The sequence below is a fragment of the Triturus cristatus genome, chromosome 1_1 (genome assembly GCF_964204655.1).
Source record: "Triturus cristatus chromosome 1_1, aTriCri1.1, whole genome shotgun sequence".
NCBI classification, from domain to species: Eukaryota; Metazoa; Chordata; class Amphibia; order Caudata; family Salamandridae; genus Triturus; species Triturus cristatus.
This window is the reverse complement of record NC_140579.1, coordinates 83,495,762-83,639,940: the sequence shown is the minus strand read 5'-3', so window position 1 is coordinate 83,639,940 and position 144,179 is coordinate 83,495,762. Positions and strand designations below refer to the sequence as shown.

The 144,179-nt window shown below is 46.1% G+C and overlaps 1 protein-coding gene and 1 long non-coding RNA gene across 3 annotated transcripts; one reads left to right on the top strand and one right to left on the bottom strand.

Moving 5' to 3' along the window:
- Nucleotides 1-56,561: 56,561 nt before the first annotated feature.
- Nucleotides 56,562-122,273, bottom strand: LOC146869523 (uncharacterized). Of its 2 annotated transcripts, none has more exons than XR_014981433.1 (4): nucleotides 122,137-122,273; nucleotides 96,625-96,726; nucleotides 95,984-96,134; nucleotides 56,562-57,318 (listed from the first exon to the last, which is right to left on the bottom strand). It is a non-coding gene; the product is annotated as an uncharacterized LOC146869523 (long non-coding RNA). The 2 variants fall into 2 exon arrangements; XR_014981432.1 differs by having other exon boundaries at nucleotides 96,027-96,134.
- LOC146869524 (UPF0739 protein C1orf74 homolog) lies at nucleotides 90,470-92,059 on the top strand. The gene has a single exon (XM_085654147.1). The coding sequence runs from the start codon at nucleotides 90,470-90,472 to the stop codon at nucleotides 91,274-91,276; it is 807 nt and encodes a 268-aa protein (XP_085510273.1). The 3' UTR covers nucleotides 91,277-92,059.
- Nucleotides 122,274-144,179: the final 21,906 nt, after the last annotated feature.

The window sequence follows — 144,179 nt, the reverse complement described above, 5'->3', positions numbered from 1 at the left end:
GAGTGGCAGGTCCATGGAACATGGTGGGCAAAAAGGATGGAGCAGGGGCATGCACAAAGACATCGTAGGGCAGGGGGAAGAAGAATAGGGGCAGCAAGCTAAGCACAGAGGCTAAGCAGGAGGTCAATGATGGGCCATAGAATTGGGCAATGGAGGGCAGGAGGAGTGGACTGGTACATCATGCTAAATGGAGGGTAGTGGCAGCACATGAGACCATGCATGGCAGGAGGGAGGAGGCTAGTCCATGGATTAAGAGGATAGGGAGGAGGTGGATGGGGCAGCAAGCTAACTGTTCAGAGAAGGAGGGTATTAGGAACATTATTGTTTTTAAAATGTGTGTCTGTGCAAACTACTTAAAATATGAACAAGTATGCAGCATAATCTCACTTTTATTCAGGAAGAAGAGGACGTTTGTGACTGTGACTCTGGGCTCACTTGGCAGAAACACCCCCTGACCCTCCACCCCCCATCGCAAAATGTAATGCCCGTGAAAAGGGTAGGTGGACGCAGTGTTATATAGAACATAGTCCTGAGAGCACGATTGAAAATGAAAACTAGATATAGTATATGGTATAAACTATGCACCAAAAAGTGTGATATAAGATGAACCTGGGCATGAAATATAATATGCAATACATTGTGCGCAATGACAGATTCATTGGAGAGCGCGAGATAGCACAGACACTTGCGCGTGGTATGCGATATGCGCCTTGGAGTCTAATATGCACAGGGCAGTGTTGTGTAACCTAACTAGTCTCTAAAGTTGTAATATAAAATATGTGCTGTGGAGTGTAACGTTGCATATGCACTGTGACAAAGATATGGATCCCAGATTGTAATATGTATGGCATAGCGCTGTGCGTTATGACATAAGCATCGAGGAAGGCACGTTAGATGGAGCAATATAACCCATGCGAAGGCAAGTGTGGCATGACATATTCACGGGTGGTGTTACAGTGCACATGGGCTAGAGAGTGTCATAGCATACGCACTAGCTGGTGGAATACAACATAGAGGTGTGTGGCACTCGGCGGGCACTGGTGGGTGTAACACAGCATTGGGCTCAGCCAGGAGCACGCTGTGACTCTCAAGTGAGGTTCGTCTCCTTTCCAGAGAGTAAAATAAAAAGTATTACACATCCGGCGGTGGATGTGTGTTTTATTAACCGTGAGGGGGGTTTCTTGCATAGTTTGGTCAAATTTGTGTCGAATCCCCTTTGAATGGCTTGGTGTGCGTGTGTATTAAATGTGCCCGTCAATATCTACCCATGTTTGTATAAATAAACAACAAGGGTGTCTACTTGGAGAGTACCCACCGGCGGGGGCGCCGGGATAAGGCACGGTAGGGCGTCAGACACGTCAGAGCTTCACTAGCGGTGTAAATACATTCCACGTGGATTCATTGTATGCAATGAATATCACGCAAATCGTCATGGTGATCGGTACATACGGTTTGTCCAGCATGTCCAAGGTGTTTCTATAAATATATATTTTTTAAAAATAATAAAAAACAAAGGCGGGCCCCGGGGGATAGGGTCCCAGGGGCCATAAGTGGCCTGAGGAGGGGGGGCAACGCAGCCCCCCTCCTAAAGAATAAGAAAAAAAGGCCATGACCCGGGGGTTAGGGTCCCCGGGGCCGATTAAGGCCTTGGGAGGGCCACATTTTTTCAACAAAATAAATTAGGGTGCAGGCCCTGGGGGATGGGGTCCCCAGGGCCAATAAATCAGAAAAAGAAGGGGGGCCACACAGCCCTCCTTCTTAAAAAAATAAAATAAATAAAAGACCGGCATCGCTCCGGAGGCCATGCCCCCTCCTTGCAGCACTCTGCAAACGCACCCCTTGGCCCGTTGTAAGTTGGGGAATTAATTCCCCTTCAATACTGAAGGCCAACTAGCCCAACAGGTATCTCCAGTATGCGCAAGGGAGCTGCGTTGCAGACAGGTGTTCTGAGGCCACGCCCCTTTTTACACCTCTATGCAACGCAGCTCTGTGGCGATTACTGGAGGTACCTAGTGGGCTAGTTTGACCCTAGGGACCCTTAGGATTCAAGGGGACTTAATCTCTCAACTTAGAACGGCCACAGGGCACGTTTACACAGTGGTGAAGGGAGGGGATGGGGCCTGAGGTGACGTGTGCAAACACGCCCTGTGGCGCGTTTTAAGTTGGGGAAATAATTCCCTTTCAATCCTGAGGGACCCTGGGGGCCAACTAGCCCAGCAGGTGTAAGCGCCACTGCTCTGCGTTGCAGAGTGGTGGTGCAGGCCGTTCTCCTTTTTACACCTCTCTGCAATGGCGCTTACTGGACGTACCTAGTTGGCTATTTTGCCCCTAGGAACCCTCAGGATTCAAGGGGACTTAATCTCCCAATTTAAAAAACGGCCACAGGGTGTGTTTACACAGTGGGGAAGGGAGGGGACGGGGCCTGAGGTGACGTGTGCAAACACGCCCTATGGCGCGTTTTAAGTTGGGGAAATAATTCCCCTTCAATCCTGAGGGCCCTTGGGGATAACTAGCCCACCAGGTGCTTCCAGTAAGCGCCACTGAGCTGCGTTGCAGAGAGGTGGTCTAGGCCGTGCCCCTTTTTACATCTTTCTGCAACGCAGCTCTGTGGCGCTTACTGGCGGTACCTAGTGGTCTAGTTGGACCCTAGGGACCCTCAGGATTCAAGGGGACTTAATCTCCCAACTTAAAACGGCTACAGGGCGTGTTTACACAGTGGGGAAGGGAGGGGACGGGGCCTGAGGTGACGTGTGCAAACACGCCCTGTGGCGCGTTTTAAGCGGTAGTTTTAATCCCCTGCCCTATTATATACTAGGGGCTTACAGAGGAGGTCATGCTAATCACAGGGGGACCCCAACACATAGTGTTCCCTAGTGTATGTAGGTGTTTTCACTGTATTCTGAGTGTCTTTTAACATAGCACTGGCTCTAGGACTGGTTAGTCAGACTCAGTTACCACCAGTATCTGTCTGAAAAAGTTGAGAGTACAGGATGATTTTGCAACAAGGCTTCTTTCTGCTCTTCTGTTTGTTCTTTCTGCACGTTATCCTTCTTCCTGCACTTTTCCTCGTCTTTGAGGACTTCTGTTGCTTCTTTCTGCATTTCTTTTTTTTCTTTCTGTGCGTTTTTTCTTCTTTATTCACATGTCCTATCTCTGTAGGCATAGTTAGAAATTAGCATTTAAAAAACCTTTGAAATTCACTGAAAAAACCTTAGGTTTCAGGCACGTTATAGTTAGGAATTAGCATTTAAAAAACCTTTGAAATTCACTGAAAAAACCATAGGTTTCAGGGGCGTTATAGTTAGCTGGTATTTTCACTCATACAAAACCATTGAAATTCCCCCGTTATAGTTAGTTCAGCTAACTATAACTTGCGCGCCCGCAATGCAGTGCTGATGAGGTCACATATTACATCACTCATGACCTGGTCAGTGACATCACTCATGACATCTCAAATGACATCACTGATGACATCATCCTTGTGATAGAGTGGCAGATCTCCTCTCCCCCTAATATAACCTTTGATACACACATTCAAAAATAGAAACTAACATTTTCAAAACAATGGACATACCAATACCAGTTACAACAACCTATTCAGTAATTCTAAGATCCACATACACATCCACTCATTCACCAACAGTCCTATACAGTCACTCATACATGTACTCACTAATCATATGTACTCATACACCTATACACAACGCCACTCATCCATAGTTACTCACACACAGTCACTCATGCTAATAAAGAATCAAACATCCATTTACTTGCATATACAGTTATACACACACCACCACACTTACTTCTACAGAAACTTACACATACTTAGTCTTTTAAACAATCACTTATAGAAACACATACTTAATCATACAGGAACTCTTTCAATCTCTCAATCTCACATATACTCCCTTATATACACCAATAGTCACATTTATACACACACCACCACACTTACTTCTACAGAAACTTACACATACTTAGTCTTTTAAACAATCACTTATAGAAACGCATACTTAATCATACAGGAACTCTTTCAATCTCTCACTCTCACATATACTCCCTTATATACACCAATAGTCACATATACTAGTTTAAAACATATGTAGTTACTCATAAAGACACTATTGAGACAGTCATTCACTCACTAACACACCCATGCACATACTCATCCACCCATACAGTCCTTCACACATGCTGTCTTCAACACATACATACAGTGAGTCACTCATTCATGCACCTATGCACTACGTAATACCCCCCACCGAACCATACAGACACTCATACTGATACTCACCAACCCATGCAGCCACTGATACACAAAGTGAGAGACTGAGACAGATATTTACATATTTAAACATTACTCACTAAGCCATGTATTCACTAAGATACACTTAATCAGTCAGTTATACAATAAATTTTTCAAAAGCAAATCATCCATTTAGACACTTATATACCCATTTATTCTTCCATCGACCTTGAGATATACATATATAAAACATGTAATTTTCAGAAAAACACACATTCACTGGATGATGTCATCAGTGATGTCATAAGTGATGTCATTTGAGATGTCATCAGTGATGTCATCAGTGATGTCACTGACCATGTCATGAGTGATGTAATATGTGACGTCATCAGCAGTGCATTGCGGGCGCGCGAGTTATAGTTAGCTGAACTAACTATAATAGGGGAATTTCAATGGTTTTTTACGAGTGAAAAGTCCAGCTAACTATAACGCCCCTGAAACCTATGTTTTTTTCAGTGAATGTATGTGCATATGTGTGCGCGTAGAGAGGTAGAGAGAGTAGTAGAGAGTGAGTAGTGTAGTAGAGTAAGTAGTAGAGAGTAGAGTGTGAGTAGTAGAGAGTAGAGTGTGAGTAGTAGAGTGAGTAGTAGAGAGTAGTAGAGAGCAGTAGAGTAGTAGAGAGCGAGTAGTAGAGTTAGTATTAGAGAGTAGAGTGAGTAGTAGAGAGTAGAGTGAGGAGTAGAGACTAGTAGAGTGAGTAGTATTGAGTAGTAGAGTAGTATTGAGTGAGTAGTAGAGTGTAGTATTGGGTGAGTAGTAGAGTGTGAGTAGTAGAGTGTAGTAGAGTGAGTAGTAGAGAGTGAGTAGTAGAGAGTGAGTAGTAGAGTAAGTAGTAGTTAGGAGATTAGTAGTTAGTAGAGAGTAGTAGGTAGTAGAGTGAGTAGTAGTGTGAGTATTAGTAGTAGAGAGTGAGTAGTAGAGAGTAGTAGTGAGTAGAGAAAAGTAGTAGAGAGAGACTAGCAGACAGTAGTAGAGAGTAGAGTAAAGTAGAGAGAGAGAGAGAGAGTAGGAGTGTGAGTAGGAGTATGAGTAGTGTGGTAAATAATTTAATTACCGGAACTTAATTTGATGCGGAAAATCTATAACAATAGCTCAGTAAAATAAGAGGCAGAATCCGTGGTATTAGAGGTTCGGAACGGGCTTTATTCCAGAATCAATTTAAATTGATGAGCTCCATATTCCATCACCACGAAGGTTCAGGAAGTGAAGACGTTACTTTATTGACAAGTAATCATTTTTATACAATAGGCATTACAGTGAAGCAAATGCAGGAGGCGTAACAATTGATAGTAAAGATAAAACATACATGCGTAGCAAAAGTGGGTGTAACTGGGTGTAACTAAAGAACGTCATCAGGTATGATGTCATAATAGGGTGGTTCCATGAAAGAATTTCGCAATGTCAGCAGAAATACTTGGCAGAAATGCGCGCGCAGCAGCATGACGTGTGATTGACGTGTAACTAGGGGGTGAAGGGGACTTGACATTTAGCTCTACATGTGGCGACAGAAGTCTGGAAGGTCAAGTCAACCTAATCCCAAATCATATCTAACATCCTATGTTTAAAGAACTATGTTATCCAAAAAGAGAGGTCTCTTAGAGTAGAATCTTATTCTATACTGACTATACTGACTGTTAGTGCGTGTACAAGCGTCTAAGTGTCTATACTAGATGCGAGGGCAGAAATCTTCCATAGTAACAGGGCTATGAATTACTTGCATAATGACAGAGAAGCCGGGCCTTTTGCTCGGTAGCTGGAAGAATGTTTACTTAAACTACTAGACAGGAATGTATTGGATAGGGAGCGGAGCAGATAATTTCGAAGGTGAAATACAGTTTTTGGCAGGCAACAGGCTGATGTCAGGCACCGTTAGCTGCGCAGGGAGTAGGACAAAGTTCATGGATACAGATGCGAGCTCGGACTGGAGCTTTCAGAGGCAGAAGGCAAGAAAAGCTTGATGGCAGAATCAGGGCCTACTTGCTTGGACTGTAAAATGGCATAAGTGAACCATATAAAGCCGGTGGCCTTTCATACTTAGGAATAGAATATCCGGCCCATTCATGGCGGATCTGAAAGAGGACATGTTGGCGGTGGACGCACATGTGTTTGCGTCTTCATAACTGGAACTGGAGGGAACATACATGTACTTGTGATTTATACATGAAACCGTTGGGGTCCAAGATAGGGGACATAACTGACCAGAAAAATCCATATTTCCACATTCCCTCCTTGTCCCCTACTTGCCCGTTAAGAGATATCAATCTTCATCAATCCATCGATCTGTTCATATAGCATCATTTGTTCTTCTTTTTTCTTCTGGGATGAATGAAATCTTGGTGGTGGAATACACGATGTGGCACACAGACCACAGATCGCTGGTCTACATTGTAGGCATAGACAGCAACTGAATAGTATGAGAAAGCCAATACCTAGGAAGGATAGGACCTTCCATCCAAAGGTAGATAATACACTCCAAAACCAACCGGACCAAGTCCAAGTGCCTGGATTCTGGTGTATCTGGCTTACAATCTTATGAAGGCGAGTTATGGCTTTATATACAGATGGCGAATTTTCTGGTATGAAAATGCAACAACTTGATCCGATGACCCTACAAGCTCCGCCCCTATCGGCCAGGATGACGTCAAGGACAAGACGATTTTGAAGCACAACAATCCGCATAGCAGACTGCTCTTCTGTTAAATTGCCTAAGGCGGAAATAGTTTCGTTCACTACTGCTTCAAGGGTTCTAGTTAATCTACGTATCAGCTTACTATTGGTAACTGTACCTATATAGGGGAAGAGACCTTTATTGAAATCTGTGTATTTTTCCCATGCTGTTTCAGTGTAATCGACTATTGGGAGATCTCTCCTTTCTCTATTGTGTACTAAATGAGTATTTCTATGATAATCAGGAGGAGCTAGGAAAACAGGCGGCAAAAGGAATCCGATGTAGCAGGTACCATCCCAATCTAGTGGCAAACGTATGTATGCCGTCTGACCACATATGAAGTAGGAATGGCGGGAAGCTCTAAATGTAGACTTGCCTTGATCACTAAATTCTATCACAGTGGTGCATCTACTATGGCCCATATGTATGGAACCATTCTTTCTTACACATAATTCACCTTTAACTGGAAACACTGACATGGCGGGCAAAATTGGAGTAGCTTCGGATTCGACATTCAGGATCATGAGATTAAGCGTAAAATTACCTAATCCATATACTTCATTTTCTAGATCAGTTCCTGTTATTTTGGGAAGTCCCTCCTTGTTAGGGTGACAGACTTTGAATAAAACTAAGTTCAGATTTCCCCATACCCAGTTGTCTTGATAAACTGCGGAATTCGAATCTAGGGAATTAATCAAACTAAACCATGCTCCACAGGAGCCATTGTGTGTGAACGGGTATGGAAAGAGAGGTAGAATTCCTTTATAGTTCTGATAGGGAGGGAGTCGACCACATATCCAACAATTTGTAGCATTGCTAACCTGATGGGAATGATGTAACATACTAATAAACGTGTTATTGCGCAGCGCAAATCTATAGGACAATTCATGCGGAGGTAATTCACTAAAAGAATGTTCAGCAGTAACATTATAAACATGTCTAGAAATAGGATAATATATGTGCAACAATATACTTGCAGTAATTATTAAAAGACTTAAGAAAAACAAAATTAATAACGTCACTGTGCAATGACTACGCAGTGATTTACAGTACGCATGTCGTTTCAACTTTATCCTTCTGTTTCTTTCTCTATACAGGTCTAAGGGATACATGTCAGAGACAAATTCGACCGATTCACCTTGGAGAGGACTTAAACAATCAAATTGCCTGACTTGTTAGACCTAAGTTTTAGTTTGTATTGTTCATGGTTCTTCAGTTCAACCAAAGGAAGTTTAGAGTCAATCGGTGAAGACACGCAAGGTGTGTCGTTTACGTCTGACGGTAGTCCATGAAATTTCTTGATATGACTTGAATGTATCCAGCCTTTGCGACCTTCGATCTTCACGGCTGTCCTCGTCGTTAGCAATACGAGTTGAGGCGACTTCCACCTAGGATCCAGCTGAGACTTCCGGTCAAAGTTCCTCACTAAAACTAAATCTCCTGGAATTACGTCATGGGGTTTCACCTCGGTGTTGTCGGGAAAGGCTGCAGCTACCTGTGAACGACAAGATTGTAGTGCAGACATCAAGGAAGCCAAGTAATCTGTCAGCATATTACAGTCAATATCAGTTATTTTGCGTGGTATAGGCGTCCCCCACATATTTGGTGGTCTACCGAAGATCACCTCATACGGGGATAGCCCTGTTCGAGAGTGTGCTACCATTCTCATGTAAAAGAGTGCAACGGGTAAGGCTACTACCCAGTCGACACCTTTCTCTCTGCATATTTTGGACAATCTAATTTTCAGGGTCTGGTTATGTCGTTCCACGAGACCTGCTGCCTCGGGGTGTCGGACACAGTGAAATTTCCACTGATAGCCTAACAAAAGTGAAACGTGTTTCATTAATTCGGATGAGAACGGCTGGCCGTTATCTGAGTAGACAGCACGTGGTAAACCGTACCGTGGGAAGAATTCTCGAACTAACTGTTTGGCAGTAGTCGGGGCAGTGTAATCTGAAACCGGGTATGCCTCTGTCCAACGGGAAAGAGCACAGACAACTACGAGAACATATTTGAATCCTCGACATCGTTCCATCTGGATATAATCCATCTGGAGGACTTCAAAAGGGTGATCAGGAGGCTGAAATCCACCCTGCTCTACGGGAATGCTTTTACCTGGGTTAAACTGACAACAGATCATACAGGTACGAACTTTTTGTTTAGCTGCTGCTCGTAAATGTTTGTTGAACCAAATGTGTTGAATGCTGTCTAGCATAGCTTTTTCTCCTAGATGCGCTGGACTATGTACAGTGTTAATAACGACTTGGACCATTGAATCAGGAAGGAACCACACAGATTTTTCCTTCGTCATCCATCCTTGATCCGTTTGGATCCCTCCTAATTCAGTCCATTTCTTTATTTCGTCTGGTGTAGCATGTGTCTGTATGTCAATTACGTCAAGAGCGGGATCCTTTACCGTCATACAATGTGTTGGCGTCGGGACTATTGTCTTTGTCATGTCGGATGTTCGAGTTTGAACAGTCTGTTTAGCTGTTCTGTCAGCTAGATCATTGCCTTGAGAAATGATATCAGTAACTTTCGTGTGAGCTTTACATTTCATAATTGATATTGCAGTGGGTAGATGTATTGCATCTAATAAGGCATGAATGAGGGGTCCGTGCTGAATGTGGGCACCGTGAGAAGTTAAATAACCTCTCTCTCGCCACAGCACGCCGAAGTCATGTACAACTCCGAATGCATAACGTGAATCAGTGTATATGTTGACTTTTTTATTTGTGGCTTGAATACAGGCTTGTGTCAGAGCGATGAGCTCTGCGGCTTGGGCTGACAAGGTATTTATGCAATTTGTTTCAACGATTTCAGTGTCTGTTGTGACTGCGTAAGCGGCCACTAGCTCTCCTGTACCTGTTCTCATACATGAACCATCTACATACAACGTCAGGTCTGGGTCTGACAATGGGACGTCTGTTAAATCTTGTCTGGGTTTCGTCGTGATAGTGATAACTTCAATACAATCATGTGCTAGTGGGTCTGTTCCGTTTATTGGTAACAGTGTGGCAGGATTCAATGTACTACAACGTCTGATTTCTATATGTGGCTGAAACAATGTTAATTCGTAACCAGTAAGTCGTGCTATAGTCAAGTGTTGTGTTTGTGTGCGGTTCAAGAGAACCTCTACTGCATGTGGTACTTGTACTGTCAATGGATGTCCTAACACTATGGCATCGCTTTGTCTGATTGCTAAAGCTGTTGCTGCCACTGATTTCAGGCACGCAGGCAAAGCCTGAGCTACGGGATCTAATGTACTAGAAAAATAAGCACATGGTTTGTGTGATCCTGCTTGTTCCTGTGTGAGTACTGACAAGGCAGTACCTTCGCGTTCTGTAACGAAGAGTGTAAACTGTTTATTGTAACATGGTGTTGCTAAAACAGGTGCTTGGCATAAGGCTTTCTTTAGGCTTTCAAAAGCCTGTGTATGTTCCTGAGTCCAAGGGAGAACAGTCGATGTGGCTGCCTCCTGTGTTGTCAATTGAATGAGTGGTTTTGCTAGAAATGCATACTGAGGGATCCACTGCCTACAATATGAAGTGAGGCCTATGAAAGCCCGCACCTCCTTTTGTGTCTTGGGTATTGGCATATTAGCAATTAGCTGGATGCGATCTGGTGTAAGCTGCCTTCCCTCCTTGGACAGCGAGTGACCAAGGTAAACAACTCGCTGGACACAGAATTGCAGCTTAGAAGGGGACACCTTGTGCCCCTTTTCGGCCAAAAATTGTAAAACCGTCAGTGAGGCTTTTTCACATTCAGGTTCGCTTCTAGCGGTGATCAGCAGATCATCGACATATTGAAGCAGGGCAGTGTTGACTGGCATGTGGATACTGTCGAGTTCTCGTTTCAGTGCTTGACTATAGATGCTGGGGCTTTCTGTAAATCCTTGAGGTGCGCGTGTGAATTTAAAGCTACGTCCATTTAAACTAAATCCGAACAAGTATTGGCTTTCCGGATCTATTGGGACGCTGAAAAAGGCATTCTTGAGATCAATTACAGTAAAGAATGTTGCTTCGGAATCAATGGCTGTCAGTAATGAAGAAATGTCTGGGACTACGGGGTATTGTGGTACTATGCATTTATTTAATTCGCGCAGATCAATAACCAATCGATATACTGGCGGGGCTGTTGGATCGGTTCGTTTAAGAATCGGAATTATCGGTGAATTACATACATTGGAGTCAGTTTCCACAACCACTCCTTGGGTAATAAGCTCGTCAATGATTTGTAGTAAAGCCACTACAGCATCTGGGGGTAGCTTGTATTGTCGCATTCGTGGAAGTACCACTCCTGCCTTTAGTGTGACTCGGTATGGTGTAATGTTCATGCAACCAACATCTGTAGGGCCTTGTGCCCATAAATGTGTCGGTAAAGTCTGCAGTCGGTGATCCATGTCTCGGGACACGTAGTGCCCTTTGAAATCACGTAAAAACAATCTTACTCCTTCCGGAGAACAACATATTATAGCTCCTAGAGCTTTCAAAGTTTTTATGCCTAACAAGTTTTCTGGACATGATTTAGTAAGTAATAAATCTGTAGTTCGTGTCAAGGGACCGATCGTGAGTGGAAGAGGCTGTGTTACTTCGTTAATGACAGGTTTTCCTGAAAAGCCAAGGGAAATATTCTGTGAGCCTGAGAGAGGTGCCCCTGGAACTTCACTACGTTTTATTGTTGTTCGGCTTGCCCCTGTATCAAGTAAGAATTTTCTATCTTGACCTAACAGTTCACTGTGTACATAAGGTCCTTCTTGATCTACAGGGACCTCAATAAGGGGTAAGCCAACTTCCCTCTCTAGGCTGTTTCATGAGTATCGTTGATAATCAGGATAGTCATACTGTGCGGTCTGATACATCTGTCGGGTCGTTGTTTGTGTGGCCGCAATAGGCTGCGGTGGCGGAGCTGGCATAGACTGTTGCGGAGCTGGCATGGACTGTGCTTGCTGCGGGGCTCCTTGTTGGTTCTGATCCTGTCTAATTGGTCGTGGTCTTTCTTTTGTGTTACCTATGGCGATATTATGTTTTAAAACTGGACAATCGTGTACATAATGACCTGGCTGTTTACAATAGTTACATGTCCCTTTTACAGGACCTGTTGAAACACTGGACTGTGTCATACCCTTCTTATGACCATCAGCTGGCACTGTCTGGGAAACTAGCATTTTCATTTTCGTGTCCTTCATGCGTCTATGTTCATGTTCTTGTTCTTCTCTAATTCTATTGTGATGGTACTGTAGCATTTGTAACATTTGTGATGGAGTGTTACCTTGCCAGGTACTCTCGAACTTCAATATTCTATTCTTGACTTGGGGCAAGGCATTTTCAACTAACTTTGTCACAAACAGATGTGGATACGACTCGCTACTTGCTTTTATTCCACTATTTATACCAAAACATTTCTCAAATCGGGAATAGAAATCACTAGTGTCTTCATCTGATTTTTGTTTACAGGCTGAGATTGCACCCCAGTCTTCCTTTTTCGTAGTTAATAAACGTGGCAATACCTGTACTAATAAACCTGGTAGTGCTTTGGTCTTGTCCCCGAGCCCTGAACCTGGACCTCGAGCTTTTTCTTCGTTTTCTAATGCTGTCCAATCTATCTTCTGGTCTCCCACCTCCCAATCCTTTTCCTTGAGTTTTTCGTAAATGCCCGCAGGCATTAATACCTTCAATATTGTCATAATGTCGGGGTAGGTATATTCTCCCATGAGTAACATATCTTTAATTTCACGGTGGAAACCCGCTGGGTCTTTGTCATGACTGGGTACCACTTTTTTCATTTCTAATAGTTCTATTTTGGATATGGGTATGTATACAAACACACGTTTAAACTCATTGTCATCACCCTTTATCGGGTGCACTTCGCGTAAGGGATTTTGTCTATCCATGTAATACGTCGTTCTTTCCTTGATGGGCAGTGAGACATGTTCAGGACATACAAAAAGAATGTACTGCCTTCTAGATTCTAGTATTTCTCTAATTAACTTAGTACCGGAACCTCTCCATTTATTCGTGAGTAATTCAGTCAATATATCAGGTAAGGGGCCAGGATCGGAGTGTTGGCTTTTATATAATATAAGAAGTTGTTGAATCATATAGATACCAGCTAAACGCTGTTCATCTGGGGCGAGGTTCAAAAACGTATGCGCTAGTGTATCATCACCATATTTTCCAGGACTATCAACCCAGTGTACGGCTGACCTGGCTAATTCTTGTTCGTCCATAGAATCGAGTATATGATAACCCCTTCGTTCTCGGAGTAATTTGTCAGCGGCTTGGAATGAATGCTCGGGGGACCTTATATTTACTATAGGAGTTTGGAATTTTCTGTTATTATCCGGACGAGTCGGACATATCGGATCGGTAAAGCATCTAGTATTATTGCAAGATCTTCCTCTACCTACATAGGCCATGGTTTCTAACTGTCCTGTGGGCAGTTCTAATTCTTCCTCGTCCTCGGTTTGTTCAGGCTCGTCTACTGCTAATCTTTCTTCGTGTATTCGTTCTATTTCTTTGCGGATCTTTCGGCTCATAGCTACTATACATGATCGTTTATCGTGTCTCCCCTCTGATATATTCTTACCCCAAGTGGTAAGAATTTGCATTTCTTCCGGACTTACCCCTGGTTGATCTTGATTTCTGATCACACAGTTTATGAGGAAACGTAACAGTTCCCCCTGTATTTCCACCTTTTGGTACTCCATGGCTCTGGTAATACTCTCAGGGTCTCGCCCTGACTGAACAAAATGATATATATTTTCTAAATGTGCAGTCATTCCTGGTAGCTTCCCTAAGTATATTGCAGCTCGTCGGATACGTAATGATGCCAGCATCATTTCGTCCCCTTTTCCGGGCACAGGGTCATATCTACAATCTATTAGAAGTTCCTTGAGCGTGTTGGGAGTTACTAGTTTGGGTGTACGTTGGTGGGCTAATTCTTGAAAGGAAAGTTTATTTGTTCTGGGTGGCGTAGAAAAAATGCTTAATGTACCTCCGGTAGCACCACCTGGGGTGCTGGATGTGAAAGGATTCGTTGAACGTGATATAGCAACCATAGGTGTGGATGCAGATGTAGAAACAGATGTGCTTGCCGGAACTTGTGTCGGGGTTTGCTGTTGCAGAGGTACAGACGGAGGAGGGTCTTGGCGTTGAACCCCCTCGGCAGACGGTCTATGTGGCGCAGCGTTAGCATACTCGGGAGCTGTGTCGTCTAAATAAGAGGAAAGAAAAACATCTTCTGCGGATCTGGGATGCCCTTTGGGATGTACTTTTATCGGAAACAATGGGGGTGGCAAGTCTTTTGGTATTTCCGGAGTAGCCTTAGGTAACCCTTCGGCCAGAAGAGGATACATACCATTCACAAGGGCATTTCTTTGTCTATCTGTTTGCTCTGCTTTTACTCGAGTACCTTCTTCCATTAATGCTTTTTCTCGAATTTTATTTAAATTCTCCTTACTTTTCTCTTCCTGTCTGAGCGCTTTTTCTGTACGTCTATATGATTCTTTACGCCATAATTCAATGGCATCTTTCTGTGACTGTCTAGCTTTCTTTTTCAATAATTCTTCTTCTACTTTCATGATGCAATCTGCATCCCAGGTCCCAGCTGCGGGCCACCTCTGACTTTCTGGTAATTCCTTGGTGTAGTCTACCCATAGATCAAGAAATAATATGGCGTCTAGGCCATGTTTATGATACATGAAGTACCCTGGAGTGTCCCTAGGAGGAATGGGAACAGCTTCTTCGAGTACCCCCTTTCTAGTTTTGATCTGTCTTAATTTCGAAAAGAGCGGCATATTGAGAACTGATCTGATACCTAATTTTGAACACGTTTAATACCATAAAACACAACAATGAACAGTCATTCACACCACAGTATACAGAACGTATTTAAGACATTTTAACATTTAACATTTAAATGAAATAGACAATGATGGTCATTTAGGGAACTAGTCACTAAGCATAATACTTGATACTAACTAGGTAATTCTGAATTATATACTAGACATACTTGATATACTGCTAAACAGTACAGATACACTGCTGAAACAGTGCAGACCGGATTTGTGTACCCAAACCCGTCTTGACCGGCACAAACTATGTGCACGTCAGAACGCCTCCCCGATAATGGTACTCACCGGGTAGCTCGGAACGGAAGGCCTCGGAACTGAACTGAACTTGAACCGGACTGGACTCGACTCGGAACTTCGGAAACTTCGGAAACTGGTGGGCCTCTGTATACCTCGGATCTTGCTCTCTCAGCTAGGCTCTGGTCGGGATACTTCGCACTTCTCACCGCCTCGTCTGGGTGTTGATCGCAGCCTCAGTTACCCCCGCTCGGCAGGAGGGAGATACAGGAAATCCTGTGGGTACGCGTTGTTGTCCGTCCAGCTGTGACAGGAGACCGGGCCTGCAACGCACCGCCGGCGCGTGAGATGAGAAAGTGTCCCTGTTCGGGCGCCATTTATGTGGTAAATAATTTAATTACCGGAACTTAATTTGATGCGGAAAATCTATAACAATAGCTCAGTAAAATAAGAGGCAGAATCCGTGGTATTAGAGGTTCGGAACGGGCTTTATTCCAGAATCAATTTAAATTGATGAGCTCCATATTCCATCACCACGAAGGTTCAGGAAGTGAAGACGTTACTTTATTGACAAGTAATCATTTTTATACAATAGGCATTACAGTGAAGCAAATGCAGGAGGCGTAACAATTGATAGTAAAGATAAAACATACATGCGTAGCAAAAGTGGGTGTAACTGGGTGTAACTAAAGAACGTCATCAGGTATGATGTCATAATAGGGTGGGTCCATGAAAGAATTTCGCAATGTCAGCAGAAATACTTGGCAGAAATGCACGCGCAGCAGCATGACGTGTGATTGACGTGTAACTAGGGGGTGAAGGGGACTTGACATTTAGCTCTACATGTGGCGACAGAAGTCTGGAAGGTCAAGTCAACCTAATCCCAAATCATATCTAACATCCTATGTTTAAAGAACTATGTTATCCAAAAAGAGAGGTCTCTTAGAGTAGAATCTTATTCTATACTGACTATACTGACTGTTAGTGCGTGTACAAGCGTCTAAGTGTCTATACTAGATGCGAGGGCAGAAATCTTCCATAGTAACAGGGCTATGAATTACTTGCATAATGACAGAGAAGCCGGGCCTTTTGCTCGGTAGCTGGAAGAATGTTTACTTAAACTACTAGACAGGAATGTATTGGATAGGGAGCGGAGCAGATAATTTCGAAGGTGAAATACAGTTTTTGGCAGGCAACAGGCTGATGTCAGGCACCGTTAGCTGCGCAGGGAGTAGGACAAAGTTCATGGATACAGATGCGAGCTCGGACTGGAGCTTTCAGAGGCAGAAGGCAAGAAAAGCTTGATGGCAGAATCAGGGCCTACTTGCTTGGACTGTAAAATGGCATAAGTGAACCATATAAAGCCGGTGGCCTTTCATACTTAGGAATAGAATATCCGGCCCATTCATGGCGGATCTGAAAGAGGACATGTTGGCGGTGGACGCACATGTGTTTGCGTCTTCATAACTGGAACTGGAGGGAACATACATGTACTTGTGATTTATACATGAAACCGTTGGGGTCCAAGATAGGGGACATAACTGACCAGAAAAATCCATATTTCCACAGTAGTAGAGAGTTAGAGAAGAACAGCCGACTGAAGCTGAACTCGGACAAGACGGAGGTCCTCATCCTCGGATCCACCCCTTCGGCCTGGGACGACTCCTGGTGGCCGACCGCACTGGGAACAGCTCCAACACCCACCGACCACGCACGCAACGTAGGGATCCTCGACTCCACCCTCTCCATGACTACGCAGGTCAATGCCGTCTCTTCCTCCTGCTTCAACACCCTCCGAATGCTCCGCAAGATCTACAAGTGGATCCCCACCGAAACGAGAAGAACAGTCACCCAGGCCCTCATCAGCAGCAGGCTGGATTATGGAAACGCACTCTACGCAGGAGCCTCGGCCAAACTCCTGAAAAGGCTTCAACGCATCCAGAACACCTCTGTACGCCTGATCCTCGACATCCCTTGCCGCAGCCACATCACACCCTACCTGAGAGACCTGCACTGGCTCCCCGTCAGCCAGAAGATAAACTTCAAGCTCCTCACCCACGCACACAAGGCACTCCACGACAACCGGACCAGCGTACCTCAATGAATGACTCAGCTTCTACACACCCACCCACCAGCTATGCTCCACCGACCTCGCCCTCGCCACAGTCCCCCGCATCCGAAGAGCAACCTCCGGCAGAAGATCGTTCTCCCACCTAGCCGCCAAGACCTGGAACACCCTCCCCATCCACCTACGGCAGACCCAAGTCCTGCTGACCTTCAGAAGACTCCTCAAGACCTGGCTTTTCGAGCAGTAGCAGCATTCCCCTCCCCCCAGTGCCTTGAGACCCTCACGGGTAAGTAGTGCACTTTACAAATGGAATGACTGATTGAGTAGTAGGAAGAGTGAGTAGTAGAGAGTGTGTAGTAGAGCGTGAACTGTAGAGAGAGTAGTAGAGAGTGAGTAGTAGAGTGAGTAGTAGAGTAGTGAAGAATGAGTAGTAGGTAGAGTGAGTAGTAGAGAAGTAGAGAGTGAGTAGTAGAGTGAGTAGAGAATGAGTAATAGTGAGTAGAGAATGAGTAATAGTGAGTAGAGAATGAGTAGTAGAGAGTGAGTAGTAGGTAGAGTGAGTAGTAGAGAGTGTGTAGTAGAGAGTGAGCTGTAGAGAGAGTAGTACAGAGTGAGTAGTAGAGTGAGTAGTAGAGTAGTAGAAAATGAGTAGTAGGTAGAGTGAGTAGTAGAGAAGTAGAGAGTGAGTAGTAGAGTATGAGTAATAGTGAGTAGAGAATGAGTAGTAGGTAGTAGAGAATGAGTAGTAGGTAGTAGAGAGTGAGTAGTAGAGAGTATAGAGTGAGTAGTAGAGTAGAGACTAGTAGAGTGTGAGTAGTAGAGAGTGAGAGTAGAGACTAGTAGAGCGAGACTAGTAGAGTGTGAGTAGTAGGGAGTAAGTAGTAGAGAGTAGGCGAGACCTAAAAATGTTGTTTGGGTGGGTTAGAGGTAGCCTTGTGTATTCCCCGGTACAGCCAGCACGTATTTGGACTTCAGTTTATTAGCTGTCTCAACACAGCAGCTGGTTGTCATTGCGCTGTTCAGAGTGACGCAACAAGACACAGAAGTCAAATCGCGCATTGTCAGTTGTAGCAGAACAGATTTTAGCAACGTGCAATAATTGGTCAATGATAATTACCAAAGTAAACAAGATGAACAGTAACGGAATAAATAAGAAATACACGTCACTGTCAGCATGGTTTAAGTCACTGTCAGCATGGTGTAGACTCGGTTCGGCATCAGCACAACCGGTCTCAACAAAGCAGGTGGTTACACGTGGTGAGGAGGGCACCTTGTGTGTCACTCAGACTCTGTTACTTTCACTTTCGAAAGGAGACGGGCCTTGCTTTCTCTCTATACGCTACATTAAAAGATTGAGAGAACTATAATATCATTGCTTAGATCGCGGTTTCAAGTTTTCTGGGGTGTGTGGGCCTTCAGTCTGGAGAGCAGAAACGTGAACTCAGTCTGTGCCTGGGGAAACGCTGGCCCCCCTGAGAGAGGGGTTCTGTCCTCTCTCCTCCCCTCTCAGGCCTCCATCCAGATGTGCTGATCTTGTTTTTCCGACTCTGAAGAATTAAAGCTCTGTGTGTAGCACCGCTCACCCCTACCCCTACCCCTGCCCCTACCTTACTGTCGCACTGGCTCTCTGAGAGGGGAAAGACATGAAGTGTGAGCGAGTCAAGTAAAAGAAAACACCGCGGCAGGAGGCTAAAATAAAGCTCCTGTCTTCCCAGGACCCTACACTTGGAAGGACAGGAAGCCACATACACAGTGGCAGACAACGGGTATCACTCCAGGTAAGAACTAACGCAAGTTCGGAACTAAGAAACTGAATATGTCAAAAATGTACACAGAAGACTACAAACATAAGCTAGAAACCGAAACGGTGAGAAAAATAGAAAGTGTGGTGAGGATGACAGAAGTGGAGAAGAGATGAAATGAAAAAACGGAGTAGCTGAAGGACTGGAAGGAAGAAACAAGAGACGAGCCCCCCTCCGCTGATAGGCAACCTGCGACGCTGGGCCAATCCCAGCGTGGTTTGCGGTGAACTAGGAGCCCACAGTCGATGAAGCTCCTGGCGGTGATCTCTTGTTTTTATGGGGCCATATGTTTAAACACATGGCCCCATAAAGATAAGAAAACGTTTACGACCAACGTAAAGCAGGCGAGGGAGTCCATAAGGCCGTCCCAAAAAAAAGCCAAAGGGAGGCAACCTAAACCCCTCCTTTTCAATGGGAAGCCAGCGTGTAACATAAACGCTACCCAATGAAAATGAGTGGCGCGCCTTGAGTCCCCTTCTCCAAATTAAGCTTGATTATTATAAGTCTCGAGGCGAGGAGCGCATGCGCGCTCCAACGCCAGCCGAGACCTAAAAATGGCTTGAGCCATTTTTCCATCACCAAGACTTACAAAAGCATATTTTATAAGTACTTGTCTTGTATCTACAGGAACCCCACCCCACATGCAACTAGGGGATACTTTAGGGGTTCTGAATCTGTAGAAATATTGCAGATCTTCCCTCCACAGTGCTCCTTGCATCAAAGTCGAATTTGAGTAGCACTATACCACAATGTGGGGAGTGAAATGTGAAATTTCACTTTACCCAGCCATATAAAAACTCATTTTATAAGGGTGTACCTTATAAATACCTGACCCCCCACTCCTGGGATACCTAGGGAAGACCCTGGGGGTTCCTAATATGCGACAACATTGTAGTTTATCCATTTTAAGTGCCACAAACACCAACGTTGAGTTTGGGCACAATTTACTTTTTAAAAGCAGTCCTGGCACTGCTGAAACTGACCTCAGGCTTGCGCAGTGCATACATGCAAGTGCAAAAAGAGATGCTGGCCTCTTAACTGCCGTACTAGGGACTTATAGGAAGTTTCAATCCCCCTGCCCTATTATATACTAGGGGCTTATAGGGTAGGTCATGCCAATCACAGGGGTACCCCACCATACCATTGTGTACCCTAGTGTATGTAGGTGTTTTAACTGTATTCTAATGGGTTTCTTTCAGCATAGCACTGGCCCTGGGCCTGGTTAGGCAGAGCCCAGAGTCAGTCAGTCAGTTACCACCAGCATCAGTAGCAAAAAGTTGGGGGTGCCCAGGGCACAGGATGACTTTGCAACAAAGCCCCCCCTCCCCCAAACAAAAGGTGATGGGTTACTAACCTACACCCTGGTAGTCCTCATCAGCTAAGTGGAAAAACCTAGAAAGTCCATCTGCATTTGCATGGGCAACCCCAGGTCTGTGTTCCACTGTAGGTTAATAGTCCACCTTAACAGCTTGGGATTCTCCCCTCTCATTTGCATGAGCCATCTGAGAGGTCTGTGGTCAGTTTGAACACGAAAGTGAGTCCCAAACAAATATGGTCTCAATTTTTTCAGGGACCACACCACAGCAAAAGCCTCTCTCTCAATGGCACTCCACCTCTGCTCTCTGGGGAGAAGTCTCCTGCTAATAAAGGCAACTGGCTGATCAATGCCCTTGAGAACTCTAGTCAGGTGTAGTATGGGCGGGAGGGTGTTCAGAAGGCCCGATGAAAAGCGTTGCAATAGCCGCCTTGGAAACTCCAACTGCTGAAAGAGACCTTGCACCTCCTTCAAGTGGAGATGCCAGTTTACCCCGAGAGAATTAAAATACTGTAATACGTGGAGTTTGACAAAACGTTTTACAGACATCATGTAAAACTCTAGCAGTACCAAGTACCAAGTGGTAGAGTCACACTGAAGTGGGTACTGGACATATTCTAAACCCCCAGAAAAGGAAAAGATGGAATGATTAGCGAAGCCAACCTTCTATAAATGATGCAGGTGTATAATGACCCGCAATAACGGTAAGCTCTAATTTAAAAAGTAACACTTGTAATTTCTCTATGGCAAGCTTACAGGTTGACTATCACCTGCAGAACCCGCTGTAAACTTTAACAACAGGACATTTATAAATTCTTCCAACTCAGTCCTTCAGACAGCTCTTTAGTCTTCTGGTAAATTCTAGGACACATCCAAGACATTGCATCTAACACACTGCATTTTTTCCCATAAGTCTGTGCACAGACTACTCTTCCTTCAGGAACTTTCTGGTTGCCCTTGTGGCGAAAGGAATGCCGGAAGGTGGAAGGCATTCTCATTCCATGCTGAAAACGTATCTTGAAAGCGTTAAGATTCCGAAACCAATCACCACATGTACAATTGGATAAATTGGTATGTAAACCACATTTCACAGATAACCCTCCTGTGTAGTCCACCATTATGATTCAAGCTCCAGATGGATGTGAACCTTTTCATCTAAAAGGCACATTATATAAAGTACTGGTCCACAGAGTCTCGGAACAGTCACTGGACCATCGATGTAGCGTGGACTCTTCGAAGAAAGGCAAGTAATCATAAACAGTAAATTCCAATATTTAAAGGTTTGCAGCATTGTTTCCCCTCAGGTTAATGCTAATGTAGAGGGCACTGGCTTCACAAGCACATAGGTTGGGAAACTTATATCTACTGAAATGGGAAGAACATTTTATATTAAGAATGTCTTTATGATTAAAGAGGTAGGAGATTTTGACACTGGATTTAAACAGGAGTAGAATGCAAGAAACTCTTTGTTTACATACTCAATATCCTGCATCAGGGGCATGTCAATCTATGCATGACGGACACAATGAGTAGTAATTGTTTTCTATCATAATTGGGTTAGACGACACAGAGAACTTGACCTACAGTGACATTGATCTAAATGCGACCCAAAACCAGAAAAGACAGTGTGATTTGTCATTATGTATCAAGAACGCAAGGTTTTCCGGTTCATTACACATGTAGGTTTGAATTTGTTCCATACCTTCAACAATAGTAGACAAGCAGCAAAATCACGAATTGATCATGTCAAAGGTACAACTGGTGTAAATCTAGCTGATAAGTGTGGTCTCATTGCAGAAAAGTAACCAACCATTGAGTGTTTTACATATAACCTCAAATAAACATGGGCCCAAAAAGAGACAAAAAGAATCTGTTAAATAGGAACCATTAGAACACGGCAGCGGAGAAGTTTAAAATGTAGAGAGTACTGCATGTTGGTCTGGAAATGCGCATGGCGTCAGCACATCTGGAATGAGCAGGACAGAAGCTGAAGAGACTATAGGAAAGGATTGCTTAATACAGTTCTCCAGAGTTGGTATTACATTCACATGCTTGAATTAGTACCCATCATCAAGCTTCCCAGCTCAGGCTGATGATGGCGGGTAGTTATAGTAATTAAATCTATGAAAGATCCAGTCCTGGAGAAAGTTACTCTCTTAACGTCCCCGCCTGTGTTTTCATTTCCTTCCTGGTCTTCACTCACCAAACGTTGCTTCACCTTAGGACCCTAGCTCCTCCTCTCTCATTTCAGATACTCCCTGCAGAATTTTACTTCACAGTTTTGCATCAATGTTATCTGTCCTAAAGATCAGCTTAATTCTAAATTATCTTTTTGTATTTAAGAACAGAATTCAATTAAAAAAATATCTAAGCACCCCCTTCCAACTTCTAGGGTAGGATCAAAACTAGCCTACGGAAGAGGCATTATCCAAAGGCTGGGTTTACAGACATGCAGAGCTCAACATCTGGAAGACATCATCATCTGAAGTATTCTGGTTCACTGGCCATATAACGGTTCTGCTCCTTTTGACACTAGACTCAACAACTGGGCTACCTGGGTATACTCAAAACAACATAAAAGACCAATGCTCTGTGATGAGACCACTAAAAACTACCCCAGGAAAACACCCTACCCATAAAAGAGCCCATCTCCCTTATGTGATACTGGTGCCCATTTACTCTCAGGGACACAGGCCCGGTTACAGAGGAGAGTTCCACTGTCCTACAAGGAGACCGAGTTGACCTCCTCTTATTAAATTGAGCCTGTAGCTAGTCCACTTCATGGGCATCACTGCCAACTGAGCAGGAGCGGCAAATCTCCCTATGGAGACACAGGACCCAGTCACCCTATGAGGGCATCAGGTCCAACGTACAAAGAAAGGGCAACAAGCCTGGCTGCACTGGGAGACATCAGACTTGTGATATCACAGACGATGCTCTGGGGTCTACACGTGCTACATTAACGAATAAGACACACACTTCATTTCTTCCTTTGGACTGTTTTTTAGGAGAGAGTAAACTCCTTCATGTCTGCTGTATATTAACAGACACATGGGTGTAAGCAGAGAGGTATCGCCTCTGATTTGTACTTTGTGTAAAAAAACTACATTTTCTGCACCAGAAAGTCCCCAAAGGTATCGATCGGACAATATTTATTAGAATTTACTAAAAGTGAATATCTGATCATGCTACACGGCAGACTACTCTTTGACGTAGCTTTGGAGGCCTACCCCGTCACAGAGGATAAGCCACAGATCGATTAGGTGGGTTATAGGTTTTCATCCTCGGTAAATATTTTGACATCTTGTCACATGGTTTACAAAGTTGTGGCCGATTGCTGCAGACCCCCTAATCTCTGTAGTGCAGCCTAGCCACCCCTGCAGGCCTACTCACAGCCATGGTGGACTACTGAGCAAACAATGACTGGCGGGGTTGTGGGAAACATGCACTGTTAGCCACCAATAAGGCAGGAACTGGCTTCAATATTGGTGGTTAGCATCAGGGACTTCCAAATGAAGCTTTCACATTACAAATCCAGTCCCTTTCACAAGCTGATACTGTCTCCTATCCACCCCGGACAGTTCATGATACAGAAGCCACATATGCACCCTACAGCGGCATGCCAACACCATCTGTGCCACTGGAATGTTCACTCGGCTCTAAAAACTGTTGTCACGTGCTAGAATGTCGCTCTGCTGTAGTTTATCTCCTCCTTCTGGAGGCTGCTACAAACTCCAGGGCATCTGGAATTCGTGGGAAGGCAGCGGAGTGATGTGAGTGGCATCAAAGTTTCTCATGTGTTTTCGAGCCGGTATGTGAATTAACGGATAGTCATTAATTGATAAGACAGGGCCCGATTCACAGAACAAACTTAAGGCAAAATCCTAAACTTACTACTTTTGATATTCACAGAAGGCATTTACTACTAGTAAAGTTAGGATTTTGTCTTAAGTCTGTCTTAAGTCTGTCCTAAGTCTGTCTTAAGTCTGTCCTAAGTCTGTCCTAAGTCTGTCCTAAGTCTGTCTTAAGTCTGTCTTAAGTCTGTCTTAAATCTGTCCTAAGTCTGTCTTAAGACTGTCTTAAGACTGTCTTAAGTCTGTCTTAAGACTGTCTTAAGTCTGTCTTGAATCTGTCCTACTACTTTTGGTATTTACAGAAGGCATTTAGTAGTAGTAAAGTTAGGATTTTGTCTTAAGTTTGACTTAAGACAGACTTAAGACAGTCTTAAGACAAACTTAGGATAGACTTAAGACAGTCTTAAGACAAACTTAAGACAGACTTAGGACAGACTTAAGACAGACTTAAGACAAAATCCTAACTTTACTACTACTAAATGCCTTCTGTGAATACCAAAAGTAGTAAGTTTTGGATTTTGTTTTAAGTTAGTTCTGTGAATCGGGCCCTATGTGTTTTAGAAGGACTTGGTTATGAGCAGCATCTAGTTAAAAAACACAACAAAGCTAGCTAAAGTTCAGGACTGTGATATTATGACAAACCTGCACATGAACCCTACTACAGAAAAAGCACATAGTGTATCTGCAAAGAATGTTAAAGTTAAAAACGCAGAAACATTTTTGGTTATCATTTCTTTATAACAACTGAAACCGAAAGTCAAGCCTGGAATGGAGTAGCCAAGATACAAAAGATGGCAAACGTTAGGTTAAGCATGAAATGGCAGATCTATGTATAACATTACAGAGAGTACTGAGGAGCCCAGTACTGGAGCAGCTGGGGGCGAGGGGGCGGGATGGGGGTGTTGCTGGATGTGAGGGTTGGGTGCACTGAAGTGTAAGTGGGCCCGTAATAGCAGAGGGTTCTAGGGCTGAATACTGAAGTGCAGTGGCAGAGTTGTGTGCAGACCCCAGTACTGGAATGACATGTGCTGCAAGTCTGGACTGAGGTGCATTCACAGAATCTCAATGCACCTGTATATATAGGCAAGGGAGAGTACCTTACCTGCCAGTTTGATATGGCCTGGGACATGAGGAGGAAGATCAGCACTGCATAAGCAAGCCTCTGTCCAGAGTGGCACAGTGGACCAAAAACAATGGGTTGGGATGCTGCCAAGAACCCTTGCAAGGGGGTCTATTTACAGACATTCCTCCCACTGCCGTGGGTGTGTCTGATGTAACGCTTACACGCCTGAAGGTGTGCCCAGGTATGGGTATCTTGCTTGCTGTGCCTCAGGATCCAAGCCATCCTAACAAGGCCAAAACCAGTCTGGGGCTGCTTGTGTTCCCTTCTGGAGGGTGCCTCGTCCGGTGGCTCAGCGTCGACTGTTCCGATGAGGAGCAGTCAGGACAGATTTGCAGAACGTGGGTCTCTGTCTAGAGTGGCACAGTGGATGAAAAACAATGGGTTGGGATGCTGCCAAGAACCCTTGCCAGGGGTCTATTTACAGACATTCCTCCCACTGCCGTGGGTGTGTCTGATGTAACGCTTACACGCCTGAAGGTGTGCCCAGGTATGGGTATCTTGATTGCTGTGCCACAGGATCCAAGCCATCCTAACAAGGCCAAAACCAGTCTGGGGCTGCTTGTGTTCCCTTCTGGAGGGTGCCTCGTCCGGTGGCTCAGCGTCGACTGTTCCGATGAGGAGCAGTCAGGACAGATTTGCAGAACGTGGGTCTCTGTCTAGAGTGGCACAGTGGATGAAAAACAATGGGTTGGGATGCTGCCAAGAACCCTTGCCAGGGGTCTATTTACAGACATTCCTCTCACTGCCGTGGGTGTGTCTGATGTAACGCTTACACGCCTGAAGGTGTGCCCAGGTATGGGTATTTTGATTGCTGTGCCACAGGATCCAAGCCATCCTAACAAGGCCAAAACCAGTCTGGGGCTGCTTGTGTTCCCTTCTGGAGGGTGCCTCGTCCGGTGGCTCAGCGTCGACTGTTCCGATGAGGAGCAGTCAGGACAGATTTGCAGAACGTGGGTCTCTGTCTAGAGTGGCACAGTGGATGGAGACGATTGGAATATTACCCAGAGAAATTGACAACAATCATCCTATCATCTTTTGTGTGTTAATAGGCACTTGTACTACTGCAGCTGGAAGCACAGGGGTCAAATGGGTACATTACCCTAAGCAAAGTGTGGATTATAGTCCAGGAGCAGCTGGACATCAGGACTTGGCACACAAAGCAGAGCTGTACAGAGCAGCAAGTGACGTAACATAAACAACGAAGTATTAGTGTCTTAGTTGAGCAGGAGAAGGAAGCTCAAACATGCAAGTGAGACATGCTAGAGTCCACATGCTGTATAACTTACCACAAACAAGGTAAGCTGCCCCTATAAATGGCAACCATGACCAGCGCCCAGAGATCCCCCTTGGGGATGATTCGTGCGCGATATAAGTGACCTTAAATAAATAAATAAATGACAATATCAGTCAATGCAGCACACGTGGCACGTGCAGCCATGAACAAGCAAGTGGGGGTGTTGAAGAATAAAAAGACTGAACATTTGCTTACTTTTAATCCTAGTTTTGTCATGGGAATATATATTATATAGAAGAGTTTATGAGCATCAATACACACACATTTTCAAGAGACAATCTTTTTGTTCTCTGTTTTTTATTTAGCATCAGTGTTTATATATGTAGGATTTCCTTTCCGAGGTAAGCAATTAAACCCTAAAATTGATAATGGAGAAGCAGCAACCTACAACATTTTATGATTAATCGTTGTTTAAAACTAAAAAACGGAAATGCGCGGATTGCTTCTTACCAAGAGAAAACTCCACTGTGCCTTTAAGGCCCCAGGTTCACTCTGCCACCCAAATGCACTGCTTTGGCATTGGAAAGCTAGCTCTACCCGCGGGCGTTAGGAACGTCTAACAAAGGAGTCTGCTCTTTTCTGGTTATAGGTGACAATTTTAATTGAAATATTATAGGACCGTGAAACTTATCTTGCTCATTCCATTAGGATACCAACAGAAGGGTGTCCGCCTAAGGCCACATTGCTGCTTTCTTCAATGGAAGCATGCAAATGATTCATTTAAGTTTCCCACAATGGTGCACTAGGATCTCAAGTAACTTTTCCTTCTTTACAGAATCTTTACTGCTAATCCTGAAAACTAAAGGAACAGCAAGCTCCTTTCTATCACTTCTAGAGTGAAAGTCTAGGCAGAAGAGTTGGAAAGTGGTGAACAGCAAGGGTGAACACCCTAAATATCGATTCCAAAATATCGACTGCCCAGAATATCGAAGTTAAAATATAGAGTGGACAGAATATCGAATTATCAAAATATAGATAGGTCAGAATATCAAAATAGGGGTACAAAATATCGATTTCCATAATCTAGAATTCCATAATATCGAATTTTAAAATATAGAATACCATAATATCGACATTTTTTTAGTGTTATGTATGGTAGTATATGTTTTAAAATTATGTATTATTTTTGTAATGTATGTTTAATTTATTTAAACTAATGAATGTTATGTAATTTAATTTTTGCGTAATTTCATTCCGTAGCGGGTTGTGGGTTTATAGGGGAATAGGGTGGGAAGTAATTTAATTATGGTTAATTAAATATTAATTATATTTATATGTTTTGATAATTAATTGATTGATAATTAATTATTAATTGGTAATTAATTTGTATTCATTGGTAATTAATTTATATTAATTGATTAATTGATAATTATGTTAATTGTATTTTTTATTATTAGGAGCGGGTTGTGGGTTTGTAGGGGAATTGGGTGGGAAGTAATTTAATTGTAATAAAGTAAATAATTATTTTTTTATTTATGTGTATTGATAATTAATTGATAATTAATTATTAATTGGTAATTCATTTGTATTAATGGTTAAATAATTTGTATGAATTGCTAATTAATTTTTATTAATTGCAAAATTATTTTTATTAATTGATTAATTGATAATGTTAATTGTATATTTTAAATATTGGGAGTGGGTTGTGGGTTTATAGGGGAATTGGGTGGGAAGTAAATTAATTGTAATAAAGTAAATTTTTATTTTTTTTATATATGTGTATTGATAATTGATAATTAATTATTAATTGGTAATTAATTTGTATTAATTGGTAATTAATTTTTATTAATTGATAATTAATATTTTTAAATGGTAATTAATTGTTATTAATTGGTAAATATTTTTAATTAACTTTTTATTGGTATTGATAATTAATGTAATCTTATTTTAAATTTAAATCATTACTTTCCCTACTTTTGCACTCTCAGGAGTGGGAATAGTATTTGTACCCTATGCTATCCAACTCTTTCCCTACTGTTGCACTCACTGGAGTGGGAATAGTAATTTTTACTCTCCTGCTATCCAACGATTTCCCTACTATTACACTCTTTGGAGTGGGAATAGTAATTTTTACCCCTACACTATCCAGCGTTTTCCCTACTGTTGCATTCACTGGAGTGGGAATAGTAATTTGTACCCCTACGCTATCCAACGCTTTCCCTACTGTTGCACTCACTGGAGTGGGAATCGTAATTTTTACCCTCCCACTATCCAACTCTTTGCCTACTGTTGCACTCACGGGAGTGGGAATAGTAACTTTTACCCACCCGCTATCCAACGCTTTCCCTACTGTTGCACTCACTGGAGTGGGAATAGTAATTTTTACCCTCTCGCTATCCAACGCTTTCCCTACTGTTACACTCACTGGAGTGGGAATAGTAATTTTTACCCTCCCGCTATCCAACGCTTTCCCTACTGTTACACTGTTTGGAGTGGGAATAGTAATTTTTACCCCTACATTATCCAACGTTTTCCCTACTGTTGCACTCACTGGAGTGGGAATAGTAATTTTTACCCTCCCGCTATCCAACTCTTTCCCTACTGTTGCACTGATTGGAGTGAGAATAGTAATTTTTACCTTCCCGCTATCCAACGCTTTCCCTACTGTTGCACTCTCTGGAGTGGGAATAGTAACTTTTACCCACCCGCTATCCAACGCTTTCCCTACTGTTGCACTCACTGGAGTGGGAATAGTAATTTTTACCCTCCCGCTATCCAACGCTTTTCCTAATGTTGCACTCACTGGAGTGGGAATAGTAATTTTTACCCTCCCGCTATCCAACGCTTTCCCTACTGTTACACTCTTTGGAGTGGGAATAGTAATTTTTACCCCTACACTATCCAGCGTTTTCCCTACTGTTGCATTCACTGGAGTGGGAATAGTAATTTTTACCCCTACGCTATCCAACGCTTTCCCTACTGTTGCACTCACTGGAGTGGGAATAGTAATTTTTACCCCTACGCTATCCAACGTTTTCCCTACTGTTGCACTCACTGGAGTGGGAATAGTAATTTTCACCCCTACACTATCCAACGCTTTCCCTACTGTTGCACTCATTGGAGTGGTAATAGTAATTTTTCTCTTCCTGCTATCCAATGCTTTCCGTACTGTTGCACTCTCTGGAGTTGGAATAGTAATTTTTACCCCTATGCTATCCAACGCTTTCCCTACTGTTACAGTCTCTGGAGTGGGAATAGTAATTTTTACCCTCTCGCTATCCAACGCTTTCCCTACTGTTACACTCACTGGAGTGGGAATAGTAATTTTTACCCTCCCGCTATCCAACGCTTTCCCTACTGTTACACTGTTTGGAGTGGGAATAGTAATTTTTACCCCTACACTATCCAACGTTTTCCCTACTGTTGCACTCACTGGAGTGGGAATAGTAATTTTTACCCTCCCGCTATCCAACTCTTTCCCTACTGTTGCACTGATTGGAGTGAGAATAGTAATTTTTACCTTCCCGCTATCCAACGCTTTCCCTACTGTTGCACTCTCTGGAGTGGGAATAGTAACTTTTACCCTCCCGCTATCCAATGCTTTCCCTACTGTTGCACTCACTGGAGTGGGAATAGTAATTTTTACCCTCCCGCTATCCAACGCTTTTCCTTATGTTGCACTCACTGGAGTGGGAATAGTCATTTTTACCCTCCCGCTATCCAACGCTTTCCCTACTGTTACACTCTTTGGAGTGGGAATAGTAATTTTTACCCCTACACTATCCAGCGTTTTCCCTACTGTTGCATTCACTGGAGTGGGAATAGTAATTTTTACCCCTACGCTATCCAACGTATCCAACCTTTTTTTCCAGATGCTGCACTTTGGAATTAAAAGACGACATTTCCAGCAAAAATATTTTTCTTTTTGGATCCATTTCACAGGGGAGCAAATAAAAGAAAGGAGAGGAAAGAGAGTGAAAACTTTGTCTTGAAGTCTCGGTTTTCAGTAAGAGAAGAACTGCTAGACAGAAAGAGAGGGAAGAAGGAAAGAGTGTGGGGGGGCAGCTGAAGCGGCAGAGCAGAAGTGGACACTGTATTTTTCTTCTCTGGGCGAGAAGGAAAAGACAGAGGTGCCGATCACGATCCGGTAAAAAATGTCCCCGTACGACTCATATCGGGTCTTTTTACCGTACGAATCGTACAAGTGCCGTACGAACTGGCAATCACGATTCGCATGGTAAAAAGTCCATACGAACCGCACTGGGAATCATTCCCCACACGTCCTCGGGTCGGAAAATGTGTCCGACACGTCCTCGGACGATTTACCTTACAAACGTAAAAATCCAAGTCCGACCGAGGAATCACGATCCATCCCGTGCGTCCGAGCCTACAACCGTATGGCAAAAACACCGTCCGCACCGAACACCTATAGCAACCATGGAGACATGTGCCCGCATACGCGCCCAACACTCCCCCCAGCCCCCGTACGTCCGACACGTACCCCCCGTATATGTATACCCCCACCCGTCTAGGTACACCCCAGTACGTTCCAGTCGTACCCCCACCCCAGTACGTGTCGTACCACCGTCAATGTACACCCCCCCCTGTACGTGTCGTACCACCGTCAATGTACACCCCCCCACCCCTGTACGTGTCGTACCACCGTCTATGTACACCTCAGTACGTTCGAGCCCCACCCCCACCCCAGTACGTGTCATACCCCCCGTGTACCTACACCCCAGTACGTTCCAGTCGTACCCCCACCCCAGTACGTGTCGTACCAACGTCAATGTACACCCCCCACCCCTGTACGTGTCGTACCACCGTCAATGTACACCCCAGTACGTTCCAGTCGTACCCCCACCCCAGTACGTGTCATACCCCCGTGTACCTACACCCCAGTACGTTCCAGTCGTACCCCCACCCCAGTACGTGTCGTACCACCGTCTATGTACACCCCAGTACGTTCCAGTCGTACCCCCACCCCAGTACGTGTCATACCCCCGTGTACCTACACCCCAGTACGTTCCAGTCGTACCCCCACCCCAGTACGTGTCGTACCACCGTCAATGTACACCCCCCCCCTGTACGTGTCGTACCACCGTCAATGTACACCCCCCCACCCCTGTACGTGTCGTACCACCGTCAATGTACACCCCCCCACCCCTGTACGTGTCGTACCACCGTCTATGTACACCCCAGTACGTTCGAGCCCCACCCCCACCCCAGTACATGTCATACCCCCGTGTACCTACACCCCAGTACGTTCCAGTCGTACCCCCACCCCAGTACGTGTCGTACCAACGTCAATGTACACCCCCCCCACCCCTGTACGTGTCGTACCACCGTCAATGTACACCCCAGTACGTTCCAGTCGTACCCCCACCCCAGTACGTGTCATACCCCCGTGTACCTACACCCCAGTACGTTCCAGTCGTACCCCCACCCCAGTACGTGTCGTACCACCGTCTATGTACACCCCAGTACGTTCCAGTCGTACCCCCACCCCAGTACGTGTCATACCCCCGTGTACCTACACCCCAGTACGTTCCAGTCGTACCCCCACCCCAGTACGTGTCGTACCACCGTCAATGTACACCCCCCCCCTGTACGTGTCGTACCACCGTCAATGTACACCCCCCCACCCCTGTACGTGTCGTACCACCGTCAATGTACACCCCCCCACCCCTGTACGTGTCGTACCACCGTCTATGTACACCCCAGTACGTTCGAGCCCCACCCCCACCCCAGTACGTGTCATACCCCCCGTGTACCTACACCCCAGTACGTTCCAGTCGTACCCCCACCCCAGTACGTGTCGTACCAACGTCAATGTACACCCCCCCACCCCTGTACGTGTCGTACCACCGTCAATGTACACCCCCCCACCCCTGTACGTGTTGTACCACCGTCTATGTACACCCCAGTACGTTCGAGCCCCACCCCCACCCCAGTACTGTCATACCCCCCGTGTACCTACACCCCAGTACGTTCCAGTCGTACCCCCACCCCAGTACGTGTCGTACCAACGTCAATGTACAACCCCCCACCCCTGTACGTGTCGTACCACCGTCAATGTACACCCCCCCACCCCTGTACCTGTCGTACCACCGTCTATGTACACCCCAGTACGTTCGAGCCCCACCCCCACCCCAGTACATGTCATACCCCCCGTGTACCTACACCCCAGTACGTTCCAGTCGTACCCCCACCCCTGTACGTGTCGTACCACCGTCTATGTACACCCCAGTACGTTCGAGCCCCACCCCCACCCCAGTACGTGTCATACCCCCCGTGTACCTACACCCCAGTACGTTCCAGTCGTACCCCCACCCCAGTACGTGTCGTACCAACGTCAATGTACACCCCCCCACCCCAGTACGTGTCGTACCACCGTCAATGTACACCCCCCCACCCCTGTACGTGTCGTACCACCGTCTATGTACACCCCAGTACGTTCCAGTCGTACCCCCACCCCAGTACGTGTCGTACCACCGTGAACCTACACCCCAGTAGTTCCTGGCGCACCCCCAACACAACCTCCTAAGTACGGAGCGCACCCCATGCCCCAACATCACAACCGCATGTACGAGTCGTACAAAGCCACACACAAGGACATAATCGTACAACCAAATGGCCCATGTACACACCGTACACACGCTCAAAATGCACGTACACAACCAGGACAAAATAAAACAACACAAGAATACACCATTCGAAAGGCACACAGCCACTAAACATGGCCAACAACCACTAAAATAACACAATCACTGACCTGCAACTGCCAAAAACAAATAGAGGCCCAATACACCACCACTCCTTATAACACACCCACCCAAAATTCAAAAACTGCCACACCCACCCATGGACCAATAAAAAGGGCCCACACACACAAACCATGAGCCTTTGCAACAGACTCACTGCTGCCAGACACCACAGAACCAGACTACAAGCTACACCACACCTTATACTTGCACACCTTCACACGACCACCCTCACAAACACCCTCTCATCACATTCACACACACACACAACCATCCACACCCCCCCCCAACATCCACACACCCCCCACACCCACACCATCCCCACCCACACCCCTCACCATGCCCACTACCAAGAATCCAAAGTTCAGTCACCGAGAGTTGGAGGTCCTTGTTGATCAAATCCTCAGAGTTGAGCCACAGATCTTTGGAACATTGGTCAGAAGCACCAGCCAGGCAGCCAAAACAGCCATGTGGCAGACCATCGTCGATGCTGTGAATGCTGTTGCGGACACCAGGAGGACCAAGCAGGATTGCCAGAACAGGTGGTACGATCTGCGGAGGAGGGTCAGAGCCAAGAGGCAGGAGGAACACGACCAGGCCAACGCCACCGGAGGAGGGCCCTCCCGCAGAGCCGTACAGTACCATCCCTGGGAGGAGAGGGTGATGGCCATACTGCCGGTGGAGGCAGTTGAAGGAGTAGAAGGACTCCGAGACCCGGGTGAGTACACAAACAACGCACCTCACATGGGGGGAACTGCAACCACAACCAAAATTACTAACAGGCACGCAACCACCACAAGCCATCGCATGACTCAACCACACTCCATGAGCAGGCACATGCCACTGCTGCCACCATGCCCCATGCACCCAGCTGGACAATGTCAAGTCACAGGCCACAGAAGACAACAACACATGACACGGTAACCCGGATGGCGGGAGGCTGGGCACCAAAAATCACATAGTGCGACTCCAAAGCAGACAACAATGCCCTCTGCCCATATGGCCTAGGTCACAGCCAGACAAACACTGTGTCCCAACACAGGAATGACTTGCCAGCAAATGGCGGACGCCTTGCATCAACACATGGGGGTGAAGGCACTGTTTTGCACATGACAGCAGCTAATGAACAGCCAACATTGTGAAAGAGTGGCAGCACACACCACCACAGCAGCAGCGCACAGACACACAGCAGACAAAATGGGTGCCTGGAGATCAGAAACAAACTCACATCAACAGGCCAAGGGCCACTCAAAGATCTGCTAACAGTGTGTGCCCAGGAAGCTGGGCCAAGGTGACAGAGGGTGACACACGGAGGGAGGGAGAGGGGGACACAGAGGGAGGGAGAGGGGGACTGAGAGGGAGGGAGACGGACAGAGACAGGAGGCTGACACACGGAGGGAGGGAGGAGGCTGACACACAGAGGGAGGGAGAGGGGGACAGAGAGGGAGGGAGAGGGGGACAGAGAGGGAGGGAGACACAGGAAGACGGACAGAGGGAGGAGGCTGACACACAGAGGGAGGGAGAGGGGGACAGAGAGGGAGGGAGAGGGGGACAGAGAGGGAGGGAGACACAGGAAGACGGACAGAGGGAGGAGGCTGACACACAGAGGGAGGGAGAGGGGGACAGAGAGGGAGGGAGAGGGGGACAGAGAGGGAGGGAGAGGGGGACAGAGAGGGAGGGAGAGGGGGACAGAGAAGGAGGGAGACACAGGGATAGCAAATCAGTCCTTTGGTGTGTGGGAATGTCTGCTCGTCAGCAGGTGGACTGCGTGCATGTAGACAAGGGTGGCCAGTGCCAGAACCCCCCCTCTTCATCATGGCAAAACGCAGGGCCATGTCACAACCTGTACACGAGCACAAGGACAGCCACCTGCATCATATAAGTGTGTGGATCCACTCCATGTGCACATGTACAGTGCTACAAGGAAGGCGCAAATGCATGGCTCGCCACACCTGCACACTCCACTGCTGACTGCAGTCACACTTGACGCAGCAAGTAAGACTGTGCCACACATAGTTAAAGGGGCCAAATTGGTGCCCAAGGGACACACCCATGCACAAGTGCACTGTGAGTGGAATGCAAGACAGATCCTAATTCCAAGAGGAAATGTGCCAACTTTGAAACGGATGAAACATGGATGTTGCATGGACCAAAATTAACATTTTCTCTCTCACACACAGGTCAACGTCGTGCTGCACCCCCCAACACTGGGGGGGAACACTCACAGGACCCGGATCTGCAGGAGACCGATCCCACCGGCAGCGACCACTCTCACCACTCTGCGGACGACCCCGACCGACCTGGCCCCTCTGGTGTCCAACCACCTGCAGCACCTGCGTCAGGTACAACCGTGCCAACCACCACCCCCACTCCTGCCACATCCCAGGAGACACCCAGGATCCCTGCCCCAACACCACAATGCAGCCAGGCTCGCCAGGAGGGACACGGTGTCCCGGGCACCCAGGAGGAGGCAGGCGACAACGCCAATGCCACCCTTCAGGGGTCCCGGAGACCCGATGTGCCCACAAGTGCGGGCCAGACGCAAGTGGGCAGGGGTGGTGGGAGTGGAGGATGGCGGAGGCGCGAGCCTGACCAGTTGGCTGGGGATCCGGTATTTTCCCATGTCCGTAACATCCTGGACTCATACCGGCAAGACACCACGGGCATGGCCCAGGTTGTGTCCGTCCTCGAGGGGATCAAGGTCCAGCAGGCCCAGCAACATGCGGAGCTAATAGCCTGTCTACAGGTACACCAACGGAGGATGGAGGACAGGCAGGCTGAGCAAGTGACGGCGTTCCAGGGGATTCACGCTACACTCCGTCGGATGGCCGACACCATGGCCGACCCTCCCTGTGCCAGAAGGCGGAGAACATCACCACCCACAGGGAGGGATCAGGAGGAGGAGGAGGAAACATCCGACGGAGCATCCCAGACGTCGTCACGGCCTGCTGCTGAGGTTCCCCGCAGGAAGCCGGGTCGTCCACGGAAAGGACCGTGAGGGTGGCTGCTACATCACCATCTCCCAGGACACCTGGCCTGGCACCTGGCCCACTGGAGCAACAGCATCACAGCATCAAGAGACATTCTCTGCCACATGGCCCTGCTGGTCACTGGCTGACCAATGTTGACAAAGACTGTGGCATGGACTCTGAGGATTTCCAATGGCAAGGACACCAACTCCCCTACTGAACTTTGGATTCCCTAATCCCGGAAAGCCCCTCACTTTGTCCCCCCCCCCCCCCCCAATAATAAATCACACTATTAAGAGTAGATGCCTGCTGGTAGCATTATTACCTAACATGTGTCTTGTACAGTCTAAACATGCCTGAGTCATCTGTTCACTTCAACCATCCACACCCTGGGGCCTGAGTCTGGCACAGGACACATGGGTCACAGTTTATTAGGCAAGACAGACATGGAGCACCATACACACCCGTGATGGGCAGAACCAGCTGAGGGGGTGGCCGAACAACCGTGCTGACAGACACATTGAGTACAGCAACAGTCATGCGTAGAGGTCAGGGATCCTGGCCAGTGTCCTGGGGGGCACCCAGGTATGTGTAGACAGGTGGCAGAACCATGTCCTGCAAGCTTGAGTCCGGTGGATGCAGAGAATGGGGTCATGGACAACGTTGGATGCATGGGGATGGCACATGTCACAATACCCACACAGTCATGGACATCATGCCCAATACACAGTCTCAGCACACACACACAGCTTGCATCTTGCCACTCGACACATTGACACATAGCCACAATCAGGGAATACCATGCCAGACATGCAGGATGCACCGTGCCAACACACCAGCATTGACTGAGAAGAGGCACCTTGGAGGCATAGGGACACCTTTATTAGTCATGTTTTTGGGATTGCAGAGGCAACTTGAAGTACACATGAACACATCATGTGGAGTAACATGTGGGTCCAACACTGGCACCCCCCTTCTGCAGCACAAATGCGTGATAGCCATGGAACTGGCACACAAGTGTCGGCTAACAGCTAAAACCCACAGCTGCACACGGAGAGCCTGACATACACCATAGATCCGCTGATGTGGAAGTCCCACGCCATGTCAAGACAATGTTAACCGTATGTGTCCGAGGGCAGTGTCACACACATTGATGCCATCATCACAATCCACTATCCCATCACTGATGACTGACAACCAGGCAGCCCATCTATTCAGGTGTACCCAGCTGCATGTCGTGTCCCATGGGGATGCCACATGACTGCAGAGGAACCAAACCCCGACCGGGGCAGTGTGCACACATCGTGAACAACTGCCACACCCAATACACCCCAGATGCATCCCTTACCCCATGGAGACTTCCAAACGTGTCCGTGCCTGTAACGCTGAGTCAGCCCACGATGTCATGTCCATGAGGAATAGCAGTGCCACAACAATGCAACCAGCAAACGGCATGCGCAGGTACCTGGGGAAGAGAGACACACAAGAAGTCAGCCACAAAAAGCACAGCCACTTGCATGTGCATTTACTCGACACATGTATGGATGACAACATGCTAGGTCACAATTATGACTGGGGAAATACTACCATCACTGCCACCATCACTCCAGTGACACACCCACACACACCTCTGACCCACGTGCCATACATGCAGGTGGAGACACACATCACAACGCATGCCACACGGGGACCAATGCGTGCACACTCAGACCCTGGTACTCACCACTAAGCAAAGAAGTCGCGTATGAGCCGAGTCCGGATGTCCTCTTGCGGCTCCACATCCTCCACATCACTAGCCCCATTGCCAAGCCCTTCGTCCTCCACGGGTGGATGGTCCTCGTCATGTTGATTCAGGATGAGTGGCACAGCTCTTTCAACTGCCATGTTGTGCAGCATGCAGCAGACCATGAAGATCTTGCAGACCTTCGCCGGGGCATAAGGGAGTGCACCGCCGGTCTTGTGGAGGCACCCGAATCGGCTCTTCAGCATGCCAAACGTCCTCTCTATCACTCGCCTTGTCCGGCCATGGGCGGTGTTATAGCGGAGCTGGGCCGGCGTGATGGGGTTGCGGAGAGGTGTCAGCAGCCAAGGCATGTTGGGATAGCCAGCGTCCCCTACATGGGAAGCACATGGACATCGTTAGAACTGGTGAAGCGTTCGTGCTGGTCGGCTATACAGAATACAGGACAGACAGACTGTACCCACCAACAACACATGCCCGTTCGTTGCGCAGCTGCATCATCATATCAGGCATCCCGCTACGCCTCATGATGTAGGCATCGTGTGCTGACCCTGGGAAACGAGCACAGACATGTGAAATCACCATATTGGACAGACACACCACAAGGGCATTGATGGAGTGGTAGTGCTTCCGATTGCGGTATGCCACCTCCCGTGCGTGTGGTGGTACCAAACCTACATGTGTCCCATCTATGGACCCAATGACATGGGGCATCCCTCCCAGGGCATAGAATCCACGCTTGACCTCAGTCATCTGTTCAGGGGTTGGGAACTTGATGAAGTCATCCAGGTGAATCAACATGGCCTCCAAGAAATCATGCAGCACACCGCTGAACATGCTCTGGGACATGCCACCAACATGAGCTATGGTATTTTGGAAGGTACCCGTGGCAAGAAAATGTAGGGCAGCCATTACCTTCAGCTGGGGTGTCAGTGCCGTAGGATACCTGTGCTGCGGTTGCAGGTGTGGTGCCAGTCTCGCCGTCAGCTCCAGAATCAACGGTTGGGTGAAGCGGTAGAGCCGGATCCTGTCATTCTCCTGCATGGTAGCCAAGTCTGGAATTCTTCGGGCAAGAGGCGGCGCTCTGCAGTAATTTGGAAGTGACAAGGAAGAGTGAGTGCACTACGAGAACAACTCATGTCTACTGAGCACATGTAAATCTGGCAATACACACATGCTACATAGGGAGTCAGGTATGTGCTACATGCCCAGGACACGTATGGATGCAAGGTGACACTCCTTCCAAGACCCAGCTACACACGGTGATTGAGAACCTCCCCATGCCACGCCATGGAAATAGCTGTGTCCCAGTGCAAGTGCACAGCCCGACGCAAGACAGGAGTGACATACACCCACACATCAGCAGAAGTGGGATGCCGATTGCAGAGACTGGTAGCGGAACACTGGAGCCACAGGTCACATGACATTACACTAGTCCAGCCCACACACCTTGCCATGAAGGTGCACATGTCATGACTCACCACACATTCCTTGTGAGGATGCTGACATGGCCTTGTCACGCTACTCCGTGTCCCATGCATACATGTGCACCTCACATCCGATAACACATGTGGCATGGTGTGCGGAACAGTGTGCAATGACAATCTACACACAGCCACATGTTGGTTGCTGCAACGGCTGCAGCTTTTGAGGGTGCTACAACATCAACCTGATGTAAATCCCGGACACATATATGACATAGTCACATTGTGCACTGTGGGTAGTGACAAGTCATGTGTCATGACCCCTGTACCGGGCATCATGGGACACTTCCGTGTGTTGGTGTCCGTGCCATGCCAGTGACGCTCACCCCAAGTGCGCAGTCCCACATGCACACATGTCAAAGGAGTCAAGGGCATGCCTGGCACACATTGCACCCTCACACAGTACACCTGTACACATCTCATCATACATCTGGTGCCTTCTCCACTCAGGAGGCATGTTCCACATCACAGCCTGTGACACCTGTGCCCCACACATGTAGTAATGCACAGACGATGCCTTGATGTCCATTCCTGGACAAGTATGTCCATCCATGGACAAGTATGTCCATCCATGGACAAGTATGTCCGCCCTATTCCTACCTGTGTGTCGCCTATCACCACAGTGATGTGTAAAAACCGCCGTACTGCTGCTGAGAGGGCCTGTGCATGTTCCCAAATCACTGTGGGAGTGCTGCCGTATGTGTACCCATCGTGATGGCGAGCGTACAGGCATTTGTACGGTCCGTAGCACTACGAGTACGCATACGCGTGCAGACCCATAGTGATAGGGCCGTACACACGCATGTACGCTCACTATCACTATGGGTCTGCACGCGTATGCGTACTCGTAGTGGTACGGACCGTACACACGCATCTACGCTCACTATCACTATGGGTCTGCACGCGTATGCGTACCCGTAGTGGTACGGACCGTACACTCGCATGTACGCTCACTATCACTATGGGTCTGCACGCGTATGCGTACCCGTAGTGGTACGGACCGTACACTCGCATGTACGCTCACTATCACTATGGGTCTGCACGCGTATGCGTACTCGTAGTGGTACGGACCGTACACACGCATCTACGCTCACTATCACTATGGGTCTGCACGCGTATGCGTACCCGTAGTGGTACGGACCGTACACTCGCATGTACGCTCACTATCACTATGGGTCTGCACGCGTAGGACCGTACACTCGCATGTACGCTCACTATCACTATGGGTCTGCACGCGTATGCGTACTCGTAGTGGTACGGACCGTACACACGCATCTACGCTCACTATCACTATGGGTTTGCACGCGTATGCGTACTCGTAGTGATAGTGAGCGTAGATGCGAGTGTACGGTCCGTACCACTACGGGTACGCATACGCGTGCAGACCCATAGTGATAGTGAGCGTAGATGCGTGTGTACGGTCCGTACCACTACGAGTATGCATACGCGTGCAGACCCATAGTGATAGTGAGCGTACATGCGTGTGTACGGTCCGTTCCACTACGGGTACGCATACGCGTGCAGACCCATAGTGATAGTGAGCGTACATGCGTGTGTACGGTCCGTACCACTACGAGTAGGCATACGCGTGCAGACCCATAGTGATAGTGAACGTAGGCATGCATGTACGGGCCGTTGCCATGCATTTGGGGTGCCCTAGGGCCCCGAAACGCACCGTACCTGTGTGTGATGCTCCAAATTACATAGGGGACAAGTATTAAGGCCTACATGCATGCTGGTTGTCATGGAGACCAAGTTCAAATTTCGAAATTGTTCTGGAAGGTGCACAGCAGAAGTCAGTTGGAATTCTTCTACTTCGTTGCAATGTGTTTGTGGGGCTGACATCATGCAGGAGAATGAAACCGATAGAGAACCCACAGACTGCTAGGTTTGAAGGGATTGGTGGAAACATAGGATGCAAATGTGAGTGACCAATCACTCTGTACTCCTGTGCATGAGACTGGGCAGAAGGGCACATATAAGGCAGCCAGGTCCCATGAGGGAGCACTTGCCTGCACATCTTTGCATTCGTCGACCCAGCTGCTGCTACTGATTCCCTGGAACCATGTCAAGGGCTGTGGAGAGGACACAGCCATTCACCCTGGAGGAGAACATGGCTCTGCTGGATGTGATCCTCCCACAGTACTCCATGCTGTATGGGCGACCAGGGTATCAGGTGAGTGCATAGGCCACTGCCACAGACTGTCCCTATGTTGTGACTGTGACTTCTGCCATTGCGTCCAGGTGTAACACACATGCCATGTACTGTCGGGGGGGTCCCAGGATGGGGTGCCTGATGTCTCCCAGCAGTGCCCTGAGACAGGAGGGGTGTGTGCAGAGTCCTCCCAGCAGTGCCCTGAGACAGGAGGGGTGGGGGCCTATCACTCACAGCAGTGCCCTGAGACAGGAGGGGTGGGGGCCTATCACTCACAGCAGTGCCCTGAGACAGGAGGGGTGGGGGCCTATCACTCACAGCAGTGCCCTGACACAGGAGGGGTGGGGGCCTATCACTCACAGCAGTGCCCTGAGACAGGAGGGGTGGGGGCCTATCACTCACAGCAGTGCCCTGAGACAGGAGGGGTGTGTGCAGAGTCCTCCCAGCAGTGCCCTGAGACAGGAGGGGTGGGGGCCTATCACTCACAGCAGTGCCCTGAGACAGGAGGGGTGGGGGCCTATCACTCACAGCAGTGCCCTGAGACAGGAGGGGTGTGTGCAGAGTCCTCCCAGCAGTGCCCTGAGACAGGAGGGGTGGGGGCCTATCACTCACAGCAGTGCCCTGAGACAGGAGGGGTGGGGGCCTATCACTCACAGCAGTGCCCTGAGACAGGAGGGGTGTGTGCAGAGTCCTCCCAGCAGTGCCCTGAGACAGGAGGGGTGGGGGCCTATCACTCACAGCAGTGCCCTGATACAGGAGGGGTGGGGGCCTATCACTCACAGCAGTGCCCTGAGACAGGAGGGGTGGGGGCCTATCACTCACAGCAGTGCCCTGAGACAGGAGGGGTGGGGGCCTATCACTCACAGCAGTGCCCTGAGACAGGAGGGGTGGGTGTGATGCACAGTGTGAGCCTTGATCATTGATTGTGACATTGCCATCATTCCACCTGTGTACCCACTGTGGCACGTACTGGTTTTGCCCTCACCAGGGGATGATGTCCCTATGACAAAGGTGCAATGCGTTGGCTGCATGACATGCCTTGTTGTAACCAGCTAATTTGTACCCATATGTCTCTCTGTGACATGTGGCTGGTGTATTGATGTGGTGTCACTTGTTCCTCCTCACAGGTAGGCGCCACTGCCAAGGAGCAGATCTGGCTGACCGCCGTCAGTGCCGTGAGGGGTGTGGATGGTCGGAGGCGGAGCCTGCCCCAGGTGAGGAAACGCTGGCAGGATATCCGGTGCTGGACGCGGAGGATTGCACGGCTCCTGCTGGGGGACTCACCTGAGAGCCACAAGAACCGCGGCCGCCGCCGTCTGAGCCACCTCCACAGGCGTGTGCTGCCGGTGGTCTTTCCAGACCTGGAGAGGCGCTTACAGGCGATGCAGCAGCCGGAAGGGGGTAGGTACATGTGTGTTTGTTGTGTGTCACCGGCATTTGTAAGGGCACAGTAGCATGAATTCACTGGCAGGGTTTAAAGGTGCTGTGCAGATCCTGTTTGCCCCAGTATAGCGCTGTGCCCCTGCCACCCTTCCCCTCCTTGCAATGTGTTCCCTGGTCTGTGTGTAGTCACTCCTTCACAAGGTAATGTAGGCTGGCGCTTTGTCCACGAGAACAATGACTGTAGCATCATGTGTGGGGGTGGTGTGTAACAGGTTGTGGGACCTTGCCTGTGCACTGTCAAGTTCACTGCATGTGGGTTCCATGTCAGTTGGCACTGATGCTGACTCCAGACATGGGAGTTGGTCTCTCATGTGTCATGCCTTACAGCGCGCATGTCCTATGTAGTGGCCTGTGACATGATGTGCATGAGTGTGCGATACACATAGTGCAGGGATGGTGACGTGTGTTGCAGTCATTACCATTCAGTAGCATGTAGTTGCGTGCCCACTACTGTCCCCTGGGGCACCTTTTCCTCAGTGGTGTATGTGTCATCATAAACGTGGCCAATCTCAGTGTCTACAGCGTAGGTTGTGCTCTGTGCCATTGTCCCCTGTCACCATGTATATAGACGTGCTATTTTGTACAGGTGTCCACTGTGCAGCCTGACCTGATTGTCCTTCTTCATACTCACAGTTGCCAGTGCCTGTGTGTCTTTTTATACTCATCTGAGGATGGGCACTGGTACCTCATTATTTGTACAGGCGCACCTTGGCTGTTTGGCGTCCAATCTTGCTTTTTGCCTGCCCCTGTGTGTATCACCCAGACTATGAGATGTTGGTGCCACCTGTGTCTCAACAATTTGCCTCGTGTAGGGTCTTGTTGGGGCGGGCAATGCCTATGTGTTAACTCCTGATTTCCACTTGCTGGGTCTGGGCAGTGTGTGATGTGTCTGGACACACACGCAATGTGCAGTGACCGAGTCATGTTGTGCATGTTTTCAGCATTACCTATGCAGCATGTGTCTCAAGTTCATGGATATGCTCCCTGGTCATCGGTATTTTCGCCAACGCTGTGTGGTGCAGATGCAGTGCTGGATTGTCCCCAGGGCCTGGGTGCTATGTCAGACTCCGTTTCCTGTGTTTAGCTATTGTCTCATGCTCTCCATGGTATTTCAGTGGCATGGTGGCTCAACCAACTGTGTGTTTCATGCCCTACATCGGTACCCTGTTCAGTAGATGTTAGGGATCTGACTTTTCAGGCCATGCAATGTTACCTATGTAGATTGGACTCATGTGACAGATGTGTACAGGTGTCTGATTAATTTCTGTCTCTCCACCCTGCCCACAGCATCGTCAGGGGACACAGAGGGAGACATGGACACAGACCAGGCGGAGGGACCGAGCACCAGTGCCAGCCGTGACATCGGGTCTGGCACATCGAGTGGGACAGAGGCGGAGGAGAGTGTGGCCGAGGACCTGTCGACTGGCACATCAGACTACGAAGCTGACAGGTCCGAGGAGGATGTCTCCGAGTGGGCGGAGGCTGCACCAGCAGCTGACAGCGGAACAACACCTCGCACCGCCCCCTCAGTTTCCACCAGCCGCCTCCCACTTGCTCGTGTCCCTTCCCAGCGTGCCCGGTCACAGCATGTCTCCTTCCTGCCAGGCACCGCACCCCCTGCCCCTGTCTCCACTGCTGCCGCCAATGCAGAGTCTGTGGACATCCAGCGGCAACTGCAGGTTGGTCAGGCTGCGATCCTTAATGTCCTCCATGCCCACGGCAAAACCCTCACCAACATCGAGGCTTTCTTGGAGGGCATTCATTCATCGCAGGCTGACCAACGCAACTTGCTGAGGTCCATAGACTCCACACTGACTGCAGCAGTGGGTCTCCTGCAGCGCGACCTCCCCCCACCTACCCCTGCCCCATCCACACTTCCCACTCCCATGCCTGTCCCGCGTACACCCAGACATCGGCATGCACCCACATCAACGGACACGGGAACCACACCAGCAGGGAAGGTCCACCGCACTCCTCCTGACACGCACACACAGGGTGAGGTAGGCACACCCACTGGGTCGGGGGGCAAACGTGTGACACGCAGCCATAGTGGGAGTCCGCATTCCACCCAGTCCACTCCCTCCAAATCCCCTCCCCTCTGCTCTCCTGGCCACATCTCCCCCAAGGACTCCTTCATGGCCGCTCTGTCCCTGAGCCCCACAGTTACACCACCACGCAAGCGGTCAAGGAGGTCCCCGGTCAGGGTGGTTGAGTCTCCCCCCCTGTCTCCACCCTCCCCCGGTGGCGCTGCGACCCATCCCTCTGACCCCCCCCCCCCTCCTTGGGGCCTGAGGTCCCTTCGGGTGCAGGGGACTCCCTGGAGGACCTTGCAAAGGTGTGTAGTGCCATCCTGGCCTCCGCCTTTGGCACTGACCCACCCCCTGTGGTGGAGTCCTCCATCCCTGCACCCACAACGCCGCCCCTTTGCCCTGATGTCCCTGCGGTGCCTGTAGCTTCCCCCCCCTGATGCCCTCACCAGTGTGGAAGACGATGCCATTTGACTGTGCAGGCAAGGTAGGGGACACGCATCCCACTGTGTCCCCCATCCAGCTGAGAATCATTGACTGCCCTATGGGCTTTGTGAAGATTGAACTGCCTGCGATCCACGGACATTGTGCTCATGCTGAATAAAGCTTAATTTTGTTTTCATTATCACACTACTGCTATGCTGGTATTGGTGTTGGTGGGGCTGCTACATGGTTTTGGGTGGTGTGTAAGGGTTTGGGTGTGTGGGATATGTAGTAGTGTACTGCTCATTGGTGGGACCCTGTGATCTGTGTGCCATCACAAGGTGTTGGCTAACTTTCTTTGTTCATGTAAGCAGTTACTGCATGGTGCACTTGTCCCAGGGTGTATTCCTTCCTCTGTGTACCCAGCTTTCTTCCCTGCAGGGTGTTCCCAATGTTTAGCGCAGAGCTGTGTCTACATGAGCTGTGTGTGTGACGGAGCCCTTCTACTTTGGCCATGCATGCAGGGCCATGTCTCCACCTGCAACAATCGTGGCATCCTTGGTGATCACTGTACTTGTGTGTGGAGTCTGTTGACATGAGTTCATGGGGACATGTTCCCTTGTAGCCAGTATGCATGTGGATAATTCTGGCCTCACACACATGTGTTACACCCCTCCTGTCTCAGGGCACTGCTGTTAGTGATAGGCACCCACCCCTCCTGTCTCAGGGCACTGCTGGGAGGACTCCACACCCACCCCTCCTGTCTCAGGGCACTGCTGGGAGTGATAGGCACCCACCCCTCCTGTCTCAGGGCACTGCTGGGAGGACTCTGCACCCACCCCTCCTGTCTCAGGGCACTGCTGGGAGGACTCCACACCCACCCCTCCTGTCTCAGGGCACTGCTGGGAGGGCTCCACACCCACCCCTCCTGTCTCAGGGCACTGCTGTGAGTGATAGGCACCCACCCCTCCTGTCTCAGGGCACTGCTGGGAGGACTCTGCACCCACCCCTCCTGTGTCTGGGCACTGCTGGGAGGACTCTGCACCCACCCCTCCTGTCTCAGGGCACTGCTGGGAGGACTCCACACCCACCCCTCCTGTCTCAGGGCACTGCTGTGAGTGATAGGCACCCACCCCTCCTGTCTCAGGGCACTGCTGGGAGGACTCTGCACCCACCCCTCCTGTGTCTGGGCACTGCTGGGAGGACTCTGCACCCACCCCTCCTGTCTCAGGGCACTGCTGGGAGGACTCCACACCCACCCCTCCTGTCTCAGGGCACTGCTGTGAGTGATAGGCACCCACCCCTCCTGTCTCAGGGCACTGCTGGGAGGACTCTGCACCCACCCCTCCTGTGTCTGGGCACTGCTGGGAGGACTCTGCACCCACCCCTCCTGTCTCAGGGCACTGCTGTGAGTGATAGGCACCCACCCCTCCTGTCTCAGGGCACTGCTGTGAGTGATAGGCCCCCACCCCTCCTGTCTCAGGGCACTGCTGGGAGGACTCTGCACCCACCCCTCCTGTCTCAGGGCACTGCTGGGAGGACTCTGCACCCACCCCTCCTGTCTCAGGGCACTGCTGGGAGGACTCTGCACACACCCCTCCTGTCTCAGGGCACTGCTGGGAGTGATAGGCACCCACCCCTCCTGTCTCAGGGCACTGCTGGGAGGACTCTGCACACACCCCTCCTGTCTCAGGGCAATGCTGGGAGTGATAGGCACCCACCCCTCCTGTCTCAGGGCACTGCTGGGTGGACTCTGCACACACACCTCCGATTTCAGGATATGTACGCTTGGAACATACACGGTGGGGGTACGCTCAATGCATTCGAGGTGAGGGTACGAGTCTACTTACACTGGTGTGGTGGGGGTACGCTCCATGCATACGCGGGTGAGGGTACGGGTCGAACTTACACTGTTGGGCCGGGGGGTACGCTCCTTGCATACGCGGGTGGGGGTACGGGTCGTACTTACACTGTTGGGCTGGGGGGTACGCTCCTTGCATACGCGGGTGGGGGTACGGGTCGTACTTACACTGTTGGGGTGGGGGGTACGCTCCTTGCATACGCGGGTGAGGGTTCGAGTCGTACTTACACTGTTGGGCTGGGGGGTACGCTCCTTGCATACGCGGGTGGGGGTACGGGTCGTACTTACACTGTTGGGCTGGGGGGTACGCTCCTTGCATACGCGGGTGGGGGTACGGGTCGTACTTACACTGTTGGGGTGGGGGGTACGCTCCATGCATACGCGGGTGGGGGTACGGGTCGTACTTACACTGTTGGGCTGGGGGGTACGCTCCATGCATACGCGGGTGGGGGTACGGGTCGTACTTACACTGTTGGCATGGGGGGTACGCTCCATGCATACGCGGGTGGGGGTACGGGTCGTACTTACACTGTTGGGCTGGGGGGTACGCTCCATGCATACGCGGGTGGGGGTACGGGTCGTACTTACACTGTTGGGCTGGGGGGTACGCTCCATGCATACGCGGGTGGGGGTACGGGTCGTACTTACACTGTTGGCAATTGGGGGTACGCTCCATGCATACGCGGGTGGGGGTACGGGTCGTACTTACACTGTTGGCATGGGGGGTACGCTCCATGCATACGCGGGTGGAGGTACGGGTCGTACTTACACTGTTGGGCTGGGGGGTACGCTCCTTGCATACGCGGGTGAGGGTTCGAGTCGTACTTACACTGTTGGCATGGGGGGTGCGCTCCATGCATACGCGGGTGGGGGTACGGGTCGTACTTTCACTGTTGGGGTGGGGGGTACGCTCCTTGCATACACGGGTGAGGGTTCGAGTCGTACTTACACTGTTGGCATGGGGGGTGCGCTCCATGCATACGCGGGTGGGGGTACGGGTCGTACTTTCACTGTTGGGGTGGGGGGTACGCTCCTTGCATACGGGGTGGGGGTAGGGTCCGTACATATACGTCCCCACGCTATGTGATGTTTGTGCGGCCCGTACCCAGGCCTTTGCCACGTGGGTGCGATCCGTCCCGCCATTGTTGGGGTGACGTGTGTGGGCGTGGTCCGACTCGTACCCACGCTCTTCAGGCGTGGGTACGGGACGTACCTGTCTGGTTGTGTTGCCGGTTCGCATGGTGACGGACTTCCGTTGTGGCGGTCGCTGGCTTATCAGGACACGCCCCCACCCCCTCGTGGTGACCAGGGCATGGGAGTCAGGTATGTCCAGGTGTGTGACTTATGTGGTTGTTTTGTGGCCTGCCCTGGTCCTGCCACCCCCACCCCACCCCACTTTCCCCCCTCCCTTAGTTATTCTGACCTTCTGCGGCGTCTGCGTCGTAACCTGTAGAGGAGGTGGACTGCTATGAGGGCAGGGATGACTCGTAGGTTCGGGTCCATGTCTGTCCGTCGCGTACTGGTACTCCTTGCTCGCGTCGTCCTGTCGCGTACGGGTCCTCCTTGATCGCGTCGTCCTGTCGCGTACGGGTCCTCCTTGGTGGCGTCGTCCTGTGTGTCCGTCACGTACTGGTCCTCCTTGTTCGCGTCGTCGTCTGTCCGTCGCGTACTGGTGGTCCTTGTTCGCGTCGTCCTGATTTCCCGGCAGTTTTTGGCTGCCGCAAAATATTCACCGTGCGGGGTGACGTCGGTGCGAATCGTGATTCCTGGGTCGTGAATGGCTGGCTGCGAGCGTCCCGACGTCAGGTCGGCGCTTTCCCGGATCGCATTGGTAGGTGTTTTTTTGTTCGGTCAGGCTTTTTTACGATTCGTACGGTAATGGTGTACCCGTGCGAATCGTGATTCCTTGTTTGTAAAAATTGACGACCGGGTACGCGTCGGACGGAGATTATGCTCCGTCCGACGGTTCGTACCCGGTTTTTACCGGATCGTGATCGGCACCAGAGTCTTGTTACTTCTCTGCCGCCCGTCCTCGAACGCCAGGAACACGCCAGGAACTCCAAGCTTTATTTATAGGTGATGGTGATTTCTTGTGTCCTGGGACGCATTTTCAAAATAAAAAAGTAGGGGAACGGAATCCCTGGAATTGAAGAAGTAGGGGCACGCCGTGCCCTGCCGATCCCGCCCACTTCGACCGCTGGTGACACTTCACCCAGGCTCTACATTTTTCGCCAAGAGAAATATAGCAAGAATTTTTTTCAGAGCAGCAACAAAAATGATTAAAACGTGTGCCAACAAATCAAGGTGGCCCTTTTGAACACAATAGACATAGACGGTTACTTTAGAATGGCACTTAAGGGGTTCTAGTCATTTACTATTTAAGGCCTCTGCTGCACGGGGCAGGTGATGCTGTGACACAGTGGCATATAACAAATGACAGCATTGTGCGTTTTGTAGCCTTAAAGGTCATGTTGTGGTGACACAGGCCTATCTGGTAAACCACTTCTTCTGTGATGTGCCAGGCAATATGAGAACGCAGGACATAGTTAGTAATGGCATGCTATATGTATTGCAAACCTTTAAAACACTAGTAATTCTAACAGAGTCTCAACCATGTCTGTAGTTATTGGCTTGTCAGTAAAGGTGAGAAACGAAGCTGAAATGAGTAAGGAAGGAAAACTGCTGTAAAGTGTATACACACCAGCCATGTTTATCTTTGTGTTTCATGCCCCCAGTAGACTGGGTTTAGCCCGATAGGTTTTCCTTCAATTGAATTTTCACTTCCTTTTAAAAAGAAAGCAACGTAGGGGCCAGTCTTCTAAAGTAGGTCTTCCATCACTTAGGAACAGGCTGCAGAGCGGTTGGTTGGCAGGATTGCCTTGTGCTCATTTATACACTTTGAAGAACAGCCATTGCCGAGCTTTCTGTGTTGTGTGAGCCTCGTGGGACAGATCATTTGTCATGTAAGTGTGGTGGTTGTTGGATGTGTTTGTGCGGTGTAAGAAAGGCAGCCAGGTTTAAATCTGGCTATTTTCTAGAGGCAGCCACTGGAGAAGTTATGTTTGAATAGGCCGGTAGATATTTTGAGCAGACCACAAATTCTGTTGACTGTCTAGCAAGAAACTGTGTTTTTAGTAACTCCAAAAATGTATCTGAGTCTGTCAGAATCCGTTTCAGAGGGCTCAGGGCACGGAGGGGCTACTGGGCCCATGTAGTGTGTAGCGTTGCTTACTTTGCTTGGAGGCATCATTGCGCTGCAGCCAGCGCGAGGGTGTCTCGCTCTCTATGTATTGTTTGAATATGGTTCCATGATCGGTCTCTGCTCTGTGCGTGCCAGGATTCTGTCAATGTTAATCAGTTGGCCGAGATCCTGGTACGCAGCGCGAGCGCTTGGTCGTGGGTGCTTCAATTATTAGAAATAAATCCTTTCAACTTATCTCAGAATTTTCTCGTCTTCATTTTACTTCATTTGGCGATGACCGGATCCACATTGCCAGCACCCACCAACCAACTCCTCACTTATTTTCAGCGCCTTCATTTCCATTTTCTGCTTCACCGCGCAGAGACAATGCGCACGACCGCGCCTTCACCTTAGATTTTTCTGGGCCTTATGATGTCTTACCCCAGTGGTTCCCAAACTTTTTCGACCTGCGGCTCCCTCGACCCATTGGCCATTGCCCGTGGCTCCCCACTGTAACTTTTTTGGGAGGGTGGGGGGGATGTATGCCCATCCTTTGGAGTACTTGCATTTATCTCACTGAAAATAATCGGGATGAAGCTGATGAAGGTATTATAATCATATACGCAGGGTGTTTCGGATTACTAAGGCAGCGTCTCTAATAAAATGGTGAACAGACAGAATATCAAGGTTTTTCTAAGAAAGTACCATAATATCGAGTTGTAAATATCGAGGTTCAATAATATGGAGTGCAAGACTATCGTGGACCAGAATATCGACAGTAAGGTAAGAAATATTGGTTTTTTAAATATCGAAAACAGTAATATCGTTTGTAAAAATATTGTTGTTAACAATATCGCTGTTTATATTAGTGTTATGTATTTTAGTATGTATTTTAAATGTATGTGTTCCATATTTTTGTTTAAGCATTGTATGTATTTTTAAATAAATGTATTCCATTTTTATAAGTTATTAATTTTTTTTATGTTAATGTTGCGTTTTTGTTCCGTAGCGGGTTGTGGGTTCATAGGGGAATAGGGTGGGAAGTAAGTTAATTATAATAAATGTAAAAATTATTTTTAGAAGTTATTATTTATTTTTAATCACATTTTTTGTTTTTATTCCGTAGTGGGTTGTGAGTTTATAGAGGAATAGAGTGGGAAGTAATTTAATTATAATTAATCAATTAATATTATTTATTAATTAATATTTATATATTTCATATTTTATATTGTTAATTGTGGTGATTCTTTTTTTTATTCATTAGTTATTAATTGGTTGTTAATTGTTATTAATTATTTGGTAAATAAATAAATTATGTTATTTTTTTAGGAGCAGGTTTATTAGGGAAGGGAAGTAATTTAATTATAATTAACTAACTAATCATTTTTATTAATTGATAATTAAGTATTTATGTTTTTATATTGTTAATTGTGGTAATGTATTATTAATTAGTTATTAATTGTTTGTTAATCATTATTAAATAATTGGTAAATGTGTAAATTATGATATTTTTTAGGAGTGGGTTGTGGGTTTCTAGGGGAGGAGGGTGGGAAGTAATTTAATAATAATTCATTTATTTATATTTGTAATTATTTAATATTTAAGTATTTAAAATGTTATTTTGAAAATAGTGGTAAATAATATATTGGTAATTGTTTATTAATTGGTTATTAATAATTATTAATTATTTACTAATTATGTTATTTGTGTCATTTTTTTAGAGTGTGTTGTGTGTTGATAGGGGAGTAGGCTGTGAAGTAATTTAATTTCAATATATTTTTCAAATTATTTTATTATAAAATGTAGTTTAAATTGTTTAATATTGTTAATTGTGTAAATAAAATGATAATTTATTGTTTTTAAATCGCTTGTTGATTTTAATTGATTAATTAGATAATTAATAATGTTAATAGTGTTATGTTTTAGAACATTGGTGGTGTCATTTATAGGGAAATATGGAGGTAGGCAAAAAAGTTTTCATTTATTAATTGTTTGTTTATTAATTTTAGTTATTTTGCTTGAGTGGGAATATAAAATGATTCCCCTATGCAATCCAACACTTTCCCTACCTTTGCACTCGCTGGAGTGGGAATAGTAATTTTTACCCCTACGCTAGCCAACACTTTCCCTACTGTTACACTCACTTGAGTGGGAATAGTAAATTATTCCCATGCGCTATCCAACATTATCCCTACTGTTGCACTTGCTGGAATGGGAATAGTAATTGTTACCCCTCCGCTATCCAACACTTTCCCTATGGTTGCACTCGCTGGAGTGGGAATAGTAATTGTTACCCCTCTGCTATCCAACACTTTCCCTACTGTTGCACTCCCTGGAGCAGGAATAGTAAATTATTCCCCTCTGCTTTCCAACACTTTCCCTACTGTTGCACTTGCTGGAGTGGGAATAGTAATTGTTACCCATCTGCTATCCAACACTTTTCCTACTGTTGCACTCGCTGGAGTGGGCATAGTAAATTATTCCCCTCCGCTATCCAACACTTTCCCTACTGTTGCACTCGCTGGAGTGGAAATAGTAATTGTTACCACTCCGCTATCCAACACTTTCTCTACTGTTGCACTCCTTGGAGTGGGAATAGTAAATTATTCCCCTCCTCTATCCAACACTTTCCCTACTGTTGAACTAGCTGGAGTGGGAATAGTAATTGTTACTCCTCCGCTATCCAGCACTTTCTCTACTGTTGCCCTCGCTGGAGTGGGAATATTAATTTTTATCCCTACGCTATCCAACACTTTCCCTACTGTTGTACTTTGTGGAGTGGGAATAGTAATTGTTACCCCTCCGCTATCCAACACTTTCCCTACTGATATACTTGCTGGAGTGGGAATAGTAAATTATTCCCCTCTGCTGTCCAAAACTTTCCCTGCTGTTGCACTCCCTTAAGTGGGAACAGTAATTTTTCCCCCCGCTATCTAATATTTTCCCTACTATTGCTGTTAATGTAGTGTAAAATGTAATTGTGAAAAAATGAAAACATTTTATTATTTTAATTTATTATATATATCTTTTTTTACTGATATATATATATGTGTATGTATTTATAATTTTTAATATGTTTCTATCTTTTTATAACTTATTATAATCATTTTTTTATTCATATTATTAAGTAAACATATATATAATATATTTTATATATATGTATGTTTAATTTATGCTTACATTATATTTATTATTTCTAATTTTAAACATTTTATAAAAATTATAACTATTTTTTTTAATTATATGTATTATTTACTTTATTTTATATACTTTTTAAAACATTTTTAAAAAATATATATTTTTAACAACGATATTTTTTACAACTATATTTTTATACTTACCATGATGAAGATAGGATGTCGATATTCTTGACTTCGATATTTAGGTCTCGATAGTTTGGGACCTCGATATTGTGGTCGTCGATATTCTGTCAGTGATTCTAATAAAATATTCCTAGTTACACTTCTTTGCCCATGCGTGTTTTTTAGAGTATCCTCTCAAACGTTTTTATCCCCCTTACAGTGCTTGATAGCACTCTATGCATGTAGGCTCCATTGCCAAAGTGTTTCTGTGCTTGAAGAATATTTGCATGCACTTCCATTTCTACCCATGTCAAATGTGCCAACACACCGGTCTCAGCAGGGTGACTCACGTTTTTTTTAACACATACAGCTTTATTTTTGCTGGCCTCCCTAAAATTGCCTCCAAATCAATGCAAGACAAATAAATTCCTCAGATTTTTTTTTTAAAACGTCTTTCTTGCTTCCAATTGTTGGCATTATGCCATATATGGTGTTTTACTTCCCTGTGCTCAAAAAGAGAGCAGGCTTGTCTGGAAATGTGTGTGTACTGAAAGAAGTGTGTACTGGAAGTACCTATGGTTCAAGTACAAGTGTCCTGACTGAGCCCTTGTCACTCTGGATATTTTATTCTTTTGCTGTGTCCCTTGCTACTGTCTGCCTCTAGCGCCAGGAGACCCTTTTAGGTAGCTGGGAGCTCTATAAGCTTCTTAAATAATAGGTGTCAATACTTAATAATACTTAATGTGTTTAATATACAAGACAACTGTACTTTCCTGATAACTTGCTTTGGTGTAAATTGCATTTGGAAAAAAACAAAACTATTAACGAGTCTAACAAAATTAATCAGGCATCTTCCGCTCACTTTGGGAGTGTTGGACCTTGGGGATCAAGTGAAATATGGAGGTCATCTCCCTTGACATGCCATCATTTAAGCACTACATTTACAGCTATAAGCATGTCACTTACAAATCATCAACATCATGCGTTTAAGTCTTATCAGTTTAACTGAAGCCAACAGACCCTTCAACATTAAATGCATTAAAGTGCTTGGTGCGCGGCTCCCCTGGCTAGGATTGGCGGCTCCCCTGGGAGCCGCGGCGCACAGTTTGGGAACCACTGTCTTACCCCATAACCTCAAGTTTCTCATCCTGATGGTTGACTGCCATTCTAAATGGATTTATCATATGTTCGGTGATTCAGCCAGCACCTCTAATGCTTTCACATTTTTGAAAAATGTTTTTGCTGTGGAAGGTTCGCCATCTATTATTGTAACTGACAATGGTACCTATTTTGTCTCGAACAAGATGTGTACATCTTTAGCTGAAAACTATGTCACTCATTTTAAAGTTGCTGTGTATTCCCCAGCGTCCAATGGTTTGGTTGAAAGGGTGAACAGATTAATTAAGGATGCCATTCAAGCAGCTCTTTCGTCTGGTCAAGATGTTCAAGATTGTGTTGAGGCTAAATTATGGTCTTATAATATTTCTCCTCACTGCACCACAGGAGTTCCTCCTTTTACCCTTTTGAGGGGTAGAAATGCCCACACCGATTTGTGTCTCAATTGGTTGCAAAACAAACATGATAAGGGTGGCCCTCGTAACAGAAGTCTTGAGTCTAGTGTGTTGCATTAGCAGAATCTTATGAAGTCCTTACATGATTCAGGTAAATATTTTAATAATATGGAATTGAAAGTCTTTGATTGGGTTCTTATCAAAAATCCCCCAAAAGTTCCCAAGGATTTGTCTAAATGTTCTGCCCCTGTTCAGGTCACCGATGTAAGTAAAGGTTCAGCACTCCTTGGTAGTAAGGGGTGGTGGAATAAAAGATCGCTTGTGCATCTTTCTGGATCACAGGTCAAGTCTTTACTGAAGTTGTCTAAACAAGAGGTTGAACATTGTGGCTGGACTAGTTGGTTGCATGATCCTACTTCTGGTGTTTCACCAACTGTGCGAGAACCTGATACTGGGAGAGTTTTTCCCTCTCAATGTTCACCCTCACACGTCAATCTGCAAGAAAGTCTTGTCTCTAAGACTGTTTCGACTTCTGCCGGTTTTCCCATGCGATCTGCTGATTTTGGTTCTCGCAATAGAAGATTACCCTCCAGGTTCAATGATTGTTTTGTCATGAATTTGTAACCAGGACTTTGATACTCCTTTTGCATTCAATTTCAAGTTATGCTTACCATTGTTTTTGACAAACTTTTTTCTTCTGCTTCATAGTTCTATTTTCCTTTTGTTCTTGGGGGGTGGGGGGGGGGAGAAGTTGTAGTGTGTAGCGTTGCTTACTTTGCTTGTCGGCATCATTGCGCTGCAGCCAGCGCGAGGGTGTCTCGCTCTCTATGTATTGTTTGAATATGGTTCCACGATCGGGCTCTGCTCTACGCGTGCCAGGATTCTCTCAACGTTAATCAGTTGGCCGAGATCCTCGCACGCAGCGGGAGCGCTCGGTCGTGGGTGCTTCAATTATTGGAAATAAATCCTTTTCACTTATCTCAGAGTTTTCCCGCCTTCATTTTACTTCAGCCCAACTCTGTTTTCCCGGGGCCCGACCTACTATGGATCCTGAGCAACTGGGCCAATTGCCCCTTCTGCACTTGACTCTGAGCAGTAGCTTTGGATGAGCAGTCAAAGCAGTCAAAGGCTCCTTCAGGAGGGCGGCGGGGTAGGGATGTGTAGGGAGAGATTAGTGAACACAAGTCATAACTCAAAGTGCACTCAGTAATGTCAATAAATCAATCTCCAGTCTAATAATTGTTTTTACCATAGAAAGAAGTATTTTATTTCTAACTCTGTTCATCCAAAGAAGTGTACGATATTCGGAAACAATAACACAATCCACTTGAGGCCGGGGCTCTAGTCGTTATCCAGCAAACCCCTTTCCCACACTCTCCCTTGCAGTGTGTACAGGATAATTCTGCTTTCACTGATGGCCGCATCCAGGGAATGCTCACTAGTAGGCCTTACTCAAGAGTCCTCTTTGACTCTCAGGAAATCGTCAAAAGTGTCTACAGTGCCACATCACCTTCAGCAGCTAATCACCCGGGGCACAAATCAAGTCTTACCCGCTCCAGCAGCACAGAAGCGTTCAGCACTTCAGCGGGTGCCCGTCTGTTGGCACTTGCAATGCTCTGAACCTGCTCAGCATATTCGGGCAGCGTGTGGTACACGCAGCAGCAGTCGCAGGCTCTCTCCCAAGCAGTGCTGCCTGTCTCAACAGCGATTGGAGGTGCTCCAGGCTTCTGTTGGTGCAATAAGTGTAGCCAGTCCCCACACGGGGGGGAAGGAGTTGATCTTGTACTCCCAAATTGGATGTCAGCGGCGGAATGAAGTCCACTCGGCGTCCTCCTTAATCCACAGGGTCAGTGAGGGGGCAGGTCTTGGTGCTCAGTTTCGACCCGCAGGTCGCAGCTTTAGTTTTCCCTGGTGATGGGGCGAACTTGACAATACTTTGTACCATGTCGCTCCTGGCATATTGGGGTTGCTGCAGTAACTCTCCTGTGCTGTAACCTATACCATATAAACAGGAAACAACAATAGGTGGCTGCGTCATTTTAACAATTTTACTTCTTTGTGAAGATCATTTTTACTCAATAAACATGACCTCTGGATATTTTTTTACAAATGCTCATATCACTTTTTAATCTTAAATATCTTTTCAAGCAAGAGAGAAATATCAACTTTCTATTATGAAATGTACAACGTTTAGAAAAATCTTTGTGTTCATTGTGACAAACAAATCTTAAAGCATAAACAAATAAAAAACATGTAAAATTCAATATTCAACCAGTCCTACATTTGGGGAGCCAGAGCGATAGATTAACAACAGGAGCTCTTGGTGTACAGTATGGGGGTCCAAGATATCTAATATGGACTTGATGGGATTGTTTTTCTTTTACACTGAAAATTAATTTTTAGTCCTCCATATTGATCTACGTTGTGCAAGGATACCCCATTAGTCGTGGTCTATGCGTTTCAAACCCTAATTCCTTTACGTGTTCTCCTCAGGACATGGTCTGGGTAATTTCTGAAATAGGAAACAATTGTGTATTACTTGAAGAGCGAGGAAAATATTTTTGTGTTGGAAATGTCACTGTTTCTTTAGTTTAGGAAGAGTAAAAATCTTTCCGCCTCAAGGCAGAACCCAATTTTCTTGTTAGCCTGGCTTGGTTCATTAAAGGTTCATTTGTAGAAACAGCAAAGAGTAGAACGATCCTCTTTGTGACCTTTTATGACTTGTATCATTCTTTCTTAAATAAAGATGAATAATAGCCGGCAGCGTCAAAGCACTAAATTCCTCATTTGTCCCTGCACAGAACTCAATGCATGGCGCAGCCCACAGTGTCCCTCTCCTGGCTTACAGGGGTCACCGATTCACTCTTGCACATGGGCAAAATAAGCCTTGCAGTTACCATCTGGGATGGGTCAAGCCAAATATACCCTTCCCATGCAAGATTACAAGCTCACCCTCTCAAGGGACCTACAAAAGGAAAACAGCCTTAACAACCGAGCTGACTCATGCCTGCCTTTCCACACAAGCAGAACAACGCTTGCCTAACCCACGCATCTGCCTTAACCACGCATATGTGTGGTTAAGGCATTCAGCGGTCTAGATGGGCGGGGAGAGGAACACATGGAGTATCTCCTGGCAGAAACCTGGACTTTGACAGACGTGATTAAAAGCCATGGGTGGTGTTAAGTCTAGCTGGGTGGTTGGATGGCGGTGGTGGAGCCTTTGGTTACTTGGGTGGCTGTTGGAGGTGTGCTGAATGCTGTGCGCTCCTCTTGTGTTACATGCGCAGAGCATGGCTGGTATGTGCCCTAATGTTGGAGAGGCACAAGTCGCACCGTACTAGTGCCGGCCGCCTCCACGCATAGCAGCTGTTGTGTCGCGGCTCTAGAGCCTTACCACCTTGCTTGCTTATGCCGGACCCTTGCTCTGGACATGTATTGCCGGACGGTGGACCTGAGCATGGGGCACCGAGGAACGTTGGCCAGCAAGTGTTGCTAATGGTGGTCTTGCGTTTACTGAGGAGATGCTGTGTGATGCGGGCAGGTTGCCCCGGAGCAGTCAAAGCTGCCACTGGTTGCTGCAGACCGTCCCGCGGGCGTGACCGGCAAGTAGATGGCTAACCGGACCAAGGAGGTACCAATACGGAGGCCTCCGCTGTCTCCTCCCAGCGTCTGCACTCTGCTTTTTCTGCAATGCTTGTGGGGCGGTGGTGGCTAATGCAATGGGTGGCAGGGGACTCAACCCTGTCGGTCCCAAGGCGGACGGACCGGGCGTGGTCGGCAAGTAGATGTCAAGTAGACAGCTGACTGGACCAGGACGGCCATAACATGCCCCAGCCCGCCCCCCTCCCCCATTCAGTTCGGCATATTCTGCCTCCACGCCACTCCACAGCCTCTGCAGCTGCCTTCTGGTCTCCACCCGGCATCTGCACACCTCTGCTCTCTCCGTGTTGCTCTGCATGACCCAGAACCGGAAGCAATGAAAAGTCACCTTCGAAAGTTCACCATAAAGTTTGTATGCCAGGGATTAATTTCTGAAAGAAAGTTTGGCTCCGCAGCCCGCAGCTTGTGCTATTGAAGGTCAGGATGCTTAATACAAAGGCTGCTGTAAACATGGCACCATGTCTCCCGAGCATTTACACACTGAAGGCATCTTGCTCCCAGTGGCTGGTAGACGCAATGTCATATTTATAACTGAAAATTACAGTCATTTTTTGAAGCGGGAGAAATTTAAAGTGCAAAAAATGTTCCACATTATATTATTTTTTGCACTTTAAATTTCTTCCATTTAAAAAAAGGGTTGCATATGGCGAAGGTATGTCCTGTGCCACAAGTACATATGACAGACACATTCACCCCATACATCCCATTTATATACACACATGTTCATACATCTCCAAAGGCCACACTCACTGACACACATGGCAGCCCTGTCAGAGTGCCCTTTGTCAAAGTATTTTGTTAAAACCATAGTATTTGGCTCCATGGACACAAGGCATGATGAATGAAACGGGCGTGGGTTTGTCTGGTAACATTGCGCGAGTGGCTTGGTCTTCAGTAGCTCACAATGATTTCAGGGGAGACTAGCTACTTTTAAAATAGATAGGGTACGGCGCGCCGTAAAACTCACCGATATGTTGCCTGTTGCCCTTCCTGACAACGAGCAGGAAAGAAAGGTGGTTTATTTCCTGCTTCCAAATACAGCCAATTCTTGAGCTGGATTGGTTAGAGCAGGCTAACCCAAAACTTTTTGGGAGGCTGGTGCCTGTGCCTGCAATCCCTCGACTGTTTTACAGCACTGGGTTTGCAGGCTCTGAGGTTCGCATGACAGATTTGGCCAATCTGTCATGATCTGTCATACCCACTTGAAGCAGTCATACTACAATGTGCAGGAATCTGTCTGCTCCCCCCACCCCCACCCCCCTCCACACCATCACACTTGTGGTAGCTTGGCCAGCGGCACATAGAATAATAAAATGGTAAGGTAATGACAATTGTATTATTCTGTGTGTACCTGCTGCACTCGCAGCAGGTGGGGCGACTCTCCTTGGCATTAACGGAGGTGCCGCCATTGAATGATTTTCACTGATCATAAGTAGCTCTCACTGCAGAAAAGGTTGGAGACCGGTGCACTAATATTTAGAAACCTAAAAAACACTGAATTCCACAAGCTATACATAATTTACCTAATTATAACTTGCACTGTCATCGATTACACTGTAGATTGCAGATATCATCAGTTATGTAAGCTGATAAGCAGTGTATCATATCGGTGCATGGCATGGTGTGGAAATGTGTGGAGCGCAGTGTTAGCAATAAGGACTGGTCTGACCCACACCCCACATTTTCCTTCTTTCATAAATTCTTTTTTGAGCCAGCGGGATTCCTCAGGAGCCCAGGGGCTGCTCTGGCATGATCACCCAGGGGACCTCACTGGGCCCCGCAGGACTCTTGGTGACAATATCAAAAACTCTTGTAAATGTACCACAGAAACAGCGCACAGAAACATATATAGATTTATACAATCAAAGCGATACCTTGGTTTCCAGGGTCCGGCCCCTCCAGATATACGAGGTATCTGGTTGAGGCCTCAATGATGAAGTATGCCATGGCGAATCTCAGTTGGTGAGAGTCCTTTTAACACTTTAGGGAGCTCTGCATAGGTGTAAAGAGAGGGATAAGAAAAGCAAAGAAAATGTTCCCGCATGTTGTTTTCAATAGTCAGGCTCTGGGAAGGCGAGCGAACCCTGACATTATTTCATTAGAGCGACAGCTTAACTATAACGTCCCTGTAAACTCTATTCCCTAACTAAATAACGTCCATGTAACCTTTGTTTTTTTTAGTTAAGGAAAAAAAAAAAAATATATATATATATATATATATATATATATTACCTACTGGCGGTCGCCAGTAGGTAGTTATAGTTAGGACCCCTTTTCCATAGGAAAACCTCAACATTCTATTTTGAATAACTTTGGCGCCGGTCGATGAATCCTCGCGAATTTCTCAAAATAGGTGGGGCGCTACGCTCCGCTCCTACCCTGAAAGTCTCGGGGGGATTCGTCAAGCGGGGGCTGAGATAAAAGGGGGGTCCCAAAACGCGTTTTTCCCATGCATTTTTCCATAGGACCTTTAGAACGAGCTACAGCCCGAACGGCTGAACAGAATTACTAGAAATTTGGCAGAGAGGTAGTCCCTAGGTCAAGGAAGTGCCTTTTGTAGGTTTGGTGTAAATCTGTTCAGTAGATTCTGAGAAAATAGCCTTTAAATCAATATATATATCTGAGCCCGCTTACGGTACGCTTACCGTACGCTTACCGTAAGCGTACGGTGGCGTGCGCGAGCGCGATTCTGATTGGCTCTTAGATCTTAGTAAACATTCGAATCGGCCGAAACCAGGAAGCGGCGTCCGCCATTTTGTCTCTCGCATTGAGAGTTATTTCTCAAACTTGATGCCCAAAAACATGTTACGGGGCATTTTTGACAACTCCCTCCCACACAGTCATGTTGAGGGAGTCCCCAAACATCCCCCAAGAGCAAAAACGGTTTTATTTTTTTTTCGGCAATTTCGCCGAGTACGCTTACCGTACGCTTACCGTAAGCGTACGGTAAAAAAATAAAAATAAAAAAAACACTATCCACACTTACCCCACCCCCTGTGCTTTTGGTGGCCGGAGCCCACCAAATGTACAGGGCTTATTAATAGGTAAAAAAAACTAAATTTTGGCAACATGAAATTATAAAATCGAAATAAAAAAAACACTATCCACATTGACCCCACCCCCTGTGCTTTTGGTGGCCAAAGGCCACCAAATGTACAGGGCTTATTAAAGTTGATAAAAACCGTGCACGGAACGAACTGCGTTAAGTGGGCGCGCACGCCTCGAATGGCTTAAAGTAACTTAGCATTTAAAAAACCGTACAAATTCACTGAAAAAACCATAGGTTTCACACACGTTATAGTTAGGAATTAGCATTTAAAAAACCTTGCAAATTCACTGAAAAAACCATAGGTTTCACACATGTTATAGTTAGCGGAAATTTTACTGATAAAAAACCAGTGAAATTGCCCCGTTATAGTTAGTGCTGGCAACTATAACTCACGCGACCGCAATCTTCTGCTGATGACATATGTGTCTTTATGAAAAAAAAATATTTGTAATATATGTATAGCTAAAAATGTATGGAAGAAGACATGGGCAAATAAGTGTCTAAATACAGTATTAGCATCAGCAGAAGATTGCGGTCGCGTGAGTTATAGTTGCCAGCACTAACTATAACGGGGCAATTTCACTGGTTTTTTATCAGTAAAATTTCCGCTAACTATAACATGTGTGAAACCTATGGTTTTTTCAGTGATATATATATATATATATATTTATATATATCTCTTTCTGCAGCCTTAGATCGTAGGAACTGACCATGGGACATACCAGGTGCCCAGAACCTATGACTGCAGTACTTACAAAGAATAACATTTGGCCAGAAGTTTTTTCAAATATTGTGTATGGTAATTTTACATGGGAAATACACTTTTGGAGCCATGACCATACCTCTCATTCACCCATACACATATATCAAATGGGGCAAAGGTTATAGGTGCCAGAGTGTCTTCTGTGGACTGTAGGCAAAGCCACATACATGTACCAGTGCATACTGTGCCAGTAACATGAGTAAAACACAGTCAGTGTCTTCCATGTGTCCATGCCCGTGCCATTGCATTCTGGTGCTGGATGTAGATCAGCATTTGTAGCACAGAGTCTGGGTTAGGTTGAGAGGCATTGCATTATATCTTCTTGTAAATAAATCCACCTTTATGTTGTATTCTGCTAATTTGTCTGCTCTGGACACCGTATTTATTGATCTTTCCAAGGGTAGCAGCCTGCCGTTCAGGCCTACCAAGGAGTGCTCTGTTTAAAAGAACATATACTTTGGTTTCCAAATTCCTATAGCTGTCACTCTGGTAAGGCAGTTCATGAGCAGGTCTGCAGGCACAAAGAACACTGGCTCAGAGTACAGGTATAGGAAGTTGGAGAGGAGGGTGTCTTTTTACAATATCAGTGGGAAGGAGTAAACTCTTGAGGCATAACAGAAGGAAAAGCCAGGTGAGCTAGTGGATCAGTGTCCTGTTGTAGGTCTTGAACAAGGCCTACCTAGCGAGGGGATGGGAAGGAGGGATTGTCGTTTGACACCCACAGTGATGAATTGGAAGGGATATGACTAGAGTTTGGAGGCTGGGGTGGAATCTGCACAGCTCACATAGGGATTTACTGTTTTTGTGGATGGAAATCTGGGATAGATTTAATACTACAGATTGAATGTCCAGGAAGAGAAATGCATCTCTTTGCTGCAGTACTGTCAATGGGAAACCTGGGAACTTTATTAAGATTGGTTGGAATTCATTCTCTCAGTGACGTGGCCAAGCAACATGGCTGACAGGACGTGAGCTCTTAAGCAACCGGCCAGCCTGATCCGGCAATCCTACCGAATCCTGCAGGCTGGTAGCAGACACAGACCTGCTTCGGCAGACGCGCACTGGGCACCTGGCGGCCACCATTTTGGGCAGGGGCCTGTGATGACGTCCTAGGGCCACATCCTGAGCTGCGGTGCACCCTGCCTCATGGGCGAGGGCAGAAGGAGGAGGATATCGGCTCCCCAGCTGTGGTGGTCGCTGCCGCATGTGGTCGCACGGTGCAGCATGAGGAGGAGAGCAAGGGGTGCTTGACGCCCCCGGTGGGGTGACGACTGTCCCAGTTGTGGCACCCGGCGAGTGCTGCGGCTGACATCGAGGTGGCCGGCCCTTGCTTGCGACCTGTGCCGTGGCCGGAGCCCCGGTAAAACTGCGGACGAAGAGCTGGTGGGGCCACTGCGTCAGTGTGTGCTGCGATGTTATTGAAGTGGTCCTGAGGGACCTATGCTGGGGGTGAGAAATTACGGGAGAGACAGAGGGCCATCGAAGAGAGGTGGGGCAGGGCCCCGTCTGGCCTTCAGATCGGTGAGTCAGCGGAGAGGGATCCGCCAGGCTGGGCAATAAGGGATAGCTGCGAGCCCAAGGAGATGTGGGCGGACCTGCACAGATGACATTGCGACCCAGTGGCTTGTCAGGGGCCCCTGAGCGTTCTGTGGGGGGCCCGCCCTGGGCACAGCAGTGATCCTGGAACCTGGAGGATTCCCACTGAGTCGTAGGAAAGCCACGTTAGCAGGGGACGGACCCGGGTCATGAATAAGCACCACACAAAGCCTACCATATCGTTCTCATGTGGCCGCCATCCCAGTTATGGGTAGAGCTGGAGAACTCTGATTGTCTACATGAGCAGTGGAACTGACCTGGGGCGCCTTGTACTTCGGTGCCCCCAGGGGCTTGACCACGGGTGGCTGGATTGAGGGCAGACTGGGTGGTGGTGCACCAATGGCCTTGGCCCCCGCCACTGGGCGGGGCGTTAAATGGACCTAGCAGCGCCCTAGCCTTCTTTTGAACATGCCATTGGAATTGTTGGCTGAAACACAGGATGCCCTGGACCTCTGTGACATGGGTAAGGATAAGGCACCGTGTCCCCTCCGCCAACACAATAACTCAATATACCACGATGCAACACCCCCAACAGTGGATAACTAGACAAAAGGGTACCAGCGAAGAGGGGGCAGATAGAGGTGGGGAACCCTCCAGCGTGGACCTGCTGGCAGCCATATAGGGCTCCAGAACGGCCCTGGAACACCAAATAGAAATAGTCTCGGTGGACGTGAATCTAGTGAGTGCGGACCTGAAAAAAGTAGTGGACAAGGTGTCCACAGCTGATGGAGACATTGTTGAGCTAAGAGGAGAGGTGGTTTTTATGAACAGCAGGTGGCTTAAATGGCCACGACCATGAGGGCTCTGGAGCGTCGGGTCGAAGATGCGGAGGGTTGGGCCCTGCGCAGCAATATCCGCGTCCTGGGGTTCCTGTAACAAGTTGAGGGGAGCTCGTCGGAACAGTGGATCCGTACTCCACTGTGCCCATGGTACCTGTCTGACTTTTTGGTTGTGGAAAGAGTGTTGGTGCCGCCGCACCCCCCGGGGGCCCAGCCGTGGATTATTCTATCCAAAATACTTAACTACTGTGACCCCGACTGTAAACTGCATGTAGCATGTGAGCGCTAAAACCTTACCCATGGCAATAGTAAAATCACCATATACCCGGACTACACCAGGCAGGCGAAGGAACTGCTCAGGTCATTTCTGGGAGCCAAGCAGCAGCTGCGGACCTTGCAACTACAGTAGATGCTTTTGTACCCAGCTAAACTGAAGGTTCTGGTGCAAGGAAAAGCACATTTCTTTGAGACGGCGGAGGAGGTGTGGGAGACTTGAGATTCGGGGAGATGCTCTCCTTCCCCATGAACCGCGTAGCCAGAGGTGATGATGGGGCTCTCATGTCCAAGTGGGGGGTTGCAACAAAATGGACAGACCACAGGGGGGCCTAGCGAGATGCCGCTGGGGTAACAGAGGGTCACCTTTCGAGAGGATGGCACCATGCACCTTGGGACTTTAGAAACACAGGCTTCAGACTCACATTCTACCTCGTCCATACTGGAGCCTGGAGATGTGCCAGTGACCCTGAGCCCAACAGAAGATGTTGTTCTTGACTCCCTGCCAGCTCCAGCACCGGAAACGGAAGACGACTGAGAGTGGTGCCCAAGACTATACCTGATTGTTTCTTCTTTATTGTTATGATAGTGCAGTGACCATGTGCACTTGTGCTGTAGACGCTGGTTTCAGTGCATGTGGTAACGCTGCAGAACTGTTTGATGGTCGAATGGTGGTGTGGTTGGGCGGGAGACTTGGGAGGAATGGTGGATGAGAGGAGCAACTGTCGCCTGCATTGTGTACACACTGGAGATTGATGCATTGTTGCCCCTCCGTGGGCTATGGCTGATCACAATGATGGTTTGATCCCGGTCAGGACTCTAGTTCTCCCTGGGGAATTAACCAGTCCCTGTTGGACTGATGGGTAGGCTGTGCACATCCTGGCACGAGCAGGGGGAGGGCACTAACGATTGCACAGTTGCACGTTATTTGTCCATGGGTGGGGGGGGGGAGCTGTTAATGTATTGCTGGTTTATTAGATGCAGCTTTATGCAGCAGCAGCAGCACACAGTGGTTAAGGGTCGGCAACAGGGGATTTATTTGAAACACGCAGTACATGGGGATGGCAACTGAATTTAAACTACTGACCTGGAATGTCCGGGGCCTAGGCACTTGTACCAGGAGGCATAGAGTGCTTACCTTCTTGAAAAGACATCACTTATCTATAGCATGCTTAGAGGAGACATCTAGACAGGGTGGCCAAGAAATGACATGGTCAGATGTACCATTCTTCCTATTTGACTTATGCTAGGGGTGTGTTGATATGGGTGGCTCACGGGATAACTTTCACATGGACATATATGGAGGCGGACGTGAACAGTCGCTATGTGCTGATTAGGGGAACACTAGACGGTTGTGACTACTCCATTTTAAGCTCCTACGCCCCGTATGCCAATGATCCAGCGTTTTATCAGGTCATGGAAGACTTAATAATACAGGAGTTGGACGTACCCATTCTGTAGATGGGGGTCTTTAACTACATATTGGACTGTCCAGAGGAGAAGACGTTGTAGTGACACACTTAGCTCGTTTTCTATCCGACCATTCCCCAGTTAACTCAGTATTGAAGTGGGGAGGTCCTGTGCAGGTACCGAGGACATGGAGAATGTCTGCTAAAATCCTAGAGGACCCGGTAGGCAGGGAGGCACTGTCTCATGGACGGAATATATGGCATTTAAATGGGAGGGGATGGCTAGTAGGGTCACGGAGTGGGAAGCACTGAATGTGGTGTTGAGGGATGTATGTATGTGACTAATGTGTGGGGTCTGCCGACAGCTCAAGCGGGAGCTCAAAGAGCAGGAGGACGCCCTGGGGGCAGCCCAAGCAGAGGAACAGGTGCATTGGACCGCTGATGACAGAGAACTGTCTGCGCAGACTCATCAGCGACATATGGGATAGGCTAGATAAATGCACACTCCATCAGTACAGAGAACGTTACACAGGAATAGGGACTAGTCTGGGCACCTTTTGGCCTGGATCTTGCGGAGGGAACAAGCCCTATCGCTGACTACGTGTCTGCTCACGCCGGAAGCTACAATAGTGTACACCAGAGCAGCCATTCTTGAGGTATTTCAGCGACACTTAAGGAAAGTGCACAAGGCGGACCCTGCTGTCCAAGCAGACCGCTATATACCACTTTTGAAGGGATTACCCCTGGCGCACCTACCCCCGTTGTGTGTGGATAGTGTATGCCCAGTTGTCATTGGAGTAGGTGGGCGCAGCACTACAGGCGCTCCCTAGGGCGAATGCTCCGGGGAGGGCGGACAGATTCCCGCCAGAGTTCTATCAGGCATTCTCGGCTACGGTGGGGCAGTCCCTACTACAAGAGTACGGGGAGGCACTTGATCGGGCATGAATCTGCAGCGGTAATCTCATATATTACATGAAGCGGAGCATAGAAATGAGCAACTGGCCCTGGTGTTGATGGACCTGGAGAAGTCCTTTGATACTGTGGATTGGGGTTACCAACAGGAAGTGCTGAGAGTGGTGGGCATAGGGCCGTAGTTTCAGTGCTGGGTCAAATTGCTCTTACGGCCCACACGCTACGATTCGGGTGGGCTAGAGTCCCTCAAGAATGTGAATAGGGGAACGTGTCAGGGGTGCCCACTCTCACCACTGTTATTTGCCCTGGCGATTGAGCCGTTAGCCGTTTGGGTGCGGCGAGAAATTGGTAAGTGGGCCTTTCGTCTAGGTGGAGCCGCACGTTACATTATATGCAGACAAAGCTTTGTTCTGCATAGCTTCACCCTGGATGGCACTACTTAATCTGTTGAGGCTCCTTTATGATTTTGGGCACTTTTCTGGCCTGCATCTAATTCGCCACAAATCCTTAATCTTCCCTTGGCGAACTTGCCTTAGGTTGTGCTGGGAAACTGGCACATTTTAGCTATCTGGCTGTACAGGTAGCGCTTACAGATGCCCAACTGCTCAACCTAAATGTGGATAGAGTACTCGCTGCATTGTGGAGATCGGTGGCCTTTTAGAACTTGTTGCCGCTCTCACTGATGGGCAGACTGGCACTGTCCAAGACGGTGGTACTCGCACACTGTCTTTATGCTTTGCAGAATACATTATGCGCTATCCCCAAGATTGTTTGTAAACAACTGAACTCGGTGTCCACATCTCTGCTCTAGGCGGGTCCCAATAGTAGGGTGGCACTGAGCACCCTGTCTCGACGGTATGAGGAGGTGGGACTGGAGGAGCCAAGGCGGGATTACTAGATTATTACACGACGCATCTGCAACATGCAACCCGGTGGTTTGATGAGGGAGACAACTGGGAGAAGAGACTATTGGTGTGGTCACAGGCGAAGTGGCATACCACTGCAAAGGCTTCACGCTCTATTGCACTCCACTTCTGTTCCCTGGGAAGTAGTCTCCGGGATAGGAAGACCACGGGTTGATCCAGACCCTCTTCATTGAGTTGCGATAACACTGCCCCAATGCCATGTTCCGATGCATCCGTCTGGACAATGAACTCCTTGGAAAAGTCTGGGGCCCGTAGGACCGGGGCCTCGCACATGGCTTGCTTCAGTTTTACAAAGGCCTGCTGACAAGCCTCCGTCCAGACTACCCGTCGAGGTTGTTTCTTGGACGTAAGCTCCGTGAGGGGGGCCACAATGGTACCGTATCACTTCACGAAGCGGCGGTAATATCCGGCGAGGCCCAGAAAAGCTCGGACCTCAGTCTGAGTCTTGGGGGGGTTCCCAGGCCATGATGGCCTCGATCTTCGCCTGGAGGGGTTGCACCGCTCCCCTACCCACCAAGTGTCCAAGGTACACTACCGACCCCTGCCCGATCTGGCACTTGCTGGACTTGATCGTTAAACCAGCTTGTCTCAGGGCCTGGAGAACAGCTTGCAGGTGACGCAAGTGATCCTCCCAGCTGTTACTGAAGACGGCTATGTCATCCAGATAAGCAGCAGAGAAACTCTCCATTCCAGTGAGGATCTGGTTCACCAGACGCTGAAACGTGGCAGGTGCGTTCTTGAGCCCAAAGGGCATCACACAGAACTGGTAGTGGCCTTTGGGCGTGGAGAAGGCTGACCTTCCCCTAGCTCCGTCAGTCAGAGAGATCTGCCAGTACCCAGAAGTAAGGTCAAAGGTACTTAGGTATTGGGCAGCTCCCAGCCGGTCAATCAATTCATCCGCCCTTGGGATCGGATGAGCATCAGTCTTGGTTACTGAGTTCAGTCCCCGGTAGGACACACAGAACCTCAGTTCCGGTTGGGCACCCAGTGGGGCGGCGTTTGGTACTAGCACCACCGGACTGGACCAGGGTCTGCTGGAAGGTTCGATCACTCCTAGCTCCAGCATCTTAGTGACTTCACTGTGGATGCTGGCCTTCACCTTGTCTGACATCCGGTAGATCTTGGACTTCACAGGTGGGCTGTCTCCTGTGTCCACATCATGGACGCACAGGTGAGTCCTACCCGGAACAAGGGAGAACAACGAAGAGTACTGTCCCAGGACCTGGCGGCAGTCCTCCTGCTGTTCAGGAGTTAGAGATGGGGAGAGAATCACTCCCTCCACCGACCCATCCTTCTCTTGAGACGCAAACAAATCGGGGAGAGGCTCGCTTTCCACGTCCTCTGCTCCGTCAATCACCATCATCAAAATGACTTCGGGCCTCTCGTGGTGGGGTTTGAGGCGGTTGGCATGCAGCACCCGTAGGGGCTGACGAGGGGTCTTAAGATCCACCAAGTAGGTAGCCTTACCCTTCTTCTCCAATACCTCAAAGGGTCCTGACCAGCGATCCTGGAGGGCGCTAAGCTCTCCTGGTTCGATCACCCACACCTTCTGGCCAGGCTCCAATTCCACCGGGTGAGCGTTGTGGTCATACCACGCCTTCATTACTGCTTGGCTGGCCTCCAAGTTGTCAGAAGCTTGCTTCCACAACTTAGCCATTTGGCTCCGGAAGGCCAGCATGTAGCTCACCACGTCCTGGGGAAGCTTTCTGGGAGTTCTTTCCCATCCGTCTCTCACCAGGCTGAGAGGTCCACGCACAGGGTGCCCATATAAAAGCTCGAAGGGGCTGAAGCCCACTCCCTTCTGTGGCACTTCCCTGTAGGAAAACAATAGACAGGGTAGGAGGACGTCCCATTTCCTCTGCAGGCTTTCAGGCAGACTTCTAATCATGCCTTTCAAGGTTTTGTTAAACCTCTCCACCAGACCATTGGTCTGGGGGTGGTAAGGAGTTGTGAACCGGTAGGTCACTCCACACTCCTTCCACATGGCCCGCATGTATGCTGACATGAAGTTGGTCCCCCTGTCGGACACAACTTCCTTGGGAAAACCCACTCGGGTAAAGATTCCCATCAGGGCCCTAGCCACAACAGGTGCTGTAATGGTCCTTAGAGGTATAGCCTCTGGGTACCGTGTGGCATGATCCACCAGAACCAGGATAAACCTGTGACCAGCTGTAGTAGGCGGATCTAATGGACCCACAATGTCGATGCCCACCCTTTCAAAGGGGGTGCTAACGACAGGAAGTGGTTCCAGGGGAGCTTTCAGCTTCACCCCTGTTTTCCCACTGGCTTGGCAAGACACACATGTCCGGCAGTAGGTGTCGGACGACACTTTCATTTGAGGCCAATAAAAGTGTGGGACAAGACGGGCGAAGGTCTTGTCTTGCCCCAGGTGTCCTGCCAAGGGGATCTCGTGAGCCAATTCCAGTAGGAAGGCTCGGTAACGTTGAGGGACTACTAAGGCTCATGACGATCCATGTAGGGGTGCCTTGGGTTCACTGTAGACGAGGCCATCCTCCCAGTAAAGGTTATAGTTCCCTTCAACGTTCCCTGCTGCCTGGGCTTCGGCCTGTCGCCTCAGTCCCTCAAGGGTAGGGCACTCCCTCTGGCCCTTGCAGAATTCCTCCCTGGTCGGCCCTCCCTCCACATGCCACTCGGCCGGGATGGGTAGGTCCTCCAGTTTGGTAACATCCCCCACCGCGGACTCCTGGTCCACCACCTCCGGTGGCCTATCCGTCACACGGGGCGCGGATGCCGAGGCAGGCTCCTCCTGTCCTCGGTTCTTCCCTTGGTCGGCAGCCGGCTGTGCCTTTGTTCCAGGCTCCAGTCGAAACAAACTCCCTCTCCAGGTAGTCGCGGACCCTGTGCTAACACAGGCCCAGTCAGGTGTACCCAGCATCTCAGCATGAGTCCGGTATTCCACCTCCTTCCAAGCATTGTGCTCCATGTCATTCCCCAGCAGACAATCGACTGGCACGGCAGGGCTTACGGCAACTCGAAGTGAACCTGCAACCCCCTCCCATTCAAAGGGAACCTCGGCCACTGGATAGTGGCCTGTTCTGCCGTCAGCCATCGCGGCTGGGTGGAGTACATCGGGAATTACCTGCTCTGGAGACACCAGTTGGCTACGTACCATAGTCATACTGGCTCCTGTGTCTCTCAGAGCCTCCCCTCTTTAGCCGTTGATGGTGACCCACTGCCCATACTTTATGGTATTTGCGGGCACCTGGATCTTAGGAACCATCTCCCGTTCTCCCAGGGACACTAAAGTGACACCCGCCCACTCCCTTCCCTTAGTTAAGGGCATCTCCTCCCCGAGCACTACACTAGCTACTCCGGGGGCCTTTCCTCCAATGGGAGGGAGTGGTCTTTTCGGGCACTTCGCATCTCCCTTATAGTGTCCGACGCCACCGCACTCGAAGCAATGGACAACCCTTGGCTGCTGACTCTGGCCAGGATTAGGGTTTCTGGGTGGGTTAGCCCTAGGGGTGAATCCTGTTCCCTTTCCTTGGAAGTTATTTTGGGGGCCTTTAGAGAACTCCTTTTTCTTTTCCCCTCCCTCTTTCTTCTGGGGGGCGCCCTGTCCGGCCTTTTGGGTATCCCCTCCAGTCCCCCTTGTGGACACCCGGGTACTAGCCCAAATGTCCGCCTCCTCAGCAAGCTTCCGGGGATTGGTCAGCTTGCTATCCACCAGGTGTTGACGCAGTTCAGGGAAACATTTTTTGAGCAGGTGTTCCTTCAACATTAAATCAAACAACCCCTCGTAGCCCCTCACCTCACTGCCCTGAATCCAACTCTCTAATGCCTTCTTTGCATAGTCCAGGAAATCCACCCAATTCCATGTGCCCAGTTTGTGGCTACCCCGGAACTTCTGTCTGTATTTCTCGGGTGTTAGTCCAAACTTTCTTACGAGCGCCACTTTCATGGTGGGGTAGTGGGTCTGCTCATCCTGCTCTAGGGCCAATAATGCATCCCTACCAGCTGGAGGCATGTTTGTGTACAATCCCCCTCCCCAGTACTTCTCTGGCACCCCATGGGCCCTTAAAGAGACCTCATAGGCTGCTAGCCACTTGGCAATATCATCCCCTGCACTATAGCTAGCTACTATGTCTTTTGGCAGATAGGGTTTGGGTTCCCTGGTGATTTCTTTGTCTTTGCTGCCACCATTAGGAACAGTTTGTGCCCCGACTCGTAGGATCTGGAGATCTATTTCCCTCAGCCTCAACTCGTGAGCCATCCTCTGTCCCTCCTTCTCTTTCTCCAGCTCCGCCAACTTCCATGTGAGCTGTCTTTTCTCCCTCCGGTCAGTTAATTCTACTTCTGATAAGCCACCGCTAGAGACAGTGCTGCCCTTCCTGGAAAGTGTTCTGGGCCCCGCTAACAGGTTCACCACCTCAGGTTGGTACAACCCAGCCCCCTCGCTAACAGGCTCTCCATCCCTGTCCTCCTGCTCAGCCTTACTTTCCCGTCGTGCCTCCCCCCAAGCACTCAAGCTGGTCTGGAGTTCAGCCTTCTTGGCACCCGGGGGACAATACACCCCCTCTCGCTGACAAAACTCTCTGAGTTGGGCCACAGTGTAAGTTTCCAAATCTTCCAACACAAACTCCATTTTGCCCACTCAGAATAGAAGATAGGTGTTTACAGAAGCTATGCAGGGGGGTACCTTTTGTAATACCTCCTCCCACCACCAGAGTAAATTTGGAAAAAACAAAACTCAGAATTAGGAAGTCCGCTTTGAAAAAACTCCCGGTGTAGGCCTATGGACTACCCACAGTTATTGTCGAGTGGACGCAAGCACAGCTCTATCCCACCGCTGAACACCAATTATGTTAGAAAACCCCGGGCAACCGGGTTAGCAGTCACCCGGTTTTTCCCAGCACAAGGGGTAGCTTGGCTCGAGCGGTCGGGGGTCTGAGGAAATATGAATTTTGTGATCAGTTATGTCCCCTATCGTAGACCCCAACGGCTCCATGTGCATGCTATAAGTACATGTATGTTCCCTCCAGTTCCAGTTATGAAGACGCAAATACATGTGCGTCCACCGTCAACATGTCCTCTTTCAGATCCGCCATGAATGGGTCAGATATTCCATTTCTAAGTATGAAAGGCCACCGACTTTATGTGGTTCACTTTCCACATTTTACAGATTCAGGCGAGTAGGCCCTGAATTCTGCCATCAAGCCTTTTCCTGCCTTCTGCCTCTGAAAGCTCCAGTCCGAGCCCGCATCTGTATCCATGAACTTTGTCCTACTCCCTGCGCGGCTAACGGTGCCTGATCCAGCCTGTTGCCTGCCAAAAACTGTATTTCACCTTCAAGATTATCTGCTCCGCTCCTCATCCGATGCATTCCTGTCTAGTAGTTTAGGTAAACATTCTTCCAGTTACCGAGCGAAGGGCCAGGCCTCACTGTCCTCATGCAAGTAATTCATAGCCCCTGTTACCATGGAAGATTTCTGCCCCCTCGCATCTCATGTAGACACTTAGACGCTTGTACACGCACTAACAGTCAGTATAGAATAGATTCCATCATAGAGACCTTTCCTTTTGGATAATACAGTTCTTTAAACATAAGATATTAGATATGATTTGGGATTAGGTTGACATGACCCCTCAGACTTCTGTCTCCACATGTAGAGCTAAATGTCAAGTCCCCTTCACCCTCTAGTTGCACGTCAATCACACGTCATGCGGCTGCGCGCGCATCTCTGCCAAGTATTTCTGCTGACATTGCAGGATTCTCTTATGGATCCACCCACTTGTGACATCATGTTTAATGACGTTTTTAGTTACGCCTATGTTTACGCCTTTTTTCATTACGTATGTGTATCATTATCTGTATTATCAGCTGTTACGCCTCTTGCATCTGTCTTAATGTAATACTTTTCATATAAATATCATTACTTGTCAATAATGTATTGCCTTCCCTTCCTGAACCTTCGTGGTGATGGAATTTGAAGCCTACAGTTCGAACTGTAATTCCTTTGTAGAGGAATAAAGCCTTTTAGAACCTCTAATACCACGGATTCTGCCTCTTATATTTACTGAGTTATTCTTACTAGACTTTACCGCATAAAAATAGTACCGGTAATGAAATATTTACCACATAAATTGGCGCCCGAACAGGGACACTTTCTCATCTCACGCGCCGGAGGTGCGTTGCAGGCCCGGTCCCCTGCCACAGCTGAACGGACAAAAACGCGTACCTGCAGGATTTCCTGTATCTCCCTCCGGCCAAGCGGGGGTGACTGAGGCTGCGATCAACACCCAGACGAGGCGGTGAGAAGTGCGAAGTATCCCGACCAGAGCCTAGCTGAGAGAGCAAGATCCGAGGTATACAGAGGCCCACCAGGTTCCGAAGTTCCGAGTCCAGTCGAGTCGAGTCCAGTCCGGTCCAGTCCAGTTCAGTTCCGAGGCCTTCCGTTCCGCGCTACCCGGTGAGTACCATTGCCGGGGAGGCATTTAAACGTGCACATAGGTTGTGCCGGTCAAGACGGGTTTGGGTACACAAATCCGGTCTGCACTGTTTCAGCAGTGTATCTGTACTGTTTAGCAGTATATCTAGTATGTCTTGCATATAATTCAGTATTATCTAGTGTTAGTATTATGTCAGTAACTAGTTTCCTATTAGTTATCATCGTTCGTTAACTGTTAAATGTTCAGTGTTTTAATACGTTCTACATATTGTGGTGTGAATGATTGTTCATTATTGTGTTTATTGTATTAAGTGTGTTCAAATAATAAGGTCTAAAAATGCCGCTCTTTTCAAAATTAAGACAGATCAAAACCAGAAAAGGGGTACTCGAAGAGGCTGTTCCCATTCCACCTAGGGACACTCCAGGGTACTTTATGTATCATAAGCATGGCCTAGATGCCGTATTATTTCTTGATTTATGGGTGGACTACACCAAGGATTTACCAGAAAGTCAGAGATGGCCCGCAGCTGGGACCTGGGATGCAGATTGCATCATGAGATTAGAAGAAGAATTATGGAAAAAGAAAGCCAGACAGTCACAGAAAGATGCCATTGAATTATGGCGTAAAGAATCATATAGACGTACAGAAAAAACGCTCAGACAGGAAGAGAAAAGTAGGGAGAATTCGAATAAAACCCGAGAAAATTTATTAATTGAGGAAGGTACCCGAGTAAAAGCAGAACAAGTAGACAGACAACGAAACACTCTTATGAATGGTATGTATCCTCTTTTGGCCGAAGGGTTACCTCAGGCCACCCCGGAAATACCGAAAAACTTGACACCCCCGTTGCTCCCGATAAAAGCACATCCCAAAACAGCAAAAGATATTTTCCTTTCTTCCTATTTAGATGATGTAGCTCCTGAATATGTTAATGCTCTGCCACACGCACCGCCCACTGATGGTGCTCAACGCCAAGATCATCCGTCTGTATCCCCGCAACAACAAACTCCTACACACATTCCCACAGGTCCATCTGCTTCTACCGCTTTTCCTACATCTACAGTTTCTATCTTACATCCAACAAACCCTTTCGTGCCTAGCACCTCAGACGGTGCGACAGGAGGTGTGACAGACATTTTTGCCACGCCACCCCAAGGAAATAAATTATCCCTTAGAGATTTAGCATACGAACGTACACCCCAACTAGCAACTTCAGACTTGTTTAAAGAACATCTAGTGGATTGTAGATATGATCCGGTGCCCGGTAGACGGGACGGTATGCTGCTGTCATCACTACGTATACGACGAGCTTCAAGATATTTAGCGACGCTACCAGGAATGGTGGCACATTTAGACAATATATATCACTTTGTCCAATCAGGGCGAGGCCCTGGAAGTATTGACGAAGCTATGGAATACCAGAAAGTGGATGTACAGAGACAACTGTTACGCTTCTTCATAAACTGTGTGATCAGAAACAGAGATAGGCCTGGGGTAGATCAGGAGGAAATGCAAGTACTTACCAAATGGGGTCAGAATATATCAGAAGGGAAACATGATAAACAGACATGTATAGTAGTTATGTGCCGTAAGATCCGCAAAGAAGTAGAACGAATACATACAGAAAGATTAGAGTCAGATCAACATGAATCAGAAGGAGAGGAGGACGAAATGCCTATAGGACAATCAGAAACGATGGCTTATGTAGGTAAAGGAAGATCTTTTAATAAAACCAGATGTTTTAATGATCCGACACGTCCGATACGTCCAGAATGTAACAGACATTTCCAAGCCCCTATGTTAAATACAAGGTCTCCTGAACACCTATTCCAAGCCGCTGATAAACTACTCTGAGACCGAAGGGGGTACCATATGCTCGATTCCATGGATGAACAAGAATTAGCCAGGTCAGCAGTACAATGGGTTGACAGTCCCAGCAAATACAGTGATGATGCACTAGCACACACGTTTCTGAACCTTGCCCCAGACGAACAGCGTTTAGCTAGTATATACATGATTCAACACCTCCTTATATTATATAAAAGCCAACACTCCGATCCTGGACCCTTACCTGACATATTGACCGAGTTACTCACGAATAAATGGAGAGGGTCAGGCACTGATTTAATTAAAGAAATTCTAGAATTTCGAAACCAGTATATAGTTTTCGTATGCCCAGAACACGTTCCAATTCCCACTATGGGAAGAAAAATGTATCACATAGATAGACAGAATCCCTTACGCGAAGTACACCCAATCAGAGGTGAAGATAATAACTTTACACGCGTGTTTGTGTACACGCCTATAACTAAAATTGAATTATTAGAAATGAAGAAAGTAGTACCCAGCCATGACAAGGATCCAGCAGGTTTCCACCGTGAGATAAAAGACATGTTACTCATGGGAGAGTATACCTACCCCGACATCATGAAAATATTGAAAGTGTTAATGCCTGCCGGTGTTTACGAGAAACTCAAAGAAAAGGAATGGGAGGTGGGAGACCAAAAGATAGATTGGACAGCATTAGAAAACGAAGAAAAGGCCCGAGCTGCAGGATCAGGGCTTGGGGAAAAGACTACAGCACTACCAGGATTACTAGTGCAGGTACTGCCACGTTTATTAACTACGAAAAAGGAGGACTGGGGTGCAATCTCAGCCTGTAAACAAAAGCAAGATGAAGACACTAGTGATTTCTATTCCCGATTTGAAAAATGTTTTGGTATTAATAGTGGCATAAAAGCAAGTAGCGAGTCATATCCACATCTGTTTGTGACAAAATTAGTTGAAAATTCCCTACCACAAGTTAAGAATAGAGTATTGAAATTTGAGAGTACCTGGCAAGGTAACACCCCGTCACAGATGTTACAGATGTTACAATATCACCACAATAGAATTAGAGAAGAACAAGAACATGAACAAAGACGTATGAAAGATACGAAAATGAAAATGCTTGTTGCTCAGTCAGTTCCAGCTGATGGTCATAAAAAGGGTGATTCCACAGGTCCAGCGAAAGGGACCTGCAACTATTGTAAACAACAAGGTCATTATATACACGATTGTCCAGTTCTGAAACATAATATCGCCACGGGTAGAACACAGGAAAGACCACGTCCACCTAGACAGGATCAGAATCAACAACAAATCCCTCAGCATGCACAATCTAGGTCAGCTCCGCAACAACTAGCTCCGCAACAGACAGCTCCACAACAGATCGTAGCACCACCACAAGCGCAGCCTATTGCTGCAACACAAGCAACAACACAACAGATGTACCAGTATGCACAAACTGACTATCCCGATTATCAGCGATACACATGAAATAGCCTAGAGAGGGAAGTTGGCTTACCCCTTATCGAGGTGCCTGTAGATCAAGAGGGACCTTATGTACATAGTGAACTATTAGGGGAAGACAGAAAGTTTTTACTTGATACAGGGGCAAGCAGAACAACTATACGACGCAGTGAAGTTCCAGGGGCACCCCTCTCAGGCTCACAGAATATTTCCCTTGGATTCTCAGGAAAGCCTATCATTAATGAAGTAACGCAACCCCTTCCACTTACGGTTGGTCCATTGACACGAACCACAGATTTATTGCTTACTAAATCATGTCCAGAAAACTTGTTAGGTATAAAAACATTGAAAGCTCTAGAAGCTATAATATGTTGTTCTCCGGAAGGAGTACGATTATTTTTACGTGATTTCAAAGGTCACTACGTGTCCAGAGACATGGATCACCGGCTGCAGAATTTACCTACACATTTATGGGCACAAGGCCCAACTGATGTTGGTTGCATGAACATTACACCATATCGAGTCACACTAAAAACAGGAGTAGTACTACCACGAATGCGACAATACAAGTTACCACCAGATGCTGTTGTGGCTTTGCTGCAAATCATTGACGAGCTCATTGCACAAGGAGTGGTTGTAGAAACCGACTCCAATGTATGTAATTCCCCGATAATTCCGATTCTTAAGAGAACGGATCCAAAAGCATCACCAGTATATCGATTAGTTATTGATCTGCGCGAATTAAATAAATGTATTGTACCACAATACCCTGTGGTCCCAGATATCTCTTCATTACTAACAGCAATTGACTCAGAAGCAACGTTCTTCACTGTAATTGATCTCAAGAATGCCTTCTTTAGCGTCCCAATAGATCCGGAAAGTCAATATTTGTTCGGATTCAGTTTAAATGGACGAAGTTTTAAATTCACACGCGCTCCTCAAGGATTCACAGAAAGTCCCAGCATCTATAGCCAAGCACTGAAACGAGAACTTGACAGTATCCACATGCCAGTTAACACTGCCTTGCTTCAATATGTCGATGATCTGCTGATCACCGCCCGAAGCGAACCTGAATGTGAAAAAGCGTCACTGACGGTTTTAAAATTTCTGGCTGACAAGGGGCACAAGGTGTCCCCTTCTAAGCTGCAATTCTGTGTCCAGCAAGTTGTTTACCTTGGGCACTCGCTGTCCAAGGAGGGAAGACAGCTTACACCTGATCGCATCCAGTTAATTGCTAACATGCTACCACCCAAGACACAAAAGGAGGTGCGGGCTTTTATAGGTCTCACTTCATACTGTAGGCAGTGGATCCCTCAATATGCATTTCTAGCAAAACCACTCATCCAGTTGACAACACAGGAGGCAGCCACATCGACTGTCCTCCCTTGGACTCAAGAACATACACATGCCTTTGAAAGCTTAAAGAAAGCTTTATGTCAAGCACCTGTTTTAGCAACACCATGTTACAGTAAACAGTTTACACTCTTTGTTACAGAACGCGAAGGTACTGCCTTGTCAGTACTCACTCAGGAACAAGCAGGATCACACAAACCATGTGCTTATTTCTCTAGTACATTAGATCCAGTAGCTCAGGCTCTTCCTGCGTGCCTGAAATCGGTGGCAGCAACAGCTTTAGCAATCAGACAAAGCGATGCCATAGTGTTAGGACATCAATTGACAGTACAAGTACCACACGCAGTAGAGGTTCTCTTGAACCGCACACAAACTCAACACTTGACTATAGCAAGACTCACAGGTTATGAATTAACATTGTTTCAGCCACATATAGAAATCAGACGTTGTAATACGTTAAATCCTGCCACACTTTTGCCCGTAAATGGAACAGATCCATTAGCACATGATTGTATTGAAGTCATTACTATCACGACGAAACCCAGACAAGACTTGACAGACATCCCTTTATCAGATCCAGACCTGACATTGTATGTAGATGGTTCATGTATGAGAACAAGTACAGGAGAGTTAGTGGCCGCGTACGCAGTCACAACAGACACTGAAATCGTTGAAACAAATTGTATTAACACTTTGTCAGCTCAAGCAGCAGAGCTCATCGCTCTGACACAAGCCTGTATTCAAGCCAAAAATAAGAAAGTCAACATATACACAGATTCACGTTATGCATTCGGAGTCGTCCATGACTTCGGCGTACTGTGGCGAGAGAGAGGTTATTTAACTTCCCACGGTGCCCACATCCAACACGGACCCCTCATTCAAGCTCTATTAGACGCGATTCATCTACCTACTGCAATATCGATTATGAAATGCAAAGCCCATACAAAAGTTACCGATATCATTTCTCAGGGTAATGACCTAGCTGACAGAACAGCTAAACAGACTGCTCAGAATCAGACTCATACAACGGACACGACAAAGACAATAGTTCCGACACCAACACATTGCATGACAGTTAAGGATCCCGCCCTTGATGTAATTGACATACAGACACATGCTACACCAGAAGAAATAAAGAAATGGACTGAATTAGGAGGGATCCAAACGGATCAAGGATGGATGACGAAGGAAAAATCTATATGGTTTCTTCCCGACTCCATGGTTCAAGTCATCATTAACACAATACATAGTCCAGCGCACCTAGGAGAAAAAGCTATGCTAGACAGCATTCAACACATTTGGTTCAACAAACACTTGCGAGCAGCAGCCAAACAGAAAGTACGTACCTGTATGATATGTTGTCAGTTTAATCCAGGTAAAAGCATCCCCGTAGAGCAGGGTGGATTTCAACCTCCCGATCATGCTTTTGAAGTCCTCCAGATGGATTATATCCAGATGGAACGATGTCGAGGATTCAAATATGTTCTCGTAGTTGTCTGTGCTCTTTCCCGTTGGACAGAAGCCTACCCGGTTTCAGATTACACTGCCCCGACTACTGCCAAACAGTTAGTTCGAGAATTTTTCCCACGATTCGGTTTGCCACGTGTCGTGTACTCAGATAACGGCCAGCCATTCTCATCCGAACTAATGAAACACGTTTCACTTCTGTTAGGATACCAATGGAAATTCCACTGTGTCCGACATCCCGAGGCAGCAGGTCTTGTGGAACGTCATAATCAAACTCTGAAAATTAGATTGTCCAAAATATGTAGAGAAAAAGGTGTCGATTGGATAGTAGCCTTACCAGTTGCGCTCTTTTACATGAGAATGGTAGCACATTCTCGAACAGGGCTATCCCCGTACGAGGTGATCTTCGGTAGACCACCAAATATGTGGGGGACGCCTATACCTCGTAAAATCACTGATGTTGACTGTAATATGCTGACAGATTACCTGGCTTCCTTGATGTCTGCACTACAATCTTGTCGTTCACAGGTAGCTGCAGCTTTTCCCGATAACACTGAGGGGAAGCCCCATGACGTGGTTCCAGGTGATCTGGTTCTTGTGAGGAACTTCGACCGGAAGACCCAGCTGGAGCCCAGGTGGAAGTCGCCCAAACTCGTCTTGCTGACAACAAGGACAGCCGTGAAGGTTTAGGGACGTAAAGGGTGGTTGCACTCGAGTCATATCAAGAAATTTTATGGACTACCGTCCGATGTGAACACTCAGCCCTGCATTCCCTCACAGACAGACTCAAAGCTCCCCTTGGTTGAACAAACAAAAAACGAACTCTATAAACTGAAACTAAGGTCTAGCAAGTCAGACAATTTGATTGTTTAAGTCCTCTCCAAGGTGAATCGGTTGAATTTGTCTCTGACATGTATCCTCTAGACCGAAATAGAGAGAGAAATAGACAGATAAAGCTTAAAAAACATGCGTACTGTAAATCGCTTCGTAGTCATTGCATAGTGACATTATTAATTTTGTTTTTTCTAAGTCTTTTGATCATCATTTCTAGTGTATTGCTACATATGTATTACCCTATTTCCAAACGTGCTTACAATGTTACTGCTGAACATTCTTTTAGCGAATTACCTCCGCATGAGTTGTCTTATAGATTTGCGCTGCGCAACAACACTTTTATTAGTATGTTACATCACTCCCATCAGACCAGCAATGCTACAAATTGTTGGATATGTGGCCGACTCCCCCCCTATCAGAACTATAAGGGAGTTTTGCCTCTCTTTCCGTACCCGTTCACACACAATGGCTCCTGTGGAGCATGGTTTAGTTTGATTAATTCCCTAGATTCAAATTCAGTAGTTTATCAAGACAACTGGGTATGGGGAAACCTGAACCTAGTTTTGCTTAAAGTCTGCTACCCTAACAAGGAGGGACTTCCCAAAAGAACAGGAACTGATCTAGAAAATGAAGTATATGGATTAGGTAATTTTACACTTAACCTCATGATTCTGAATGTTGAATCCGAAGATACACCAATCTTATCCGCTATGTCAGTATTCCCAGTTAAAGGGGAATTATGTGTAAGAAAGAATGGTTCCATACACATGGGCCATAGTAAATGCACCACTGTAATAAAATTCAGTGATCAAGGCAAGTCTACGTTTAGAGCTTCCCGTCATTCCTACTTCATATGTGGCCAGACCGCATATATACGTTTGCCTCTAGATTGGGATGGTACCTGTTACATAGCATTCCTTCTGCCACCTGTTTTCCTAGCCCCTCCTGACTATCACAGAAATACCCATTTAGTACACAATAGACAGCAGAGAGATCTCCCGATTGTCGATTACACTGAAACGGCATGGGAGCAATACACAGATTTCAATAAAGGTTTCTTTCCCTATATAGGTACAGTCACTAATAGTAAGCTGATACGTAGATTAACTAGAACCCTTGAAGCAGTAGTGAACGAGACTACTTCCGCCTTAGGCAATTTAACAGAAGAGCAGTCTGCTATGCGGATTGTTGTGCTTCAAAATCGTCTTGTCCTTGACGTCATCCTGGCCGATAGGGGCGGAGCTTGTAGGGTCATCGGATCAAGTTGCTGTGTTTTCATACCAGAAAACTCGCCGTCGGTATATAAAGCCATAACTCGCCTTCATAAGATTATAAGCCAGATACACCAGAGTCCAGGCACCTGGACTTGGTCCGGTTGGTTCTGGAGCGTGTTGTCAGCCTGGGGATGGAGGATCCTATCCTTCCTAGGTATTGGCTTTCTCATACTATTCAGTTGCTGCTTATGTCTACAATGTGGGCCAGCGATTTGTGGTCTGTGTGCCACATCGTGTATCCCGCATCCAAGTTTTCGTTCAAGATCCCGGAAGAAGAAAGAAGAACAAATGATGCTATATGAACAGATCGATGGATTAATGAAGATCGATATCTCCTGAGGGTCCGTAGGGGACAAGGAGGGAATGAGGAAATATGAATTTTGTGATCAGTTATGTCCCCTATCGTAGACCCCAACGGCTCCATGTGCATGCTATAAGTACATGTATGTTCCCTCCAGTTCCAGTTATGAAGACGCAAATACAAGTGCGTCCACCGTCAACATGTCCTCTTTCAGATCCGCCATGAATGGGTCAGATATTCCATTTCTAAGTATGAAAGGCCACCGACTTTATGTGGTTCACTTTCCACATTTTACAGATTCAGGCGAGTAGGCCCTGAATTCTGCCATCAAGCCTTTTCCTGCCTTCTGCCTCTGAAAGCTCCAGTCCGAGCCCGCATCTGTATCCATGAACTTTGTCCTACTCCCTGCGCGGCTAACGGTGCCTGATCCAGCCTGTTGCCTGCCAAAAACTGTATTTCACCTTCAAGATTATCTGCTCCACTCCTCATCCGATGCATTCCTGTCTAGTAGTTTAGGTAAACATTCTTCCAGTTACCGAGCGAAGGGCCAGGCCTCACTGTCCTCATGCACGTAATTCATAGCCCCTGTTACCATGGAAGATTTCTGCCCCCTCGCATCTCATGTAGACACTTAGACGCTTGTACACGCACTAACAGTCAGTATAGAATAGATTCCATCATAGAGACCTTTCCTTTTGGATAATACAGTTCTTTAAACATAAGATATTAGATATGATTTGGGATTAGGTTGACATGACCCCTCAGACTTCTGTCTCCACAAGTAGAGCTAAATGTCAAGTCCCCTTCACCCTCTAGTTGCACGTCAATCACACGTCATGCGGCTGCGCGCGCATCTCTGCCAAGTATTTCTGCTGACATTGCAAGATTCTCATATGGATCCACCCACTTGTGACATCATGTTTAATGACGTTTTTAGTTACGCCTATGTTTACGCCTTTTTTCATTACGTATGTGTATCATTATCTGTATTATCAGCTGTTACGCCTCTTGCATCTGTCTTAATGTAATACTTTTCATATAAATATCATTACTTGTCAATAATGTATTGCCTTCCCTTCCTGAACCTTCGTGGTGATGGAATTTGAAGCCTACAGTTCGAACTGTAATTCCTTTGTAGAGGAATAAAGCCTTTTAGAACCTCTAATACCACGGATTCTGCCTCTTATATTTACTGAGTTATTCTTACTAGACTTTACCGCATAAAAATAGTACCGGTAATGAAATATTTACCACAGGTCAGGCACCGTGTTAAGCGTACGTCACACCCTCACAATAACCATGCGTGCATCCGTTCCAAAAACGACACTACACCGTAAAAAATTTATGAAAATATACCTGTGTTTATCTTGTTTTCTCTTAGTTGCAGGTTAAATAAATAATAACACACTTACAGTACACAAAGCTTCTTTTGTAAAAAGGGTAGGTAAATAAACAAGCTCAGATCATAAATAATCAATGAATAAATAGATGTGCATAAAATACATAGGCAAATAAATACTGTGAGGGAATAAATACTGTGAGACAATAAATAGGATAAATACAAAGAATACAATACTCTCAATAAATATAAGCCGTCAGTACACTTTCAAATCAGGTCACATTTGTGAGGTACTATGGGTTGATTTGGCCCAATCACAGCTTGTGGTTATGTGGATGGCCTGAGGGTGTCTCACCTAGCTTGGATAAGGCTGAGGCTAAAACTGAGGTAGATCAAGGGTAATCTTGGAATCTGGCTCTCCCAAACTACACAACCCCTCACACAGGTCACTGTATCAGTCTCAGTCCACCCCTGGCACTCCCAGGCTGGTCCTAACACCTCTCTAGCCCCTAGGATGGTCTCTTAGGGCTCCACAGGGCCTTAGGCGCCCTCTATTCCACTTACTGCCCTCTTTATGAACTTCCGACTCCGCCGGAGTCGTGTCGACGCCGTGAGGCGGTTCCGGTTCGATGTCGCTAGCCGGCCTCGGCTCGATGTCAGTTCTTGTCGATGCCGTGAGGCGGTTCCGGATCGATGTCGGCGGACGGCCTCGGCTCGATGTCAGTTCCTGTCGACGCCGTGAGGTGGTTCCGGATCGATGTTGGCGGGCGGCCTCGGCTCGATGTCGCTGGGCAGCCTCGATTCGATGTCGGTCTCCGGCGTCACAGGGACACGATCTCCCTACTTCCGGGTGTCTCCGGAGTGCGACCTCCACTCCCGACCTCCGGTGATCTTCCCTTCAGGTTCCGGCGACTCCGGAGTGCGATCTCCACTCCCGACCTCCGGTGCTCCTTTCCTCAGGTTCCGGCGACTCCGGAGTGCGATCTGCACTCCCGACCTCCGGCACGATTCACCTCGGTCTCCGGCGACTCCGGAGGGCGGACTTCACTCCCCCGTCGACGCCGCACACTCAACCTCAGGTGACTTCCTCCTCGACCTCAGGTGTCTCCACGACCTCCGTCGGCACCCTCTCTCGACCTCTGGCGGCTCCGGGTACGACGTCTGCTTTCCAGTCAGCGCCGCTTCTTCACCTCCGGCCCCAGGTCTCTAGGCTTCTCGGCGTCGGACTCCAGGAAGATACCAATAGGCAGGTAGGAACTTGCTGTTCTTTACTTTCAAGGCCTGTTCCGGCTGTTCAGGTCCTTGAGTTGGTTCTTCTTGACTTTATCCCACACAGGGCTCTAGGCTGGGCTCAGTCAGTAGGGACTAGTATCAAGGGTGGGTTTCTGGACCCCACTCCAGGCACAAGTTTCCACCCCTGCTGCCTCACTCCTTCCTCCTTCAGTGTTGTGCTGCTCTCCCTTCACCAGTCAGGTGCCAACTGCCAACTCCAACTGCCAACTCTGAGCTGGCTTCCCAACATTCTAAACCTGCCTCACACTGTCACAGGGTTCTAGAATGTTCTGGAAGGTACTAGTAGGTTCCAGTGATGTCACAGGTGACAATGGGTGGCCACCATTTTGTGTTTCAGGCCCTCAGACAGAAGTTCCAGGGGTAGGGAAAATGGCTCCCTGACCCTGCATCAACACTAAAAAGTCTGGTGGTTCCCAAAAAGGAAAAATACTAACAGGGTTTGAGGCAAAAGTGGGACAAAATAAATAATGATGAGGAGGGACCACCCAAAGGGCTGACAGGTCTAACACCTACATAGTAGGTCAAACCTCTTCTGTTTGGCAGTTGTACGTGGAATCAGTCCTGAAACATGGCCCGTTTCATCAGGAACTGCTGTATGGGTATTGGCGCCAGTGCAACAAATGATGGCACACTTGTCATTCCAGGATTGGAGGGACGATGGCTGCGAAGTGATGGCAGAGTTATACACTGGTGAGACTTTTAAAACATGATCAGGCGTGTGGGAATCTCACACTGGTACAAGGGCACTACTTGCACTACACAGGGTTGGTGGAAGTGTTTAAAATGACATGGGCTACCTATCCCGTGATCCTGCAGACAACACACACCATAGACCTAATTCGAACCTGTGGCGCTGGACGTCGATTGATCTGCTTGCTTTACAAAACGATGAGGTTGGATGCTGCTGGTCTTCCCCCTAGGGCGAGGGAGGCATGGAATGCAGACCTGCAAACACCCATGTAAGATAAGATGTGCACCGCCATTAGTGGGCTGACACATACAGTATCCTGTAAAGTACGTTTTAGGTTGGTGAATTACAATTTTTTGCCCCACACATATATGCCAGCGAAACTTGATCGTATTACACCTTCTTGAACAGATCACTTTCCAAGATGTGGGGATAGAGCAGCGGATTTTCTACACTTAGCTTGGAGTTGCCCTAGGATGGATGTATTGTGGACCCAGGTAAGGGCCGATGTACAGAGGGGAATATTCCAAATTGACTGCTCACCGCTACACTGTTTACTGGGTCACATTAAAAAACCTAAAGGATGCAAGATGGCTTACAAGTTAATGCAGCTGCTGTTAGTGTTAGCAAAACGTAGGGTTGCTATAACATGGATGGGGCATAACTCCTCCACAGTAGATGCATGGCACCGCAATGTGAGAGGGTGGACAATGGCCGAAGAAAAACATATGAAATTGAGCCGAAGGGATGAGAAATTGGCAGATGACCTCAGGGAATAGAGGGAACTGAGTGGGGTGTTCTTAAATGCAAATCAAGATGAGCCCGATATTAGCGTGAGTGAGCCAGAATGGGAAAATAATCAATGATGGCTGGAGAGGAGAGCCCCAATGTGCTATTGTGATCAGTAAAGTCCTGAACCTAACTAGCCGAGCTCCTCATGAAGGTACTGTGGATTGCAGCCAATACTGTTTGTGTAACTGCTGCAGGATTGTTGAAAATTAAAATAAAGGTGTTAAAAAAAAAAAAGATTGGCTGGATAACTTGCTGAAAGACCGATGGACTGACTGGTTTATACTTTAAAATACCTTACTTGACCAAGTCTGAGCAGAGAATTTTCTTGGATCTGAAAAGGTGAGAGGTCTTAGCTGCCTGCTGGTCTGATGAAGTCCAACCTGTCTGCTTAAGACCATTGATAAATGTTGCTCCAGAAGTGATGGCACTAGTCTGCTGTTGACTTGCAGGGCTAAAGGTGACTAAGGCCCTGAAATGAATGCTTATTTGTCATTATGAAACTTACCTCCTGAGGCTGAAATGTGTTGAATTTCCTGAGATGGAGGAAGATACAAGAAAGAGTAAGCCAAAGATTCCTCAAAGATACAAGTTTACTTTTCTTGGGTCAGACTATTAAGGACTTGTTGGAGCTCAGTCACAGGACTATTGTATGCACGTATGTATGTGTTATATGTATAGCGCATGCCTTCCCAAAAGGCAGCCGAGAGCTGTACAGTGTCAAAGGCTAGGATGCAGTCATTTAGTGATTGGAAAAATAGTTGATTCTTGATAGCAAAAGTGTATTTCATCACAATGTGGTGTTCTTTAAAGAGATGTATATGCAACTTGTTCCTAAAGTGGAACAGGGATGGGCTAGTATTAATGGATATAGGGATGTTGTCTAAGATCCTTGGTGTATAGCCTAGTGCCTCTTTACTCTATAGCTTAATATCCTAGTCAGTAAAAGTGAGTCAGTGAAAGTGTGTTAGGGAATAAAAAAAAGCTGCATGTCACCCCTTGAGTCAAAGTGTGATTTGCCACTGGTGGTTAGTAGTTGATTTTTGTGCACCATGGAATTTTTCCACCCCTGTGAGTATCACCCCACCCCTCCTTCAGTTTGTGATGTACCCACTTTGCTCTCATGAGACTGCACAATATTTTTTTACAATCCATGGCTTGCGCAAGTCTGACAAGTCACATTAAGAAATTCTCAATTCTCTCAGCCTGTGTGTGAGTGATCGAGTTAGATTCAGAATTCAGACGTGCGACATTTTTAATCTCTCATTTTTAGTTGTTTTCAGAATTATTGAACAGATTTACACCAGACCAGAAAAGTATTTACATTTTAGCCAAGCAATACCATCTGGTTCAAGTTTGGGTTCAAATTGTTTAGAGGTTTTTGGTGTGTCAGTGAGGAAATATGCTTATGGGATTTTAAATGTGAATGACAGGTTTTGGAATGTCTTTACTAGACTCATGAAACCTATCAAACCCATGTGCTTCCGCATCTTTGAAAGGTTTGAGGATGACTTCTCAAATGGATCCAAAAGATATTAGAGGTCAAAAAGGTTGTTCTTATCAACTAATGATTGCAAACAGAACTACCATGAGCTCTATGTTTTTAAAGTATTTTTGTACCCAAGATACATTTATGGATGCAAACATTTTGATTGCCTGGCAAAAATTCCTGATTCTGGTTAATGAGAAAGGACAGACTTTTCAGTACATGCATTGACGAGTGCTGCAATTTTGCTAGTATGGTGGACTTTTCACAATTGTAAAAGTAGTAGTAGAAGTGTATTAGGTAGTGGGCCTTCTGGGTTTACTCGACCTGTAAAGGTTCTTCAATGCCCACAGAAACTTAAGCTTGTGGGTAATCTCCAACAATTTGCAAGTAGTTTCCAAACATGGAAAAATATACAAATTTACTTCTTTAAGTTTGCTTCCACAATATGAATGGTAAATAATTGCCACCAAACTTAAGAGGGGATATAGAGAAAATGGTATGTGCAGAGGGGAAAATACTTTCTTTGTGGAGAAATAAAAATGTTACATGTGCAAATAGTCACTTGTGTTACATTTCCTATGAGGGTTTGAAAACTTGTACACATTCTGCATGTATACATTTACTCCTGAGACTTTTTGAGAATTTCGAAATAGATATATTCTTCAAATGTAGGAGCAGTCCGGTAGGTGCAAAGTTCGGCACAGATCTGTTATTCCGATTCTGTAATCCCCTAACTGCCTTTAATGATTTTACTGCTGGACAATTCTATCCTGATTCCAGTAACGTTATCCAGCCCCACGGATGCACTTATCATTGAACTAGAGGCTGGTGAGAGCATTCCAGTAGTAAATGTACCTGCCTGGCCATGCGAATATACTAATTGGGAAGTAACAGTAACACAGACTGTACCAAGTCTGAGTATTCTGTGTGACCAACTGTAATAGTACTTTGACCATTCTTAATGCTAAACCCTGTTGACGTGTATCTACTACTTTGTCAAGTGAATCTTTTCTTCACACATTTGGTTACATTAATCTAAGTGACTTATTTATGTAACTTGTAATAATACATAGTTCTTTTTTTTTCTTTCAGTGAATGGAAGCATAACAAAAGCAAAATTACATGTGTAATGAGTTCACAAATTTGAGAGCAGTGATCGCATGGAATCAGCCTAATTCAATAAGGGTTCAAGATTGTTTCTTAGATTAGTTTACTGAAACAGACAAAATGTTTGCTTGAACCGCCAAATAATGTCTGCAGCATTTTCTCCACTGTTGATCGCAGCAGCACAACGTCATCTGGGGACAGGGAAGAAGAAGAAGAAGAATTTCCCTCCATCCATCTCCTTGAACCTTGCCACTGAAATACTAGCTGTAGATTGTGGGTTGAAACCTGCCTTCCTGTATGATTACAGCACAGCTGGGATTGTGCCACTCTGCAACTTCCTTCAGGAACTTCAACTCATTGGTTGGATCAAGCACCACGTACATCTACTTGACATAGTAGATAACATAATTGTGGTGAATGTGGAGAATGCAGTGTTGAATCTGGAATCTGCTCTGCACAGAAATGCTGTTGCCTTTGTGGATGCTTCGACAGGCCAGACAAGTCCGACGGTCTGTCAACCATGCCATTCCGAGGAGATCAAGGGACACGTTTTTGAACTGTTGAGTCATCTCACCCTATTTAGAAATGGTGAACCTGGAACTGTGTCTATGGGGGCAGTAAACTGCCAAGAATGGAATTTGTGCACCATATTTGGCGTTCTTTTGGGGTATCCTGCTTCCTACTGGTTTGATACAAGGAAAGGGTTTGAAAATTGCTTAGCCCTCACGCCTCTGCGGGTCTTCAGTGCAGATGGATCATGTTTAAAGAAGAGCGATAGCATGCGATTTCAGCTTTACTCCTTTAGCGTTCCAGAGGTATTGCACCACTGCTTGAGGGAGTATCTAGACTCTTGGACTGAAAACCTGAAGAATGCTTTTTCTAAACAGAATTGTTTTACTAATTTAAGTGTGACCAGTCATTTGACAGTCTTGACAGCCGTAGCTTTGTAAATCACATCTATGTTTTAAAAATTAGTGGTGTGAGCCTTCACCACAGATCTGCATACGCCTCTGGCACTGTATCTCGCCATTGCTGGGAATTGTTGTTGGACTATACCAATACCATCCTACTTCGGAAGAATAATTGATACGGGGAATGTATTTCACATTTCTCTCCATTCATGCTTTATTCTTTTTTCTCTATCTTTGGGTGGGAGATCTATGTCTTAATGTGAGCACTTAACTACATTTTGTAATCCAAGGAAAATCACAGTTACAGGAGACCAAAATCCCAGGTTTATTCCTCTCGTGCACACATCTTGTAGACACCCCAGCTTTTAAGGAGATTCCTTCCTGATGTTGTGGCTTTTAGTAACTGAACAGCATTTTAGAAAAGTTACACGATTTAGAGTTTTCTTTTGTAATTATGAATATTCAAAGGGGCTCATTTGATAATTATCTCAATTTTAGTTTACTTTTCAATTTCAGTTGTTTTCGTTACAGAGTGTGTTGTATATTTAATACCTCGGTGCGATATGCCTGTTGCACTTCTCAGGTGTCTTTCAAATGTGTTAATTCCCCAAACTGTGAATAGATAGAACGTAAACTACAATGCAGCCGTGTGTGTTCAGCAGAACCAAGACTATTGCGAAAGTGTCTAGTGCCAGGACCCTGTGCCGTTTCACCAAGAAGTGATATATTTCTGAACAAGCACAAATCAAGGACACGTACATGGTACAGATGTGCTATTCGGATAGCTTATTACAGACCAGGGAAAATAACGCCAGAGGCTAAATCACCACAGATGTTCGTTGTCCTTTTGAATACACTGCTTGCTGTTAAGCTGGTCTGTTCACTTTTTGCGTTCTACAAATCTGAATTTGCTTCTAAAATGTTTTCAGGTATTCATATTCAAGTGTGCCTTTCTAATATATCTTTATACTTAAACATCTCTTTCTGGTGTCAAGCCTTAGGTCTTTGCAATTAGGTTAATATTTTTGGTGTATCGAGTAATGGCCAGTATTTATCTTTACACAGGAATGTATCCAAAAGCATCTGCAGACTAATGTATAGAATATTTTACCCAGTTAAGACTTTCACGAACTCGCGCAGCATGTCTACAAGGCGAATCTTCTGCATCTATTAGATCTCAAAGGGACTTTTCAGTTGGTCAGTTGCTGAACACATACCTTCTAAGCCAATGGCAGTGCAGACCCGCCCTCCTCTTATGTGGAGATCGGCAAGAATGCAAGGAGTTTTAAAGGCAGGCAGGACTGTTCCTCTTTGTTCTCTCCAGGCATATGGTTTCACTTTCGAGGTCTACAAAACCCGTACTTGACTCATAAACAAGCTAATCGAGCTCTTGCGATTGGCTAAAGAAAGAATGAGTAGTGGTGACATCACTACTTCACCAGGTTGGTGTCTCACTGATGCAGACTATAGATGAACTTGCCTTGCCAAAAGTGAGGGAAGTCAAAATAGATCTAGGACAAGAACTGAACCAAGAGATCGGTAACCTAGAGAAGGAGGTTGTGTGTGGGTGGGCCAGAATACTATTATACATTGCTCTCCTGAAAGTCTACAAGGGTAGCTACTGTATATTACGTGGATCACATTTTTTTGTTGTTGAACTATGTTATCAAAAAGGCTCATGCTAAAAAGAGTCTAACTGTCCAGTTAAATGTGCCAAGGCAACAGGTTTCCAACAGCATTTTTTCCCGCCAAGCAAATATTTTGAGAAAGAGGGACAGCCCAAAGTAATAGTATGTAAGCTACTAACATGTCCCTAGTTGCAAGTAGGGTTGCTAACATTTTTTTTTTAACATACTGTACGTGTAGGCTTCAGCCAGGTGGAAAAAGGTTCATGTGAGAGACTCACAATTGTAGTAGTCTCTGTATGCAGCCAAATAAAGTGTCATTCTCTCATGCGGCAGCGCCTACCTGTCGATCCTGTCCTGTCACATTACTACTAAGCTCTATCCATTTAGATAATAAAAACCGACAACTTCAGCGTCACCCATCATATGCTCCTGCTTCCAATCACACTTGGCAACTCTGTACCGGAAGAGCAGCAGAACTGTCAAGTGTTATTATATTACATTCTCCCAAATGGAAAAGTCAAACTCCCCAAGATGGTATAATGAGGTGAAGGTTGTAAACTTGGTGCTATGCCACCTTTTCAAATGGTTGTTGCTTCATATGTAACCGCTACAGCCCAGTACAGTCGGGAGCTATGGTTTGTTTGCAAAACTGTGGACTTTGAATCTGCGCACCTAGGTTCAAACCCAGGATTGGCTCTTGATGAAGAATAGAACCAAACTGTGTACTTGGATCAAGTGCTCCAATGTTCTACAATACATACGTGTTACACGCAGCGTGGTTCAGTGCAATAACATGGTAGACGAGCAATGCAACTGGAATAAAGAAATACCAGTAAACACCTATCTAGTATTTGTACATTGCCAGCACCCGTCTTGAAGCCTTAATTACTGGGAGGACGAGAGAAAAATCCTACTTGCAGGCACGGTTTCCTCTGAAGTTGAAGCTGCATCGTCCAGCGGATATTACAACAACTAAACCTTATATCTGTATGGCAAGCGTTCGATTTCTAATGGAGTCGACTGTCCCAGCTAGACTGTTGGCAAGTAATGATGCAGTTTATTGAAGACATTAACATTATGGATCATCTATCTACAAGTTGGTCTCTACAGCTACAGATGTACTGAAGATATGAAGCTTAGGTCGTGTTTAACTCTGGGCAGCGGTTGACTAAGGCAGTTCAGGCATTTTGCTGCTGCTGAATTTATAAAACAAAACAATGATCCCTTCAGGCGCATCAACCCTATTGATCAAGGCAAAGGTACAGAGCAAGCAATGTTTATCTGAAGGGAACCAAGGCAATCCTCAAAGTACAAGGTAAAGCATGAATCGGCAACCGCGGAGAAAAAAAGCCTGGACTCAGAGCAGTTGGTGTCTGTTCATTTAAGACTATTGGAAAAGGCAGCTAAGTTCCACTTTATTGAGAAAACACAGAAACCGTCACTGTCCTGTGGAAACTACGAGTTCATAAGTGGCGGTGTGAAAAAAACGAAGAGACTTCAACCAAGCGTTTCCCACGTAAAGAGTGTGCAAGAGTGGTTGTAGCGAGGCAATGTTGAAACCACCACTATCCTGCCGAGTGTTGCTTGCTGTTCGTTCGGGGAACAACCTTTACAACGCAACTTTTACAACGCACTACACTTACAACGCATTTTTTACAACGCACAATCCATTACAACGCATGACATTACAACGCATGACACTACAACGCATTTTTAAAAACTACCTTTACAACGCATTCCATTACAACGCATACTACCATTACAACGCATACCATTACAATGCATAATATAGTAATTTTTACCCCTATACTATCCAACACTTACCCTACTGTTGCACCCCCTGGAGTTAGAATAGTAATTGTTACCCCTATACTATCCAACACTTACCCTACTGTTGCACCCCCTGGAGTTAGAATAGTAATTTTTACCCCTATACTATCCAACACTTACCCTACTGTTGCACCCCCTGGAGTTAGAATAGTAATTTTTACCCCTATACTATCCAACACTTTCCCTACTGTTGCACCCCCTGGAGTTAGAATAGTAATTTTTACCCCTATACTATCCAACACTTACCCTACTGTTGCACCCCCTGGAGTTAGAATAGTAATTTTTACCCCTATACTATCCAACACTTACCCTACTGTTGCACCCCCTGGAGTTAGAATAGTAATTTTTACCCCTATACTATCCAACACTTACCCTACTGTTGCACCCCCTGGAGTTAGAATAGTAATTTTTACCCCTATACTATCCAACACTTTCCCTACTGTTGCACCCCCTGGAGTTAGAATAGTAATTTTTACCCCTACACTATCCAACATTTACCCTACTGTTGCACCCCCTGGAGTTAGAATAGTAATTTTTAACCCTATACTATCCAACACTTACCCTACTGTTGCACCCCCTGGAGTTAGAATAGTAATTTTTACCCCTATACTATCCAACACTTACCCTACTGTTGCACCCCCTGGAGTTAGAATAGTAATTTTTACCCCTATACTATCTAATACTTACCTTAAATGCAATTTAATATTATGCGTTGTTATGGTATGCGTTGTAAAGGTAGTATGCGTTGTAATGGAAATGCGTTGTAAAGGTAGTTTTTAAAAATGCGTTGTAGTGTCCTGCGTTGTAATGTCATGCGTTGTAATGGATTGTGCGTTGTAAAAAATGCGTTGTAAGTGCATGCGTTGTAAAAGTGTGCGTTGTAACGACATACATCCGTTCGTTCTCATATCCTTGATAGCCTGAAGCAGAGACACGGAGCACAGTGCGATACTATCTTGTTATTGTCTCCAATAAAGAAAATATTGCTTAGTAACTGTGTACTAGAACTGTAATTTGCCAAAGGCTTTCCACAGAATCCACCATGTTTTTACATGTTAATGTATAGGTTACAGACAATCTGGCAAGCAATATAAGATTAAATGGGTTAGTTTGCTTTTTCCAGTATGGTGAATATAAAACAAGAAAAGAAAGAAATTAAAAACATAATTTCAACATTTGTAGGAAGCTTTATTAAATAGTTTCCTAAAATTGCAAGCAGGCAAATACTCCATAAAACATTATTTAAAAAAATATTTTACAAATACGAAATTCCTGAGAACGATTTTACCACTTTATGTCTAACGTCAGTCTAAAATCTGTAAAATGCATACTCCAGCTTATCGTATAAAACCGTGCTGTAGAACAATGATGCAGAATAGTGCTGTCGCTGTTGCTAGGAAGATCATCAGACATGGAAACCAGCAACTGCTGCAGCACCCCTAAAAAGAGAAAGGAGTCCGGCTGTGACTGTCACATAAAGTAATGTGCAGAAAGGAGAGAGACCGAATGAAAAAAGCCCCACACACTCTTTGAATTTCTTTGTGTAACAACAAAACCTGCTCTTTGGAATAGCATCATTTAACCAAATCTTAAGTGACATGGGAGGCGTAAGAGTGCACTACCTAAAAGCAGCTCCCAAAATGATGACTTTTTCGTTACTATGTTCAAATATCTAACTCATTACTCCTTTATATTAAGGTTCGAAAGTACGACTTATTTTATATTGACCTAAACAAATGGATCGCATATTAGTTCGCAACATTTCTGTCTATTATTTGTAGAAAAAGGTGCTTTTATGATCCTGGTGATTGAAATCAAGTTTTACAACCAAACAAATATTTCAAACATTCGATTTTACCTTCTGCACATGACAGGGACTTGATCAAAAGGGTCTCTATTTATGTGTAGCACACTGTGGGCATCTGTTACCTTTGGCCTCTTAGCCTGAAATGTTTTGCTCTGGTTTCTGCATTCACGAAGCTTTGTCTGGCAGAAGACTCAGGCAGTCCAATTCAGATTGAAGTCAGCACACTGAAATCGGAAAGGAGTCAGAAAAGTTAACTTAATACCAAGATAACAAATACACTAAGCGGTTATGACCAACATTAGAGTAATTCCACCCTGGCAGTACTCTATAAAACAAGAAAAGTAAGCACCAATGACTGCAAATAACATACACAAAGTGCTTACCAATCCAGTATTTTTGTTTTTCATTTTATGTTTTTCTTACATTTTCATACAATATTTCAAACTAGCTATCACTATCATGTACCAGCTGTAAATGTAAAATAACCTTTGCAATAGGATTTTAAAATGTGAAAGTGAGATATTGTACATCCACAAGATACCAGAAGTAGAAAAGATTGGCAGCCGTAAATCAACATAAAAAACTGTAGGAACAGTCCATGACAAATTGTTTTTATGGTTGAGTACACATCCCTATTTTGAACCTAGTACCCAAGTTACAATAATGCACAGTAAGCAATCGCAGTCAAAGATTGCGCCACCATTAAGGTGCCTTGAAGTGGTGTAATGCTGGCATCAACACTATCTCTGGCATAGTCTCCCTGTCACTGCCAACACCTGATAAAGTGTTGAACTACCTAATTTCTCCTAGAGATAAATCCCTTCATGGCCCTCCATGATTATCACCACTATCCTACGACTTTTGTACCAGAGATTAATTGCAGCGTACAGCATCACTGAAGATAGAGTGGGCAGCTGTTGCCAGAGACTTCTAGAGACGTGGTGCAGTCTAGATGCAGAATCAATCGCTCTAACAGAACTTGCAAGTTGGCACACAGCCACTTGTAGACACCAGCATCATTTCACAAAAATGCTATAGGTAGTGGAAGAGACATCACACACCATTTGACCCTTACTTTGAGTCACTACAAATGCTCACACATACACTCACATTTAAACACTCTCACAAGCACGCATACAACATTAATTGAAAACATTTTTGACTTACCTCAGCTGCCAGATAGGGTCACATTCCAGCTAATTGTACTCCAAATTGGTAGAAACCCAGGAAATGGAGCCCCGACTGACAACTATCAGGAAGTGTTCCAGGCACTGATTTTGCCACCTTTGAGAACAGTGGTCGCAAGGGCCATTCCAGTGGTCGCAACTGCGACCCCTGAAAAACGTCCATAGTTGCAGTCGCACCAAACAACAAAAAGCCCATTGAGAGGTGCTTTTGTAATATGGATGTTATATGGATATTGGGCAGCAGCAGTTAAGGGGGAGGAGCATTGCTGGTCAGCTGGAGATGTTAATGATAAATGTCAATAAAGAGTTTGGATCAATAGAGGTGTGCAAACCCTATCTTTACAGATTGCTTATATATCCCATTTCTACTCGCGTGCTGAATTGTGTTTGCGTGTACAGAAAAAATACAGACTGCAGTTCAGACAGCTGTTATAAAGGAAAGACCATTCCCTTGGAGAAATGCATAATTGTGGTTACGCCCATTCCAGCCTTAGAGGCTGTCGCCAAGGCAAGGGTTCTAGCGCAAAAGCCTTACATCCAAGATGGATGCAAGAGGCCACCTCCTTAACAGATACTGATGCTGACTGTCTTTGATCCTACTTTGTAAACACAAAGATTTCTCCAGTATGAACAAATACACCCCGTGCCAGCGATATTTTGCCTCTTGAACAGTATGATTCTATATACGGATGGTTCAGCGCAGCCTGCAGTTGGCACTGAACAACGATACCGCATGTGCAGCAGTACGTGGTGTCATTGAAAATGGAGCATTTCATCCACAGTAAACTTTTACACAGTCCTTAGGCGGACTCTACCGATCAGCAGACTGAATTGAAAGGTTTAATTCTGGCACTAGAGAACACTGGTCGTGAATTCCCCACACTCATAGTGTGTGATTTGTATTACTGTATCCAGTCTTTTAATGAAAACCTATATTATTAGTGCTTGAATGGATTAAAAAATTCCAAAGGAAACACTATCAAGCATAAATTGCTTTGGAGAAAAGTGGCCCATTTTAAAGAATGCTTGCCATGCATGGGCTCATGTAGTTCATACATTGGGTCATCAGCGTGTTGGAATACATGTTGCAGGGAATTCACTGGCTGATGAAGCCGCCAAAGCAGCAGTTCCGATGGCCGTTGTAGCTGCGATCACTCATTCACACAGAGGTGGATGGTGACATCAAGGTTGCTGCTGTCAGTGCTTTATGCAGTTGCACTCCATTAACTAAAACATATCCAGCAAAATACTATCTATTGAGTGACCAAAACATACCTTCTGCTCTCATTCCCGGAGTGGGAGATCGAGTGATACCCACCCAGGACCGCAGGGCTAGAATTAATCATAACTGCTCATGAGGGATTAGCATCTGTCCAAGCAGGTGTGGTGGCTACAGTTTTAATATTTCAAAAACGCTATTGGTGGCATGGTCTGTGCAAGCAGACAAAATAATATGTTGTCAGTTGTGACATCTGTCAGCAAATTAAAAGTACCACTGCAGCTTGTCCACCTCTTTTAGTTTCAAATAATCCTCTACAATGTGTCTATTTGGGTAATTGTCAACCTTAACTCAGATGATGCTTTTCCATTTATTCTATTGGCCGTTGATTCATGTTTCTCGATTTCTATAGGTGTAGCCACAGCGATCGGGTGGAGCTAAAACTGTTCTGAAAGATTTGCAGTTCTTTGGGTGGCGGGGAGCATGATGGTTGTGAGCTAAGCGGCGGGAGGAACTTGTTCTTTTTTGTTATAGTGGGCTTCCCGCCCCCCAACCCCTTTGGCATATACCTTGTACCTTATAAAATGACCTCCGTGCCCTGCGCCAAATTGTCTGTCTGCAGCGGCCCTCTGAAGCGAAGCAGTGTCTAACGCGAGTCGGCTGGTGTGGAGATCCCACGCTGGGATGCTGCCCCCAGGGAGCTGCAGTGGATCGGGGCAGCCCACGCGCAGGCTCACCACGGCAGTGGCAGCACAAGTCAGCAGAAAAGTTAGGAGATCCTTTCACCCGCTGCAGCTGCATTTCTGGAGGCATCCAGCAGCCCTCACCTCACATCCAGGGGAGTAGTTGGTGGACTATCAGGGAGGCTGCAGAAGAAGTCATGTGGGCCCAGCACCCTATGCTTATGGATAAGAGTGGTCAACCCACTGATAAGGCTGGTAAGGTTAGTGGCAAGATCTTAAGGTACACATAGCATACCCGAGCTATAACAACAACAAGGGTAAGTCCTGGGCTTGAATTTCCTCCGGTTTATGTGGCCACTGGTGCTAAGAATATGGTGAAGGCGCAGAAATGCCTGCCTGGAAAGGCAGCGGATGCTGAGACCACAGTTACTAACTTTGGGAAATCTGCAAAGCTGTTGGGGAACAGCCTGCGTGGAAGGGACAGAAAGATTCCAACCCCCCAGATTAAGGTTACCTCTTACCTTAAATCCTTTTATAAAGTCCTGACCCTACTGGCCTCACAACGTGCAGAAGGAGGTGTGGAAGAGGACGCAAGCCATAGGATCCTGAGCATGGATAATGTTTCTGTCGCATCTGTTGCTGGTAGAGATACTCCTTCAAGCAAAATCATGAATACCGAAGCAGAAAGTGGGCCACGCGAAGGCTTACGCAGCTCAGGTTCCTACGAATAACAATTGTAATGTTCTTGCACTAGCAGACAAACCAAGATCAGTTGTAGAGCAGTCAGCAGGTGACTGAAACAGCAGGAGGTTCAGTTAGAGGGCAACCTGATGAATCATTGGCCGCCATCCTCTTAGGCTTAAAAGAGGAGATGAAAAACAGATTTAAGATATCGGAGGCCAGTTGGGCAGATATCCAAGCCTCCTGTACTGTGCTAGAACAAAAACTGGAAGAAGTGGCTGCTCGGACCAGAGCATTAGAGGAGGTGGTAGCCATGATTAGACTGGACATCGTAAAAAACACATCTGGGATAAACCTGCTGATCAAGCAGAACCAAGAATTAAGGGAAGACCTTGGGAGGGTTGAAAATCACTCATGGAGGAATAATCTTAGGTTTTTGAATATCCCAGAGGCGGAGGAGGGAACTAATATCAAGTCTTTTATAAACACACTGTTGCGAGACACAGTCCTGAAAGACAGGCCAGACATTATTCTTGAGCAATAAATACAGAGTGTACATAGAGACTCCTTCAAAAGGAACCTTCAAAGTCAGAAGCCAAGGAAGATTTTGGTGAATTTTCTCACCTATGCAGTAAAAGAGGTGATACTGAGTACAGCCTTTGTCTCCCTGTTCTCTGAACTATACGCTGTAGAGGTTTACCCAGACTTGGAGAGGCTTAGAGATTGGCGGAAACGTGTAGAGCTCACAGTGAAGGGTAGAGATGTTTGGAAGCACCAATAACCAACGGGGAAATTAGGGAGTACTTCTTACATATAAAGAACGGGAAGGCTGCCGGTTCAAATGCAATTCCATCAGAACTCTATAAGCTCCTAGTAGAGGAGATTGTCTCAGAACGGGAACCATTATTTAACTCAATATATCGAAGGGGGGGAGATACAGATCCCAAATTCGTGGAAAGAGGCCACAATAGTTTTGGTTTTAAAACCTGCTGAGGATCCTAAGAAGGCAGACTCCTATCGTCCAATCTCACTGTTAAATGCAGATTATAAAGTCATCACAAGCATCCTGGCACGGAGACTGGCCAAGTTAGCCCCCTCAGCTGATACATCCGGATCAGAAAGGATTCATGCCAAAGTGGCACATCTAAGAACTAACACAGCAGTTGATTGGAACTATTTATCATGTCACTGCTCGCTCAATCCCCTGCCTAGGATCACAATAGATGAAGACAAGGCATTTGACTGGGTATGCTGGCATACTTGTGGGGGGTCTTGGAAATATTGGGTTTTAGCCCTGTTTTATCTCTACGCTTCAGAAACTTTATGAAAACTCATCAACTAGAATTCTCCTTAATGGCTCATTGACTAGGAGTTTAACCTCATCGCTGCGGCGCAAATTCCGCCACAGCACTGCCGCAGTGCTGGACATTTCATTTGTGGGCGTGGTCATGACGTCTCCCGGCCGTCGTCCGCACACGCCCATCGTGGACTCATGACGGCCGGGAGACGTCATGAGCATGGAAGAGGTTAAGTATTCAAGGCAGGGTTGGCCCCTGTCGCCTCTTTTGTTTGACATCTATATTGAGCCATTCACACAGCTACCAAGAAGAGACAATCTGGGTATCCCTTTCCACTTCCCTTCTCTTAGCAGTAAGATTAGGATATACACCGACGACCTGATCATTTATACATCTGACCCTGTTCAAACTATGCCTAGGGTCGAGAGACTGGCGGCGGAGTTTGGGGCCTTCTCTGGATACTTGGTGAATAACTCTGATAATGTGTTCAAATTAAGAAGACTGGAGGGGTGCAGACATAAAATATCTAGGAATTGTTATTGTCAACCTTGTGGATGAAATACCATTATATAACTTGAAAAGGGTGGCAAAGGATATAGATACTCTATTGTCCTGATGGAAGAACTTGCCATTAACAATCTATGGGCGTGTGAATCTCATCAAGATGTCGATCCTTGAGGAGGAGGAGCCTAGCGCGCAACCAAGATGGCCGCGTAGGTGCGAGGCTCCCGAGGACCTCCGCAACCTCCCACGTCTATCCTGAATTCATCCTGCCTCGGTTGAGGGGACTGTGTTGGTGAGCCTGAGCTGAGGTGGTACCCGTTTTCCGTTCTCAAATCGGACCTCGGGTGCCGGAGTGAGCACCGATTGAAGTTTGCGGCCTTCTTCTCGCCGGACCCCGGATTTGCGTTGGGGGGTGACCCAGTGGCAAAGTGAACAACAACGGCGGGCCGGGCCTGGCGAGTCGCGTACCCCGCACTTTCGCTTTCGCTTTCGCACCGTCTCTGCAAGTGAGATCGCGGAGCTTTTTGTGTTGGTGTGGCCTCGCTGGGGGACCCTGCCTGCCTGCCGGCTGTGACCCACCCCGCCGATCTGGGGTGGCCCCCCCGGAGCTCGTGGCCCTGATTGCCTGCCCTCTACGGCGTTGCTGGTGCGATTGTGGGACCAGCGGCGATGGCCACGAAACAAGATGGAGATCGGTCAAAGACCAAGTCGACCCGGCGTGGCACCGTCCATCAGGCCAACAGCATGGACCGCTATACCCTCCAGAGGGGATCTCCCGGCGGACCGCACAGGTCCCCTGAGGGCCCTTCTGATGCCCCGGACTTGCCCACGGATCTGACTCTCCACGACGTCATGGGCGCCATTTCCGAGATGAAGGCCTCGGTGGGCCAGCGGTTCGACACCCTGGCACAGAAGATCGACGCGGTCCTTGTGGATGTTGGCCTGGTGAGGGCCGATCTTTCCAAGACCAACGACCGAGTTGATTCTTTGGCCCAAACCGCATCGGGCCTTACGACTGAGGTGGCGGCACTACAAATGGAGGTGCGCCGGCTTAGTCAGGCGAGTGCACTTATGGATCGGCGCCTTGAGGATTCCGAGAGTCGGGCCCGGAGGAATAACATCCGCATCATCGGAGTACCCGAGGGACGGGAGGAAGCGGCGGCGGATCTATTTGTGGAGGACCTGATCGCTACCCATCTCCAGCCTCGGGGACTGAGTACATTTTTTGCCGTGGAGAGGGCCCACAGAGTTCCCGGGGGAAGGCCGAAGGTCGGAGCCCCTCCGCGACCTCTCATTGCCCGGATTTGTAACTTTCGGGACAGAGACGCGATCCTGCAAGCCTCCAGACTACATGGGCCGGTTAAGCTGGAAAATATGGAGGTGAACTTTTACCCTGATTTCACCCAAGCGGTCCAGAAGCAGAGACTGAGCTTCCTGGGCGTCAAACGCCGACTTCGGGACCTGAACTTAAAATACGCCATGCTCTTCCCGGCCAAGCTGCGAGTGGAGGTGGATGGTCGCACGCACTTTTTTGATCGTCCCGAAGCGGCCGGGGACTGGCTGGACACTCTGTCTGGGGATCGTGATCGAGATGGCGGGGGGGGGGGGCGGCGGGAGGAGACGGCCCACTGGATCGGGACTGAGGGGTCAATATTGGGCCTCACTCTGGACGAATACGATGCTATTTTCGATCAAGCGTCTGTCTTTGTACACTCCCCTCCCATGGAGGTTGTGTGGGGTCTAGAAGGGGTACTCTTTCCTCCTCTAGGGGGTCTAGCTAGTTTCATTCTATAGGGGCGACAGGCACACTGCAAGTTGGGGGGGCTGTCCGGGCTCATGCAGGGGTGCAGGGAGGGGGGAGTTTTGTTGGAGTGGGTGGGTTGGGGTGGGGTGTTGTTCGTTTACACCACAAGGCAAACGTATCATTGTGTTATCTCTACAGTGCTCTCTGGGGGACGAGTGATGACTTCTGTTTATGATGGGGGGTAGGGGACTGAGTTTGTTGTCCTGGAATGTTAATGGACTGGGGGACAGGATAAAACGAGGTGTGGTCCTGCAGTTCTTGAAGCGAATTTTGCCCGATATAGTTTTTCTGCAGGAGACGCACCTCATTGGCAACTCCTTTTGCGCTATGAATCGACGGGGCTACCGCCTTGTGGCCCATTCGGGCTTCACGTCTGGTTCAAGGGGTGTGGGCATTATGGTTAAAAACTCGCTCCCGTTGGAGATTGATGAGGTGCGACATGACGATAGGGGACGTTACACGGTTTTGGTGGGCAGAATGGAGGGCAGAGTGGTCGTTTTTGTGTCAGTATATGTCCCGCCGGGGCTGCAGACGACCACCTTTGCGGACCTGGGGCGCCTCCTCCTTGGCCTTCCGGAGGGGATTCTAGTGGTGGGGGGGGATTTTAATGCTGTAGTTTCCGGAACTGTGGATCGTCACCCCCCTAGGGATCTCCCCCGGGCCCAAGCGTGGTTATCTGGCCTCTTGGATACCCTGGGGCTGGTGGATTGTTGGCGTTTAAAACATCCCACGCAGCTACAGTACACCTTCCATTCAGGGGCTCATGGTAGTCTCTCACGGCTAGATTATGTCCTGGTCCCAGCGGCTTATGTGGGGAGGGTGGGAGAGGTGCGCCATTTGGCACGGGGTATTTCGGACCACTCCCCGCTCTTGTTGCACTTTGATATTTTGCCGAGGGGAGAGGGTAGGGTGGTCCCGATCCATCCCTGGTACCTGCGTGACCCCACCATTCGCGCAGAGCTGATTAAATCCCTTAAGCGCTATTTTGACGAGAATGTGGGGTCTGTGTCATCGGCGGTCTCACTGTGGGAGGCGTTTAAGACAGTACTCCGAGGAGAGGCCCTGTCCCTTATTTCCCACTCCCGGAGGCGCGAGCGGGAGGAGGTGACCCGTGTTGAAGCTGAGATAACCGAGTTGGAGGGTGATCTAGAATGTGGGGTGACGGATGACAAATTACATGTTCTCCAACTCAAGCAAGCGGCCTATAAGGCCCTTGTCACGGAGGCGGCCAGGGGCCTCAGTGTCCGATTTTAATATTCACCCGACGAGGAAGACCGTGCCACGTATATCCAAGCAAGTCGAGACTGAGTGCTTCTTCGGCACCATCTCCGGACACAACTTATCCGTTTTTATATATACCAGATGATGGCACGGTGACTGACTGTTGAGACAGCACTTAAGGTCTTATGAAAACCCATGCTTTAAATAGATACAGACTTTGGCGTGTCTGTGAGTCAGGCAAGAAGCGTTATCTTTTGGTCCATTAAGACCCGGATTGGATCAAACACCAGGGTGTTTGCAACCAAAGAATCTTCAAAGAAAACACAAATGAGTTAAAGTTCAGAACTGGTAGCAGGACCTTTAAGGACATTGTTTACTAAAGGATTCATGATTTTAACTATTGGGACTGTATTGTACTTTTCCTGAAGAAGGTGCTGGCTGTGAATCTTGGCCCACCGAAACGCGTTGATGCTCTTAAAAAGGAAACCACTTAAAATCTAGATTTTAACTATTGGAACTGTATTGTACTTTTCCTGAAGAAGGTGCTGGCTGTGAATCTTGGCCCACCGAAACGCGTCGATGCTCTTAAAAAGGAAACCACTTAAAATCTAGTAATATCGGTTTGTGTGACATATAATCGAAAAGCACATTGATTTGGGTCACAATTAAAATTACTTTTTGATTTGGTGATTTCCTTATGTCAATAGGATTACAATTACAATAATTTCCTTGTATGCTGTTCCCAATTTTAATGTTGTGTTTTTTCATTACTGTATAGGTCTTTTTTAATTTTGATTGTACTGAATGTTTTTTAAATACTTATACATTGATATGATGAAATTGTTTTTTGTTGCATTATCAATTATTTGATTTTGTACATCATTTTTATTATGTCTAATAAATTTATCTGATTTATTTCTTCTTATTTGTGCTTTATGCTGCTGCTGTCCATTCTCATCCCCTTGGTACGAAAGGTGCATTGGTTTGAATGTGTTGTTGACAAGGAGGTCTTTTCTTGACTAAGGCCTCAGTAGAGCCTGAAAACTCCTGAGGCGGAAGCCGGGAGACGAACCACTCATTTTTAAATTGTTATATGTGCCACAAACTCGCCGAAATACTCTGTATTTTTTAAAAAAAACTCACTCACCCGTTTACCTTTCTGGAGCGGGCTCAGAATCACCTAAACAGCGACCCCTTCGCTGCAACGCCAAAGCACCTTACAAACTTCTCGGCCGCCATTCTCGGCGAGGGAGAGAGGCCACGCCCACTTTAAGGCGACGCCCACCCACCGCCCACGGTATTTAAGCGCTGCCTTCAGCGCGACAAATATTAGAACCTGAAAACTCCTGAGGCGGAAGCCGGGAGACGAACCACTCATTTTTAAATTGTTATATGTGCCACAAACTCGCCGAAATACTCTGTATTTTTTAAAAAAAACTCACTCACCCGTTTACCTTTCTGGAGCGGGCTCAGAATCACCTAAACAGCGACCCCTTCGCTGCAACGCCAAAGTACCTTACAAACTTCTCGGCCGCCATTCTCGGCGAGGGAGAGAGGCCACGCCCACTTCAAGGCGACGCCCACCCACCGCCCACGGTATTTAAGCGCTGCCTTCAGCGCGACAAATATTAGAACCTGAAAACTCCTGAGGCGGAAGCCGGGAGACGAACCACTCATTTTTAAATTGTTATATGTGCCACAAACTCGCCGAAATACTCTGTATTTTTTAAAAAACTCACTCACCCGTTTACCTTTCTGGAGCGGGCTCAGAATCACCTAAACAGCGACCCCTTCGCTGCAACGCCAAAGCACCTTACAAACTTCTCGGCCGCCATTCTCGGCGAGGGAGAGAGGCCACGCCCACTTTAAGGCGACGCCCACCCACCGCCCACGGTATTTAAGCGCTGCCTTCAGCGCGACAAATATTAGAACCTGAAAACTCCTGAGGCGGAAGCCGGGAGACGAACCACTCATTTTTAAATTGTTATATGTGCCACAAACTCGCCGAAATACTCTGTATTTTTTAAAAAAAACTCACTCACCCGTTTACCTTTCTGGAGCGGGCTCAGAATCACCTAAACAGCGACCCCTTCGCTGCAACGCCAAAGTACCTTACAAACTTCTCGGCCGCCATTCTCGGCGAGGGAGAGAGGCCACGCCCACTTCAAGGCGACGCCCACCCACCGCCCACGGTATTTAAGCGCTGCCTTCAGCGCGACAAATATTAGAACCTGAAAACTCCTGAGGCGGAAGCCGGGAGACGGACCACTCATTTTTAAATTGTTATATGTGCCACAAACTCGCCGAAATACTCTGTATTTTAAAAAAAAAACTCACTCACCCGTTTACCTTTCTGGAGCGGGCTCAGAATCACCTAAACAGCGACCCCTTCGCTGCAACGCCAAAGCACCTTACAAACTTCTCGGCCGCCATTCTCGGCGAGGGAGAGAGGCCACGCCCACTTTAAGGCGACGCCCACCCGCCCTTTTCTACACATTTAAGATGTGCAACTACCGGACGCGCAGCGGACGGGCGCAGCGGGCGCGCCGTCAGCGCGCCAAAGGCAAGCCCGTCTGCGCCCGTCCGCGCACGACCGGGCCTAGGGCCAGACCCCCTGGCTGCCAGAGCCTCCGCCAAAACCACATATTCCCGCCGTGACCTTTTAAGCCTCAGACCTTCCACCGCCCCCTCATGCAGATATATCCATGATATGGATGGACCCTTTATCAGCTGCACGAACTGCCAGCCAGCCCAGCTGCAAATCCCGACACGAGTACTGAAGCATGCTACCCTCAAACTTGCCTCACTGAACTGTCGCTCTCTCCCTAAACATGCGACACAAATCCACCACCTTATAGAAGACCGTGAGATTGACATTCTCTTCCTAACGGAAACGTGGCTCACCCCACACTCTGACTCGGACACAGTGTCAGCCACACCTCAGGGATTCCTCATCCAATCCCTCCCTCGACCACTTGGCAGAGGGGGAGGCATCGCCATTATTTACCGTGACTCCTTCACCTGCAACGCCAGCGATGCACTAATCCCAGACTCGGAAAGTCTTCAATTCTCAATTAAACTTGACCCTATGAACTCCCTTTCAGGGATTCTAATCTACCGTCCCCCAGGCCACCCCGGCCCTTTTTCAAATGCCCTCCTAGACATGGTAGCAACAAAGGCTCACTCCGCCACGAACTTCATCTTAGTGGGAGACCTGAACATCCACTTTGAAGACACTGCAGATTCTGGAGTAGCCGACCTGATCTCCGAACTTGCGGTCTCGGACCTCCGTCTCATTAACTCAGGAGCCACCCACATCAAAGGCCACCTGCTGGACCCAGTGTTCACTAGCACCCCCGCGATGCAAGAAATAGACTCCATTCCCCTTCCCTGGACGGACCACTTCTTGGTCCTATTCCAACTCCCAGGACCCCTCAAGAAACCTCAGAAACCTCCCTCCTTCACTAAAGGCAGGACTTGGTCCAAACTACCTATTGAAGAATGGGCCAACACCCTGACATCTACCACCCCGACTCTCGACAATATCCCGGACAACGCCGATAGCAACTTCAGAAATTGGATCACGACCTCCCTTGATTCTGTGCTCCCACTCAGAATGCGCGAAGATAAGACCAACAACGTCGGCTCCGCTCCGTGGTACACCCCAGAACTCCGCCAGCTCCGCAAAAACTGTAAAAGAGCTGAACGGCTTTGGAGAAAAGACTGGCACAACGCCAGCAAAGAGGCATACCACTCCTCAGTCAAAACCTATAAAACCGCAATCAAACTCTCCAAAGCCTCTCACTATGACACCCGGATAAAGGAATCTTCCAATTCCTCTAGGGAATCTTATCTCATTGTGAAGGAGCTTCTGAAAGTTCCCATCGCTTCCTCGCCCACCACCCCTCAGGTAGATAGAAGTAATGACCTAGCCTCATACTTCAACAATAAAATTGCCCGCATTCTCACGTCCCTCCCTCCCCCCAGTTCCCCGTCCCGCAGAAACACTATCCAGCCCCCCTATGAGACGGGATTACGTTTCCAACTCGAGACATTCAAGCCGATAACACCCAACGAGGTGGAAACGACATTGAATAAAATAAAAAGTGGATCTCCTCTAGACCCTGCACCTCTGAGATTCCTCAAAAACGTGGCCCCCGCTATCACCCCTACAATCACGGAGCTTATCAACTGCTCACTTGCTCAAGGATCAGTCCCCCACAGCTGGAAAAAGGCAGTGGTGAAGGCACTCCTTAAAAAACCTCAGCTCGACCCTACTGATATGGCAAACTACCGGCCCATCTCACTCCTTCCGGGGATTAGCAAGATCACCGAGAAACTGGTGAATAGTCAACTCTCCAGATTTCTCGAGACTAATAACATCCTGCGGCAATCCCAAACCGGGTTCCGTCCAGGACACGGCACAGACACCGCCCTGCTTGCCGTCATCGAGGAAGCAAGGCGCATTCTAGACGCAGGGGGATCAGTGGCAGTAATCCTCCTGGATCTGAGTGCCGCCTTTGACACGGTCAATCACCGTGTCCTGCTTCACCGACTGGCCGCAGCAGGGCTCACCGGGATGGCACTCAAATGGATAGAGTCCTTTCTCACTGAACGCACGTTCCAGGTTTGGGATGGCGAATTCCACTCGGCCACACTCCCACTCACCAGCGGGGTTCCTCAGGGCTCCTCCCTGAGCCCCACACTTTTTAATGTGTACATGGCCCCCTTGGAAGATGTGGTAACACATATACGGGATAAAAATCGTGAGTTACGCTGACGACACACAATTGGTCGTCTCCCTCTCCCAACTTGACGACCACCCAGACAAATTACCAAACTGTCTCACCGAAATTCACGGGTGGATGTGTGAATCGTCATTAAAACTCAATGGTTCCAAAACCGAGGTGATGCTCATGGGCAAACAATGGGCGACCATCCCCCCGGCAATCTGGCCAGACGTGTTCGGGGAAATCCCCTCCCCGAAACACGAAATCAAGACCCTCGGAGTCTGGCTAGAACCCGCTCTTTCAATGAAGACCCAAGCGGCTAAAACCGCCGGAATCTGTCTTGGGCTTCTGAGAACTGTTCGCAAAATTCTCCCCCTCCTACCACCCGTGTCCAGGAAACTAATAGTACAGGGCCTCGTATTGTCACGGCTAGATTACAGCAACTTGGTCTACCTAGGTGCGCCGGAAGCCACCTTAGCGAGACTGCAAAGAACCCAGAACGCTGCAGCCCGCCTAATTATGAGCGTACCTCCTAGAGTATCCGCTAAACCCGCCATCAAGGCGCTACACTGGCTGCCAGTCCGCCAAAGGGTGGAGTTTAAGGCCATGTGCACGGCCCACAAACTAATCAACGGATCGGGACCTGCGATCCTTAGGGGTCTGGTCACCCCCTACATTGCACCAAGGGCCCTACGGTCGGAGAACGAGCACCTGGCCAACATCCCTAAATTCAAAAGAGCACGCACTGGAGGCCGACGCTTCTCTGTTAAAGCGTCCACTGGTTGGAATTCTCTCCCACGCTCCCTCAGACTGGAACCCAACCACCTGACATTCAGGAAAAAACTTAAAACCCTTCTTTTCCCTAAATAAACCCCCCTCCTCTCTCCGCCTCAGCAGGACTCAATATTAACAGCGCGGGGATGCCTCCGGGTCACCAGGCGCTATACAAATTGCTAAATAAATAAATAAAAATAAAATAGAGAGCAACAGGGGGGACTGTATGATGTGGGTGATAAGGCTGGTAAATTGATTGCGTGGCTGGACAAAAAAGAGAGAGAGAGTCGAGTTGTCCCGTTGATTGAGAAAACGAATGGTGTGTGTGTCACTGAACCGGAGGAAATTGTCTCCTGCTTCGCGGACTATTTCCATGGGGTGTATTCCCCGGTGTCTTCCCGCTCTGAAGAGGATTCCCATGCCCTGCTCAGAGATATCGCGCTGCCTTCCCTTTCGGAGGAGGACAGAGTGTCGTTGGACGCCGCTCCAACCTCCGAAGAAATTGCCCTCGCCATACGTTCGGTCGCTTCCGGCAAGGCCATGGGTCCTAATGGTCTTCCCATTGAGTTGTATAAACTGCGACCGGATACGCTGGCGCCGCATCTCCGTGCTATGTTCCTTGCGGCCCACTCTGTGGGTTCCCTCCCGCTAGACCAGCGTCTGGCTACCATCGTGGTTATCCACAAGGAGGGGAGGCCACGGGACCGGGTCACATACTATCGACCCATTTCGTTATTGAATGCGGAGCCCAAAATTTTCGCCAAGGTGTTGGCCAATCGGCTGGTCGGCGTAGTGTGTGACTTGGTCCACCAGGACCAGTCCGGCTTTATTCCCCATCGCAACACAGCGCTTAACCTGTGGCGTTTGCATGGGGTGCTCGCACGTGTCCCATTCATACGGGAGCCGGCCATCTTGGCGTCCTTGGACGCCACTATGGCGTTTGACACACTTGAATGGCCATATATTTGGGCGACGCTCGCGAAATTTGGGTTTGGCCCAGGGTTTATTAGCTGGGTTAAATTGTTGTACTCTGGCCCACTGGCGCAGGTGGTTGTGAACGGTAGAGTGTCGGCTCCGTTTGAGTTGGGCAGGGGCACGCGGCAGGGCTGCCCGTTATCGCCGCTCCTTTTTGCGCTTGCCTTGGAGCCCCTGGCGGAGTGGCTGCGGTGGGAACCTTCTATTCGTGGTCTCCGCTGGACCCCCGAGTATGAGGACCGCGTATCTCTATACGCTGATGATATTCTCCTGTACCTGGCTTCCCCACGTAAATCACTGATAGTACTGGTTGATGTACTGCATTCATTTGGTCGTAACTCCGGCCTTGTCATCAACTGGGCTAAATCGTGCGTGTATGTTCTCTCTGGGGAGGCTCCTATCCTTCCGCGGGGCTGTCCTATCCAGATCGCCCCGCAGGGATTTAGGTACCTGGGTGTCTTCATTACCCTGGACGCGGAGGCCCGGTATGAGCGGAACTTGCTTCCCCCCCTCCAGCGTCTGAAGGAGGATGTCGCGCGTTGGCGGCGTTTGCCGCTCGGCCGGGCGGCATTGTTTAAGATGATGTCGCTGCCGCGTTTCCTGTACGCTCTGCAGAATACAATGGACCTCGTCCCGGCGCGCTACTTCCGCGAGGTGGAGAGTTTGCAACGCCGCCTGTTCTGGGACGGAAGACCGCATATCGCCCTGGCGAAGCTGACGCTCCCGTGGTATGACGGGGGGATTGCCCTCCCGGATATTAAACGGTATTATTGGGCCTCCCAGCTGGCTGCGATTAATCACGGCCTATACGGGCCCGCCCTAAACCCGGCCTTTGAAATGGATAAGATGCTACTGCCGGGTGGTGACTATAATCGAGCGCTCTACTCCAGCTCGCTCGACGCACGTCTGACGGGCCCCACGCGTGTCATGGTACGAGTGTGGCACGCGGCTAATGTAGCGATGGGGTGGAAGGATCGTTTGACCCGGGCGTCACCACTATACGCATCTGAGCAGTTGGGCTCCCTGTGGATCTCGAAGGGCTTCGAGAAGTGGGACATGATAGGCATCAGCAGGGTGGGGGATCTCTGGACGAGGGGGGGATTCAAAACGTTCGAGATGCTGCAGACGGAATTCCAGTTGCAGGACAGGGAGTACTTTCGGTATATGCAGATCCGTCATGCACTATGCTCCGCCTTCCCGGACGTCGCCTCCATCCCGGAGTACTCCCCTCTGGAGGATAGAGTGCTGGATGGACATGTACCGGAAAGCACGATCTCATTAATCTATAAAAAAACTGATTAATGACCGCTCGGGATTGCTGACTAATCTTCGTGAGGCTTGGGTTGCCGATGGATTGGAGCTGGACGACGAGGACTGGGTCTCTGCGGTGGCCTCCCCGAAAGAGGTGGCCATACCGGCCCGCCTTCGCTTCGTCCAGCTCAAGATACTCCATAGGGTCTACATAACGGGGCCAAGGCTATTGCGTATGGGCTATGCTGTGGACGGGTTGTGTAAGCGTGGGTGTGGTTCTTTGGGGACCTTTCTTCATATTTTGTGGGAATGCCCAGAGGTGGAGCGATTCTGGCGTGGTGTGCATGACGTCCTGCGGGTGGTTACGCATGTGTCGCTACTGCCCGAAGCGAGGAGATGCTTGTTGAACGTGTGGGAACCAACCAACTACTCGGCGCCACAGACGTGGTGGGTGACTCTGGGATATATGGTGGCCAAGCGCGATATTGCTCAACTGTGGGGTTCCCAGAGGTCCCCGACTGTTTCGGCCTGGAAGGAAAATATGGACTGGTGCATGTTTCGGGAAAAGGTGGTGTATGTAGCGAGAGGTAAGCCTGGGACATGGGTGAAAGTATGGGGCCCCTGGAACGCCTACCGCGGGGGAATCTGTGCCCCGCCGTTATTGCCCGATCCATCGCCTGCCCCGTCCCCTTAGCCGGTTTAGCTCTCCGGTACCGGGCACGGAGTCCACCCAGTCCCTGTCCTGACCTTCTCCCCCCCTTGATACTCCTATGGATCGGTAGGGTCCCCCTTCTAGGGGAGCACATGCTGCTGTTTTCGATTGTGGGTTGCCTTGTGGTTTGATTTTTTGTTGTTATTTATGTTAAAAAGAAACCGTTATGTGGGGTCCGGATGGTGTGGCCATCAACGCTGCTAACTCCTGTACGTTTCCCTTTGCCGCAGCATGCGTTCTACTGTGTGTATCATATGCTCCTCTTGTTTGCTAGCGGCCGGCCTGAAGGTTGTAGGCCCATCTTTGTATATTCTTTGAACTTTGTAATAAACGGTTTCAAAAAAAAAAAAAAAAAAAAGATGTCGATCCTTCCCAAACTGACATACCTTTTTAATTGTGCCCCCCTTACATTTCCAACACAAGTAGAATTAAAATCCAGGGGAGAATAACTAGTTTTATATGGGCCTCTCGCGGGGCAAGGCTGGTGTGGAAAATGTTGAGGCACAGGCTTGAGAAGGGAAGCTTAGCCCTCCTGGACCTGAATCTGTATTGCATAGCTTTTCAGTTTAAAAACTTCCTAATGCTACTGAGTAAGCCGGACAGTTCAACAAGGGGATTACTTTTAGCAGAAATGATCAGGGAGTTTGGAACTACCGGATTTTTGTATACGTTTGGAACCCTGAAATCTTTCAAAAAGGTACGATTGAAGGTTTTAAAGACAGCATTAAATCTTTGGTGCAGGATGAAAAAGATCCTGAGTATTGTATATTATTCCAATTATCCACTTATATGGGATTCCCTTGGCACCCCAGAATGTATGAAGGATGGGCTGAGACTTTCTCTATGTTGGGCAGGGTTGCTACCTGGGGGAATTGATGACAGTGCAGGGGGTATTACTCTGGAATGTCTTGAGAACTAAAACTGGAGAGTCCCTATCAAGTTTCAACTATGTGCAGCTGTCTTCCTGGCTCACGATTTTGGCCCTGGAGACCCGGGAGATAGGTAATTTGAGTCCACACTCCAGGATGTGGGATCCAAAAGTAAGGAGGTTGCTATGTAGTACTTGAAACTTCTGGAGGCTGAAGACAAGATGATGTAACCATATCTAGTGTGGGAAGATACTTTCCAGGGGGTGGACAATATGGCAAAACTATTTGAAATTATTTTTATTCAGTGGTTAAGCAGCAAATATAAAGCAAAATCACCTTTTCACAATTAACAGATTATATTGGACCCTCCAAAAGATCGCAAAGTTTGTGTTGCAGCCCACCCCAGATGTAGAAGGTGTGGTCTCAGGAAGAGACCTAATGAGGAACATGTCTTTTTCACTTGTCCTGGGATTAAGGCATTCTGGGTGGACATTGAGAGCATCTTAAAGGACATTATGGGGGTTACTATAACATCAAACCCTGTATCAGTCCTATTGGGGGTGGATATGACTTCACGCAGTCTATTGAGCAGGGAACAAAGAGGCCTCTTGTTCTATCTGATACTCTTGGCCAGGTTGGAGATCTGTAAATACAGGATTGATCCCTCGCTCCCTTGAGTTACAGACTGGCTTTAAGCAGTAAATTGAACGTGTCATCTAGATATTGAATGCAAGTCTGGAAGATTGACAAAAGTATGGGCTAAGTTTACCACTTTGGGTGGGATCAAGTGAAAACTTCTGATAGAGCAAGAGTTCCTATGATTACCCCAAGGCACCGCTCTAGACGATAGTCCGGTATGCTTGGTCAGTTTGGTGGGACCTAACCTGAATGCAACAGACAGCGAGGCGGATAGTAAGAGTAAAACGCCTGAGACCTGCAGATGCTATGGTGATATGAGGACAAAAAAATAAAAAAAAGATTTGCAGATCTTTATAGGGACCCATGCAGGAGCAGCATTCTTGGGCATGCAACTATCGTTTGCCTCTTCGGTTTACCGGGACTACCATGGGAACCCTTGGTGTTGCTGTGTATTATTCCTCTCCATCGTGCTGAGGAAATTCGCTAGTGGAAAAGAAGAACTGTGACTTAAAGCAGCCCTTAACAGCGAGAGTATTAGGTTCAGGTCGTAGTTGGATCCATCACTTGTAAGGAATTCAGAGAGCTTTAAATAATCTGCCTAGAAAATCCTTGGATGGACAAAACCCCTATGAGGTCCTCTTTGGCATCCAGATGTACATTTTAGAACTTGATATAGAAGCAGGTCCTGCCCTTGATTTGGGGATGAAAGTCATGGGTAATTTTGTCGTTGTCTCTGAAATTATTTTTTCTAATGTTAAAGGTGAATCAGCGTCTTAGTCTATACGCCAGCGACTTGCCGTGGTGACAGCAGCCGACCGCAAGCGTGAGTTGCCAGTTATCGTTGCTAATATATATACATATTTAGGACACAATAGTTTAGGAACTAGTACCACTACTTGGCAAGCCTACCATGGACAAGGAGGCCAAACCAGCCTGTGAGTTTGCTAAAAAACAATGGGATAAATCTAAACAACAACAAAAGAAAAGTAGACAAAGTGGAGGTTCTCTGCCCCCGGAGTCCTCCGAAAGATGATACGATTTTCGTGATCTCACTAAAATAAAGACTCTCGATAGGTATCCAGCACCTGATGCACGTTCTCCTTGTTGCTTTCAGGAATTGTCTGATCAACAGTGTGACAGAGGAGGGCGACCTGAATGCAGACAATAGTATGTGAAACCAAAATGCTCATCTGACATAAAGATAATTAAGGAGGACAGGCCTCCTCCATGTAAACCCCTTTTTCAGGAAAAGAAAGTTGCGGCTTTAACTGCTAAATATGCCACTGACCATGAGAACCCTCCTCCTGAACAGTTGGGTGGTGACTCTCCTGGACAGCGTGGCTAAAGTCACAACAGTACGCCAGACTCTCCACCAATTTCTGGTAGCAAAAGCTACTGAAACATTTATTACAGTTGAAACCGCGGATACCTGCATGGCCCCTCCAGACAGACTATATCACTTAGATATTAAAATTGTATGTGACGTTAAGTGGACCATTAAAGCGATATCTTGGGACAACTTAACTACGTCGTATGACATACTTCTGGCAGAGGTCGATTGCCCCCTCCCCCCCTTTGTTCTTGTATCCCCCAAGGTGAGGATGTGATTCTACCTTTTTTTTCACACTTTGTCCCGGACAAAGTCAAACAAGCTTATGCTTCTGAATGCGCCTTTGCATTGGCCCCTGCACTTTATTGTAACCACACTGTTTGGTAAAAGGATTGTCTTTATTATGTTATGTTATAAAATTCTTATAGAGCGCACGTACACCAATTGGTTTCATGGCGCTGTTTCTAGGACTTACCTAACCCAGTTGGAGTTATTCATAAGCTTGTGTAAACAACCATGTCTTAAAGGATTTTCTGAAGCTCAGTAGGTCAGTGCATGACCTAATTTTCAGGGGAAAGGAACTCCACACTCTGGGCACCAGGGTTGCAAACCTGCAGCCCCCTTGATGCTTTAGCTTAAAGGCAGGAGTTGCCAGGAGATGGAAGTGAGCCAAGTGTAGATTACGTGAGGGAGTGTACCTTTGAATAAGGCTATCGATGAATTTGGGGCACCATCCATGTAGGGATTTAAAAACCAGACACACTACTTCAAAAGCACCACATTAGGGGATGGGAAGCCAGTGCAGCTTCCTCAAAAATGGGGTGACATGTTGCCACCTAGGTTGTTGGTGAATCAATATAGCCGCTTGATTCTGTACCATCTGTAGACGTTTGGTTAAGAACAGTGGCATGCCAAGGTAGACTGAGTTTGTGTAGTCTAAGTGGGACATAATCGTGGCTATCACAACCTGTATTAATGCTGCCTATGTGAGTAGTCTGCTGATCTTTCTAAACTTCCGTAATTGGGAGAAGCAGGTAGAGATCACAGTGCAAACTTGGGTTTTTAGTGACAGGTTGTTATTGTGACGCCAAGGCTTTTTGCAGAGGAAGAAGGGGTGGGGGGAGGACCCTAGTTCGATTGGCCAAAAATGTGGGCCCCAAAAATTGCGGCTGCCCCCGTCAGGACCAATTTGGTATTGCCTGGGTTAAGCTTTAAATGGTTACAGTCCATCCAATGGCGGATGTGCAGCATGGTAGACTGAAATTCAGAGGCTGATTGAGGTGAGTTGTTGATGGTGAACATTAGTTGTAAATCATCGGCGTAATTGAAAGTGGCAATTTTCCTTTCCTTGAGGGACCGGATCAGAGGGAGAAGGTAGAGGTTAAACAAATGGGGGGATAGGGAAGAGCGCTGCGGGACCCCATAGGTGATTATTAACTTTGGAGCCGTGAACTGGGCTATGCGGACTACTGACTGGGAGTGAATCTCTAGAAAGGAACTGATCCAGCTAAGGGCTGAGCCCAGGATGCCAGCCTCCTTGACACGGTCCGCCAAGATACCATGGTCGACTGTATCAAAGGCGGCAGCGATATCCAACAGCACCAGGGCCTGGGGGGTGCCCCTGTCAGCCTTCTCTCGTAAGGTGTCTAGTACTGCTAGTATTACCGTCTCCGTTGAGTGGGCAGAGCGAAACCCAGCTTGGTGTGAGTCAAGATAGTTGGATTGTTCAATGAAATTGGACAAGCACTTCACCACATGGGCCTCCAGTACCTTAACCAGGTAAGGGAGCAAGGAGATTGGGGAGTAGTTCGACACGATCTAGGGGTCGGCCCCTGGTTTCTTCAAAAGGGGAACCACAATTGTCTCTTTAAAAGCCTTGGGGACACGACCCTGGTATAGGGACTCATTCAGAAGAGCGAGGGCAGGCCCCGGGAGGCTGGTGAAGGTGTGTTTTAGGACATGCGGTGGGCAGCAGTCCGTAGGGGATCCAGATTTTACTTTAGACAATAGGTCCTGGAATGCCTGTGGCCGAGGAATGTTCGAGAGAGCAGGGGTTTCCAGGCATAGAGGGAAATCTCTCATGGGAGGTGCGTGTAGGAATGCTAGCTTTGATAGTGGAAATCTTTTCAATAAAAAAGTTATTCAAAGAATCGCAAAGTGCTTGAGTGGGTGTGGGTTTAGTTAAGACTCTGGCCGGGTTGGACAGTTCATTTACAATTGTGAAGATTTCCTTGGATCTGTTATAGGAGGTCAGAATTCTGGAGGAGAAGTGAGCGGCTTTAGCGGTTAAGATAGCTTTTTTATATTCTCTCATAGCCACCCAGTAGATTTGTTTTCCTTCTGGTGAGTAATTCTGTCTCCACTGCCTTTCCAGTTGGCAAATGGCAAGTTTTTGTGATTTTAGTTCAGTGGAGAACCATCTTTGTGCATCAAAACGGCGAGCCAGTTCTATTTTTGTGAGTGAGGCGTGCTTATAAGTGGCTGCTAGTATCCAGGCTAAGATGGTTTTCTCGGTAAGATTAATATCGGATTCAAAGGTTGGAGCTGTGTTGGCCAGTGTGCCATGAAATTCATTTCTATCAATAGCATTCCATGTCCTAGCCATCCCACCCTCACTAGCGGGGATTTTGCCTGTGGTAACATTCATTATGGTAAACGTATGTCATTCCTATACGGTCCACACCTCAAATACAACCCCAGTATCCTATTAAATGGGATGCTAACGCTTCTGTTAAGGAGATTCTTTCCCAACTGGAGTACCAGGTAGTAATTGAACCCTGTGTATCTCAAATGAATAAACCTCTTTTTCCTGTTCTGAAACATGATCATTTCTATCGCATTGTCTTAGAATATAGACATTTGAATATGCATACACACATTTGCAGTGTTAAATACACAAATTACTGCTCCCATCAATAAAGTAGTCCATAAAAAATAAATACAATTATTCCAATGTTTTTTTCAGTTACAATTTGGCTCCCGAGAGCCGGGACTGGTCTTCCTTTAGCGCCCTGGGGTTTCAGATGCACTATGCTCGAATTCCTATGGGTTATTAAAAAAGTCCACGAGTTTTTGCTGCACAAATGTGTTGCTTCCTCATGAGATTGACCCTGATGCTCTGTCCTATATGGATGATATCTAACTGACTGATTATGAACTACACCCCCATTTGTCGAGAGTAGATCGCATAATATTGGGATTTGCTGAACTTGGCTACATATCGAACATAGCTTTTCTCAGTGTCTTTTTCTTAGGATATGAATGTACCAATGAGGGAAAGAGTCTTGATCTAATTTTTTTGAGAAATGTGCACAGTTGCAACCTCCAAACTCGCTTAAAAAATTGCAGTCCCTGCTGGGATGTTTGCATTTTGGCAGAACGTACATACCGGATTATGCACAACGCATAAAACCCCCGTATGCATTAATACATCCTGATTTTTGCCTTTCTTTCTAGACATCAGAACCCACAGAAACACTCAGATCTTTACAATCTGATTGCTTGAAATATGACACTTGCATACACGTGTTAATACCACGAACTTCGTCATCCGACTTTTACCGGGTGCAATTGGATTTACATGTCACCTTTAATGAGGGCGAAACAGTTCCTATAGCTTATAAATCGCATGTATATTCCGCTGCAGAAAGCCTCACCGCTGAACTTCATCGCAAGGTCCTTGAACTGTTAGATTTGTTGGCCACGATGCCGTGATAGCGCTGGTTCGTGCCATCAACTTTAAGGAACTGGATTTTTGAGGTATTCTTTGAAAATTAATATCATTGCTTGTGTATGTTGGATTTTTGTCATTTTGGTCTTGTTTTGTTTAGAGAAATATTGGCTATTCTAAACTGGTGTGGTGTTCCTTTTGTAGGGTTTTCACTGTGTTACTCTGTGTGTTTTGTACAAATACTTTACACATTGCCTCTGAGATAAGCCTGACTGCTCGTGCCAAGCTACCAAGTGAGTGAGCCGGGGTTATCTTAGGTGTGAAATCCCCTTATCCTGACTAGAAGAAAGCGTCCCAACTTTGACAGGGTGTATACCACTGTCAACTAGAAACCCCCATTTCTAACAGTTCCTAATGCTAAATACCTTGATGGGTTCAATGGGCTACGTCCTTAACAGCCATAGATGTAGACTTTGTCTTCGACCCTTCTTTGCAAACACAATCATTTTTACAATATGAGCATATCTATCCTTTATTATCACTAAAGGCAACTGTTGTTTAACTGTTATCCCCTGTGGGTATACAGTTATACCAGGAAGCCGGATATCCTATCACAAGACCTCACAAATCTTATCTGTTGTTGTTATCACTTAGTAGGGTGGAATATCCAAGATATTGGAGAAGACGCCTCACTCACTAATAGTGACATGCTTCATCATAGGCGTCTTCTCCACACCCAGATAAGGTGGTACTATCTGGGCGGACTCAACCAAAGGTGTTTTGGGAGTTCTTATATAAGATAATAACTGGTTAAGCAGGGAACCAGATGTTGTGATATATTAAAAATACCTACAGGTATACCCCACTCAAATATTTTTTATTAGGGTACTTGTGGTATCATTAAAATCATGTATTGGGGTTCTTTTGAAAGTAATTTTTTCAAATGTACCATCGTTATAGTGCCAACATGTTTTGGCCCACGTTGCATGCCCTATCGGGTCTGGGGCCTTCGTCAGGGCTTTGTTGTTCTGTTCCTTACTTTAAGGTCCCTGCCTTATGTTTACGCATTTGTTGCATGCATACCAATCATGAGGCCTATTGCACTCACCTAGACTCTTGAACTCGATAGCCAGTAGATTTTCTACAAGATCAAAAAAGGGGGATATAAACATATGCACACAGTTATATGCTTCTTCATAATTTGGTATCCCTGTCATATTATTTTCACTACTATAGTGCAACGTCTGTGTGAACACCCAGACTAAGTGATCGTTTTTCTTCGGTGTTATTAGCCGTGTTTCTACCTCATCAAATTATACTCAGTTTGTGATTTCCCAAACCACACTCTGTGTTCATTAAAAAACTTGTGGCTCTCAGTTGTGAATCACCTTCCCACAAGAATATGTGCAACTTTTCTTTCATTCACACGTGTGCCATTGTGTCTATTTAAACACATGCTTCATGGTACAATGTTATTGTGTTTGGAGGCTACCCCACTCCCATGGTATCCGTGTCTCTCTAGAGTGTATCTTTCCGAACATTATTATTTTCCCATACATTTGTGTCTTTTTTCTCACCTACTGGTTGATGCTTATTAGCATCATGCAGGTCTTGTGTGTCACGGTAGCGTCCTGTAGTCACACACTAAACAAACAAATCATAGATTACAGAAAACATTGTGTTTTTAGCCCCAATACTTTTTATATTGATGGTTCGCCCTGCAATACAATACTGATTTATTGTTCTTGTTTTTTTTTAAAGAAATAAGACTGCTTTGCCTGAGCTTCGCTTACCACGGACCCAAGTATTACGATCCTTATTAAGTACTGACGGTGATATTAAGTCACGGGTCATTTTTATACTCGTCTGCTGTGAGCGTTATTCTAGCCAATGCCTCTATCCTTTCCCTAAAACACATCTTTGTTAAGAAGGGTTTTTGCTCCCTATACCTGGTCTAGAAAAACCTGCCCCTTACGGATTGTTTGGGATTTGTGGTATAGAAAAACAAGGGTTCGGACAGAACGGGTCAAGGATAGTTTAACCATGGCTATATTTAAATCCCTTCGTCTCTGGATATAACGACTTACTTCGTCATGGATCCACCACCGCGTGTGTACCTAATAGACACACCGCCTGCCGTCGAGGAGGTCAAGGGTGTTTTGGCGTCTTAAGTAATCACTTCACTTATCTCGTAGTATTTTTACGCACAGCGCGTCGTTCTCTCTATGGTTATTTTGGCATTTCCGGTCTACGAAGTATTACTATGCTTCCGGTCTATAGGGGCTTCTGGGTAATGTAGTCCACTCATTTTTACAAGCCCCAACCATTTTCACATAGTTCTATTCTTTCCTCGTTTTTTATTGTAAATTTTGATTCCAAACAAGTGAAAGAGATGTTCAAGTTGGTAATTATTTACTTATCGTATCGTATGTTTTTACTTAATTGAATGTTGGGTATTTATTCCAGGGCTTAATAGAATATTATTTTTGCTGTTAATACGCTTGCATCGCTAATGTTGCAACAACCATGATGACCATTATGATTTCATCTTTTTTACATTGTTCGACTCCAGGCTGGCGCCTGTTAGTGTGGTACAGTTACTGCCCTAATCTGTTGTATATGTTATATTGTCATTGTTTTGTTAGACTGAATGTTCAATGTCATATTGATTTTTTAAGAATCTGTCATGTAACCCATATTTCACCAATTCCTCCTCTCACGTCAGAGTAGTCCACGGGATTTCCTCGTTAAGGCATTGTGTTGCACTTGATAAGCGGTAAATCCACCTCTGCTCGAGTTTCAGGAGCTGTTTTTCCATGCAACTATTAGGTAGACGTTCAATCACTGTCCACATGAAGTCATTTTCAGTGTGGTTTTTTGTCTGAAAATGACGCATCATTTTGGTAATTGTCTTTCCACATCTAAACGTGCTCCGATGTTCGTTTATTCAGATTTTTACTTTTCGGGTAGTCATTCCTATGTACCTCATGTTGCAAATGCACGTCATCGAGTATACCACAGTTTGGCTATTGCAATTGCTAAAGCTTCGCTGTTCCCAGGGAGTTTTTAGGCCCACATCGATCTCTCTGCTGGTTTTTGTTAAGCAGCATACATTACATGAGCCGCACGGAAAGTGTCCAACCACTTCAGGTAAGTTCCATAAAGTGTTCATCTGTTGTCCTGTATTCATCATTTTTTTCTTTTTAGGGCGAGTGTGTACCACAGAATCCCTTATTGATTTCCCTCTTTTAAAGGCAAACATGGGTTTTTCCATTTTTAAAACACCTGAGTTTAGTGTTTTCCAGTGTCGCAGAACGATTCCCTTTATTTTATTGGATTCCGTACCATAAGTGGTAACACACACAATTCTTTTATTTTCAGGTTTTTCATAGGATTCCAATAGTCCATCTTGGGTGTTGTTCTTAGCCCTTTTGTATGCCTGTTTTATCAATCTTTTGGGATATGATTTCGTTGTCAATTTTTGTGTGAGCTTCTTAGCGTGGATTTCATAAGTTTCTTTGTCTGTACAGTTTCTTCGTAATCTTAAGAACTGTCCCACCGGCAGATTGTCTTTTAGGGTCTTCGGATGGAAACTATCGTACCTTAATAAGTTGTTCACATCGGTTGGTTTATAAAATACTTCTGTTTTTAGTGTACCCTCACTTGGCCAGATTTTCAAATCCAAGAAGGTGATGGAATCTTTTTCCAAAGTCATAGTAAACTTGAGGTATTCATCCCTAGAGTTCAGCCATGCAAGAAAGTCTTTTGCTCTATTTTCATTCCCTTTCCAAATGAGGAAAATATCGTCTATAAAACGTTTCCAAAACACCATGTTATTATGGTACGGATTTGTATCTTTATAGATGAATTTCATTTCAAAATCGTGGACATATAGACAGGCTATCTATCCTTTGCCCTCTACTATTCTGACTATTCATCAGTATAAACATGTAATTTACACTGACGTTTCAGCTCAACCTGCTATAGGTTATAAGCAGCAGTACTCTGCTACATGTGCCATTGTTATTGGCATTATGTTAAATGGTGTTTTTCACCCCCAAACTCACACACGGTTTCTAAGAGACAGTACTGCGCAATTAGCTGAACTGAAGGCTTTGCTTCTTGCACTTGAAAATGCAGATTCTAAATTCTGCACACTTATTGTGTGTGATTCTTACTACTATGTACATTCTTTTAGTGACAATATACATTTTTGGCAACAAAATGAGTTCAGAGATTCAAGGGGTAGCACAATCAAGCACAAATTGCTTTGGGTTAAAGTGGCAGATGTTAACTATAGGTTGCCACAAACTCATGTAATACATACACACACTGCTGGGAATTCTCTGGCTGACGAAGCAGCCAAGTCTGCAGTAGCCACAGCTAAAATAGCAGCGGTCGCACACTCTAAAACACTTATAATGATATCTTGGTGCAGTGAATGTTATGAAAACAGCACCCCTTAACCACAGTGCTTTTCTTGTAAGTACTCTTATCACTTAAATGACTAGACTGTTCCTTTTGTAACTATTCGTGGGATTGGCAATTGTGTGATTCCCAACGAGGACCACAGACAGGCTTTAATTGTTGCTGCACATGAAGGTGTTGCTTCCGCCCATGCGGGACTGGCTGCCACTAATGTCGCTTTTACAACAACGTTATTGGTGACACGACTTATACCGACCGGCCAAAAAATATGTCCTGTGTTGCGACATCTGTCAGCAGATTAAAAGCTCCACCATGTCTTGTTCACCACAGACACATCTCTTCATTTCTCACAAGCCTTTTGGCTGTATTTACCTCGATCACTTTGGTATACTGATTTTGGATACTGCATTCAAATTTATCTTGGTTGCAGTTGATTCCTGCTCTAGATTCCTTTGGGTTTGGCCACAGCGCTCGGCAGACGCTCAGAACTGTTATTAAAGACTTGCGATTCTTCTTCAGGACTTCTGACTGTTGAGCATTCCATTCGGACCAGGGTCCAGCTTTCGCTTCTAAAGCATACTGTGATTTGATGACGTCCATGGGTGTACAAGTGCATTAATCTTCTCCATATAGGCCTGAGGGCAATTTTGTTGTGGAAAGAATAAACCGTGACTTAAAACAGACCTTAACGGCTAGAGTATTAAATACAAGACATGGTTGTTTGAATCATCTCTATGGGGTCTAACATGCACTTAATAATCTCCCCAAAAGATCTCTGGGTGGGCGGACCCCCTACGAAATGCTTTTTGGCATCAAGATGTATGTTCCAGAGCGTAGGTACTCAAAGTACGGCCTGCAAGCCATTTGCTGTCCGCCAGACCTTTCCATGTGGCCCTCATGTGGAAAACAACAGCAGGCCGTCAGCAGCCATTATTCTGCCTGTTGTTTGTTCCTCGGGGGACACATTCACAGTTTAAGGAAAAAAATGCTTCAAAGGAGCATGCTGAATAAATTAGTGTCTCACCTGCGGGCCTCCTCCCTATTTTGCTCAATGACGTCGCTCGCGTGCTAGGAGATGGGAGGCACCAGATGAGTGGTGCTGTATGGTGAGTGCATTTCTTTTGAGCCTCGTGCCCTTCTTGTGTCTGTGTGTATTCATTACGTACATGAAACTAAGTGCACTCACTGCACCGTTTCCCTGGTGAAAGATATAAGTGACTTCTCAAAGTAAGAATAAACAATTAAACAATCTCTGGTTGCTAGACAGATTTGTGTAGCACCTGCTGCTGTGGAAGGTAGACTCTTGCCCCCATTGTCCCCAAAATATTTCTCCATAAAATATTTTCCACATTCTACTTCTGAGGAGTCTCGTTTTAAGCACAGCTGTGCTGCCTTCCTTTAATGTGAAGTGATGCTACTGTTGTCACAATCCTAGACAAAGGTTGAAAAACAATCGGATGTTTTATTGGAAAGTAAACATGAGCTGGGCTTATCACACGCAGTATAAGCATTATCTCTGACTGAACTGGGGTAAGATGAGAGAGAACCATATCTCCCCACAACAGCCTTAGTGGTGCAGCAAGGGAACATTGGCCCCCACAAGTAGTGGAAATGGCCCCTATTCTCTGATTCAGATAGTATAATAAATCCATAACTTGGTTGAAGTGGATACCAAGTGCCCCAGGCTCGATGCCACTGCACCTGATGCACTATTGATAACCCTGCTCCTAATCACCAGTTGCTTGTGCAAAATTAAGGAATGTGCAATGTCATTATTGTATAAGCAAAGGTGCACATAGTTCATCGAGGTCTAATCGTACTTTTCCTATGTCAGCCCTGTGTCGTAGATTTTCCAACATTTGGGCCCAATTTGTAGCTGGTGCTGGAAATAGTTGTACCATTTTCTTGTCTCCTTAAAATCTCATATTCTGCCTTTTACAGGCCAATATTTTCCCTTGTTGTGTCTAACAGTCGCATTTCCCCAGAGGGAGCTCCAGCATAGCCCAAGCATCTGACTCCTGCCCCGAACCCATACAAAGGCTGGCCCCTGCCCCGTCACCACCACAGGGACACTGATGCAACTAGTGAGGGACATTGACCCTTCACCGGTATCTTTGGCAGACAACTCTACAACCATCTCAATGTAAACTCCACTCAGTCCCCATTACTGGATTCTGTCACTTGCCCCTGCATGTATGGGATGAGTTGTGACACATGTCATACTTATAAGGCCAGACTGGCTGTATAGGGCATATCCATGAGAGGGGGTGCTGAAATGATGTGGTGTCAGTTTTGTGAGTGTGAGCAGGTTTTGTAGCAGTGCAGCAGTTTTAACATCACTACAAAGTTCCTTGTATATTCAGCAGTTTTCGGGTAACAATAAAAGTATCAAGTTAACTCTGGTGATTAATGTACCTGCTGAAGAGAGATGGGAGTTCTGTGTAGCACCCGTTTTGACTCATCTAGGGTAGCGCAGAGGGTTAATATGCCTGCTGAAAAGAACATGTACCATGCATATCAAAGAACAATATGTTATGAGCAAAGCTCACTGGGTCGCTGCTTTTGTCACACAGACCCTTTTGTCACTGTGCTGTGCATAAGTTACAGTCATAATCTAGCACAGTGAGCTATGAACTGCCACCAAAGAACGGCATGCAAACTGTATGGTACAGATTAGAATGTTATGTTTTTTTCCAGACTTTCTTTATCCTGATGTTGCTAAAAAAAGGTTTGTTTGGGTAGAAATCCATTCCTATTAATAAAGTCAACCCTAACCACTGTGTTATGTTCTGAATCCTGAGCTTGTGCTTATCTAGACCAAGCACTCTTAAAAAGTGCCTACCAGTGTGGATGGCATGTGAACCCTACGCCTTGTAGTCCTCTTTGCCTAATGTAAAAATTGGTATACTCTGACTTACACATGTATGATTCATTGTCTCTGTATGTGTGTGTGATGTAACATGCAACAATACCCTACACTGGTATGAGAGGTGCTATAAAACAAATAAAATACATGTGAGAGAGGGGCTATGGAGAGATGAGAGGCGCTGTTGGAGGGTGACAGTGAGGGCATCGTTGAAGGGCCCCAACACATATTGTTGAATCCTTCTGCACTTTATAGTCCTCATTTACTATGCTTTAAAAACGAATCCATTGAATATATAATGAAAAATGTGCTGTCGAATGCACCATTTCCCTCACATTTTCTTAGAGGGAGAACACTCTCAAAACCCCTCTTGAAGTGGTCAGCCTTGTTCGCTGCACTCGCTATGCACAGTACGGGAGCTGGTCTGACAACTTGCCAGGGCTGCTTTGGGCTCCCAGTTTGGCCCTCCTTACTTACAGTACACCAACAGCTTTCATTTGCTGTGTGGATTATGCCCCTCCACAGCAAGTGTGGTTCAAGATGGAGGTTCCCTTTCATGTTGCCTTGTGGACATATTATGATCTCTGCTGCCTTTTAGATGGGTTTGTGCTATAGAAATAACACATACATACATACATTCCCCTGAAGGCCCCCTTGCAAAACTCAGTAGCTCACGTGGAAGGGTGTGAGAATCAAATGTCGCTCTTACCAGGTTAATAATGGAGAAATAAGGAGAGACCAAAACCAATTTGAATGCTTTTGGCACCTGTCCTTGCAGAGCTGCCAGGCATCAGGCTAACCCATGATAGTGTTTGGTCCATCTCTCTTCCAATTCACATCTTCTGGCCTGTCGTGGCCTTTCTCTTTTGACATTAATTGTGAGATGTGTGTAAACCACAGACACCACTCTCGGTATGCCTACAGTTCACCCTTGGAATATACATTCAGGTCACTGGTAGTTAGTCATCTAGGGAAGAACTTATGAAATAAATAAATATTTATTTGTCCTAACAGTACAAACCCCAAATTGAGTGCCACGCATAGCTTCACTCCAAATGGTAGAATGTGTCCACCAAACTACCCACCATGCCATGTTTCACCCATCTGAGCCCTGACCTTAAATCACACATACCCCACCCACCCAGCCACGGTCATCTCTGCAGCCCCTGGTGATACCCCAGAAAGTACATTTCGGCCCCTGAGGAAATGTTTGTGAGTACCCCTGTTCCAGACCTTGACAGTCAAGACATTGTGGCGGGAGCCACAACCTTTGACGTCAATACCCATTGTGTTGTTTTATAGGAACTACAAACATTCTGTGACGCTCAGTCTCACAAACACTTGCCTGCATTTCTCTCTTCGAGTGCTGAGGACCAAACTCCAGTTTCTGGCTGGCTTCCAAAAGTTTGAGATCTGGTTTGGGAGAAGGTGGCGATAAAAAAATGAATTCGGCCCAACATACTGTGCCCCTGTTCCAGTCCTTGGCATACAAGGTGCACAAACTGTGACCTTGCCACCACTTCCACGCTCCAAAGACAAACAGTTTGTCTCCATTGAACATGTCAAACAACACAATGTGGCTGATTCTCAATAGTATGCCCCAAAGTGTTCATACCCTTCCACAAGACTTTCCTTTATGGCCCATGAGCACCACCAATTTGATTCTCCACGGCTGTGGGGGAGAGGGGTGACAGGACGGGTTGAATCCTCTGCCAATAATCTGACAGACAGTTTACTTGTTTCTACTATTATGTCTTCTACGATGGGTGCTATTTATATGGATCGACCATGGGCAAGTCCATCTCAATTAGATTTTGTGGGTCCTACTACTGAGTCACAGCCTCCAATTTTCCAGCTGAGTACCTCTGGGTACCATACGAATCCAGATGATTTTTTTCTTCAGACATTTCTTCTGTTTTGCATCCACATAGATTTGTGTTTTTATTTCATGGTTAAAATACACGTATCCCGCCTTGGATGTATGTCTGGATCATACTCTCCTTGGTTTTCCTGTTCATGTGGATTGTATTTGTATTTGTATTTGTATTTGTAAGTGGATTTATATAGCGCGTGTATACCAGCAGGTCTCTTAGCGCTGACAGAAGGAGATTTTGCATTCGACCCAGTATGGACAGTCCTGGTGACGGGAAAATTAGAATGTGTCTCTGAACAGCAGAGTTTTCAGTAGCTTCCGAAAGGGGAACAGACCTGGTTCTTTTCGTAAAGCATCAGGCAATTGGTTACAAAGTCATGGCAGGATAACAGAAATAGCTCGTCCACCCTTGGTAGCCAAAGTGCTCCGAGGGCAGACTAGCTGAAAGGCATCTGTAGACCGGAGTAAACGTCCTGGAACGTACTTGACCAGGCGTTCCCTAATATAGCTGGGGGCGTGACCATAGAGGGTTTTATGAGCAATACATAGGCCCTTGAATTTTGCACGCTGTCTAACAGGCAGCCAGTGTAGCTTAAGCAGCAGGGGTGAGGCATGGGTCCTCCTAGGAAGGCTGAAAACCAGCCTAGCGGCGTCATTCTGTACAACTTGGAGTCGATTTGTGAGTTTCAGAGGAAGTCCTAGGTACAGTGCATTCCCATAGTCAAGGCGTGATAAAATAGTAGCCGAGACTATGGATTTCATAGAGGAAGCTGATAGGAGGGGGACCAATTTCCTCAGTTTTCTCAAGACGCCAGTGCAGGTGCCCACCACTGAGGAGACTTGATGACTCAAAGAGAGTTCTGCATCAATCTTGATTCCCAGGCTTTTCACAACTGGTGATGGACAAGGAGGGGCCCCAAGTTCATTGGGCCAGAACAGGCCACTCCAAGAGTTATTAATTGTTGGAATGACGAGAACCTCCGTTTTGTCAGGGTTAATTTTTAGGGAATTAACTGTCATCCAGTTAGTGGTGAATCTTAAAATGCTTTGAACCATCTCATGGGCATGGGCCGAGTTGTCAATCCTCAGAATAAGCTGAGTGTCATCAGCATAGTTAAAAACTCGACAATCCAAATTGGACAATGCAGTCACTATATATATATTAAAAAGTAAAGGGTACAGAGCGGAGCCCTGTGACAGTTTTTTTACCTGTTAATTAAAACATACTGCTATGGAACTGGTCGATGAGGTGTTGGTCCCCCATTCTTCATTCCACAAACTCATAGGAGACTTGTCCCTCGCCAACATTTCAGCTATTCCAGTAACTGATGGAATTGTTTGGGATAAAGTTCCTTTCTATATATTCAGCCATACGAAGATCCTACAAATACCATATGGGTTCAAAGTTTCTATGGGTGATGTAATAGTACCTGGGTTACATTCGGATGATTGGGATGATGTTACTGCAAATTCTATTCTACTGTTTTCAAATCTAAGGACCTATATCTTAACTCTGCTAACTATGCCGATATGGTCTGTTATCATCATTATGGACATAATTTTCTGCACAGAGCTAGTGATCAGTGTCCACATTTTAATTACACACAATGGAAACATTATCCAACTTCCCCACATGGGAGTGCTAAAAGGTAAAAAGACAAATTCATGTATTTTACAAGATATGACACTGATCCTGCGTCATACTGTTTCAAATTAGTTCCTACCCCACCAACAAAATATATGCTCACAAAGACTAAGCTCATATATATAGCTTTGTTTGTCAACCAGTTAGCCCTTAAAGGCTATGATTCCTGGAAGGACACCATTGATTTGAAATCAATTTGGGGAACTAAATCTTGGCAGGTTCAGGGAATGGAAACATTATTTCAAGCGTGTTTAATTCCCACCTAAATGATTGTCTTGAATGAAATGATCTGGCAGACTACTGGTCTTGGATTGGCAAAAATGAGCGCCCGACAATTTCCTCTATTGCCCACTTTCATAGCTGGTACAGCTTCTCAAATTACACAGAAGAACAATTAAATAGCATGGTGCAGAATGGTACATTTAATTCCTCATTTTTGAGTCTTGATGGGTGGGTGTTGTGGCCAGTAGACACTAATGGTTGTCACGCTAGTTTTCTTAATTCCACACCTGGATTCTAATCAAACAGACTTGATCCCTGATCTGCTCTGTCAACAAATTCTGGTATTATTGCCACCTATTCAGTGGGAAGGTGATGTCAACAATGGCTGGAGCATTCCACACTGTATGCAGTGAAGCAACATCTTTCTCTCTTGTCCAAAGGCATGAATTTATCAGATTTTATGGCACAACACGGAGGCCATAGTATGCAAATCTCCTTTATTGCCACAGCTCAGCAGCAACAATTGAAGAATACAGAACTTCAATGAACATTCTAAACAAGGATAAAGTCCCTTCGTGACCAGCCATCTTCCTTCTTTGTTGCTGCTGCTCAGAAAGATAAGTACTCCTCAACTCGTCCTTTATAATTTATCTTCAATATGTTGATTTTAATTATTTAATTAATTTACTACAGTTTACTAACCTTGAATTACTATTACTCTAACATTTCGTTATTATCAAACAACAGATAAGGCTTTATCAGTGCCCTTCTCTTTCCTTCCTTGGACACCTTTTCCCAACAAAACCTTTTTTCCCCTCCTCCGATCCCACTATGGATTGGATTCACCCGTTTTTTCTACATAATTTAGTTAATCCCCGTTTCTGATCGCCTAACGCTCGCCGTTTACTCTTAAATGTTTAACCTCGCGCTCATAACGCTTATCACGCTCATCATATTCCTCGCGCTCATGGCGCAAAAATACCCTCCTTTTTCATATATTCTTCCCAACTTAAATACTCTCACCGTCTTCAGGTGCCTTCTATCAATGCCTCCCTTTACACCGCAAACGCGAACATTTCGGACTCGGCCGCCTCAAGACGTTTCTCTCGCGTCTGAGGCACGCCAAGGTTAAAGAAAAGTACATTAGCAGGCAGCCACGCTCGCGTCTGCGTGCGTGGCGGCCATTTTAACGCATTGGGATCCATCTGATCCTTTCTGTTACTCATCCATTTTACCGGATTGTGAAAATTCCGGTTTTAAACAACTAACCAACTGCCTCCCTAATCATTCAATCGCCAGAGCTTCTGAACATCGAGATTTAGCGATCAGCTGTTTTTTCACTCACATCTTCGGTAGGATTTAAAATAATTTAAAATAATAAAAAAAAAAAAAGAGGATTAATCCTTTTCAGAGCCAATATTAATTCTACTTACTACATAATCATAATGTCAAACACCCAATCATCTATTGACGATAGATTGGAAGACCTTATCAATAAAGCAGTGGAGAAAGTAATTGGCTCTATTGATGACAAAATTAATGAGAAACTCAAGTCCTTCTCACTCATTACCCCCCGCCCTTCCACTAGTACACAAAAAGAAGGAGCAAACAAGGCTCCCAAAAAGAGGACGCTTGGAGAAAAAGAAAGATCTGGGTTTAAAAGAGCATAAACATCCGCTCCTCCTTCGCGCTTTCAAGGCGGTAATAAGACTGGTGCCTCGGGCACCCAATGTGGGCATGATATAGGCCCTGAGCTTCCAATTAATATCGATAATGAAGGCAATTCCGATACAGAAATCAAATTGTCTTGCTCCTCTGGTTTCAATACTGACGTGGAAGAGGCACCAAAGGGGACGGGAAGCTCCGAAGAGGCTTCAAAGGCCTCACAACCCAACATGGGACTCTTGGACCCTTTTGGCGACCTAATGTTTGACCCCTTATTAATAAAACATCCCTTATCCCCAGAATGGACCCCATCCCAACACGTAGCGGAGTACCTCACCTTCTGGCTCAGGAAGGAGATCCCCCAAGGGGTGAGATCTAGATTACGCTCCGAATGCCCGAGACCTTCCCTCCCAAATAAAATAGCCTCAACACCAGAATTAGACCCCAAAGTTGTGGCATTTATATCTAAAACCTCAAGAGACCCGAGAAAGGGGATAGATAAAGGATTAAAATCATGCCAAGATCGCCTTCTTGACACCATTGGTCCCCTTACCAAAATATTCAAAATGGCAGAATCCTCTTATCTGGAAGACTCCCTAGTCGATCCAAAGGAACTAAGGGAATGGGTCCAACGGGCTATATGCCTTATAGGAAATGCAAATACTGCTCTCTCCACCGAAAGAAGGAAGGGAATTTTGTTCAAAATAGACCCAAAACTAATCGAATTGGCAAAGAATGATCCAGGACCTAACTCCCAAGGCTTCCTCTTTGGTGAGGACTTCATCAAAGACATGGCCAAATACGTCGGTGCCTTTAACTCCATACAAAAATCACAAAAGGACATTAAAAGGGTATTCCAAGATCGGGTTTTCACCCAGGCCGGGAGTATACGGGGTCGTTTTCCCGGCCGAGGAAACTCCATTACAAGACCCTTCATGTCCCGAGGAGGGAGATATAACACCAATTTCAGGAACCAACAATTCTACCCACAAAGACAAAGAAGTCGAGGTCGTCCCTTCAGAGGAGAACATAGACAACGCTCCTTTTCATCAGGTAGGAATCTTGAAAGACCTTTCAGATATCCCTCCAAAGGTGTGTGGGAGACTAATTCGCAAACAATTGGAAGTTAGTAACCAAAGACCCTTGGGTCTTAGACACAGTGAGAGGTTACAAGATAGACTTCACCCATACACCTTTCCAATCAAATCACCCTCGAGAAATTACTTTTTCACACAAAGACAGACTTCTGGTTTCCCAGGAAGTAAAAGATTTATTAAACATAGGTGCTATTGTCGAATCCAACTTCATAGGCTTCCTCAGCAATATTTTTCTAGAAAAAAAGAAAAACAAAGAACAGAGACCTGTCATAAACTTAAAAGAATTAAACCAATGGGTAGTATACCAACACTTCAAAATGGAAGGGATACACCTCCTAAGAGACATCCTACGAAAAGGGGACTGGTTAACCAGACTAGATCTAAAAGACGCTTACTTAACAATTCCTATCTGGGGACCTCACCAGAAATTCCTTCAATTCATCTGGGAAGGGAAATGATTCCAGTTTCGCAGCCTTCCCTTCGGACTTTCATCCGCCCCTTGGTGTTTCACCTAGGTTCTCCGACCTGTTGCCGCTTGGCTCAGACAGAGGGGAGCCAGACTGATTATACATCTCGACGACCAAATCCTCATTATGGCTCAATCAAAACAGACCGTATCCCTTCACACAGATCTTACAATTCATCTTTTACAACATCTTGGCTTCACTATAAACATAAAGAAATCCTGTGTAACCCCAAGTCAACAGACACAATTTCTGGGTTTCTTAGTAGATACAATAAAGGCAGAACTGAAACTTCCTTCAGACAAAGTAAGGAAAGTGAGGAAAGAACTCAGGAATTTACTCAAACTAGATCGATTCCCCTTAAGGTACTTAGCAAGGATCCTGGGCCTGCTTTCTTCAACAATTCAAGCAATCTTTCCTGGCCCATTACACTATCGAGCTCTTCAGAGACTCAAAACCAGATGCCTGAGATCGACTCTCTCCTACTCCCACTTGATTTCCCTCGACCAGGATTCGAAGACCGAAATCCTATGGTGGTTGAAAAGTGTAGAGGCATGGAATGGCATAGCCATTTTTGGGGAGGAACCGGATCTAATAATAGAATCAGACGCGAGTTTGGAAGGATGGGGAGCCAGATTTGGGAACTCATCTACAGGGGCTCGTTGGATTCTTCAAGAGAAGAAATTGCATATCAACTGCTTAGAATTATTAGCAGGTTCATTCGCGATTCATTGTTTCACCCAGAATTCTGCGAAATGCTGTGTAACGTTACGGATGGACAACGTCTCCGCTGTACGATATGTCAGCAAACTAGGGGGTCCTCACTCGAAGGGTCTATCGGACCTAGCGAAAGGTTTCTGGGACTTTTGCTTGAACAAAGGAATATCAGTTGTGGCGGAACATATTCCTGGACTGAACAATGGTGTAGCAGATTGGTTCTCAAGGAATTTCAAGGACTCCAGCAACTGGAGACTAGGCAGACAGATTTTCTTAACCATCCAGTCCAAATGGGGTCCCTTCCGTACAGACCTATTTGCAGACCGTCTGAATACCCAGTTGAAGAATTTCTTCAGTTGGAGGCCGGACCCTCAAGCTCAGAAAGTAGACGCATTCCTCCAAGATTAGAGAGGTCTGGCCTCTTATGCCTTCCCACCTTTTGCCTTGCTTCCCCGTCTTCTTCTTCATGCTCGTCGTTACAAAGAGAGCATGGTGGTGATAACCCCACTATGGAAATCCCAAGCGTGGTTCCCGATAATTCTAAAAATGACTATCGACTTTCCCATTCTGATCCCTTCTTTCAGAGAGGTACTCCTAGGTCCAGAAGGAGACACTCATCCCCTGGTAGAACAGGGTCTTCTGGTTCTGACGGCTTGGAAGATTTCAGGAGACAGTGGCGAATCCCAGGTCTTTCGTCAAATGCTTTCACACTCATTTCCGAATCATGGGCACCCGGTACAAGGAAAGCTTATCGATTGGCATGGAACAAATGGGTTCGCTGGTGCCTTCAACGACGTTATGATCCCGTTTCAACTGATCTAGTCCATGCTGTCAATTATCTTTCTGATCTATTTACGTCTGGTCTATCTTATAGAACCGTTAATGTCTATAGATCTGCTATTTCTGCTGGCCACTCTTTAATTAACGGAATCTCCGTTGGACAAAGTTTATTAACTAAAAAAATAATGAGAAGTATGAGAATTCTCAACCCTCCTTCTGCTAAATACACCACCATGTGGGATGTCACTCTTAGTCTTAGAACTCTGTCCTCTTGGGGAGATAATTCTTCTCTTTCTCTTAAACACATTTCTTACAAACTTACCGTCTTACTTTGTCTAGCATCTTTTAGAAGAACCTCAGACGTTAAAGCTTTATTTCTAACAGGGCATTTCAACCTGAAGGAGCTTGTTTCTTCCTCAAGAAGAGAACCAAGACTATGTCTTCCTCCATCTTTTATCCCTTTTTTCCTCAAAACGAAAGACTCTGTGTTGTTAAGTGTCTGAAAGAATATGAAAAAAGAACTGAATATCTGAGAATGAATGAACAACAACTCCTCATTTCTTATAGATCCCCTCATAAAGCTGTTTCCTCTCCAACCCTGGCAAGATGGGTGAAAGATCTTATGCATGAAAGCGGAGTGGATGTATCTATTTTTGGAGCACATTCCCTTAGAGGTGCTTCGGCTTCCAAGGCCTTTTTTCTGGGAGGGGGACTTCAAGATATCCTTAGGGCAGCAGACTGGTCAAATGATACTATGTTTAAGGCTTGCTACTTTAGACCAATCCCTAATGTGATTGATAACGTTCTTAATTCACTTTAAACTTGCATAATATGGCCTCCGTGTCGTACCATAAAATTTAGATTTTTCACAGCCTGCTGGGCAGAAAATCTGGATTTTATTGAGGACACGGAGGCTAATATTATCCCACCACTAGTACTCTATTCCCTCCCTATGTGGATACAAATTATTACGTGGTATTATTCTTTTTTCTTTCAGAATGAAAAAATTGCTTCCTTCGGACCACTCCTTGCAAAACTTTCTTCAATCATTTTCCTGTTTCATCACGTTGATTGATCTTTCATCGCAACTTTAACAAAGAAGGAAGATGGCTGGTCACGAAGGGACTTTATACTTGTTTAGAATGTTCATTGAAGTTCTGTATTCTTCAATTGTTGCTGCTGAGCTGTGGCAATAAAGGAGATTTGCATAATATTAGCCTACGTGTCCTTAATAAAATCCAGATTTTCTGCCCAGTAGGCTGTGAAAAATCTAAATTATGCATGTTAGCACCCTCTTGTAAATAGGGTGATAGTTTTATCTCCGCTTTTTTGGCTTTTTAAGCCAAAAAAGCATAGATAAAGCCCTTGTAAATATGCCCCTAAATGTAGAAAAGTAGAGGTACCCATCGTCCAGAATTTGAGGATGTCTGAGGGAAGAGGGGAGGGCAGTAGTATGCTGATGAGTACAAATGTACTTTTGGATGGAATCTATTTTTCTATTTACAAGTATTCATTCACATTGTTCATCGCGGAATGTGTACGTATTTAGGCATGCGAAAACTGATGAGAGGGTGAGACAATCTCGAATTCCCAGGAGACACCTGGAATTATTTGGACATTTCAAGGACGTTTTATCATTCTATACACGTAGGAATAAACCTACAGAAAACAAACTGATTTTCTTTGCCAGTTAGAGTGTTTAATATAATACCATGCATTTCCTTATGTTTTACTCAAATGTTTTTCACGCCGCTCGGCGCTTTGCAAGAGGTGGTCGCCACTGCCACCTTGTGGACTATTGTAACATCAATAATCCTAGTGAGAAAATAGGGTCTATGGGAAAGAAGTATTTATAGACCTGCCAAAGTTCCAATCCCCTATTAATAAACTATACACACAAAACAAGAACTGGGGGTCTAATGACAAACAGCACAAAAGTGATGAGCAAAACTAAACCCACGTGCAACAAACCAAACCTAGCCAAGAGCAGAGCATGGATTACCATCAATCTTACTCGAAGGACAGAGCAAATAGTGAGAGAAAAGTAGCTCTCATGATCATTAATATCATCTGGTGATACAACTATTGGCAGAGGTGTGTCCCTTGATCATGGGAACTGCCTCGCTAGAGTTGACCTCTACATAGCAGTCACTTGTAAGCACTGCTATAACTTTGTTACACCCTTTTAATCAAGGTGTGGAATATTAAGGTTTATCCTCTCTACACAACCTTTTTTAGTCCTCACTGTTTCCTTTTCTTTGCACTGCACACTATAGGATTACTATCCTTGTTCATTACAATTCTCTACATCTGGTGTTTCGCTGGTTAATACTCACCAGCCCGATTGAGCAACAGAGCTTCAAACTAGCGAGGCAGTCCCCATGATCAAGGGACACACCTCTGCCAATGGATGTATGACGTTACAACGCATGCTATTACAACGCATACCTTTACAACGCATTTTTTACAACGCAAGTACTACTACAACGCATTACTTTACAACGAATACTCTTACAACGCAAAACCTATTAAAATACTGAAAAGTGCTGTTACAACGAAATCTATTATAACGCATACCATTACAACGCGATTTTTTTTTTTTTTAATTTAAAAGTACAATAAAATCTGGCACGGGATGCAGGGAAATTAGGGGTTTTAGGGTGGGGAAGTGTATTAAAATGTGGAGAACAACTGAGCGTAAATCTACTGAAATGCATTACCAAATTAATACTCGAGTATTAAAATTAATACTGGAGTATTAAAATTAATACTCAAAATCCCCAATTAAATTCCGTTTTCACACATTTCAAAGATTAACAAAAAGAAGGATAGTTAAAACAACAGTACTAACACAATTTTTATCATGATTAAATCGGAAAGTAAGTAAACAGAGTAAAACACACATACACATAGGCGCCATTTTAACCATCTCACTTGTAAAACTTGTCCTACCACAGTTTCTATGTAAACAATACCAAAAGACATGTTCCAAAATGGATGCCAAAACGGAGCAAATGAATGAAAACAATATTTTTAAAAAAGCATTTTTAAATTATCATTTTCCACAGTAAAACAAAGCATTTTAAAAAACACAACGAACGCAGTTTTAAAAAAAATTAATAGTGACACAGAGTAAAACTTATAAATACAAGGAAGACACCATTTTGCACTCAGTTGATTATCAACTAGCAGAGAGACCAGACGTGAAAAGCTGACCCTCTGTCACCTCCACTGCGACCTCCTCAGAGAGAGCACGGAATTCATTCGTAAAAGCATTACAATAGAGCAACTACTAGTAAGTCATTATAATATTTTTAAACGTTGGTTTTGAGGAAAATATATTTTCTTAACCCAAAAAAAATTTAAATAAAATTCTTAATAATAACTTTTAAAATGTACTGTTTCTAATTTATTATCACTAAAAATATACACCAACTTAAAACAAGTATTTTATTTTCCAAAAACAGAAACTCGGAATATATTGAGATTCAACAATAGGTGTACCTAATTGAGCATCACCACCACGTTAACGACTGACATATAAAATTGTGAAGGTAAATGTAATTTATTTGTAATGGTTTTACTTGTAAAACATATTTTTAAAAATTACCTAAAGTGATGTATGGCAATGGTGTTTTTTTTTTAAACCTCAATCTCACTACATCATAAACGAAAAAATACCATGATGCAGGAGTAACAATTACTAATAAGACTTCAGTTGGGTACTACATCTGAAAAAGCGATTCATATTACTAGGGCAACTATTTCTATTCAAAGTCCTATAATGTTCTGCATTATAGTAATTTAGTGATAGTATCGGATTAACCTTTTTTTTTTTTTGAAAAATGCATTAAATGTGTAATATGTTTTCTTTCACCAATTGTTACTCATACTCCTTTGTCATATATCAAATTGTTTATAAATTGTTTTTTTTTTCCAACCAACGTTGGCTAAGGAACATTAATTTATTCAACTTTTTTTTTTCACAGAGTACATCTGTACCAACCAAAAATTTTATCCTGCTGCAAGCATTAACTGAAAGGCACGAAAACAAACAATAACAGAAAAAGGTATGTTACCTTTTCAGTATTATTTTTACTATAGATTTTTAATCCTTCCTTTTGCAATTATTACTCCTCTAATGTACCAAATTAGAAAAATAATGGATAGTTTAGAGTAACAATATACTATTTCTACTCCAGGAAGGTGCAACATTAGGGAGATTTTTTTATAGTGTATGGGTACATATCTCTATTTCAACTACAGGAAGGTGCATTGGTTAGTACAGTGTCATGTAGTATTAGTTATATTGTATATCCTTATTAATTTAAATATACTCAGATTTTACATTTTAAACCAACGTTAATTTCTTTTTTATCCTCTTTTTTTTCAAAAGACAACAATTTGATTCCTTACAGAAAGATTCTTTCCACCACACACGTTAAATCTTGAACCAACAGACCAAATCATCTTCAGAAGCCTCATCCAGAAAAGCAAGTTCTACAAAACAAGGTATTGATTTTCAGCATGGTTTCTTAACCTTCAATACATTAGACTAGCTATCTCATTGCTAATGTTGAAAAAAACCCCAATTTAATTATGGTTACATTTGAAGAATTCAGAATTTTATTTCATGACTAAAGGATGGTGTAGCATTAGGGAAAGTGTTATCTACTGCAACTTTTAACAAATATACAATTTTTAAAAAATTATTGTAAAATCGCATTTCTCAACATCGTTCAGTTTTCTCATTCTTTTCTTTTTTCACTTTTCCAGACATTTATTTTTCCATTCGAAATCCAATCACCTCATAAGTGTCTACTCCAGCCTACACGCCATTCCCAATTAAGAAGAGTCAGCAACAAAAGCAAATTCGAAAGAAAAAGGTAATTTTATCCAACATTCTAAGGTGCACCAGTTGTAAAAATGTACCATGCTGTAGGGGTAACAATTACTATTCTAACTCCAGGAAGGTGCATCAGTAGGGAAAGTGTTGGATGATGTAGGGGTGCAATTTACTAATCTAACTCCAAGAAGGTGCAGCAGTAGGGAAAGTGTTGGATGGTGTAGGGGTGCAATTTACTATTCTAACTCCAGGAAGGTGCATCAGTAGGGAATGTGTTGGATGGTGTTGGGGTGCAATTTACTATTCTAACTCCAGGAAGGTGCAGCAGTAGGGAAAGTGTTGGATGGTGTAGGGGTGCAATTTACTATTCTAACTCCAGCAAGGTGCATCAGTAGGGAATGTGTTTGATGATGTTGGGGTGCAATTTACTATTCTAACTCCAGGAAGGTGCAGGAGTTGGGAAAATGTTGGATGGTGTAGGGGTGCAATTTACTATTCTAACTCCAGGAAGGTGCATCAGTAGGGAATGTGTTGGATGGTGTAGGGGTGCAATTTACTATTCTAACTCCAGGAAGGTGCATCAGTAGGGAATGTGTTGGATGGTGTTGGGGTGCAATTTACTATTCTAACTCCAGGAAGGTGCAGCAGTAGGGAATGTGTTTGATGGTGTTGGGGTTCAATTTACTATTCTAACTCCAGGAAGGTGCATCAGTAGGGAATGTGTTGGATGGTGTAGGGGTGCAATTTACTATTCTAACTCCAGGAAGGTGCAGCAGTAGGGAAAGTGTTGGATGGTGTAGGGGTGCAATTTACTATTCTAACTCCAGGAAGGTGCATCAGTAGGGAATGTGTTGGATGGTGTAGGGGTGCAATTTACTATTCTAACTCCAGGAAGGTGCAGCAGTAGGGAAAGTGTTGGATGGTGTAGGGGTGCAATTTACTATTCTAACTCCAGGAAGGTGCATCAGTAGGGAATGTGTTGGATGGTGTAGGGGTGCAATTTACTATTCTAACTCCAAGAAGGTGCAGCAGTAGGGAAAGTGTTGGATGGTGTAGGGGTGCAATTTACTATTCTAACTCCAGGAAGGTGCATCAGTAAGGAATGTGTTGGATGGTGTTGGGGTGCAATTTACTATTCTAACTCCAGGAAGGTGCATCAGTAGGGAAAGTGTTGGATGATGTAGGGGTGCAATTTACTAATCTAACTCCAGGAAGGTGCAGCAGTAGGGAAAGTGTTGGATGGTGTAGGGGTGCAATTTACTATTCTAACTCCAGGAAGGTGCATCAGTAGGGAATGTGTTGGATGGTGTTGGGGTGCAATTTACTATTCTAACTCCAGGAAGGTGCAGCAGTTGGGAAAATGTTGGATGGTGTAGGGGTGCAATTTACTATTCTAACTCCAGCAAGGTGCATCAGTAGGGAATGTGTTGGATGGTGTAGGGGTGCAATTTACTATTCTAACTCCAGGAAGGTGCATCAGTAGGGAATGTGTTGGATGGTGTAGGGGTGCAATTTACTATTCTAACTCCAGGAAGGTGCAGCAGTAGGGAAAGTGTTGGATGGTGTAGGGGTGCAATTTACTATTCTAACTCCAGGAAGGTGCATCAGTAGGGAATGTGTTGGATGGTGTTGGGGTGCAATTTACTATTCTAACTCCAGGAAGGTGCATCAGTAGGGAAAGTGTTGGATGATGTAGGGGTGCAATTTACTAATCTAACTCCAGGAAGGTGCAGCAGTAGGGAAAGTGTTGGATGGTGTAGGGGTGCAATTTACTATTCTAACTCCAGGAAGGTGCATCAGTAGGGAATGTGTTTGATGGTGTTGGGGTTCAATTTACTATTCTAACTCCAGGAAGGTGCAGCAGTAGGGAAAGTGTTGGATGGTGTAGGGGTGCAATTTACTATTCTAACTCCAGGAAGGTGCATCAGTAGGGAATGTATTGGATGGTGTAAATGTTATGTTTTAGGTAATTAATAAATTTTTTCAGGCTAATTTTTTTGTCTTTTCTCCTCTTTTCAGATAATGTCTAGCCTGGGAGCTGCCAACTTTATTAAATCCAGGAAGGGCAAAAATTTATTAAACCATGGTGGATACATATATAGTAAGGAAAGAATAAGTTTAACTAGAAATCATTGGAGGTGTGTGCAATACTACACTACCCATTGCAGTGGCAGAGCGGTTACTGTTGATAATTTGGTTGTGAAAACCACAGAACATAACCACTCTGCCTCTGCAATGGATGTAGAAATTAGAGAAACAATAAACGAGATGAAAGCTATTGCAAGCACCTCCAATGATTCTACAGGATCAATTTTAAGAGAGGTTGCACAGCATGTCCCCAGTCATGTTGCTAGTAACATGCCTATAATACCTAATTTGAGAAGAATTATTCAGAGACAAAAGCAGGCAAGTAACATTCAATTATCTACACCACATACTTTCTCTGACATTAGAATTCCTCATGATCTATCTATTTCTTTTTCTGATGAACCTTTCCTTCTGCATGACAACGAAAACCCTCAGAAACGTATTTTAATTTTTAGTACCCCACGTAACCTTGCTAAGTTAGAAAGTAGTGAAATTTGGATGATGGATGGGACGTTTAAAAGTACACCCCATCCTTTCACTCAAATTTACACTATACATGCTAAAATTAACAATAGTGTAATTCCCTTAGTTTATAGTTTGCTACCTGATAAGACTTCTGCAACATACACTGAACTTTTATCAGTGATTAAAAGTAAAACATCTTCAAGTCCTCGAAAAATAATTATTGATTTTGAATTGAGCATGATCAATGTGATCACTAAAACGTACACGGATACCCAAATTCAGGGATGTTTTTTCCATTTTTCGCAGGCATTTTGGCGTAAATTACAGAAAACATCCCTAGTTGCAGAATATTCTCGGGATAGCAAACTACAATTTGAACTAAAAAAATTAACTGCACTTTGTTTTGTTCCTCCCGATAGTGTGGACGAGTACTACACTGCAATTATAGAATCTGTTTATTATACGAGTAACGAAGAAAAATTGGCACCCATTCTAAATTATTTTGAGGACACATGGATTGGACACCTAAGCAGATCGGGTCGCAGGAGGAAGCCACGATTCCATGTGGAGTGGTGGAACTGCTACACGAGTTGTTTAGAGGGAGAAGCAAAAACAAACAATGCCATTGAGGGATGGCATAACTCCTTCAACCATACAATTGGTAAACCACATCCTAACTTCTACTCATTTTTGGAAACTTTGAAGAAGGAGCAAAGTTTCCAAGAAATGAGAATAGCACAAACACTCGCAGGTAGTCTAAACCCACGAGTAACAGTCAAAACAAGGGAAATGTCTGAGAGACTATTGGCAATTCTACAACAATTTTCGTTGTGTGTGGCTATAGACTACCTGGAAAATCTTTCTAATATTCTTTCTTTTTAAAATAATGTAATTACTTACTTTCCTGCTTTGCTTTAAATTTTACTAATTTTCAAATTACAATTGGCATACCAAGGTATTTTCTAAAAATTTTT

Coding starts and splice junctions, on each gene's coding strand:
- LOC146869524 (XM_085654147.1), top strand. CDS start 90,470: ATGTCTGCAGCATTTTCTCCACTGTTGATCGCAGCAGCACAACGTCAT.